The sequence below is a fragment of the Mytilus edulis genome, chromosome 5 (genome assembly GCF_963676685.1).
Source record: "Mytilus edulis chromosome 5, xbMytEdul2.2, whole genome shotgun sequence".
In the NCBI taxonomy this organism is placed as follows: Eukaryota; Metazoa; Mollusca; class Bivalvia; order Mytilida; family Mytilidae; genus Mytilus; species Mytilus edulis.
Window position 1 is genome coordinate 82763807 of NC_092348.1, and position 126585 is coordinate 82890391.

The window sequence follows — 126585 nt, forward strand, 5'->3', positions numbered from 1 at the left end:
ATTGATTTGTATTTTAAAAATGCGTATTTACGAATTTTTTAACATCGGTAGACTTCTGTTGCCTTTTACTTATATGTATCGAATATAAAAAAGAGAAACTGAATGAAGCACTTTCCCTTTGGTGTCCTCCTCTTCTTTTTAATAATGTTTAGAACATGTTTGTTGTGTTATTGTCCTCTGTTTTGTCAATTTTATCATTTTACCAGGACAAATTCTACAGCATTTAAAAGTAGAAATAACCTACGAGTTAAAGCATGAATAAAATAAAATATTCACATATTAACATAACTGCTTTTTAATGATTAATATAAACATTTGACCATTCCGTCTTTCGTATTTAAACATTTATAAATCAAAAGATCTGTACAAACAAAAACAAGTTTGAACATATTTAAACTTTGCTATCTGAAAAGGGATTTTCTGTTTTTAATTTTTCTTGGAGTTCGGTATTTTTGTTATTTAACAGTTTCAAAAAAACCCCGTAAATATGCAGATATTACACTGTAACTATCGTCAATTTTCCAACGTCGGTTTTATTTTCAAAGGAATTTATACCGAGTTTTAAGAGAGTAAATTATGAAAACTTAATGATTTTGAGTTTAAACAACCCGATTTTATTTATTTACAACAAATGAGTTCAATTCATAATTCATTTCAAATATGCAATTACAATTAACGTTAAATATAAATAATTTAATTTTGGATGAAACGCGTCTTCTGATTGGCTGACGTTGTTTAGTTTATCAGCCCATAGACATAATTTAATCATGTGACCGTGACGTCATCAACGTTTTTTCATGTTTTTCTCAGGTTTGAAATGGAATTTCAAATTAAATTATAAGAAATAACTGTAACATTTTATCTGTCTTTTCGAAATAACATAAACAATGTGGTGTACATGCACTTTAAAATAACCAACTACGCGGGTTATTTTATTGTACACCACATTTTTTTTATGTTATTTCTTCATAGACAGAAAAAATATCATTCCTTAAATAAATGAAATAGTATACGAACAAATGGTACAATATAGTAACAATTACAAGTCATAAACAATAAATTCAATTTACAATTCAATAAATGCAAATTACGTATCAATAAATGCAAATTATTTTAATTCAAAAACAACAAATAATAATCACATGTATATAGCTAAAACTGACTAAATATTCTCATTCTTTTTCCTGGGTCTTTGAATGTCTTCCAGGTGCTACACGGCACGTTTCCTTATATCGTGGTTTTATATGCTTCTAAAATATTTCTATCTAAAAATCATCTGAATGAAAACAACTAATAAGTAATACAAAGTACAAATCATTACAAAAAATACAATGTCACATTGAACCGCTAGTCTCCTTTTCTATAGTGAATTCTCTGATCAATGCACAGTAACAACCCAACAGAAGCCAATCTATCCACAATTGATACAAACTCCATCCACTTGTGATTGACAATAGGACAAATATTGACACATTATCTCTGATTGTTTACTGTCCACTGTTGTCCGTATTGGCCGAACAACTGACCATTCAAACTACTAGGTATATTGACAGTACAGATTATAACAACACGTTGTTTAAACCCTAGTATAATATTTATCAACACTTCTTGTTAATATTTAGCGTAAAATCGTTCTCTATTATTCTCCAATAAATACATTTTCTTGTTGACTGAACCAATTTTCTCGTTAATGGCGACTCCCAACAGTGTCAGCTTTGTTAAGGTTTTAAATGGCCATTGTTAATGTAAAAGTGTCATTCCGCTCTCGGAACATCGTGGACGATAATTGGTTAGTATTTGAATAACGGATTATCATTGTCCCTAGAGCAAATTCAACACAGTCAGCGAATGTTCCTTTAATGTCCAGGATTTATTCATACTGAAGTCCAATATGCTTACATAAGAAGATTACAACAGAAACATCACCACGATTTTAAACCAAATACATTTTGTAATTAGAAACAAAACTTGAAGAGCTTAATACATAAATGCAACCACAAGTGAGGGCAATTAACGAAGCCATGTATGCATTTTGTGGTTATACAGTAAATACTATTAGCTTTAACAGTTGTTTTATTCCAGCAGTTAGAAACTTTATATACTTTGTAATTGAACTTTATTAAAAATTAAAATCTTAATTGCAAAGATCAAGTGTTTGTTAAATATATATATTTATATTCAATATTTTATCATAGCCTCACTACTTGCAATACATAAATATACAGTAAATGCAGAGTATATACACAATACATTACAGACAAGTTACAAATATAAAATGCAAGTACCATTTTATTAAGAATAATGCCAGACTGTAAAATAAATTTCATATAAAACTGTTTTAATACATACTACTGTTAACATAATTTCATTTTATCTACATTATACTTCATAGCTACACTATATAAACAAAAACGCAAATCTGCACACACAACCATGTTCAAACCACCATTTTCCACATAAAAAAGTGCCTGTACCAAGTCAGGAATATTACAGTTGTTATCGCTTCGTTTGATGTGTTTGGGCGCTTGATTTTCCCATTTGATAAGTTACTTTTCGTTTTGAATTTTACTCGGAGTTCAGTATTTTTGTGATTTTACTTTTTTCAAAAGTGAAACCCAACAATAAAAAATATAAAGAAAACAACATAACAAAATGAAAAAAAAATATATGACTACCTGCCCCACAACAGCAACATCAACATTAGAACAATTGGCAAAACAACACCGTGAACAATGTTCAAATAAAGAATACACAGTAATATACCACTGTTCGAAAGTCATAAATCGATTGAGCAAAAAAAAAAAAAACAACAAAAAACATAAACAAATCCGGGTTACAAACTAAAACCGAGGGAAACATTTCAACTAAAAGAGGAAAACAACGAAACAACAGAAACACTGTAGTGAAAAAACTGTAGTGACTTGTTCTGATGTGATCACATTTCCTCGGGTAATATAGGTGTCTAATATGGTTTCGTTGCAAGTAAATGGAATACGTTACAAGCGGTGATACCACAAATGAAGAAAGGTGAAGGGACAACAACAAGTAGAACATCTCCGTAGTCATCTGTGATACATATTAACACCAATTAATAAAATTATAATGAAATTCATAAAACTCGTTATTTGACACAACCATCGGAACAGCTCCGTTAAAGAATGGTAAATACAGAATAGGAAAAGAAAATGCATTCATTTTAGTCTAACGGTTTACCGTAAGATTAATTATCAGCTTTGTCTACAGCATAAAGCGACCGCAATTTAAACTAGACTATGTTAAAGTAAGTTAAGTGGACACATTGTATGGTGGGTATACTTAAAAAAATCTTAACGTAGTGAAAAGGAAAGAAAAGCCCTCATCATACAAATCTGACAAGATGCCCTCTAATGAGTAGGTTCTGGTCAAATGTCAACAGTTCGATCTGGAAGTTAAGTGACAACTTATAAACAAAAATCCTAGATGATAACAAGTGACAGTTGATGAATACTAGCTCGAGAGGACAGAACACCACAAATACTATATAAAACCTACTTCAGACGGTTGATACTTTGTTAAGTGTCTACAGCTGTCGTGATATGAATGCTTATAGGACTCGACAAAACATTAAAAATGAAAACAGTTAGAACTTTTAGCATGAAGATATCAATACTGAAATTTAGGACCGACACTACTTCTTTTTGTAACAAATATGAAGGATCAATTTATCCAATAGTTGTTTCACTCACATGGTCAAGATTTTGAAGCTGTAATACTGCAAATTTGTCATGTTATTTTAAAATTTCGCATATAACAGCATCTCTTAGACAAAAGGGAATAAATTTGTATTCGGAGGACAAAATATAGCTCTAATTTGTTCCACACAGCTTGGGTTTTGACTTTCGTTTAATTATTGTTTTTATACATGCTTAACATATGCCGAAATCTGTAAAAAGAATCAGTCTTGCATTGTCTTTCAGCATTTGCAATGCGGTTACAAAATAAATCGTAAAACCTTATAAAGAACACATTTGAATCACTAGTCTAAAAAATCACCCGGGACTTGTTGGGTATGGGTAAACATTTTACCTTAAAATGGCTCAGAAACGGTTTTCCAGAGAAAAATTGAAGGTGGTTTTTTTTAACCCAAGAGCTTGTATAGGCACTAAGCTTACTGAAAAGACAGACTACGTTTTGATTTGACTTAACCATACAAACAAACTATTGAAACGTGTTGTCTCATTGGAAATCATACGACATCTTCTTATTTTCATATTGCTTATCCGGCAACTTCTTTGTATATATTTCGGAACAATGTTACGGGACCTAATTCTTTAAAGTATCATATAAAATAATTCGTAGTACTACTTATATTCGTAATAGGAATTTATAATATATCCCATTCTGTAGAATTAAGTAGTAAAATCTTTCTTGAATTATTGATGAACAAAGATTTGAACAATTGACTTGTTACAAAGAAGTATTTAATAGAACCATTAAGCCCTTAACTACAGATTAATTTACATAAATGTGTGAAGATGAACAATAATGGGGTTTAGAATTAAAATTCATAACCATTAAAGGTATTAAGTTAACAATCCGTTTATAATATAAGCCTATCATGAAACAATGTGTATTTTATTTATCATAAAAATACCAACAATAAACATAGTTTCCCAATTTACCAATTAAGTTTAATTTCACGATTGCAATGCTTTTTTATAGTTATATGCTTTCGTATTGTTTTCTAAAATACGCAAAACTGATTAAAATTATTCAAGAAACAAGGTTTGCACACGAAAATCGGCATCATTTCCCTCCCTGATGCCCAGACATAATATTAAGTATTTACTTTGTATCAGTGCGAAATCTAGTAACTAGTGATAACCTCCACTGTAAACACTGAAAAATATATCTTTCCAATGTTTGTAACATTTTATCAATTATAAATATCCGGGAAAACGTTCTGGTAAATAATAAAATAGAAATAAAAAAGTAAACAAAATAAACCCACGAAAAGTCAATTTCTTATTGACAACATATTTGTTGGATTTGTTGGTAGACCTTTTCAACAAACTGATGCAATTCCTGAAAATCAAATGTACACCTCTCCTTGTCCACCATATCTTATTTTCATAGCAGTCGGAGTACTTGGAGACACTTGTCAAAAAACAAAAATAAAGAAGCCGGATCATTTAATTTCACATCGAGATATATTCAGGATGTTCTTTCCATTAAAAATTATTATTTTTTGATTCGGTTCATTAATATATCATTCAGAACAAGAAATTAAAGACACACAGATACGACTTCTTCTGCCCAATATTTAGACTTATACCTCAAATTTTACATAAGCGGGCACCTCGATACCAGAATCAATGACAAATTAGACGATTTTAATTTTGAAATTATCAATTTCTCCCACAATAGTGACCCGCCAATAGTTCACCTGCAAATGTGATATTCCTTACTCATTCGGTATTCAAGAAATTGCAGGTGCCGGTCTGACTTTGTAAAACGTCATCAGTGCTTTAGTAAAAAGTTGATGAAACAGTGTTTTGTAAAGAACGTCTCGTCCTTTTAAAAAAAAAAGTTCATCGGAAGATGCCAATACATTTTTGAAAAATATTCCGAGTTAACTTCACAGATTATACACGAAGGTCTTGAAGTATAGATTCTAGGTAGTCAGTACATAGAATCTATACTTCAAGACCTTCGTGTATTATAACTCTTACTGTTTAGTCTATCTTTGATAATATTTACGAGAAGTGAACTTTCAAATTATAGGGTCACTATTAAACATGTTTCTACCAATGTATCGATACTGCTTCATGTGAACTGTCCGGGTTCCTTCGACTTCGTAGCGAGTACATCAATACTTTCATGACTTAAATATAACATATAAAGTTAATTTGCACTAAAAAAAAACTAAATCTTACTCAATCTACCTTTCCATGTCCTCTTTCTATGCTGATATTGGACGGATTGGCTGCATTGTTTTTGGTGTTTCAATGTTTTATTCATTTGGCACCTCAAAACATAAGTCATTCACCGTACTTGATACAGTATACTTAAAAGCTTTCATCGAACGCATTCCAATATCACCAAACGATCAGTTTAAAGGTCAATGCAATTATACTAGTGAGTTGTGTGCTTTTCTTAGCGACTACTAACAATATTTTTCAGTTATTCACTACAAAGTTAAATGCAGATTCTTGTTTTTTAGTGGTAAAATTGAGATAAATTTATCGAAAGTTGTTAGGACGCCATACTGATTAAGTTGACTGTTTTGCAATAAATGTGTAAGAGGTGATAGAGGAAACGTTTCACCTATAGTATCCAACATTCCATCTTCTTTTCCTGAAATATGATATTACAAGACGTTATATCACCGGTTTGAGCTGTTGATTTTGCCATTGGATTAGAGACTTTCCGTTTTGAATTTTCCTCCGAGTTCAGTATTGTTGTGATTTTACTTTTTAACTTGTCTTTAGTTATAAAACGGATATCATTAAGTATGCTTTGTGTATTGTTGTTACACTTTTCGACGCTATTTCTTAGTTATTTGCTTGTTTGTTTTTTCTCATAAATGTCTCCCCTTCAACACTGGTATTTAATTTCCATTTTATGTCATATTAGTTGAAATAACTTGTTCAACGGGTTTGGAATGTTCCCGCTTTGTTAAGACCCATTTAGGACCTCGGTACTTGTTTTCTACCATTTTGGTCGGGTTGTTGTCTCTTTGACACACTCCCTTATTTTGATTCTCAATTTTACACGAGGTCATTGTTTATTCGAACATGATTAGATTCATAAATACGTTTGCCGTCAAGAAGTCAAGATTGCTTTAATGTTTTTTTGTCATTCTGAAATACATGTATTGTTGATATTTTCCTGGTATTTATCTTTCACCTTCGACGAATCTGGTCTTCCTAACTGCAGAGTTAATGAGTTTTAAACATCAGGTTTAAACTATTGCATCTTAATTTATACGTTTCAGTGGATTACAATTAAGAAACCAATAACTAAAACGCCTGATTCACCTACGTTTTAGGAATTCCGTTTTTCCATATCCTTATTCATCTACGAAATCTATGAATAATATAGATACCAGGATTAACGTTTCGTACGCCAGACGCGCGATTTGTCTTAAGATAGACTCATCAGTGACGCTAAAATCAAGAAGTTTCAACTGCAAACTGAAATGACTTTTGGATATGAAACACTATATATTTTAACTGTATTTTCAAAATACAAATCCTATTGTATTTCAAATGATATAAAAAGGTCAACAAAATTTCATCATATAAAAACACAAAAACCAAATAAAAAATAAAATGACAGATTAACGAACTCAGAGAAATTCAAAACATACAATTATACAGATGCATCGTGAAAAGTAGTAAAAAAAACCAACAAGAATACCAAACTCCGAGGAAATTCTACACGGAAAGTCCGTGTATATTACTGGCAATATCAAAAGCAAAAACATATCAAACGAATGGATACATGTAACAACTGTCTTGGTACAAGTATTTTCGTATGTAATAAATGTTGGATTGAACCTGGTTTTATAGCTAGCTAAACCTTTCACTTGTATGACAGCCGCATACATTTTCATTATATTGACAATGATTTGAGAACAAAACAAACAGACAAAATAGGTAAAAATGTCAAAAATAGGTATGCAACATACATAAAGACTTGTAAACATGAATATAAAAACGAAAGACAAGAATACAAACATTTACCATAGCACAACATGCTTGCATAATTCAAGGTTAAATCTCAAATAATGACAAGATACGTTATGTTTAATTACAATTTAAATACGCAGAAATACTATAGCGAGTTTAAGTTATAAATCTGCAATAAAAGCAGTAATTTTAAATACTCACGAGTAATCAAATAATATCTAAAACGCAGTAGTACTTTTATGGCATAAAAGTAAAGAATTTGAAAACCTAAACGACCTTGAAAACAAGTACAAAGATTCAAGATATTATAAAATATACACACACAACAGATGTATCAAAATGTAAGCTTGGTATCTTTGATGAAGTTTTATATTACCCGAAATGCCTTATTTCAGAAAAGACGGGACATTTTAAGTCATGTCGTTGATAATAAATCAAAACGAAAATTAAGGCAAATGTAGCCTTGATAACTGTAAAATGGACGCATAGCTATTATATTTATACTCTAAATTCTTTAATACAATAATTAATTGAAAATCCAATTTCAAATGAATTTGCAGGTGTTTTCCTTAAGGCAGAATATGCAGTATGGAATTGTAAGAAGCAAAGTTCGGACAGTATTAATCTGCAAGATTTAATGAATTTCATAAATCTTCGTTTTGGCAAATTAAACACTTAACGCATTAAAAGATCGAATGAGAACAATAATTTAAACCCTTGATGAAATAAGCTACCATTCAAAATGACAATTAAACCCAATAAGTCGTATTAAAGGTGTGAAATTTATAGAAACTGGACTGCACAATCAAAACGTTATGCCCTTTGAACATACTGTAGATTTGGCAATCACTGATCTTTTGACTTATTGTTATACGTCAAGTATCAAATAAGTATCTTTGATGAGGTTTTAAAATAAATGTACCTTATTTAAGAAAGGATGGGACATTTTAAGTCATGTCTTTAATAAACAATTAAAAAGAAAAGGCAAATGTAGCTGTGATAAAACTAAAAAAGACAATATTTATTATATTTTTATTCCGATTTTTTTAAAACAATTAGTAATTGAAAATCCGGTATAAATAAATTTGCAGGTGTTTTCCCTGAGGCAGAATATGCAGTATATAATTGAGAGAAGCAAAGGTTGGACAGTATTAATCTGCAATATTTAATGAATTTCATAAATCTTCGTTTTGGCAAATTAAACACTTAAGGCTTTAAAAGATCGAATGAGAACAACAAGTTAAACCCTTGATGAAATAAGCTACCATTCAGAATGACAGTTAAACCCACTAAGTCGTATTAAAGGTGTGAAATTTATTGAAACTGGAATGCACAATCAATTGTTATGCCCTTTGAACATACTGTAGATTTGGCAATCACTGATCTTTTGACTTATTGTTATATGTCAAGTATCAAAGACATTACGTTGTTTTCCCAACAGTAAAGGGTTCATATTATGCTTCAATACTTCAGGGAACCCATTCGCTGTCAAAATTATATTACCAGTAAAATTATGATCTGCATAAGCATTGTTAGGAATTACAAGTAGACAATACCAAAACAGTTCTACATTTGTTAAATTAAAATTAAACACACTGAGTTCAGATTACACTTTTTAATAAACTTAGACAAAGTATTAGGCAGCATGGAAAACAAAAACAAACTATATTTAAAACTAAAAGTTATACGACCTGTAATTGTGGGAACACATTTTTTTCTCGCTTTCCAAATCGTGTATATCCTTGTTAATGTGTTTTCTTTAATTTCCTTGATTAATTACTTTTATGATAACCCTCACTTTACTAAAACTAGAAGATCTGTTAAATAAATGTGATGATTTCAACTTTCCAATTGTCAGCATCCAATTTTTCCGCAGTTAGATATTCTCTATTTTATCGTGAAGCATATTCATATATCAATTTTAACGTTACTCTCGCGAAGTATACCATGTACGAACTGGATTATGGATGAGCTCCTGGCACAACACAATAAAACTCAAACAGAGTTATATGATAAGACTAAAATCGATAATTCATAAGTTTTACGGTCACCTTCACGATTTTTTAACCGATACGACATGTCTTTGCTTTAAAGTACTTGTGACATGTTTTCGCGGTCTTGTGCCGTTAGATACCAGAACCTGTAGATTTACAGATTGTGTCATATTCGTGAAAGTGATGAATAAACTCATCATAGATATTAGGAATGTGGGTTCTCATTTTGATTGATGCATATGAAGCACGAGGCACTAACAATTTTTTCGATCCCTGATTCGCTCCTCTTGGAGTTCAAGCGATTCCCTCAGCCTTGATTTATATTTCGATTGTATGCTTATACTGAATCTGAGATTTGTACGGTAAACAACTGTTTGTGTACCTAGCTATTTGGACAATGCATTATTCATTGTATTTTGAACGTCTCTTTATTCAGAAGAGTCGTTCGTTTATGATTGATACGGTCTGTTGGACAGGTTCTCATTTTTTTAATTATAATTCCTTAACATTTTTATATATTATCACAAAAAGGAGGGATTTTGCCATCAATTTAAATGTATTAACAAAAATGCTGATCACTAAGGTAAATTTAAAAGGGGAAAGTCCATAAAACCAGACAAACCAATGTTATACTATATCAGTCAACGAAAGGAATGGAAAACAAAAATATGATATTGCTAACTTGATACAGGCTTTTTCTTAAGCAAACGGTTTGATTTAACTTGTTTTTGTGTCTACACAGGTAAAATATGCTCACGTGAATTTCACATGAATCTCAAACGAGCTTATACATGAAACTCACGTGAAAATTTTCATGTGAATTTCATGTGAATTGAGTTTCACACGATTCTCATGTGTAAAATTTGACATGAATTTCACGTGAACTTTTCCTAAAAAAATATTGGTATTTTTCATAATTTTAATTTAATTTGAAAATTTAGATGTTGTTTGAATTACTTTATTTCAAAAATTTATGTGAAGTTCACGTGAATAAAATTCATGTTAACTTCACGTGAAATTCACATGAGTTTCACATGAAATTTATGTGAAACACACACAAACTGATTTCACGTGAGTTTCACGTATAAGCTCGTTTGAGGTGAAATTCATGTGAATTTCACGTGAGATTCACATGAATTTAAATTCACGTGAATTTGATGTGAATTAAATTTGCCTGTATAGCTCAACCCACGTTTACAACTCAAAGTTTCAAAAGTTCAAAGCTGTTATAGTTTCGTTATATCGACAAAATTTGGTAGAGCAGCTCAACTGAGATATTATAAGAAAACGTGACAATAATTGGGATCCAGAAGACAAAACGTTGTAATCGTAAAACCCAGACATACAAATAAAACTGGTTTAATAATTAAAAAAAAAGTTTTTATAGTTGAAGCATACTGCACTTTCCAAATATCCGAAATGCGTAAGTGTACATCACAAAAACTGATAAATCATTAAAACAACTTCATTATTAACACACGCAAAAAGATAATTGGTTTATTTCGATTTTTTTTCATTGATACGTAAAAAGCCAAACACGCCTACCATTGAAATATACGATATTATTTTGTAGCTAACATTATGAATTTATAATAAGATATATAAGAATGCATCTGCACCTAAAGCAGATCCGAGTACAAAGTTAATATCAACATGAATTCAAAGGGAGGTAAATCAAAAAGAGTCTACAATAAAATTGAGAAAGGAAATGGTGAATATGTCAAAGCGACAACCACCCGACCATAGAGCAAACAACAGCCGAAGGCAACCAATGGGTCTTCAATGCAGCGAGAATTCCCGCACCCGCAGGTGTCCTTCAGCTGGCCCCTAAAATATGCATAATAGTACAGTGATAATGGACGTCATACTAAACTACAAGTCTATAAATAATAAAACAATCAAGTAAAAAGAAAATACTATAACAATTCTAAAAGATACAAGAGAAAATAATTAATCCCTTAAACAGTAAATTCATTTAATAATGTTATTTAGAATTATACGAATTAGATGTTCATTGGTATTGGTATTGGTATATAATTCTAATATGACGTGCTTCTTTCGCTTTGTAAACAACACCGTGATAAAATTCTCGACATATCTATACTTAGCGCAGACTCCAAGATGTACACAAATGGCTGTTTAAATATGCCTCCCACGTAAATCCACATGTATCGTAACCTATGTGTAAACGGTTGTGGATTTCGCTGTGTTAACAATTACAATTGAATAAAACCCTACAGAACATTTATTCTGATTCTGATGCATAACAAAAAGAATTTACACATCAGAGAACGGAAAAATGGACAAAAACAAAACAAATTAAAATTCCGCGAAATTCCAGTAATGATTTTTGCGCATTAACGTCATTTCAAAACATGACGTCATACGAATGAAAACGTCAAAGCTGAAGGTTTTTCTATTGCGTTTACCTTCTAAACTCGGATACAATTGCATTAAAATAAAGTATTGAGGTAGGTGTTACTTGTTTTCTGTTCTATTGCAATATTCGCACATTTACTGATTTCATCAAGTCAACATGGCGGCTCCTTGGTTACAACATGTCAACAGTGAATTTGACGGTAGCTTACGATAAAAAATGCAAATCTAAAATTGCAAATGTTGGGTTTACTGAGAAGTAAAAAAAGTAATTACATTTTTTTCTAGCGGTTAAATCATTCATGCAGGTTTATTAGATTTGTTTTACATTTATCGAACAGTGGGTAAAATAGAACAGCCACACACACGGTATACCCATCATCGCTTCAGTTTTTTAATGATCGTATATGTCCTATTAGAATCGAAATAATTCATGGAAGCCACAGATTTGTTGTAAATTTACACATGGCCTGGGCCGTGATATTCGTTAATTTTATCCCTCGCTAACGCTCAGGATAAAATTCGAATATCACGGCCCAGTCCATGTGTAAATTTCCAACAAATCTATGGCTTCCATGAATTATTTCTTAAATAGACTACCAAGGTATCAAAGATAGTTGGAATTGATTGATTGTGGTAGGCTCATATGGAGCAGGATATGCTTACCACAATTTTGATAACAAAATGAAGAATTTTTTGTACAAAAAAAATGCATTTTACAATTTTTACTGTAGTCGAACTTTACAATGTCAGACATTTCAAAATGAATCTTCAGATGATTGTTCACATCATTGTTGATCGTTATACGCTAAAGAATTAGTACTTTGTGCGCAGTTTCCATTCAAACGGATATCTGCCTCTTAACGTCTTCTGATTTCTGCCGTAAGTCGACTAATCTGTTGCTAAGGTAGCAGCAATCATTCCTGATGAAGGGCATTGTTTATTTCATGACGTGTTTCAACTCGGGTGTCTTTTCGCGCAATTTACGACCAACAGTGTCTCATATATGCTCAATATGGCTCAAACCTGGGCTACGATCGAGCCAAAGAAGATAAACAAAGTTCCATTAGAACAATAAATCTTCCTACACTGTGCTAATTTCCAACTTTGGCGAGCTCTGCACTACATTGGATACGGGCAATTGTGTGTCTGTTCGTTAGCAAAGGTCCCCGAAATGGTCTTAGGATTGTATTGTTTGCAATGGGGTTCCTTCTGACCAACCTTCATTATGCTTGATTTACCCGAGCAGATGTTATAGGGGGTCTTCTTGATCTCCGAAGGTTTTTAATATCGTTTGTTGCCTGATTTTTATTCTCAAAACGACGTATAGTGGAATGGTGATGATCAACAATACGTACAATTGTCACAGCGACATACATGCTTCTCTCATACTGATAATCTGCCACCTTGTTGAAGTTTAGAGTTTGGGATGACCCATTACAAGATGTCAATCAAATAACTTTATAAACTTGGTTATTTAAAGTGTTGAAAACAATGAGGATAAAAAAAATATGTTTTATTGTTTACGGGTACAGTTGCTGCATGTGCAGATACGAACTTATCAAGTCGATATTTATTGTTTAAACTCAGGTGAGATTTAAATAATGTTTAACTAGCTCTATTTAAACAAATTATATCACAAAAAAATAAAGAGTGTTTTTTTTTTAATTTGAATTTCAATTTGGTGTTGCAATACTTTTTTCCATGTGTATATATATACCATCGTTTACCTCGTCAGTATTTGAATTAGTTTCGTCAGGTGAATCGACACAAGTTGCAAGGTCTTTTATATCACCAGCATTCAATGCAGATGTAATCTCATTTTTACAGCAAGATGGCGGGAAAAAACTCCAGTAGCCTTGTTCTAATCGCAGCATTTCAGTTTTAATAATTATACAAAAACAGTATTTTAGTTATATATTCAACTTTTGGTTAGTCTTAATTTTTGCGAATATAAAGAATAACGATTGTTTTTACTACGGCATCATGCTAAAATAAATCGAATAAAAATATGCACATGGAAATTATTAGAATATTTTGAATGTGTTGTCAGTTCGTTTTCTTGTTATTGTACGTTTGCAATCCTTCCTTGTATATATAAACAGACAACACAAACTTTGATAGCAATATTGCTAATAAAAATGTATTAAAATGACAAAAATCATTTGCACATATGAATTTCGGAATCATTGGTTCAATGTTTTGGTCCTCCTTTAAAATATAAAAGCTACAGAAAAATTGAACAATGTGAAACATTGAAAATTCAAAACGGAAAGCCTCTAATCAAATGGAAAAATCAAAATCTTGAACAGGCATTTTCTTATGTAGAAAATGGTGGATTGAACCTGGTTTTATAGCTAGCTAAACCTGTCACATGCATGACAGTCGTATCGAATTCCATTATATTGACAACGATGCGTGAACAAAACAAACGGACATAATAGGTAAAAATGTCAAAATTAGAGGTACAGCAGTCAACATTGTGTTATAATCTTAATCACTATAAAACAAACTGATATGTAACAAAGAAGCACAAGAAGGAATATATGGAATTTAACAACCTCAATAATTTTTTAAACGATTTATCTATTTTAAATCCACCCATAGAGTATTGAAAGATTTTGTAGTTCCTTACCGAAATGTACAATCCGTCTACCAATCGGCTGATATAGTGGTCTGGACAATATTGGAGAAATCGTCTGGTGTTTTGTGTTAAGTTTCTTGACCATATCGAATGGTGTTGTTCAGCTTTAAATAGTGACACAAAATAATAACAACAACTTTAACAATTGATTAGTTCACGTTCACACACACATGTTTTCCCTCTCCAGATCAGATTTATTTTGAATTTCTTACTTTTTCCCATTTGTTTTGGTGCCTGTGTTTATATTTCGTATTTGTTTTAATTGATGATAATAGTTATCAAAGGTACCAGGAATATAATTTAGTACGCCAGACGCGCGTTTCGTCTACATAAGACTCATCAGTGACGCTCATATCAAAATATTTATAAAGCCAAACAAGAATGATAACTCATGTTGTTGGTTTTTTTTTATTCTCGTAATAATTGTTTAAAACTAATTTCACTGTAAACATTGACATTAGAAGCGTTTATAAATTGGCATGAGCATTATTTTTAAAAGTGCCTTAAAATATTAGCAATTAGAAAAATCAACTCATTGATTTTTGATTTTTTTTTGGTACATTTTTCATATTAAAAGTATACATTTACAATTCACAATATATCACCAATCGCTAACGAGATACAACAAAATTTATTACGCTCGTCATGATAATGATATAAACAAAAATTCTTTCTTGTGATTACGAGAGCTCATGAATGTTATAATCAGCCATTTACAAAACATAATGGTAAGATGTGATGTAATTTACATCAAGGCAATCAAGTAAGTTTTTGAAGATATTTTTTGATGATTGCTATTTATTACCTTTCCAGTAAACAATAATGCTACACATACACATTCTGCCAAAGTTATAATTGAAACCATTAGAGCGTAGTGAAAACAAATAACATATAATATTGATGTGTAAAACCACCAAAGCTTACTGAAAACAAATAATATTTTTTAATTTCTGCGTGGAAAAATATTTCCTGAACATTACATTGCACGCTGGTGTTTTTATTTATATATCGGATATTTCATGTAGCGTATAGTTGTTGATGTCAATGTTTGCAAATAATAATAAAAATAAATAATAATAAAAATAATACATTACTTGTGATGATTCACTATCCGTTCATATCGGTCTTCATGTTGACCATTATTTATTTCTACGGAATTAACATCGAATGCTTAAGCATTGTATTTTGCTTGTCAATCAAGACGTTTTTGCACAGTGCATATAATAAAACAAAACTAGTCTTTTTAATTTCAAAATATGCACATTCATTGTCGGTTTTGTCATCTGTAACACTATGTTTTGCCTTGACTTGTTCTGGCAATTGCTAGTATACCATTTTCGTATGAACCACTTTTGCTGCATGCTTCGGTTCTCCTTTGAACGTGTAAATATCAAACTTGTGTTTTAGTTTGTAACCTGGATTCTTTTCTCTCAATAGATTTATGACATTTGAACAGCGATATACTACTACAGCCTTTATTGTGCATTTGTTTTTAAAAAAATAAATAAACAAAACAATGTGTTATTTCTAGCGAGTCATACAATGAATTCTAATGAGTTCGATAAGAAATCATGTCTGATGATGTAACTATCTGGTAATGAAACAAACAGGGCTTCATAATATGTTTGATCCTTTGAAGGAACTGATTTTATATTTCAGGAAAGTATAAAAAAAAAAATCGTTCCGATATTATTTTTGTCTTGCAGGATATTTTCATATAAGATGGACAGATGTTTGAAACATTTAATGTTCATTGCATTAGTAATAAAATAATTTGTATCACAACAAGGTGTATTTTCTTTTGATGATAGGTGTTCATTATTTCAGGATAAACGTCGGTGGGGCGGAGCTTATATGATGCTATTATAGTGCAACTGTGATCTATCTATACGTGCTCTAACTGGAGTACTGTTAATGCACGGTTTATTTTTAGCAGTATTAAGGTCACATGAATGAAAATGTGTCAATCTTTTAGCACATCTACCTTTCAGTTGGATAATTGATGGTAAATCTATGCACCCGAGCACACAAATTCACTGATGCTTGCTTTTCCTTTTGTCTATTATATATTAATGACCACACATTGACCTATATATTTATAAATTGTGACTTGGGTGGAGAGTTGTCTCATTGGCACTCATACCACATCTTCCAATATTTATAGTAAAAAAATATTAGTGATGAATTATTACCAAGAATCTAAGAAATCTTCTAAATTATAATTCGTTGGGAAATTTGATATTACCTCCCCCTTTTCCTTAAGTTGTAACAAAAAAGGTTGATGATTTCAAGCTACAATTTTATTACATATATACTACAAATAGAAGTCCCCCAAACAAACAAGTGCAAAAATTGTCTTTTTACAATTGGAATTCCTTTCCACGTACATGTTCAAACGAATAGTATCAATCAAGTCAGAATTGCAAATCGGTAAAGACTCAGTCTGATGAAAAGATTCAAAAATTAAAAGTGCAATTGTTGAACATTGACGGTTTCTGGTCGGGCAAGTTAGATATATCTTGCATTGGCTTTGGAAAAGGACTCCTGGTGAGTAGTTCTGTTGATTTATTTGGGGAATCAACTTCCATGTCATTTTCCAGTAGAGCATTTCCCGGTTTTTCCTTTTTCATAGGCGGATTCAACACATCTGAAACTTCATGGAGAATTTCATTAGAAGACCTTTTGTATTTTCGAACAGCCGTCTCGGTCCTATGTCCCGTTCGGGACATAATCTCCTGTTCCGGGATACCAGCGGTGTATAACTGAGTTGCGCAACTTCTTTTGCCCGAGTGGTTTGTGAAATTCCCCTGTAGGCCAGCTTTTGAAGTTATTTCTCTCATGAATCCTTTCAGCTTATTAATGCCGACAGCTTGTTCCCCATAACGAATTGAAGATCCGGCTAGGGGCCTTCGATAAAACGGGCCACGGTTGCCAAGAGCAGCTAAATATTTTTCATAATACTCAGCGATGCAACATCTATCTGCAAAGCAAGAAATTAAAGTTAATAAAGTATAACATGCACAATCAAATGGGTTAATAAAACCTTCTTGCACATTAAATATGCATTTAAAAAAAAAAGTATTTACTATAGTCGTCCAGGAATCAAAAGTGGATTTAGAGGGGCCCAAAAGGGGGAGCGGTAACTGAACTCCCTTATCTGAAATTATCAATCCGCCTATTACGTGGTGTTTTTCATATTGCCCTAGTCATATGCCCAACACGCATATCTTGCCGATATGAAAAGCATCACGTATAATGATACCAGTAACCTATAGGCTATGCAATTTACCAGTCCAATATTAGTATAACCGGGCCAATATCGCTTTTAACCAGGCTGTGAAATTGTGTGCTGAATAACTTGAAGAACAAAACTGTAATGGGGGAAAAGAACACATAGAATGAAATTCAAAACAGTGTGGCTATGGCCATTGATTGACACATTAAATTCATCCATTGACTGGGATAATTTACGCGAACGTTTGTCTGTAACGACCACTGTTCACGACGTACATACGATAGACATTTAAACTGTGGGGTCACCAAAAGTTTCTTAACGCCTTTAATTATAAAATAATTCGAAAAATTAATCAGGAATAACCTTTATGTTTTGATTTATATAATTGATATAAATCAAAACATCGTGTTATTTCTGATTAATTTTTCGAATTACTTTATTAAGGGGTTGAGAACCTTTGGTGACCCCATAGTTTAAGTGTCTTTAAAAAGTACATAGTGAGCAGTGGTCGTTACATACAAACGTTCACCTAAATTGTCCCAGTCAATGGATGAATTTAATGTGTCAATCAATGGCTACAGCCACACTGTTTTGAATTTCATTCTAAATTGCTTTGAAAAGGAAAACAACGTATAGAAAAGCACTAGCACAAATATTTGATACAGCTTTATAGGCTACAGGATGATACACAACATTTTAAACTCACAATACTAAAACACATATATGGGTCAATACATTCTATATCTTTCTTTCGAGTCATAACAATTGAGTAGATACGTGTGTTTGAATAACCGGTTTTTGGAAATTCATATCTTTGTGGTGTTTTATTTTACAAACTCTTGAATTCGAACATTTGCAGTTAGCCTTTCCATAAGATTGTTAATTAGATTATTTTTAATGCATTGAACTTTCAAAAAAAAAATCAAGAGTACAGACTTGCCTGTCTAGTTGAAAAAAAGTTGTAATGCCTGGCATCCACTAGACAAGTTAAAAGTTAAATGCATTTTGTGTTTCAGAAAGATAATTTATTTTTTTGAATTTTGATTGGCATTTTTTTTTTTCTGATCCTGTAGAATGTGTAAACATTTCACAAAGTTGGACGGGTTAAATCTTTGATATAGTTCTTCTCAGATTACATGTAAACATTTCACAGTTGGCTGGGTTACATCTTTGAGATGGTCCTCTCAGGTAACAACCTTAGTGTATTGTTTTGATTTTTTGATAGACATTGCTAATACAGGACAATAGATATTTACACAACAAGATGAGTTTAAAGGTGTAACTGAGTGGACAGTATCAAATTTAATTATTGTGTTTATTTATTTTAACACCAACAGCGAAAACGAAAATTAAAATCCTCATCAAATATCCAAAAAGATTAGTATAGAAGTTTTTGAATTTTGAATTGTTTTTCAATTTTTTACAATAAACCATTTTTAAAATGAACTTATACTCGCAATTTATTCAGTGGTTTGTTTTCGTTCATTTTTTGTATATAAATTAGACCGTCAGTTTTCTCGCTTGATTTGTTTGACATTTGTCATCAAGGGGCCTTTTATAGCTGACTATTCGGTATGGGCTTTGTTCATAGTTGAAGGTGGTACGATGACATATAGTTGTTTACTTCTGTGTCATTTGGTAAATTGTGGAGAGTTGTCTCATTGGCAATCATACCATATCTTCAGAAATCTGACAGAAGTAGGTTGATGTAATAATAAATGAGACATGCTGTTACCATAATAAGAGTTTTTTTCCCGAGTTTTAAGATAAAGGGATCCAACTGCAAACAGGGAAAAATATAGTGCGATAATTTTTTTCAGAAAATGTCATTATAATTAATATTAAGTTTAAGAATTTACAGATACATTGACATATATCTGCTTTTTGTTCAGCGGCAAATATTACATGCTAAATCGAGTCGCTGATATACTAAAGCCACATACAAATGGTGTTCCTTAATGTTCATGTGGACCCGTTGGCTAAAATTACTGTGTAATCACCTCAATTTTCACTCTGAGTACAGACAAACATGCCACATGTGCATCTCAAACCTCTTTTCCAACACGGTTTATTTTGGCACCTTCTGGCGGAATGAAAAAAGTGCACGGCAAAATCCTGTTAAGTTTTACGTTACTAATTAAGAATTGAATGCTTCTTTTTGCAACTTCATTGGGGTGTAAAAGCGTTGAAACGCTTCATTCAAAAAAAATGTGCGCACGATCAACGCTTTTACAACTCTATGAAGTTAAAAAAAAAAGAAGCATTCAATACTTTATATAATTACATTTTTAGCTAGAATCATGAAAACACGATTTTTATCATGCTTTTATTTAATTTATCTGTTAATTGTGGGACCTCGTGTCATCATGGATGGTAAATCATATTGTGTAATGAATTGATTAAGGAATAACGCGAGATTGCCAAAAAGAATAACGTATTATAATGAATCATACATCTAATGTAATTATAAATTGCAAAACAAAACATTGATCAACTTTCTTCCTGTGTTTGCTTGGTTGTTTGCAAACAATAGGTAGGCGGAGTTTCAGTCAGTTTTTACATATACTGGGATTTGATTGGACAATAAGAATTGACATGAAATGAATTTAATGTTTATTGTCCAATCAAGTTCCAGTAAATAGTAAACAAACATCCAAACAAATATAGCAAACAACAAGTTAATCAATGACTTGTTTTCCATTCTGTTATAGAAGTTCTGTAAACAAAACAAAAATATAATATTTAAAATTTATTTATCTAGGGCATGTTATGCTTAAAATATTTTCCAAATGCATAGATTTGTATGTACTCGGTAAATTTTGAGGTGAAAAATCAGTCATTTTAGACAAAGGGTCCACATGAACCAAAACACCTAAGACGCATACAGTGCTTATGCGTATTATACAAATATTATACATTTTGTTTTTTTCAAGTAAAGAAATAGATTTTCAGTTTAAACATAGCCTTATCCAATCAGACCTATTAGTATTAAATGGTGTTCACCGCTTCTAAACGTTACTGAACAAACAAAATAAAAACTCACCTTTAGTTTTTGGACAGAAGTGTTTAATATCTTTACTTTTCACATGAAGCTGGTTTAATCCTCCGCTGAAAGTTTTACTAGTCCTACCAGTGAAATGGATGAATCTACTTTCGGAACCGTCACATCCGATAGAAAACTGTTCACACTCCAAATTTCTGTGCTCATCATAACCCCGCATTCCAAACAGTTTACAGTTGTAAAAGAAAACTGTATTTTGTAACGCCACGGAATTGTCACAGCCGAACACTCCAGAATTCCAAATTTTTTCTTCGTCCTCTTTGGTGATGGGGTCGGCCTGTTTCGTAGTACTTCCGAGTCCCCGGGAGGCTAATTCCTTCATTTTAGCGTTTAGTACCTTACGGAAAACGACAAACCTAATGTCATTTTCATTTAGAAAATTCTTGTCATGGATTTCCTCGTCTCTCAAATGTCTCAAAAGTCCACAAATTATATAATACAGTGATTTTGGGGGGTATTCAAGTCCATCTTGTTTCCGTACTTCAACAACAAACCGCTGTAGACATCTGTCCATGGTTTCGGCATCCATATGCTTTAAAAGGGGGATATTCTCATTTTCTTTGTTTCTTTGTTCCCTCCATTTCATGAATGCTTCCACAGCCCATTTGGTATTTTTTTCTGTATTTGGGTTTTTCTGGGAGTTTATTAATTTGTCCAAGTCCTCTTTGCTTGCCGGATTCCCAAATCTCTTTTCACAGGACTCTACCATTTTGGTTTCCTCGCCAAAACCCAGGAAAAAGTTTGGTAAATCATCGTCAGGTTCCAAATATTCCGCTACACATTGAGAAATGGTCATATGTGATAGGGATTCTGTACACGCATACTCTTGTTCCATGTGGTCGGCTACTTGAGACAGAATTATGTCCAGGTCGTCATCAAATGCATTTGTCAGGGATGTGCTTGAACTGGCCCCAAAAACGTTTTGAGTCCCCATTATGAGTGGTTTGGGTTCGGGAATTTGAGACATAACTATGTTTAAGCCATCATTAAACGGGTCTTCATAACTTGTATTCGGCTCCATGGTTTTTAATATACTAAATCATTTGTGCCGGCGTAAAAACACGTGGGTCAAGAAACTCGTGCAATTTTTCAAACAGGAATTGTATACATAAGACTTGTGTCTCTAAAACAAAAGGTCTGAATTTTGATTGGTTGTGATACAAAACATTAAGAGTATATTTAATTGTGTGTATCTTCATTTAAACAGTCTCGGGGGCACGCCCCCTCGACAGTTTAAATCAAGATACACACAATTAAATATACTCTAAATATTACATGTAACTCACAAGAACCAACATGTATAAATCTTGTTGATAACTATTCCGTATCAACTTCACATATAATACACGATGGTCTTTAAGTACAGACTACTCTTTACACAAGTATTCCACATTCCAAACTAAAAGACAAATTGAAAGAGTTGGTATTACTTTGCTTCATAAAAAAGAATGGCCAACGTAGATACAAGTATCTTGTCTTAGGGAGGGATAAATCATACTTTGTAAAGAATCACTCTGATTCAAACAAAAAATTCTCTGAAACCGACATTATCAAGATGCTTGATTTCTTGATTGACAACATATTTGTAACGTTCGGAGGACGTGTTTTTCAACTGACTGTCGGCATCCCAATGGGAACAAACTGTGCCCCTCTACTTGCCGACTTGTTTCTTTGTTATTATGAGGCTGACTTCATGCAGGGACTTCTTAGGAAGAAAGATAAGAAAAATAAAGGCAACAGTAGTATACCGCTGTTCAAACTCATAAATCCATGGACAAAAAACAAAAACGGGGTAACAAACTAAAACTGAGGGAAACGCATAAATATAAGAGGAGAACAACGACACAACACTAAATGTAACTAACACACACAGAAACGGACCAAGCATCAGACAAAATCCCACGAGAATAACAAATATAACATCAAAACCAAATACATGAATTTGGGATAGACAAGTACCGTGACACGTCTTATCGCAATGTCAATTTACACTCAAAAATAAGAGAAAACAAACGACGCAACGTTAAATTGTAACACACACAGAAACGAACTATAATATAACAATGGCCATATTCCTGAATTGGTACAGGACATTTTTAAAGGAAAAAATGGTGGGTTGAACCTGGTTTTGTGGCATGCCAAACCTCGCACTTTAATGGCAATGTTAAATATAACATAGAAATGACAACATAATATTACAGGACTACAATACAAATAAATAGGAAAACGTATTAGATAAAGAAACACATGATTAATGAATAACAAAAAGCATCAGGTTTAAAATTTAATACGTCAAAAACGCACCTCGTCCACACAGGACTCACCAGTGACGCCGAGATATAAAAGATCGAAAGCGAAAAAAAGTACAAAGTTGTACAGCACTGAAGATCAAAAGTTGAAAAAGGTTGTGTCAAATACGGCTAAGTTTTTATGCTTGGGATAAGAACATCCTTATTATTTAGAACAATTAATGCTATTACAAACAGTAAATTTTATCAAATGAATATAACAGATATACATAATGAAACTGAAGTATTAACTCATTACATAAAACAAACACGAATACATAATGAATGACCAACACAGAATAGACACACCCGACTCAGTCCAGGCCTCAACGCAGAAAATTATGAAAATGACGTCACATACGAAGTTAGCAATATCCTTTAACTCTACTTTCCGCTATATAGATGACGTTCTTTCACTAAACAATTCAAAATTTGGTGACTATGTGGAGCGCATCTATCCCATCGAATTGGAGATAAAGGATACTACAGATACAGTTAAGTCGGCTTCATATCTTGACTTACATCTAGCAATTGACAATGAGGGTCGGTTGAAAACAAAACTTTACGACAAAAGAGATGATTTCAGCTTTCCAATTGTGAACTTTCCATTTCTAAGTAGCAACATCCCAGCAGCACCTGCATACGGGGTATGTATCTCCCAATCGATACGATATTCCCGTGCTTGCATTTCCTATCATGATTTTCTTGATAGAGGGTTACTGCTCACAAGGAAGCTATTAAACCAAGAGTTCCAAATGGTGAAGTTGAAATCATCCCTTCTTAAATTTTACGGACGCCATCACGAGTTGGTTGACCGTTATGGAATAACCGTTTCACAAATGATATCGGATATGTTCTTTACGTCGTAACTACAATCCCCTTCCCTTTCATGAATGTGACCTACCGAATTAGACTATTTACCGGATTTTTAATCACATAAGCAACACGACGGGTGTCACATGTGGAGCAGGATCTGCTTACCCTTCCGGAGCACCTGAGATCACCCCTAGTTTTTGGTGGGGTTCGTGTTGTTTATTCTTTAGTTTTCTATGTTGTGTCATGTGTACTATTGTTTTTCTGTTTGTCTTTTTCATTTTTAGCCATGGCGTTGTCAGTTTGTTTTAGATTTATGAGTTTGACTGTCCCTTTGGTATCTTTCGTCCCTCTTTTATGGGTACTTATGTTGTTTAGGTATAATATCACCAAATCATGGTACGTCACATCCGGTTGTATACGAAAATAGGTCGAAAATAATATTCCCTTGAATTTGACAGTTGTAAGTAATTAATCGTACATTCTATTGCAGTAAAACATTTCTGTGTCATAAACATATGTCTTGGGTATTTCAAAGCACCCTTATTTTTTTATTTGGGATTTCTATAGAATATTTTGGAAACTTGAGGTTACATGGTTACTAAACCTTGTATACAGATTAAATAGAGGTGAAAGTGTAATTGGTTGATTTCCAGTGATGGTTATTTTCTTATATGCAATGAAATGTTATGTGAATTTTTTTTATATAGTACTGGACAGGATTAAACTTTACTCATGCCAAATGTTTCTTTATTTGAAACAAAGATAAATTCTGCTCATTTTTATGAAAAGTGCAAATTTAAAACAGACTAATACGGGAAAATCAATGATGGTATTACACCTTTATCACGTGTTATTTATCTTTATGACTATTAATTTTACTGTTTAGTCTGTTTTTTGGTGGTAATCATTTGATGTGGCCCTGTACATCCCGTAATTGTTCTATGATACGTTTTGTATTCTTGTGTTAATGCTCTATGATAATTTGTGTATTCTTGTCTTAAATGTTTGCTAACATGCTTTGTCTGTATGTCATTTTGAGTTTCTTTAATGCATATGACGTGGCTCCGTGCTTATACATCCCGTCATTGTGTTATTATTCTATAATATATTTATTATTCCTGTCTTTTATTTTTGCTAATATGCTTTGTCTTTATACCTTTATGTGTTTCTTTGTTAATTATGACTAGGCTCTGTAGTTATACATCCCGTTATTATGTTATTGTACCATGGTAGATGTTTGTTTGTATATTTGTTTGTTTTTATTGTGTTTGACATAATTACACAATGTTGACTGCTATATCCCTATTTTTACATTTTACTTATTATGTCTGTTTCTTTTGTTCACACATCGTTGACAAAAGAATGGAATTTGATGCGACTGTCATACAAGCGAGAGGTTTAGCTAGCTATAAAACCAGGATTAAACCACCATTTTCTACATAAGAAGATGCCTGCTGTTCTCCTGTTTTTACATATATACCTATCATATATGGTTGTTTTGTTTACACATTGATGTCCATATAATGGAATGTTATACGACTGTCACACTAGTATAAAGAAGTTTAGCTAGTAATGAAAACAGGTTTAAACCATCATATTTATCATAAGGAAATGCCTGTACCTGATCAGGAATTTGACAGTTGTTTTCCCTTCGATTGAGTTTTGATTTTGCAATTTGATAAGGCACTTTCCTGTTTGAATCTTCGTTTGAGTTTCCTTTTTTTTTTTATCTTACTGTTTTGAAATGGCAATCGGAAAAGCAGACGAACAATTGTTTGAAACCTTTTGGGAATATATTCTGTCGATAACCGGTAATATATGGTTCTGGTACAATGACATCTTTTTCGTCGTCTGGTTAAGGATTATGTACCCTTCTGTTGATTCAATGCTAAACATATGGAAATTTTATAGAAAATCCACAGCCTTTTCCTTGTACTATCATATTTGGCAGTTTGATCACTGATAGATATAGGATTATTGCATGCAGTGCTAGCATTGGTTTCATTAAAACAAGTTTATTAATGTAGTTATTGGTTAAAACAAATGAAAATATGGACCAAATCAAGTACACCATTTAGGGTGCGCTCGACTTTAGTGACTCTGCACGAGGTATTTTGGAATTTACAGGTTGGTTAGAACTTTTTGTAAAAAATAAACACTAACACGTCATAGAAAAGCAAGTGAGTAATCTATGTTTCCAATTTTATAACAAAAATCTCTGTATTGAAAGCTGTGGATTTTCTATAAAAATCTTGGTTTATTTGCCACAAAGTACTCTTTTTCTATTAAATGTAATGAATCAGTAAATAATAATGCTTTGCATCAAGTTTTCCCCTAGTATATGTACAAAATGGCCTGTCTCAATTATTCCTTATATCTGTAGTTTTGATACAATTGATGTTTGAAAAATTCTTACATATGGCTATAGAAGGGGTCATAAACCTTAAGGATTATGTACCCTTGTGTTGATTCAATGCGAAGCATATGGAAATTTTATAGAAAATCCACAGCTTTTATCCTTGTACTCTCATATTTGGCAATTTGATGGCTGATAGATATAGAATTATTGCATGCAGTGCAAGTATTGATTTCCCTAAAACAAATTTATTAATGTAGTTATTGGTTAAAACAAAAACAATTTATGGACCAAATCATGTACACCTTTTAGGGTGCGCTTGACTTTAGTGACTCAGCACGAGGTATTTTGGAATTTACAGGTTGGTTAGAACTTTTTGTAAAAAAATAACACTAGCACATCATAGAAAAGCAAGTGAATAATCTATGTTTCAAATCTTAGAACAAAAATTTCTGTATTAAAGACTGTGGATTTTCTATAAAAATCTTGGTTTATTTGCCACAAAGTACTCTTTTTCTATTAAATGTAATGAAGCAGTAAATAATAATGCTTTGCATCAAGTTTCCCCTTGGTATATGTTCAAAATGGCCTATCTCTTTTATTCATTATATCTGTAGTTTTGATACAAAAAGTTTGAAAAGTTCGTACAAAAATGACTACAGAAGGGGTCATAAACCTTAAAGTCATATGAAACCTCAAATTAAAAAAAAAATATGCATCTGTTTTTTATAACTAAATGGATAGTTTTCATTATGAAACTTTTGTACATATACTTTTTTCTGAGGAAAATTCTTTAATTTGTCCACATTTAGAAGAAGTTTACTTATTTTTAATTGCTTGCTTCCAGGAAGCAATTCGCCGACATATTTTCCGTATGCATAGTCACCTGAGCGTAACCCTCCTCGTAAAAATCGGTGATCGCAATACGCATGAATCTGTCATTAAAATAAACAATTATCTGATTGTACATGTTAAGCACGTGCTCAATACCCATGCTTTTTGTTATTTATTTACTATTGTATCACAACAAGGTGTATTTTCTTTTGATGATAGGTGTTCATTATTTCAGGATAAACGTCGGTGGGGCGGAGCTTATATGATGCTATTATAGTGCAACTGTGATCTATCTATACGTGCTCTAACTGGAGTACTGTTAATGCACGGTTTATTTTTAGCAGTATTAAGGTCACATGAATGAAAATGTGTCAATCTTTTAGCACATCTACCTTTCAGTTGGATAATTGATGGTAAATCTATGCACCCGAGCACACAAATTCACTGATGCTTGCTTTTCCTTTTGTCTATTATATATTAATGACCACACATTGACCTATATATTTATAAATTGTGACTTGGGTGGAGAGTTGTCTCATTGGCACTCATACCACATCTTCCAATATTTATAGTAAAAAAATATTAGTGATGAATTATTACCAAGAATCTAAGAAATCTTCTAAATTATAATTCGTTGGGAAATTTGATATTACCTCCCCCTTTTCCTTAAGTTGTAACAAAAAAGGTTGATGATTTCAAGCTACAATTTTATTACATATATACTACAAATAGAAGTCCCCCAAACAAACAAGTGCAAAAATTGTCTTTTTACAATTGGAATTCCTTTCCACGTACATGTTCAAACGAATAGTATCAATCAAGTCAGAATTGCAAATCGGTAAAGACTCAGTCTGATGAAAAGATTCAAAAATTAAAAGTGCAATTGTTGAACATTGACGGTTTCTGGTCGGGCAAGTTAGATATATCTTGCATTGGCTTTGGAAAAGGACTCCTGGTGAGTAGTTCTGTTGATTTATTTGGGGAATCAACTTCCATGTCATTTTCCAGTAGAGCATTTCCCGGTTTTTCCTTTTTCATAGGCGGATTCAACACATCTGAAACTTCATGGAGAATTTCATTAGAAGACCTTTTGTATTTTCGAACAGCCGTCTCGGTCCTATGTCCCGTTCGGGACATAATCTCCTGTTCCGGGATACCAGCGGTGTATAACTGAGTTGCGCAACTTCTTTTGCCCGAGTGGTTTGTGAAATTCCCCTGTAGGCCAGCTTTTGAAGTTATTTCTCTCATGAATCCTTTCAGCTTATTAATGCCGACAGCTTGTTCCCCATAACGAATTGAAGATCCGGCTAGGGGCCTTCGATAAAACGGGCCACGGTTGCCAAGAGCAGCTAAATATTTTTCATAATACTCAGCGATGCAACATCTATCTGCAAAGCAAGAAATTAAAGTTAATAAAGTATAACATGCACAATCAAATGGGTTAATAAAACCTTCTTGCACATTAAATATGCATTTAAAAAAAAAAGTATTTACTATAGTCGTCCAGGAATCAAAAGTGGATTTAGAGGGGCCCAAAAGGGGGAGCGGTAACTGAACTCCCTTATCTGAAATTATCAATCCGCCTATTACGTGGTGTTTTTCATATTGCCCTAGTCATATGCCCAACACGCATATCTTGCCGATATGAAAAGCATCACGTATAATGATACCAGTAACCTATAGGCTATGCAATTTACCAGTCCAATATTAGTATAACCGGGCCAATATCGCTTTTAACCAGGCTGTGAAATTGTGTGCTGAATAACTTGAAGAACAAAACTGTAATGGGGGAAAAGAACACATAGAATGAAATTCAAAACAGTGTGGCTATGGCCATTGATTGACACATTAAATTCATCCATTGACTGGGATAATTTACGCGAACGTTTGTCTGTAACGACCACTGTTCACGACGTACATACGATAGACATTTAAACTGTGGGGTCACCAAAAGTTTCTTAACGCCTTTAATTATAAAATAATTCGAAAAATTAATCAGGAATAACCTTTATGTTTTGATTTATATAATTGATATAAATCAAAACATCGTGTTATTTCTGATTAATTTTTCGAATTACTTTATTAAGGGGTTGAGAACCTTTGGTGACCCCATAGTTTAAGTGTCTTTAAAAAGTACATAGTGAGCAGTGGTCGTTACATACAAACGTTCACCTAAATTGTCCCAGTCAATGGATGAATTTAATGTGTCAATCAATGGCTACAGCCACACTGTTTTGAATTTCATTCTAAATTGCTTTGAAAAGGAAAACAACGTATAGAAAAGCACTAGCACAAATATTTGATACAGCTTTATAGGCTACAGGATGATACACAACATTTTAAACTCACAATACTAAAACACATATATGGGTCAATACATTCTATATCTTTCTTTCGAGTCATAACAATTGAGTAGATACGTGTGTTTGAATAACCGGTTTTTGGAAATTCATATCTTTGTGGTGTTTTATTTTACAAACTCTTGAATTCGAACATTTGCAGTTAGCCTTTCCATAAGATTGTTAATTAGATTATTTTTAATGCATTGAACTTTCAAAAAAAAAATCAAGAGTACAGACTTGCCTGTCTAGTTGAAAAAAAGTTGTAATGCCTGGCATCCACTAGACAAGTTAAAAGTTAAATGCATTTTGTGTTTCAGAAAGATAATTTATTTTTTTGAATTTTGATTGGCATTTTTTTTTTTCTGATCCTGTAGAATGTGTAAACATTTCACAAAGTTGGACGGGTTAAATCTTTGATATAGTTCTTCTCAGATTACATGTAAACATTTCACAGTTGGCTGGGTTACATCTTTGAGATGGTCCTCTCAGGTAACAACCTTAGTGTATTGTTTTGATTTTTTGATAGACATTGCTAATACAGGACAATAGATATTTACACAACAAGATGAGTTTAAAGGTGTAACTGAGTGGACAGTATCAAATTTAATTATTGTGTTTATTTATTTTAACACCAACAGCGAAAACGAAAATTAAAATCCTCATCAAATATCCAAAAAGATTAGTATAGAAGTTTTTGAATTTTGAATTGTTTTTCAATTTTTTACAATAAACCATTTTTAAAATGAACTTATACTCGCAATTTATTCAGTGGTTTGTTTTCGTTCATTTTTTGTATATAAATTAGACCGTCAGTTTTCTCGCTTGATTTGTTTGACATTTGTCATCAAGGGGCCTTTTATAGCTGACTATTCGGTATGGGCTTTGTTCATAGTTGAAGGTGGTACGATGACATATAGTTGTTTACTTCTGTGTCATTTGGTAAATTGTGGAGAGTTGTCTCATTGGCAATCATACCATATCTTCAGAAATCTGACAGAAGTAGGTTGATGTAATAATAAATGAGACATGCTGTTACCATAATAAGAGTTTTTTTCCCGAGTTTTAAGATAAAGGGATCCAACTGCAAACAGGGAAAAATATAGTGCGATAATTTTTTTCAGAAAATGTCATTATAATTAATATTAAGTTTAAGAATTTACAGATACATTGACATATATCTGCTTTTTGTTCAGCGGCAAATATTACATGCTAAATCGAGTCGCTGATATACTAAAGCCACATACAAATGGTGTTCCTTAATGTTCATGTGGACCCGTTGGCTAAAATTACTGTGTAATCACCTCAATTTTCACTCTGAGTACAGACAAACATGCCACATGTGCATCTCAAACCTCTTTTCCAACACGGTTTATTTTGGCACCTTCTGGCGGAATGAAAAAAGTGCACGGCAAAATCCTGTTAAGTTTTACGTTACTAATTAAGAATTGAATGCTTCTTTTTGCAACTTCATTGGGGTGTAAAAGCGTTGAAACGCTTCATTCAAAAAAAATGTGCGCACGATCAACGCTTTTACAACTCTATGAAGTTAAAAAAAAAAGAAGCATTCAATACTTTATATAATTACATTTTTAGCTAGAATCATGAAAACACGATTTTTATCATGCTTTTATTTAATTTATCTGTTAATTGTGGGACCTCGTGTCATCATGGATGGTAAATCATATTGTGTAATGAATTGATTAAGGAATAACGCGAGATTGCCAAAAAGAATAACGTATTATAATGAATCATACATCTAATGTAATTATAAATTGCAAAACAAAACATTGATCAACTTTCTTCCTGTGTTTGCTTGGTTGTTTGCAAACAATAGGTAGGCGGAGTTTCAGTCAGTTTTTACATATACTGGGATTTGATTGGACAATAAGAATTGACATGAAATGAATTTAATGTTTATTGTCCAATCAAGTTCCAGTAAATAGTAAACAAACATCCAAACAAATATAGCAAACAACAAGTTAATCAATGACTTGTTTTCCATTCTGTTATAGAAGTTCTGTAAACAAAACAAAAATATAATATTTAAAATTTATTTATCTAGGGCATGTTATGCTTAAAATATTTTCCAAATGCATAGATTTGTATGTACTCGGTAAATTTTGAGGTGAAAAATCAGTCATTTTAGACAAAGGGTCCACATGAACCAAAACACCTAAGACGCATACAGTGCTTATGCGTATTATACAAATATTATACATTTTGTTTTTTTCAAGTAAAGAAATAGATTTTCAGTTTAAACATAGCCTTATCCAATCAGACCTATTAGTATTAAATGGTGTTCACCGCTTCTAAACGTTACTGAACAAACAAAATAAAAACTCACCTTTAGTTTTTGGACAGAAGTGTTTAATATCTTTACTTTTCACATGAAGCTGGTTTAATCCTCCGCTGAAAGTTTTACTAGTCCTACCAGTGAAATGGATGAATCTACTTTCGGAACCGTCACATCCGATAGAAAACTGTTCACACTCCAAATTTCTGTGCTCATCATAACCCCGCATTCCAAACAGTTTACAGTTGTAAAAGAAAACTGTATTTTGTAACGCCACGGAATTGTCACAGCCGAACACTCCAGAATTCCAAATTTTTTCTTCGTCCTCTTTGGTGATGGGGTCGGCCTGTTTCGTAGTACTTCCGAGTCCCCGGGAGGCTAATTCCTTCATTTTAGCGTTTAGTACCTTACGGAAAACGACAAACCTAATGTCATTTTCATTTAGAAAATTCTTGTCATGGATTTCCTCGTCTCTCAAATGTCTCAAAAGTCCACAAATTATATAATACAGTGATTTTGGGGGGTATTCAAGTCCATCTTGTTTCCGTACTTCAACAACAAACCGCTGTAGACATCTGTCCATGGTTTCGGCATCCATATGCTTTAAAAGGGGGATATTCTCATTTTCTTTGTTTCTTTGTTCCCTCCATTTCATGAATGCTTCCACAGCCCATTTGGTATTTTTTTCTGTATTTGGGTTTTTCTGGGAGTTTATTAATTTGTCCAAGTCCTCTTTGCTTGCCGGATTCCCAAATCTCTTTTCACAGGACTCTACCATTTTGGTTTCCTCGCCAAAACCCAGGAAAAAGTTTGGTAAATCATCGTCAGGTTCCAAATATTCCGCTACACATTGAGAAATGGTCATATGTGATAGGGATTCTGTACACGCATACTCTTGTTCCATGTGGTCGGCTACTTGAGACAGAATTATGTCCAGGTCGTCATCAAATGCATTTGTCAGGGATGTGCTTGAACTGGCCCCAAAAACGTTTTGAGTCCCCATTATGAGTGGTTTGGGTTCGGGAATTTGAGACATAACTATGTTTAAGCCATCATTAAACGGGTCTTCATAACTTGTATTCGGCTCCATGGTTTTTAATATACTAAATCATTTGTGCCGGCGTAAAAACACGTGGGTCAAGAAACTCGTGCAATTTTTCAAACAGGAATTGTATACATAAGACTTGTGTCTCTAAAACAAAAGGTCTGAATTTTGATTGGTTGTGATACAAAACATTAAGAGTATATTTAATTGTGTGTATCTTCATTTAAACAGTCTCGGGGGCACGCCCCCTCGACAGTTTAAATCAAGATACACACAATTAAATATACTCTAAATATTACTAAGGTGACAATCGGTAAACTTCGGCTTCAAAACACGGCATTTAATGAGCAGCCATATTTGTTAAATCATAACAGACAGAGAGAAAAAAAATTGACGATTATACGATATATTTGCGTAAATAATGATAAAATCGTGCACAGAGGACTTAGTTTGTGATATATACATGCATTGGTTCAAGAATTGGAAAAACATTATTTTTCACCACTCACTCGTTTCATATGACTTTAACCTATAATACAATAAGAAATCAAACTAGATATCATTGAGATGGGAGCCATCTCTGTGGGCCCCGCTGTGAATAATGTGCATTAAAAAATTGTATCTTTACCATAGGACATGGGTTTGTCAACTGAAATCAAATTTTTGACCTTGACCTTTGACCTAGGAAGTTGTAAATAAATTATGACACATCCTTTGGTGTTGGTTTATAAACATGTCAAGTATAAACTTTGAAATGATAACGGTTCTCAATATATAGAGCGGACACGATCTTTACCATAAGACATGGGGTTGTCAACTGAAACCAAACTTTTTGACCTTGACCTTTGACCTAGGAAGTTGCACATAAATTATGACACACCCTTTGGTGTTGGTTTATATACATGTCAAGTATAAACTTTGAAATGATAACGGTTCTCAAGATATAGCGCGGACACGATATTTACCATAGGACATGGGGTTGTCAACTGAAACCAAAGTTTTTGACCTTGAACTTTGCCCTAGGCAGTTGTTCATAAATTATGACACACCCCCTGGTGTTGGTTCATATACATGTCAAGTATAAACTTTGAAATCATAACGTCCCAAGATATAGAGCGGACACAATCTTCACCACAGGACACAGGGTTGTTAACTGAAACCAAAGTTTTTTTACCCTGACCTTTGACCTAGGAAGTTGTACATACATCATGACACGCCCTCTGGTGGTGGTTAATAAACATGTAAAGTATAAAGTATGAAATCATAATGGTTCTCTAGATATGGAGCGGACACAAAGTTAAAAGTGTTACGGACGGACGTTCGGACAGACTGATCACTATAGGGCGACCCGCCTAAAGGCGGGGCCCTAATTATTAAAGCTACGCTGTCGATTCGTTCTTTCTGTATACTGAGTTCGGTTGTACACAATTTATTCCGTTTTAAGCGAAGAATCAATTAAATGTCACAAACGTGCTGCATACACACCACGTGATAACAATTGTACCATACACTATTGTTAACATGGCTTCAGGTGAGATCAGTATTTTTTTTAACTTATACCTACCTACTCTGCGGTCAACAGTGCGTATGAAAACTTTATACTGCGTACAATATGCACACAAAGTCATATGAGATATTGCGCAATTGTTAATAAGTTTAATGCTTCACTCTACATCAACATGTATAATAACATAAACAGTGTATCGTACAGGTAAAATTTACACAGCTACAAATCTAATGTTGTTATATTTAGCTAAAATACACACAAATCAACTTGGTCAAGTCACATTCAAATATTTGATATTCGTACATGTTCGATTAACATGCGTTGACAATCATATAGAGCCTTCAGCGTCTTTGAATGTTCCCCAAAGACACCCAGTATTCCGTCTGCAACGTCCAAAGGACTCTAAATATAATACCTTGTGTATACGGAGATAGAAGGCTTTTTGGACATTAAAAAACTAACAACCTTCTGTTAACTGCGAGGCAGTATAATTTCTGTTTATTTTCAACACATCTGTTTCTCATGCGACCATCCAAATTTTGCGTCCATATTGCCCATTAAACCATTACATGGATTTGTTATTAATCTGTTCTGGTTCTAAACAATCAGATATTATATTGATCCGTACCGTGTGTTGAAAAACAGATCTTGAATCTTCCATTTAATGCTGACAACTAATCAAAATTCTGTTGTTTATATTTTTAATTAGTCATTTCCGTAATCATAAGAAAGCAACAAAGTTTAACTTCTAAATTGCAGCTTAATTAACAGCACGTACTACCCTTCAAAGGAGGGTTATTCTTACTATATACAATATTCTAGTAATTTAAAATCTGGCTTTTCAAATATAAAGTACAAAGTGTAGCTGAACTAGGATATAGTTGAGGACTAAGGGAATTAATTACGTAACTCGAGAGAAATATAACCAAACGTATAATAATATAATTTATTATTGTATTTCAAAAGTGTTAACCAAATAACAGTGGGATTTCCAGTGACACTAGAACAATAGAAAAGTCACTCTTCTTATGAAAGAGATAGAAAAGGTCTAAAAACAGGAGAGACAATTTACGCATAAAACCCGATATGCATAGGGATGAATATCTCTTAAAACACAAAACCATTATATAACTTTTATACAACCACTATAAATAAAGTATATGTTAAAGCTAAATGTGTTAATATATGATTTTTTAATTGCCAAACATGCTGTTAATTGAACAACCTATTGTTCAACATAGGGGTGTGTAAAAAACTGCCACATTTGACTGCATATTTTTCTTTTTTTTTGAAAAAAATATATATCAAACCTTAATAATGTAGCTTTCTGGGTATCCAATTTTTAACGTGTTCCGAAATGTAGTTTCGTCACAAGAATTTTTCAAAGTTGTGTCATTTTGTGTATATGAATGTCGGTAAATTCGTATGATCGAGCACACCGACAAGTATATCGTTGGGACAACTCGATATAATGTAATCAATATACGTGAAAGATTACCTAATGTGAAGTTTATCAAAATCATCATAACATAATTGATCAACACATTATGTTTGAACAACATGAGTCCTACAATATAAGATTTAAAGGTGCATATCATTTACATTCAACGTTTTTATTGGATTTTTTTTTACTACAATGTAACCTCGAGGTTCAACGTTGATAGTTAAAAAAAAAAATCCCAGAATTTTTTTGAATGATATTGTAAATGATATGAACTTTCGAATTCTTATAACATCGGAATAGAAAATATGTGATCCGAATTAACCATGCACGTGTGTTACAGAAGATTATGAACTTTTATGATTTAAGGGTTTTTCTTAAACAATATTATGATCCCAAATTTGATGAATTTTGTTGGCAATACTTTAATATACACACTACATATAACAAAGTATATATTAAATCTCAATGTATTATTATTAGGAAAAATGTTTGACTCTGTAAAAAAAAATCTCCCCCCTCCCCCGTATTACATGTAATGGTTTAAACCTAAAGGATTTGCACTAACTGCCCAAAAGGGGTCCGTTCCAGTCTTGAATCAGTGATTTTGTTTATCATAAACAAAATATTGTCTCACACTGAAAGGGGCAGTCGGGCAACATGCACAGCCCGGATTGTCAAAACTACGGAAGCCGATAAGGGCCATTCAAAAAAAAAAATTATGTCGTAATTACGACATCGCTATGTCGTAATTTCGACATAACATGTCGTTATTACGACATCGCTATGTCGTTATTTCGACATAACATGTCGTTATTACGACATCACTATGTCGTTTTAACGACATAGCTATGTCGTAATAACGACATCACTATATATATTAAAGAATATGTATTATCATTGCCAAGAGACTAAATGACACAGAAATTAACAACTATATGTTATCATAATGCCCCCAATAATTAGAAAAGCCCCCGCATAGTCAGCTATAAAAGAGGGACGAAAGATACCAGAGGGAGAGGCCCCGAAATGCTGTGTGGCAGACAGTGTAAACATTAATTAATTATTAGCTCCCTTGGTAAAACTCCAAATTTCATATTTAAAGTATTTCATTGTTGATTAATTTACATGATGCTTAATAAGTATATATTTGTTATTTGCATATCTTTTGCTATTTGAATTCATTGATTAAAGATATTTATTACATTGGTTGCAATGAATTACATTGATTTCCCAGTTAGATAAAAACCGATAATTTCACATGTGAAATAAACGTGGTTATTTCACTCTCTGACGTCATACAACAATAGGCGTTGTCAAGACGTCGATAACGTCGGATCAAAACAAATTGTCAATGCGTAGGAAAAAGATATAGTTCCTTACATTTTCTACATTAATTTTATAAAAAAAAGCCAAATTTTGCCAATGTAATAAAAAGAATAACTAATCGCCGTATTTGAATATCAAAAATAAGACAACTTGTGACCGAACGCCGCTATGGATTAAACTCGTGCTGCGCACTCGTTTAATCCATGCGTCGTTCGGTCACGCGTTGTCTTATTTTTGATATTCAAATACGGCGATTAGTTATACTATAATTATTCATATTGTAAAGTTTAATATTTGTATCGTTGCAAAATCTTTGGTCACCTTCTTTGGTTACCTTCTGTGAGAAACTTATATAATTTATAGATCCTAATTAAGAAGATACAGACTTAGTGTGATAAACTTTCTACTTGTTTGAACTAATATGTGAGGAATTATATGAGGACTGACATATATCCGACCTATAAACCAGCGCCCAACTACATGCCTTCGTGTAATAAGGGTGAATTGAAATATATTGAATGCTCTCTTTCTACTTACAAACGTTGGACACGATGTTTCTACAACCTCTAGTATTTAAAACAGAATCTTCGAAATTTCATCCGCAAAACAAAATAAAAATGTTAGAAAACACGAACCAATATTAAAGCAAATTCAATATATGTTTCAAATTATGTTTTTACAGCTCTTGATCATATACTAAGTAATATCTAGTATATTTGATGATTATATTAGCAAAGCTATGTGAAAAAAACCGGATGTCCAACGTTACATTTATGAAAAACTGTTTTAAATCTTATGTATAGTGATCCTATTTCTTATTCTCTGATCTTCTTGATACTTGGCAGGAACAACGACAGATGTCGGTTCTTTGTGGCGTTAAAGACGTTATTTTTGCCAAATTTTATTTGACTCGGTGGCTTTATATTAAGCGGGAATAAGAAAAATGTCCAACGACGTTTTTCGTTATCTCAACGACTGAAAGTGAATTTTGTAAGTAGCAGAAAATGAATAAAAATAGTAAGACAATAATAATATCTAACAAAAGTACAAATATTTGCCTCATTGTTCGTGAGTTCAAATATTCCTGATTCAATAAAATCTTCTCTACACAGTCGTTTTTCAAACGGTAACCATTTTGTCCAAGTTGATATTTCATTTTTCAAAGCAGTTAACGCGTATTTTTTATAATTAATCAAAACAAAAGTTAGATACACGAAGAGTAAAAAATGACAAGATTCTTTTCTTATTAACTACATGTTTGGGTCTTAAAGGAATAAAATGCTTCCACACATTACAAAACAGTAGCCAATTTGTCCAAACGTCGAAAGTTCGAAAGACGCTAATTTCCGTCGTTACATGTGCTTAAGTTTCAATTAAATGTTCATGATAATTAAAACAAATCGTGTTGTGAAATTTGGAAAAACAGGTTGATGATTGCTGCCGAAAAAAAAAAATACCGCATGTTGCTATAGACTCCACCCGGGGACATAGGTTCGACACAGGTTAAATTTTGCAATTTTTATTAATCGTTTATAGCTTTTAACGATTTATTTAAAAGAATGGTGAAATGGGGAAAACATCTCATTACATGAACTTCGTCCAACTTTTGCAAAGACAATTTTTAGACACCAAGACAATCCTCTAAATGTAAAATTCGAATTGAAATTTATATTGTGGAAGTACTCCATAGATCATTTAAAGTCGTCATTTCAGTAAGGTGCAATCACCAATATTAAAAGACTTATACCAGTTCACGGAGTGTTTTACTTCGCGATTTGTCCTGCTATTCATGTTATAACTGTCGTGATGAAATTAATTCCTGTACTAGCGAAGCCGGAACTTTTCGTCAATATAAACTTGTGCATGAAATGGAGGTACTAGTACTTGAAAAACAAATCCCAAACAGCGACGAAAACCGTTTCATCGAATTTTAAAAACCCGGGATTATTTAAGCCGTTTTCGCGGACGATCCAGGAGTAGATTACTATATTTTAAAATGTATATCAGAAATTAAACACTATAGATGACTTGCGGAAATAATTCTCAAGCCAAGGTTCAAGTAATTGAAGGGGTGTATTTCGACAACTTATGTACACGGGAAAATACAATTCTATTCAAATTTAACCAAGGGTAAAAATGTTCGATTTACTTGCAGAGTGTCAGATATATTGTATTGGGGTTGAGTTAAGATTTAGAAATTTTACAATGACAGATGATATGCACCTTGAAAGTTAAACATCATATGATAAAAGTTTCGTACATCTAAAAAAAAATATCTTTTTTACGGAAAACTGTACCACATCTGCCTATATCTACGTCTGTCCCATCTTTCTTTCCCACATTACTTGCGACAGTAATGCATTTTTAGTTGAAATAACTTAAAGGGTAAACATTATTAAATAGATTTCCACAACTTGAGGTAATTTATGATAAAATGACATCACAAAACGAACAGAACCAGAATCAGAAATTTTAAAAATTTTGTAATATAATTAATAAATCAACCAACATATAAAAAAACGAATAAAACTCGCAAAAATTAGTCAAAAACCCTCTTCGATGCCGCTTTTTATGTGTAACGTCGTGTTTCAGGAACATCGTGCCCTTCGTTTGACAGTAAATACACAGCAATCGATACGTTCATTCACCCTCATTACCACAAACCACGGAGTTGTGCGCTTCTTTAAAAGAAAGGTGTTAGGCTTTGCTTGCCTTGATAGGACTTTATGTCAGTCGGCTTAGTCCCCGGTCGGTTTCTTATTACTTTCGATTAAGATCTATAAAATATATAAGTTTCTCACAGAAGGTAACTAAAGAAGGTGACCAAAGATTTTGCGACGATACAAATATTAAACTTTACAATATAAATAAATATCTTTAATCAATGAATTCAAATAGCAAAAGCTATGCAATTAACAGATATATACTTATTTAGCTTCATGTAAATTATTTACCAATGAAATACATTAAATATGAAATTTGGAGTTCTACCAAGGGAGCTAATAATTAATTAATAACACTGTCTGCCACACAGCATTTCGGGGGCTCTCCCTCTGGTATCTTTCGTCCCTCTTTTATAGCTGATTATGCGGGGGCTTTTCTAGTTATTGGGGGCATTATGATATGACCTATAGTTGTTAATTTCTGTGTCATTTAGTGTCTTGGCAATCATAATACATATTCTTTAATATATATGGTGATGTCGTTATTACGACATAGCTATGTCGTTATTACGACAAGTTATGTCGAAATTACGACAAAGCGATGTCGTTATAACGACATATTATGTCGAAATTACGACATAGCGATGTCGTTATAACGACATGTTATGTCGAAATTACGACATAGCTATGTCGTTATAACGACATATTATGTCGAAATTACGACATAGCGATGTCGTTATAACGACATGTTATGTCGAAATTACGACATGCTATGTCGTAATTACGACATAATTTATTTTTTTTGAATGGCCCTTATCGGCTTCCGTACAAAACAACTAAGATTTACAAAAATGATTACAAACAAAAACCATCAGTTGGACAATCTTACTGGAATCTGATTATCTCTACTGATAAATAATGCAACACTAATGACACATTTAAGTTTTGGAATGATTTTATTCACAAAGAATGTTTCTCATTGGTATACATTTCTATGCTCTTGTCTTTTCAGAGTTTATATTGGAAATTAAAAATTGCTGCATGAAAGACACTAGCTCCACATTCCTATGCATATGATTTTATATGTATGAGAATCATTCCATAAAATATCCGTTTGATATCCTTTCAATGCATGACACTGTCTAGTGGTTTTTCTGCCACAATTACAAGGAAAACCTGGCTAAACTTGTGCTAAATCAAACACTTAAATCTTACATCGCTATTGATGTTAAAGCAATTATTTAAAGGGCCATCCGGAACTGTTGGGTTTTATGACAGTCTTCCTTCCATACACACCATCGCTGCAAAATAATTTGAACATTCAATTAGATGATTATAATATTATTTGGCAATCCAAAGAGAACCTGACACATCAGACCACAATAAACAGAGACCCCAAAAAAAGCCAATTTTACTTTACAATGAAATTGAAAAAGTAGTTAGTTACATGTCAAATCATCTTTTGGCTGTCGACAAAAAATAAATAAAATCTAAATTTCGTAGCATTTTACCCCCCCCCCCCCCTTTTTTTAACTGAATTTGTTCAAGGTATGGTGGTTTTACCCCTTTTCAGATTTCAGTATGTCATGTTGTATATCTTTTATAAATTAGATGAATTTCTAGCAAGTTTCTACGATATTCTTTATCATTTGACAAAATACTATGCATCTGAATTAAATTGTTTACTATTTGAAAAAGCGCGCCTTCTTTTACTTTAATTTACTTCCCTTTATTTCACATAGCAACAAATATTAAAAACTGCCACATTTGACTGCATATCAATTTTTTTTCCCAAAAAAAATATATGTCAAGCAGCATAATTAACTTTACAAATTGGGAGAAAATCAAGATGTTCCGACTATAGGTTAGTATTAAAAAAAAATAATGAAAGGTTGGCATGATTCCAGGTTTGAACCCTGACGACACTTAAAATCGAAAATTCACTTATTTACCTATCATATGGAGATACGATGATGTGATAAACTTAACAATTAATAATTTACCTGGTGCATTACCATATTCACATTACGTTGACACGTCTCAGTTCGTCTGTGTTAGCTCATTTCAAGCTAGTAAACAATGTACACCATTTTCCGCTATTCTTTACCGATTACCTCTAGTCAGAAGAGCCCACTGTTTACAGGGGCGATAATATTTTGTCACCAGTTCACGCACTGATAAAACCTTAAATAATTGAATATTGATTATTATAATAGAAAATTTAAGTATAAAATGTTTAATTGATGACATGTGCACTGTTGATTTTAAATACGTCTGATTGAAGGCAGCAGTAGTTTATCTGTATTAAAATGATTTAATAAATTATTTAGAAAGCACAGAAACTTGTCGCTGAAAAAACTATCCTTAGTTACACCTTTCTTTTGAAAAAACCGCAAATCAAGATCAATAAAGGTAAAACAATGTCTGATGGAATCGCATGAACTAAAAAAGGAACGAATCAGAATGCGTTGACATGGTAAACATTTCCTGCTGTGCAGACATACATCACCTGCCATGCGAAACAAGATTCAGTCGAAATGTCACAATGTGGAAAAAGAAGACACTTTCTTAATATGCAGATTAGACGAGTATTCTAGTATCCAAATAAGATCTAATTACGCTTAAACTTGTCGCTTATGACATGTGAAAAACCCTAATAAATAATCTATTTTATTTTCTTACCCTCGAAAGGTAGCAGTTTAGCAGGTAAGGTGGCCATAGTAACAGGTGCATCAAGTGGAATAGGAAAGGCCACAGGGATAGCTCTAGCGAAAGCAGGAGTTAAAGTGGCTTTAGCAGCCAGACGAAAAGACAAACTAGAAGAAGTAGCGAAACAAATATCTGAAAATGGAGGAGTATCTATTTGTGTAGAAACGGATGTTACCAAAAGGGATCAGGTATAAAAAAGGTCAAACAATTAGACAATCGTTTGACGCCCAGTAATGAGTATGAGTCTGCTTAAAGAAAAACTTTCATAGCAATTAGCAACCCAAAAATATATTTGTTAACTTTTCATGTGTCATAATATATTTACAGAGTTTCATCAACGGAAAGAGTCCCTTTTTAGAAGATTGTTCTAAAAATGTGAAATTGGTAATATCGATCTCTTAGGTGCAACATTTTGCCATATCTATACTACTTTGGAATAAAATAGACAATGGAGAAGCCGGAATGTGAATTTGGCAGCTATTTTGTTTCTAGTTCTGTATAGTCTTACCTTCTGCTGTTGTCTGTTCTATGGTCAGGTTGTTGTCTCTTTGACACGTTCCCAATTTCCATTCTCAATTTTATTACAGACATCCATCTCGTTGGTGATGCAATTAGATGAATTTGATGACAAATAATGAATGATTTATATTAGGTTCATGGATCCTATATATCATTTAGAAGTACAGAACTTCCAACTTGGTGCAAACTATTTTATTACTGTGCTTTTCGTGTTCTTTTGTATTATGGTAACATAGACTCGGTAAGATTTGTATTTAGATTATAAAGCCAATATAGTTCACACGTTTTATTACAGATTAAGGCGTTAGTTCATGAAACCATTACAAAGTTAGGTCCAGTAGATATTTTGGTAAATAATGCTGGGTTGTGGTATTATAGTCTAATGCAGAACCAAATAGAAGATCTCTGGGAAGAACAGATTGATGTAAACATCAAAGTAAGAAAATAAGAAAGGCTTAATTGCATATGTTCATACAAAACAAAACACATTGATTGAATTAACAAATAATTAAAATGTTCAGGTATTTGTCGTTTTAAGTGTAAACCTAGCCTCTTGTACTATTTTTTCAACGATAATTTATTACAGTTGTAATGCTGGTCGGTGATATAATTTAACAATTACGTTTTTAATTTTGGATAATTAAGTCGATTTCAGCTTAAAATTGAATTTAAAAATATATAAAAAAAATGGCCCGGAAAATGATAAGATACCTGTCCAGCAATCGGAAGATCGAAGAGAGGCACCAGAGACCACAGGCACTAGACGTTCTGTCAATAGCATGAAAATATTGGCAATGGGAAGAAAATAGTGTCCATATATATAATATAGAGAAGGCTTCCAATGTCAAAATCGGCAAAATGTAAACAAAGCGGTTTATTTTTTCGTGAAAGGCTTGCGCTTTACTGTTGCGGTATTTTGGGACAAGGGAGTACCTAATTATTACTCCGCTCAACTTTTTACTGGATATTAATCAACTAGACATCGCCACTGACCACTTTTGTCATGCTGAGGGAAATATTCGACTTCCATTGTGGAACTGCCATTACATCGCTACCCCGCACAGAATATTAGCATAATTACAGGGGAGGTAATTTACTTATCGAAATATGGCGGGTAATACACAGTTAACAGAAAAGCAGCAGTTCGCTCTAAATACAGCCTTACAGGGTCATAATATAATTATGACCGGTCAGTGTGGAACAGGCAAAACATTTCTTTTGAGGTATAAATCTGAAATGAGTAAATTGGGCTTTTTAATGATATAATAACAGTTGGGACACAGATCATAATTTCCCCCCCAAATTTTTTTTCGCTCTCTGACTATTCCCCGCTCTTGAAATAATTCCTAGGGAGCGACCTTTTAACTTCAAAGAAGATTGGTGGGGGGGGGGGGGGTTCATGAAATGAATATATTCTGGTCAAGCATAAATATGAAAAAAAATATTATGGTTGAGATGGTCAAGTAGAGTACAAAAAAAAAATATTCTGAATCCAGAGTGTCTCCATTTAATTAAAAAAATATATAATTATATTAATCCAGTCGAAATCTTAATGAAAATGTTTGCGCCATACACAGTTCTTCTTGTTCCTTCAGTTAAATAGTTGCACCCCCCCCCCCCCCCCCCCCCCAAAAGAAATAAAATAAAATTGCCAAATAAAACATCAACAGATGAGCTCTGTTTATCATTGTGGTGTGGTAAAAAGACAAGTGTGAACTTCTTTAAATCCACCTCCCCCATCATCTCCAACATAATTATTTTAAAAAATACAACATACCTCAACTGTACATGTGCTTTCTGTTCTTTATTTTATTACAACCTCATGCTCAAGATTTCCACAAATTTATGTTCAGAATTTATATGCCATTTACACAAGCAGGTGAAAACTGTTTCCTTTCCTCATGTTACCGATATAAAAAGATGTGGTGTTAGCGCCAATGAGACGACTGACAATCCATGTCAAAATTTGTAGAAGTCATCCATTATTGGCCTAGGTATGGTCTTTTTATCTTGTATCCACACAGCACAATACACATTTTGTAGTTATTTTAAGAAATTGTCTCTGAATGAATAAAATACTGGGTACTGGACATTGTTTTTATCCAAATATGTATAAAATATTCCTGTCATCACAACTTCTATAAAGTTTATTGTATCTTTATGATACCTGATATAACGTTAGATGCTTGATATTGTTATGATAAATGCTGTTAGTATTTTTTCATCAGCTCTCCTACATAATTACTTTCGCACAATTAGTTCCTAAAAAAATTCTTGACATATTTTATTCTATGGTCCCTCTCCAAATCAGCACACATGATATTTTTAGCTCAATCGCGTGTTAAAAATCAAATTCCATAAGCCTTTGCCTGACCCCTTTTCACGCAGTAAGATTTTTGAAAATCAGTTCTGTGTTACATTTAATAACTCCATATTTTGTACACCTTTATTCAATGCTGGTCCTCTTCTCTCTATATCACTACACAATTATGTTATGGTAAATTATGATTGATTGATTGTTCATTAATGTTCAGTGGCAAATAGTTCATGCTCTTTCCGGATGACTTTTTATTGTGAATCAGTCAAGAGGTGACTATTAGATGATAATAACTACAAATGAAAATTCTACAGCCCATAGAACCAACACGTCGTGGATAATCCCACCGTTGGAAGGTTCTGTTGGGTGACAGATTTATTTGCAGTTCTGTGTTACATTTAATAGCTCCATATTTTTTACACATTTATTCAATGCTACTCCTTTGCTCTCTATATCAACACAAATGGTTAAGCTCAGTCACTTGTTAAAAATCAAATTCCATAAGCCTTTGCCTGACCCCTTTTCACGCAGTAAGATTTTTGAAAAATCAGTTCTGTGTAACTTTTAATAGCTCCATATTTTTTACACATTTATTCAATGCTGGTCCTCTGCTCGCTTTATCAACACAAATGGTTAAGCTCAGTCACTTGTTAAAAATCAAATTCCATAAGCCTTTGCCTGACCCCTTTTCACGCAGTAAGATTTTTGAAAAATCAGTTTTGTGTTACATTTAATAGCTCCATATTTTTTACACATTTATTCAATGCTGGTCCTCTGCTCTCTATATCGACACAAATGGTTAAGCTCAGTCACTTGTTAAAAATCAAATTCCATAAGCCTTTGCCTGACCCCTTTTTACGCAGTAAGATTTTTGAAAAATCAGTTCTGTGTTACATTTAATAGCTCCATATTTTTTACACATTTATTCAATGCTGGTCCTCTGCTCTCTATATCAACACAAATGGTTAAGCTCAGTCACTTGTTAAAAATCAAATTCCATAAGCCTTTGCCTGACCCCTTTTCACGCAGTAAGATTTTTGAAAAATCAGTTCTGTGTTACATTTAATAGCTCCATATTTTTTACACATTTATTCAATGCTGGTCCTCTGCTCTCTATATCGACACAAATGGTTAAGCTCAGTCACTTGTTAAAAATCAAATTCCATAAGCCTTTGCCTGACCCCTTTTTACGCAGTAAGATTTTTGAAAAATCAGTTCTGTGTTACATTTAATAGCTCCATATTTTTTACACATTTATTCAATGCTGGTCCTCTGCTCTCTATATCAACACAAATGGTTAAGCTCAGTCACTTGTTAAAAATCAAATTCACTAAGCCTTTGCCTGACCCCTTTTCACGCAGTAAGATTTTTGAAAAATCAGTTCTGTGTTACATTTAATAGCTCCATATTTTTTACACATTTATTCAATGCTGGTCCTCTGCTCTATATATCTACACAAATGGTTAAGCTCAGTCACTTGTTAAAAATCAAATTCCATAAGCCTTTGCCTGACCCCTTTTTACGCAGTAAGATTTTTGAAAAATCAGTTCTGTGTTACATTTAATAGCTCCATATTTTTTACACATTTATTCAATGCTGGTCCTCTGCTCTCTGTATCAACACAAATGGTTAAGCTCAGTCACTTGTTAAAAATCAAATTCACTAAGCCTTTGCCTGACCCCTTTTCACGCAGTAAGATTTTTGAAAAATCAGTTCTGTGTTACATTTAATAGCTCCATATTTTTTACACATTTATTCAATGCTGGTCCTCTGCTCTATATATCTACACAAATGGTTAAGCTCAGTCACTTGTTAAAAATCAAATTCCATAAGCCTTTGCCTGACCCCTTTTTACGCAGTAAGATTTTTGAAAAATCAGTTCTGTGTTACATTTAATAGCTCCATATTTTTTACACATTTATTCAATGCTGGTCCTCTGCTCTCTATATCGACACAAATGGTTAAGCGCAGTCATTTGTTAAAAATAAAAACATGTTGAATGTCACTACACAATTATGTTATGGTAAATTATGATTGATTGATAGTTGGTTCATTAATGTTCAGTGGCAAATAGTTCAGGATGACTTTTAATTGTGAATGAGTCAAGAGGTGACTATTAGATGAGCATAACTACAAATGAAAATCCTACAGCCCATAGAACCAACACGTCGTGGATAATCCCACCGTTGGAAGGTTCTGTTGGGTGACAGATTTATTTGCAGATATATATTTCTATAGATATGATTCGAGAATGCAATTATCTGTTCTGTAATTTTGTAAATAAAAGGTTCCTTATAGCCGAAGATTCTTTTGCTTAGCAGCCTTTGTTTGCTGTTTATTTAACGGACATGGTGTGGTAGCTTTAAAGTATGTAGCTTTTGTTGTGGAATTCCTTTTTGTAGATACGGTACATTGTCCAAGGATGATTGCATTATTTGATGGTCCATACTGTTTAATTGTTGGATTAGTATTCTGTCCATTACATATGCCTCTCTGTTGACAAAAGTGGTTTTCAATTAGGTCAGAATTAAGAAAAGCAGGTGAAATACTGTTTCCTTTTCCTAAACACATTTTACAAAGGGAAATAAATCCACTCAATGAACTATTTAAGTCATCACGTGTTTCTTGTGTAATGAGATGTTTCTTACTAGTGAGCAATTTGCTGTTCTGGACATGTTCTTCCCATTTGTTAAAGAAAAGTAGAACCGATTTAAGCTTATCAAAAATGTTGTCGTTCAGATCAAAAATAGGTCTGTTGTCATGGAAAATTTCAACCAGCTGTGAAGTATTTTCAAGCAGTTCAACTGTAGAACTTAACCTAGAAGGGTTTTCCAATGTTGCTTGATAGGATTTCATCAAATAAAGCATATCCCTGTTGAGAACATCCTCTGCATATTTATTTCTCATTTTACTTGCCCCTGTAATGTTTATATGGTCTTTTGTCAGGTGTCTATGAATACGAAATCCACCACTTTGATTAAATTTAAATGCTTCTTCAAAGTGGTCCCAAACAATTGGCTGATCATTAAGAAGGAGGTATCTACCTGCAGCACTTCGATTTATAGTTTTACTAGATAAAACACTGTTTCTAATTTTTTTTAAAACATGTTTTATATCTTGAATAATTGCTAATTGATGACTGTTATTATAAATGTCAGTGGCAAGAAAATTTGAGGCCCTTATATCATCACCAAGAAGCAGTTTTGTAAGACAACGGTTTGTTGTAGCTCCATCAAACATAAGATAGTCAATTTCAAAACCATATTCATTTAAAACATCCACACATTCCCAAATATTTATATACAATTGATGGGTAGTTGCTGGGTTTGATGCGTAATAGGCCATAGGCCATCTAAATCCTTGATAGCCATGAAATGTAAATTGTAAACAATGTGTTGCCAGTTTCACTTCCTTTTTACCATTTGTAATAGTGCTTATGGCATTATTAGTGTGACCCATGTCAATTCCTCCAACAAATTCCCAGGCATCACCTTTGCGTGTAATTTCAATATCATCTTGTATCGACATTTCATCAAGTAATAGCCCCCCTCTATGTCCAAAAATGCTGACCTGTTGACGCTCTGCTTCCTTTTTCATCCATGTTAAATTATCATGGTTGATTCCAGGTTTTTGTTTAACACAATTTTTGTAATAAATCAACGTTGATTTAGCCGGTAAGCAGAGCATTCCAGACTGCCTTAAGTTGTCATAGGCATTTGGTGACTTACAGTACAGAGTCAGGCAAAGGCTTATAATTTTACTATCCCACCTTCTTTGATGTATATCTAGGTTAGAATTACAATTTTGTAATTGAGATTCTAGTAAAATTCTAAAATTTTCTGGTGCTCCTGTTGATAAAAGTTTGTCTATTAGATCATTAACATCAACATTATCCAGTGTTTTGCTTTTTATGTTTTTGTCATCTTCAGTTTCATTGTTACCAGAATTTTGGCAAAGTATTTTTGGTGTACTTATCTGCTCTTCGGTCAGTGGGAGCTCTTGTTCCATTTTTCGTTTAACAGTACTTCTCACCAGTCTAGCACAGATTCCACAGAAATCATTTTTGGAGTTCCAAGAAATTATTTTCTCACATGCTTTGGAACAAATTCTCTCATCTACCTGTTGTTCATTATATATGAATGACCACTTTTGATTAACGGCAGATTTTATTGCAACATTTACATTCTCTAGCTGCATTCCCTTGCAAAATTTCAAATTTTCTAACAAAAATATGATCCCATTAACAGTTTCCTGGTTAGGTTCTAAAATAATGTTTAGACTTACTTTATGTCCTAAAATTTCTATGCTGGTAGAATTGGGTGCAAATGTGGCTGTGCATTGTAGTCTCACTCCATTAAGGTAGTATTCCCTTGCACAATTTATGGTGAGAGCCATGTTTTCTGTTTTCACTTGGCAATGCGGTGGAATTTTCAGTTCTTTGGTGTTACTTGAATGATTCTTTTCTACCAATGTATCGAAATATATAAATGGTTTGTTGTTAATGTATTTGGTCCTTGAATTTGTCTTCAAAACTGTAGCTACTAGTTTTCCCAGCATTACTTTAGTTGGTAGTAGATTCTGCTGTTCAGTAAAAAAATTGGTGCATTTCCTAAACATATCATCAAGAAGAACTCCCTGCTTACTGATAGAAGTGTCTGTACTGTAAGTGGTTACCAACCTGTTAAAAAAAGTATATAGACAAATGAAGATGTGGTATGAGTGCCAATGAGACAATTAATTCTGCATTCTCCATTCAAGTTTTCAGTATTTTTAATTATTAAGTCAAAAATACACTATATATATATATGTACACTGAAACTACTGATTTATTACACATTCCATTATTTTTGAAGTTTTCCTTCATTTTATAGGTATTATAGGTATAATCTTGTAGGGAGGTTAAAAAGGGGGAATGGTTATTCAAAAGCATTGATTGTTAAAAAAGGGTTGTTTCAACAGAAAAATTAAAATCATAAATGTCCGTGACTTTTTATTTGGTGGATTACAGGTGTAGTTATTCAAACTAGGATTTTTTTTTTATTATTGGATATAACACTTCTTTTATATTAAAAAAAACAGGTCCATCATAAACAAGTTGTTTAAACAAGGAAGGAGGGTGTCGGTCACAGCAACCACTGGAATTGCAAGTACCCATTTGGGACCATCAGCTACAACCATACATTCTTGGTGTGGTATCCTTGATGGCAGGTTTTCTCAAAGACAACTGAAAGAACTTGTTTGCAGTGATGAACGTTTCAGTGATGCCAGAGAAAGAATTAAAAGTACAGATGTCTTGATAATTGATGAGATAGGAATGGCATCACAGAAAATTTTTGAAATGGTGGAGATGGTGTGTCGCATTGCTAAACACAGTGACTTTTTATTTGGTGGATTACAGGTATATTTATCTTTTAAGAAATCAATATTCCTAATTCAGTGCAATCCTATTGTTTAAACAGTTTATACAAATTGTATACCTAATTGGTATTTTGCTGCTAATTCAATATGTTCCAGATCATTTAAGCTTTTGCTCAATGAAAAGAAAATTTATTACAGTCTTTTTTTATGAAATGCATTCTTCTGTATCAGTGTATGGTTTAAAGACATAAAATGCAATCTTTTGATATCTTTGATGGACAAATTTCTATAAATTCTAATTATGACCCTTCGATTCATTTGCAGAATGGCTCTTCCCAATGATTTTAAAGATATGATCCAAACGGACTTTAATAAGGCTGTCAGATTTCTTGTTTCAATTGTTTTACATTGTAATTAAGGGGCCTTTTATAGCTGACTATACTGTATGGGCTTTGCTCATTGTTGAAGGTCATACCGTGAATAATTTTTTTAAATTAATTTGTGTCATTGTGGTCTCTTGTAGAGAGTTGTCTCATAAGAAATCAAACCACATTTCCTTTTGTAATAAAATGGAGCTATATATATATATAAATGTATGCATTTGAAAATTTTATGTCTTTACACTTCTGTCCATCTGTTTAAATTATAAATGGTCTGTTTCAGGTTATAGCTTCAGGAGACTTCAAACAACTCCCACCAGTTCCGAACATTAGATATGGCGACATGGGCAACCATTGTTTCATGAGTGATGTATTCAGGGAGTTTTTTCCCCATCACATCAATTTAGATGTTGTAAGTTTGTTTACTTTCAAAAAATTTTGATGCCATGAAATATTGATCATGATGAATCTGCTGATTAACTGTTTTCTCAAATACTGTTCTTCCTAACACTGTATCAATATGCCCCAAATTTTATTTAACATGTAATTTAAACCCTAATCTTACTTTAATATGCATAAATATCGAGAAGTGTTTTTATGTCCCACCTACGACAGAAGAGGTGGATTATGTTTTCTGGTCTGCGCGTTTGATTGTTCATTTGTCCTTCCGTCCCTTCGTTCGTCAGTCTGTCCCGCTTACGGTTAAAGTTTTTGGTCAAGGTAGTTTTTTGATGAAGTTGAAGTCCAATCGACTTCAAACTTTGTACAAATGTTCCTTATGATATGATCTTTCTATTTTTAATGCCAAATTAGAGATCAATTTCACAGTCAATTGAACACAGAAAATGATAGTGCGAGTGGGGCATTCATGTACTGGGGACACATTCTTGTTTGAACATGTATGAAAGAAGTTTGCAAGTTTTACATCATCCTATCACCAATTTCAATATAAAATGTAACTATCTGCCAATGAGGTAAAAAAGAATTGTTTCAGAAAAAAGACTATCTCATGCAAAATGTGTGTCTACCCTGCATTACTATCAGTACTTAGTGCCAGAACAATGATGAGGGGAAACTCCCAAGGTTAAGGTCCAGTGAATTTGACTAAATGAACAATTTTGATTTTGAAGTTTTCTGCTTAAGTTAGATTGATAGGAACTTCTTGTGATCGATCAATGATATTTTAGTTTTAGACTGATTATATGTCATATTTTGTTGTGTACTGTATTAAATTTGTACGATCCATCGCCCAGTACGATTATTGTTGGCTGTCATGAAGTTATTTTTTTTCATGAAATACTGAAAAACCTTAATATCTTCCTTAAAGGACATCAAAACTACTTTATTTTTAGGTTGTACGTCAGAATGAACTACCTCTAATATTGGCCGTAAATGAACTGTGCGAGGGAAAGCCATCACAAGAAACAGAGCAATTTTTAAAAAGTTTAAACAGGCCATTACCAGAGTCAAATGATGACATCACCAGACTTTTTGGTACCAACTTCGACACATCTTATATCAACCAGGAAATGTTGGAAGACTTAGATGGTGAACTGTTTTTGTTCAAAGCAAAAGATACAGGTATACATTGGTCCTTTTATACCGCAACTGTCTAAAAAGGGCAATGTTAGTTTTTATCATCACTTGTCGTCCTTCTTTGTTTTCTGTTACCTTTTTAAAAAATCTTCTGTTAAACAACTAAGCTAAATCTCAGTTAATGAAACCAAACATGGCCAAAAACAGTTATGGGTACTACTTGTACTAGTAATTTGTATTTACCTGAAGACATACATTTCTTTATATTGATAGACTTTGAATTTGTAAAATTCTTATACAAGTGAATTTTTGAGAAAATTAAGGGGAGATTATTCGAACTATAATAAACTGTATCAGTATTTATTTTTTACTTCTTCAAGTAAATACAGATTACTTACAAAAGTAATACCCTTCACTGTAAATAATCCTATAAAAGGACAGTATTTTAAAAAAAAGTATAAAAATGAATCTATAGGCGGATGCAGGGGGGACCTTTCATGGTGAAATTTTTGTTGATTTTATAGGGAATCATTGAAGCATGACTGGAGCGGGGCCCCCTAAGGTCAGTCAGCGTCCCCCCTTAGGAAAAGTTCTGGAACCGCCACTACAATCTGCCCATTAACCAAGATGGCAGCCATGGCTAAAAATAAAACATACAGTATAAAAAAGAAGATGTGGTATGACTGCCAATGAGACAACTATCCACAAAAGACTACATAACAGGTAAACCATACAGGTTTACTTTTATAGATGTTTATGAGAAAAAAAATTCTAGGGTGAAGCAAAATATATTAAATTATATTGTACTATTTTCAGCAATTCACTTTTGAATAAAATTTGAAATAAGGTCATATACTGCATTTAAAGGTATATTATTTAAAATATGATTTAGTTTGGGTAATTGTTATAAACATAATACATTTGCTATTCATGTCAACTCTTGTTATTTCTGCTTAACAGAAAATAACATTTGTAAATGAAATATAGGATTTCTAAGATGTATATACTATTACACAAATTTATATACTATTTAATGTCATATGATATGATGTTATTACTTCAAAAACTATAACATTAAGTTTGTCATCCTTTGATATTTGATATATACTTATGTAGTCTTAAAATGCCTTTTTATTTCTCAGTGGAATATATGCAATGAATTTGACTTGTGCTTTACAATTTTTATTCCAGGTCCAAGACATTTACTTCTGCAGTGTCCTGGTGGTGCAACTTTAGCTTTAAAAGTTGGGGCGCCTGTAGTATTAGTAAGAAATTTATCTGGTGGACTCATGAATGGAATGATAGGCAAAGTCATTGAATTGAAGCATGGACACCCACCAATTGTTAATTTTGGTGGAAGGATTGTACCTTTGGAAATGGTGCGTTTTGATATATATGATCCAAGGCAGAAAAAGTCCCTTGCTTCAAGACACCAATTTCCTATCAAGCTGGCATATGCATTAACAGTTCACCGTGCCCAAGGCATGACTTTGCCTAAAGTGGAGGTTGACTGTTACTCGTTCTTTGCACCCGGGCAGTTAGGCGTTGCGGTTGGTCGATCTGTTTCCACCAGTGGTCTCAGAATTGTTAATTACAATTCTAGAGCAGCCAATTTATTGCACTCAGAAGGTGTATATGATTTTTACTTTCATGAAAGTACAAAACCTGAGGCAGATTTATCATGCTGCAAAAAACGATATCAACTTGATGAAGTCCAGGAGGAAAACTTAGACGAGGTAAATGAACTATCACCTAAAAATATGCAAAGTACCAGTCAGGCACCACTACTGAATACACAAGAAAAATGTCCCTGGTCTTTGCAGGAGTTTCAAGACAAATTTAAGGATAGTTCATTTATGGAAGGTGTAAATAATATTGACATCTTGCAAAAAGTTTTTAACCTCCATTTTGTTACTGTGAAAGATTTTTTAAAGAAAAATCCCAAAAGCAACGAGGATTTTGTACAATTATATAGTAAAGTTAATAGCTATTTAATAGGTGAAGTCCATCAAGAAATATGGAGACATATCAAAGAGGCAACTAAAGCACAAAAATTGTCCACCAAGCTGTTCTTTTTTATTCTTGATAAAGAAATACAGACACTTGCTGATGCTGTTGTTGAGAAGCAGGTAGTGCAGTCTGAATTGAATGCAACAATAACACCACCAAATGCTGCAACAAATAGTAAAATCAGATATATAGCCGGTGCATGTGTACACAAAATTTGCATGCGGTTGAAAGTCAGTGTTATGAGAAAACTAGGAAAGACAAGTAAAAAAGGAAAACTGGAGAGAAAATGGTCTTACCAAAAACAGAAAATTCTCAAAACACTGACTTTATCTGAAGAAGAAATAACAAGAACAACAAGTGACAGAGGCAGTTTACAGGAAATTGAATATAAACAAAACCCTGGTGCTACAAGAGGGCTACTTCATGTTAGTGATGATGTGTTTCATTTTTTTACTGATCTACATATTCAGGTACAAACACAATTAACAGATAGTAATTTGCATTTAAATTTAGATAATATACATCTGAAATGTAGAAATTTTATATTGCAAAACAATGTACTTATTCAAAAATGGATTGAACTATTTGAATATCAAGAAGATGATGATGAAAATGAGGTCTTTCTTATCATGCTTTTTGAACTGTTTGAAGTAATTACAGAACACTTTCTACGTATATCATTGGCTGATGCAATTACTAAATTTAAAGAGGCAATACCAAGAACCAAAAAACAAGCTTTGCGGAGTAAAATACAAGCTTTATCCGAAAGAACTGAAGTGGCTGGAAAAAAACCAAGGATGAGTACTTTGGAAAATGAAATTGCTTCCTCAGATATTTTTATTTGTGGAAAATGTAAAAAAGTATGTTCAGAAGAACCAGAATGCATTAAAGATCAGAGCATTGGATGTGATTCCTGTAACAACTGGTTTCATTATTCCTGCATGGCAATAAAGGGTACTGAAAAATTTCTTCAATCTGAAGTTTCTACTTGGAAATGTGTCAGCTGTAGAAAAGGAAAAGGGAAAGGAAAAAGCAGTACCAAATCAAAATAAGTGTTGATGCTTACAAATTTTGGCTATAAATTTACACTAAGGATAATATAATAACATATTTGCAATTAAACCTGTCACCTATGAGAACCTTCCAACGGTGGGATTATCCACGACGTGTTGGCTCTCTGGGCTGATGGCTTTTAATATGTAGTAATAGATGTAATAGTCATGTCTTGAATTATTCATAATCAAAATTTTTCCTTACCAAGTATGAACTACTTGCCACTGAACATTTATCAATCATTAAATCACATAACAATATTATGCAGTGACATTGGACATGTTTCAATTTTTAACAAGTGACTGAGCTTAACCATTTGTGCTTTTCTAGAGAGCAGCTGACCACAAAATGAATGTGTGAAAGACATGGAGCTATTAAATGTGTTCAAAGAACTAAGTTTCCTCCTTTTGGACTTCATTAAGTTGATATTGTAAGTCGCCTCACAGTGATGAACTGAAAAGGATTGTGTTTACAAGAATTGTCTCTGTAGTGACAATATCGAACATGTTTCTGTTGTGAACGCATGCATGTACCGGCTATATCTATCCGATTTCGACTGAACTTAACCATTTGTGCCTGTCTGGAGAGCAGCTGACCATAAAATGAATGTGTGAAAGACATGGAGCTATTAAATGTGTTCAAAGAACTAAGTTTCCTCCTTTTGGACTTCATTAAGTTGATATTGTAAGTCACCTCACAGTGATGAACTGAAAAGGATTGTGTTTACAAATATTGTCTCTGTAGTGACAATATCGAACATGTTTCTGTTGTGAACGCATGCATGTACCGGCTATATCTATCTGATTGTAACTGAACTTAACCATTTGTGCCTGTCTGGAGAGCAGCTGACCATAAAATGAATGTGTGAAAGACATGGAGCTATTAAATGTGTTCAAAGAACTAAGTTTCCTCCTTTTGGACTTCATTAAGTTGATATTGTAAGTCACCTCACAGTGCTGAACTGAAAAGGATCGTGTTTACAAAAATTGTCTCCGTAGTGACAATATCGAACATGTTTCTGTTGTGAACGCATGCATGTACCGGCTATATCTATCTTATTGTAACTGAACTTAACCATTTGTGCCTGTCTGGAGAGCAGCTGACCATAAAATGAATGTGTGAAAGACATGGAGCTATTAAATGTGTGCAAAGAACTAAATTTCCTCCTTTTGGACTTCATTAAGTTGATATTGTAATTCACCTCACAGTGATGAACTAAAAAGGATTGTGTTTACAAAAATTGTCTCTGCAGTGACAATATCGAATATGTTTCTGTTGTGAACAGGTGCATGTACCTGCTATATCTATCTTATTGTAACTGAACTTAACCATTTGTGCTGATTTGGAGAGCAGAGAACCATGGAATAAAGGTGTACAAGTATGGAGTTATTAATTGTATCCACAGAATTAAATTATCAAAGAACATTATTAGTGAAAAAAGGCTTATAGTTTATTGAAATTGGTACGGAAAGACAATTCATTCTAGCTATATATATATATAGGTTGTACTGCATATTGACTGTCACGAAGACCTTTGATGAAATTAAATGGTGCAGGAATACCATACAGTATTAAAATGACTTCATAAAGGTGTGCCAGAATATGACTGACATAACTCAAAAGAGGTCTATAAAAAGAATATTATTGTTATATATTATGTGAAGTTATGGCTAAGAAAATAGGAGTTTATGAAAGCAGATCATTTGAAAGTTAACTGAAAAACTGTATTTTTATAACTAAAATACTGTATTATTTACACATATTGTGTACGAGTTACAATAAGATATTGCCACAAACGAAGTAGAATTTCTATCATATGAAAAAGTGTTGATGACCTTTCCTGATGACTTTAGATGAAGCACGATACTAACAAAAAGCCACACTACGGTATTTAACAATTCAAATTTTCTTATATATATAGGGGTAAATTCAGTAAAAAATCTCCCATTGACTTTAATGCTAATCTATGTGTGGAAATAAATTTATACCTGATTTACCTTTAGAAATTAAAATCTTTCATATATCATTCATGAAAGTACAAATGTAGCCTTATCTTTTGCAACAATAAAAACATAGGGTCATGCGGCATTTTTGGACATTCACATGACCTTGTTTACAAACAATGTAGATTCGCACTGAATTCCCATACTGACCCCCATTACTTTTCAACCCTGAAGGGAAAAAAATAAGTACAGTCAGATATATGTACTATTTTTTTTTTCAACTCTAGTTTTGATCCATCTACCAAAAAATATTTATTACAAGCATTATCTGCCAATCAGAAGACCATATAACTTCAGTGTTATACAGAAAGCTCTCCCCTAAATGGGCAGTCCCTGATGACGTATATTTATTTACTGAATTTACCCCTATATTTAATTTAAAAATCATTTAATTTTACTAACATTATTTTTGTCATTCTGGGCTTATATGTCATTGTTGAATTGCTGTCATTGATTTTTCCCATTTATATTTTTGTATTGTTGCATTGCTGTCATTTTGACTTTTCCCCTGGGTTTATTGTTTTATTGCATTGCTGTCATATGAACAGGATTTTTCCCTGTGTTTATTGCATTGTTCCTTAATGAATTTTACCAGGTGTACTTTTATCTCTAAATGAACATTCATTAAGGAAACTAAACAGCAACCATTTTATTTTCGGGGGGGGGGGGGGGGGGGCTATGTCGTTTTTTTTCGCCTGTGGAGAAAAACAATATTTTTTTCGCGACAAGTCGAAACAATTTTTTTCTTTCAATTTAAGCATTACATATAGTGGCAGCTGAGGGTGAAACAAACAATTTTTTTTCTCAGAATCAAAAACAAATTATTTTTTTCTTCAAAAACTGGAAACAAACTTTTTAGCCCCCCCCCCCCCCCCAGAAAATCAAATGGTTGCTGCCTAAGGAGATGTGGTATGAATGCCAAATGACAATAAACTATCCACCAGTATATTAAGGCCACTTGTAAAATATCATAACTTTTAAAAATATGATATTTCTGTCCTTGCCTTTGCTTACTGAGACTAGGTTTACAGAAATATTGCTGTGAGTTTGTAAGTAAATTAGTTTTATAAATTGTTTAGACTGATAGAATAATATCAGAAAGCGAAATTTGATACTTTTAACCACATATAATATATAGAGAGAAGTTAAGACCTTTGAAAGGGGAGGATATTTTAAATTTGGGTGGATTCTTAATGAATAATGGCTTCTCTGTTGGTTCATGTTTTCAAATCAGGGCAAACCTAAGGAAAAGATTGGCATCTCAAATCACAGTTAGACCTTTAACAATGAAAAAAAACTCTAACCTTACTGCATGTTAATGATCAGCAGTTTAAGCATATTTTTTTGTTTGGCAAAATGATTATCCTAGTTTGTGCTCATATCTTCCTTTTAAGGTAGATTTTACTTAAAGTTTACTTGAGAATTTATTAAATGGATTAAGGTATATATTTTTTAATTGGTTGTTGCTGAGGAAACTTTGAATGCATAAAATGAGTAGACATTTGAGCCCCCACCCCCCTTTTTTTGTATCCCTGTATTTACCTAAAATATTTAGTTTACTAGTTTGCTAGATGTCAAAAATTACTCTTACCAAGCACAGGCATCAATAAATTTAGCCATTGTTTGATTCTTTCAAACTTTTCTCAAACTTCACACAATAAAATTATTTGAATCTGAATTATTTTTGAATTTTCCGCCTTGTAATCTTTGTAATTACGTCCCTTTACAACGTTCTACTTGTAATTACCTCCCTTTACGCCGTTCTACTTAAAAAATAATATTCATTTAAAAGACGCTTTTTCTAATATAAAATTATACATACCCATGGAATAAAATAAGAGCAAATCATACAAATGTGAAATCTTTTTCTTTGAACATTTTATTAGAATTTATTATGCTAATATTCTGTGCGGGGTAGCGATGTAATGGCAGTTCCACAATGGAAGTCGAATATTTCCCTCAGCATGACAAAAGTGGTCAGTGGCGATGTCTAGTTGATTAATATCCAGTAAAAAGTTGAGCGGAGTAATAATTAGGTACTCCCTTGTCCCAAAATACCGCAACAGTAAAGCGCAAGCCTTTCACGAAAAAATAAACCGCTTTGTTTACATTTTGCCGATTTTGACATTGGAAGCCTTCTCTATATTATATATATGGACACTATTTTCTTCCCATTGCCAATATTTTCATGCTATTGACAGAACGTCTAGTGCCTGTGCAGAGACAATACCATGGTCAAACAAACAAAAAAGTAGGAAAAAATACAATAACTGCATACGAACCAAAGATTTAACAACACGGATGTCCCGTAAAACCAGAGAATAACTCAGGAGATCCCGAAGGGTGTGCAGTTCCTGTTTCGCCAAAAATCGAATAACTTTTGAGTAAATAGAAAATTGACGACTTGCAGAAGTATTTGAATTCCATGAACCGGAATTATCTGTTATTTTTGCATGATTAGACAGATTTATAACCCTCGTCCCTTCAAATTAACAGATACTGATATTTTATTCTTTAATATCAGGGTTTAACCAATTGTGCTGCGGCTGTCCTTGATGGAATGATAAAACAACGTTCCGGTCATATAGTCAATATGTCATCTGATTCTGGTAAAAAGTTAAGTATACACATACTTTCCTTATGTCATATATCACATGTTGGTCTCTATTTTCTTTCTTCTAACCAGAAACCTAGAAAATGTAAACTTGAAAGAAAGAGGAAATAATGAGACTGTTATGGTTGTGTTCTTTTATTATTGTAAAGATTGTTGCCAATCTTTAATTTAAAAACAATATCTTTGGTTTCTGGATATTAAATAATGACTAAACAACTTTTAAAAGTATCAGAGATTATTATTGTCAATAGTAATACATACAAGTAAATGAAATACAATATGTTGAAACGTTTGAATGTGTTTTTCGTTCGTGAATGCGTTATTACCTCTTGTATCCTTTCAAGCTTGGTTCAAATTCGTTTCGTTATCAGAAAAATCCGGTTTTTATAAGACTTAGCACGCCTTATCCTTGCGTGTAAGAATATAGTCCGTAGCCGGTCAAGGTTAAATGTTATTATTAAAGTTATCGAGAATGTAAACATAGAATTATATTGAAGGAATGGACAATTCCATCCGACTTTACACCGATTTAGGAATATAAAGCAGGTAAAATGCAGTTACTAAAGAAATGTAGGATTCATAACAAGCTAGAAAACAAAGATGTTATTCGAACGCCACATGTTGGCGGAATTTCGTAACGTTAAATCGGCAACTGTCAAATTTGCCGGGAACGACGTTACGTTTACAAAAAGGTACTGCCGCGATATTTAACGTTCACAACACTGCCCTCCGTCAAAAATAGAATTTCGTCTCGAAATTTAAATAACTACGAAAGATTAAATCATTATATACAATCGAACAAAATTTAAACAAGCACCTACTGTCTCAATAGTTAAAATTAAGAAAATTTGTTTTTGTCTAAATCACGAATAACGTACCACGATCTATGACACGTAAACATAATGATAAAATTGTACGAACGGCATACAAAACAATATGCATATAAATAATATCAACAAATGTCTAGTTTTGTGTCTTTTCAATATAAATGAATGTTTTTTAAAATTTTCAACGTCTTCTTTTCCAACAACTTCACTGTATTATTGGTTCGTCTCTTTTTGTCCTCTTCTGTTCTTTGCTCCTTCTGTGTTCTCCTCTGCTATCTCGCTTCTGTGTCAACTTTTCGTCTTTTCTTCCGTTTCCTCCAATCTTTTTGTGTATCTCGAGTTACATGTTCCTCATTCTCAAATTCATTCGTAGTTTGGTCTAAATCTGTTTTATGTAAACCTTCTTTCAGTTGACTTATCTTTTCCTCCTGACAGAACATGTTTCCATCCTCTTCTGTAACTATAACATTTACAATTTCTTCAGTAACTGGAACATTTTCATCTGTAACACTTAAATTATCTTCTGTAGCATGTTGCAAAAGTTCAGGCAACATTTGGACATCGACCTTGTCCGTCTGATTACCCTTATAACTTGCACTTGTAATATTTCCTATATATTCACACATGTCTGCATGCGTACTTGCTACCATAATTTTTCTACTATGTTCAACAACTGGTTCAAGTATAGAATACCGGCTGGACAATCCTTCTGTGTCATAATCCTCTCCAGCAATAATTATCTCAGAATTGGCTGGTATGGTAATTGCTTCTTTTATCCTAACTCTAGCTATACCATCTATTTGTCTTGTGGTTTGGCATTCTATCCACTCACCATTTAATTGGAGTCCCCTCTTGCAGTTGATAGTTATGTCCTTTTCATCAATCAGGTCACATCCTAACAATACGCTGTCTCCAATGGGGGCTACATACATGGGCCATGTGAAAATCTCATTTCCTAGTTTCATCTCTATCTGTGCTATTCCCCTTGTTGTCATATGCTTCCCAGCCTCTGCAACCACTAAATTCCTTGTTGCCTTCTTCAGTTCTGGTCGCATGTCTTTTGGAATTTTAGAATACAGTTCCTCACTCAAAACTGTCACCTCCGCTCCAGTGTCAATAACTGCCTTGGTTTCAACCTTGTTAATGACCAAAGGAACAGTAATGGTAGCTGCCCTCACCCGATCAATGACGATATTTTTCTCTATTGCCTGACTCGGTTCAGCACTGCCAATTACATCACTAGGTGTACTCTTCTGTAATTCATCAAATCCCTCAAACAACAAATTCAAGCTCAGATCATGAGTCAATGCATCAAATTCATCTCCACATGGTCCATTCCTGGTAGTTATATCCTTAACTTCAATAATTTTATCAATGGCTGATACTTGGTCGACAGTCTCAGCCCTTATTAGTTTAAAGAATCATCTTGTGTCTCATTGCTGTTGAAAAAATCTCTGTTTTCTGTACTGCTTTTATTTTTCTTTGGTTTTTTACAGTCTTTGATGTAATGCCCTTCTTCGTTGCAATTAAAACATCTTGTGGTTCTTGTTTTTGTTCTATTGTCTTTGTTATACGGCTGGTTTTGCCTATAACCTTGGTTAACATTTGGTTTGTTAAATTTTGTCATTTCCTTCTGAATTATCTCTCCTAATGACTGAGTGATCCCTCTTTCAAATTGTGTAAGCCTCTCCTCAGTTACATATCTTTTCCCGCCAACTTTCCTTATTTCGATATCATCTTCACCTTCATCAAAATCAACAGTTTCCTGCATACTCAGCTGACGGATGTTTCTATCTTTATTTCCTCTTTTATATGTTTCATACAGAGTCACCTGGTGGATAGCTTCAGTCATACTTGTAATTTTCTTTGTCAGTAATTCTATAGCAATGCTCTGGTCGGGTAATCCCCTTAGCATGTACTCTACACTCAATGTACTGTGAGTGGCTACGTCAATAGTTGGAAATGACCGTCTGCCTAGCATTTCTACTCTGGAAGCATATTCATGGATGTTTTCTTTGCCCTGTTTCCTTAATGTATGCAATTCTTGTCTATACGTCTCTGGATAACCATGGTCACCAAATCTATTAGACATAGCTGCACATAGCCCAAAGAAAGATCTTTTAGTCTCTGGTGAGAGGTAGGAAGCATAAACCATTGCCTCATCTTTAAGTGCTGTTACTAATTCAATGGCTTTAGTATCAGTATCCCATCTGTTTATCTCTGCAATGAGCTCGAATTGCATAAAGTAGGCACTCCATGGATCTCTGCCGTTGTAAAATGGCACTCTGTTTCTTCTCCCATTGTCTATCTTGGAGTTTTCAATATTATGGTACTGTTGCTGTGGTCTGCCATATTGTTGCTGTGGTCTGCCATACTGTTGCTTAGGTAACCAGTTTGATACTGAGGAATTGTTTGGATACTGCTCGTAATCTGTACCTTGCTGGATTTCAGGCATGATTGTACTTGTACCAGAATAGTTTGGACGATGCTGTATCTCAGGTATTGTCATATTATCATAGGCATATGATTGTTGTTGCTGGGTGTCTGGCAATGTTGTGGTATTATATGAGTAGGTTGGACGTTGCTGGGTCTCTGGCAATGTTATATTGTTGCAGGAGTTTGTTGAACGTTGCTGGGTCTCTGGCAATGTTGTATTGTTGCAGGAGTTTGCTGAACGTTGCTGGGTCTCTGCATAACTATTTGGACTTCTGATAACAGGGTCAGATTTACTCTCAGTGAAATGTTGAGCATTATTCTTCATCTGAAGGTTCTTAAAATTTCTTAATGCCTCTAACTCTTGTCTCATCTTTACCATTTCTTCACTCTCATATGATTTCTGAAGGTTTTCATTTCTTAATGCCTCTAATTCTTGTCTCATCTTTATTATTTCATCACTCTCTTGTTATAGTCGCTATAGCACTATCACTCTTACTTTGAGTTGGGAAAAGAAATGGGTTTGTGCTTACTTCCCTTTGAATATTACTCGCAGTACTACTAAATGGCCTGGAGCTTGTATTTATTTCCCCCTGGTTTAAACTAATAGCCTGGTTTGAGGCTAAATAATTATGAGACGTGACATCCCCAAATGAGCAGGTATCAATATTTGTAGATGCAACAGACCAAGTGGGAATAATTGGACTAGCTAATGTGGTAATTCCCCTACTAAGTGAATTGGACCCCTGTGGTATACCAGATCTGTCTCTTAAATTATACATTTTACTTTAATTGCTAAATGAAATCAAGAGTTTCAATTTACTAATCAACTTGGATTAAACTTTATCCTTGTTAATCTTGTAGTTTTTCAGAATTATTCAACTTAGATTACTTAGATTACTTTTTATCCTTGTTGAAATAGAAAAACAATTTCCTATGTCTTACTTTTAAAACACCTTTTAAATTATGAATATATCCTTATTTTGTGACTATAAATTTTTCAACTTTGACCTTTTCCAAATATTATTATATTTACAACTTAGATTTATATTTATCCTTGTTGTAAAAGAAAACTTTTGAAATAGACTATTAAATATTAACTTTGAAATAGACTATAAATATAATTACTGGACGGTCTGGACCTATTTGAATTATTATGGTCTTAATATTTAACTTGGATTCAGATTTATCCTTGTTAAAATAGACTTCTAAATTTAAACTCAACTTGGATTAGAATTTATCCTGGTTGAATATGGTATTTACTTTTACTATATTTAAACTTTCAACTTAGATTAAAATTTATCTTTGTTGAATTGTACCCATGAACTATTTAATTTCAACTTGGATTTATATTTATCCTTGTTGATATATATTAAATTTTAAATTATGACATTTTCAACTTGGATTAGAATTTATCCTTGTTGATATAGATTCTGACTATCTATTATATTATATCCTTTTCAACTTGGATTAGTATTTATCCTTGTTGATATAGATTCTGAGAACTATTATATTTTATCTTTTTCAACTTGGATTTATATTTATCCTTGTTGATATAGATTCTGAGAACTATTATATTTTATCTTTTTCAACTTGGATTAGAATTTATCCTTGTTGATCTAGATTTTAACTAACTATATTATTTTATTTCAACTTGGATTAGAATTTATCCTTGTTGAATTTAAAATTACTTAAATATATACTATAATTTAATTATATTCACCAACTGTACTATCTATTTCTCAGCCTTCGTTGAAGTGTCTTTTTTTTATGTTTAGGTTTTTTTTTTATGTGTAACCAAATATCATAAAATATGGACAAAAACAATGTATGTACTTAACAAATGCGTGCCTAATAAAATATTCACGTAGATTCTTAAAATTTTCAGGCTTAAGAAAGAAAACTAAATTCGCTGCCACCAGTGTAAAGATTGTTGCCAATCTTTAATTTAAAAACAATATCTTTGGTTTCTGGATATTAAATAATGACTAAACAACTTTTAAAAGTATCAGAGATTATTATTGTCAATAATAATAAATACAAGTAAATGAAATACAATATGTTAAAACGTTTGAATGTGTTTTTCGTGAATGCGTTATTACCTCTTGTATCCTTTCAAGCTTGGTTCAAATTCGTTTCGTTATCCGGTTTTTATAAGACTTAGCACGCCTTATCCTTGCGTGTAAGAATATAGTCCGTAGCCGGTCAAGGTTAAATGTTATTATTAAAGTTATCGAGAATGTAAACATAGAATTATATTGAAGGAATGGACAATTCCATCCGACTTTACACCGATTTAGGAATATAAAGCAGGTAAAATGCAGTTACTAAAGAAATGTAGGATTCATAACAAGCTAGAAAACAAAGATGTTATTCGAACGCCACATGTTGGCGGAATTTCGTAACGTTAAATCGGCAACTGTCAAATTTGCCGGGAACGACGTTACGTTTACAAAAAGGTACTGCCGCGATATTTAACGTTCACAACAATTATTATAAACTTCGGCCTTAAAATTACACGTTTAAATACATCCTCGATGTTATATTCTAAGCAATTAAAAACAAATGGTACGGTCAAAATTTTTGAAATAGTGTGTCTATCAAATAAACGCATGACATACTTAAAATGAAATTTTGCACTTTTGTTTACCACTTGTGTTCTAGTCAAGAATCTTGTTTATACAGGGATACCCGGGTCTAGCAGTTTACACAGGAACTAAGTTTTATGTGGAAGGATTTTCCCAGACGTTACGACAGGAAGTGTGTAAATTCGGAATAAGAGTAACGTGTATCCAGCCGGGAGATGTGTCTGTCGAAGACAGAGACAAGACGCATCCCGATCCACAGGTATGTTAATTGAAGAGTGTAACTTTTAGTTAAATAGTCACGGTTTTTTTTTTTATATCTTAAGCAATGACAAAGCAAGGTACTTGTTAATAGACAAGATACGTTTCTCCATTTGTCCAAATGAAACGATCTACTAGCCTTCGCAACGGAGGCCTAACCCTACTCATGGTGATAAAATGGTAGAAAAAAATCCGGGAAAATACCACGGGGAGACCAAAACCATCAAACAGACATCAATTTGAAAGAAAACGACATAAAGACAAGCATAAGTCCATTTACATTTCTATTTTAGTCCTTTCTTGAACTACTATCTTGAATAAATTTTAATTTCTAGTTTGCTGTTATGTAAGTTATTGACCAAGCAAGTTGGTATACATCATTAAATCTGCACGGCTTTAGTGACCCTGTTTAACCCGAAAGACGTAAAGAGTTCTGGTTAAAAGGTCATCCCGACCGTGCAGAGTAAATGATACGTATACGGATTAGATTGGCAAATAACATTTTTAGCATATGACGCCATCAATTAATTGTGCTGCGTTGTCTACATGATTACTTGTTAAAGTAGCTACGTCTCTACTATTGAATCAGAAACAAACATTGAATACTGTTCAGTTCGAATGTTATATGAAGTTTAATTATAAATTTGTGTGTTTTGCCATAATATTTTGTTCTAGCTTAATAAAAGAGTTAATTGTATTTTACAGTCGAAAGACTTAGACACCGCATACCAAGCCGGAAAACTTCTGGATCCAACAGACATATCCAATGCTGTATTGTATGCTGTTTCACAGCCGGAAAATGTTGCAATAAATGAAGTTCTTGTACAAAACAGAGAATTCCCTTTATAGACTTTATATCTTAATGAATTGCTTATATATTTGGCTTTGTTATTGCTTATCGCCATTCCGGAATCTAAAGCATTATGTTTGATATTTGTTAAAGCTAACACCATAGCGTTGTGCGTGTTTAAATAAATGACTTAAAGGTGGAAATTAAACCAATGACATGACGCTATTTTCATTTTGGAATATCAATAATAAATAAGATAATAGATGAAATAAAAAAACTTTATTAAACTTTATTTCGGTTCGGAATGAATAAAACAATACAATACATATAAGAAAAACAAAGGATATAGGGTATACATCCACGACACAAAATCAGTAGTACATGCTCAGCAAAAGTACATAAAAAAATCGTTCGAATTACAGTTACATTGATAATGTCGGCCCTTTTGTATCTTACTATGTATCAGTTTTGCTCATTGTCGAAGGCCGTGCGGTGGCTTTTATTTGTCAACCTTTACATCATTTGGTCTCTTGTTGAGAGTTGTTTCATTTCATGTTATAATGGTTATAACGTTGGTAAATAATCATTTTTTTAACATAACATTCATCTATGAATAAGATAAAAAAAAATATTTTCAATAACATTTCTAATGAAAAACGCTTTTAATAAGACCAATAAAATTGTTAACAAAACTACTATTATGCTACAATATGATGAAGAAAAAAACATAACATGGGTGTTAGCTTGGTGATTTCAATCACTGAATCAGAAATACCAATCTTGCATATAAAAAGAGAATAAATCAACACCAAATAATTTTGTATTATACATTCTAAAATTGGACGGAATTCTGAATAACAGATATTTTTGTAAATGAAATAAATAAAAAAATCTTAGATAGGACGGATTGATAAAAAATATTCAAAACCGAGTAAGAAAACTACTTCTGGAAGATAATCGCAACGGCAAGATGCAACAGTCACAAAAAGTTTAAATTCAAATCAAGAAACGAATATACGAATTCTTTCTCAAATCACTAAAACAATTGTCCAACCAAAGGCAAATTCAATCTTTCTACTGCCTCTACTTTGTCTTTCATTCGATTATTTAAATCGAAGAAACTCTATTTTTCTTGTTGATCTGGCTACAAATCCACAAAGAAAAAGCTATACACAAAAGCTGAAAATATATAAAAAAAATAGTATCATATATTTAAAGGTTTGTATTAGGTTTATATATGAGAATATTTGTTGCTCAATAAAGTTTGAAACATTTTATTAGACTGTATGTGTGCAATACCGACTAAAACACTGACATTAAACGGGCTCCCCAAAGAAATTGTTTTGTTAAAGAAGAATGGTTCCTAAATGAATAAATATATGTTTGGCTGAATGGATGTATAAATACCTAGCCACGGCCGGTCGGAATCGGGAAGTTTAATATGATGCAAGTTGTATGTAAGGTGCTATGCTACATTCACGTGATAGGCAAGCTACAAAGAAACTACGTAACTCGGGTTTTTTTTTTTGTATATTTTTTATAATATAAATAGCCAATTCTAAATTAGAGATTCTTAATTAAAATATATAATGAATGATACAATTTCTTATATGCTGCAGGCTTTTTATTTCAATTTTCACTTTTAACTTTTTTCTACGAATTGTTTTAAAAGAAAGTGCGCGATAACTTATATTCCATTTTGGCGTATCATCACTAGACAAGTACAATTAACATTATTTCTCAGATTGAACATAACGTGGCGTGATCATAAATATAATGTAGTGCCACCATGAAGCTTATTTGCGTCATCCAGAGTCTGAGAAGTGTCATATGTGAACTACTTTGTATTGAATTTGTTATGGGGGATTGAACAAGATTTGACATTTGAGTTATCTATCGTTTACTAGGGGAAATATTTGTAATGTAAATAACATAAATGCATAATAATATGTATTTATGTTAGTAAGGTTTTCAAAAAATGCAATGACTGCATGTATTACAAATTGTAATACCGATTTGGTAACGATTGACCAAAACGCTAACCTTTGTAGTCATAACTATACTTATAACTTATTTGCGGAAAGATTATAAAGTACTTCTCATTAAACTCATTATGATATCCCATCTTACACTTCGCTGCTGTGGACATAATAACTTGAATAGTATATCAACTTCCACTTCCTAAGCATGCACTGGCACGTTTGTACTAGTAATCTCTTGGAAATAGAAAATTCGCAATAAGAAAAATCCTCACATTGTCAACAAGTTTCATTATAAGTAGGATATATTTTTGAAATTACGTCGGAAGAATTTTAATATACATTTACTAAATAGTGATACAAATTCAATGTAGATGACCTTACCTCAATCACCAGAAGAGCTACACCAATACCAATAACATAAGCTTGATTGTCCCTCATCATGTCAATTAATGCTACACCACATCTCTGGAAAAAAATTAGTGCGAGTAATATTTTGTCATAAGTAGACAATGCAAATAAGTAAGAAAATCAAATGAATTATCGAGTTATCACTCCTTCACATAAGTTCAACAGTAAACGTTACCACTAAGTTCTTGTTGGGTAATCGTGCAAATGTCTCCTCTGCTTCACTTATCAATTGAATTATATACAATACACCAAATATACATCTAGTTTGTCTATTATAATTGTTTAAGGTATATGAGAAACAAAAATATCTCCGAAAATTGAACATTGACCGATGACCCATAAAGAATTACGAGCTTTTTACGAAAAAAAATGGTTGTAAGTGTAGAACAAGTGGAAGCAAGCTGGTATGAAAATAATTCTGTTCGAAATATTGTGATTATGATAACCAAGTTGTATCAGTCGTTCAAATATGAGACTTGTGTGCATTTGCCGTTTATTGTGATTTCCGTGAACACAATTCATTAATTGTTTTGTTACTTTAGAACCATACATGTATATAACTACATAAATACAGTTTTATCATGTCTTTATATTCTCTTTAATCGATATGATACAATGATAACATCTTATTTGAGATAAAGGTATTAATCTTCTGAAGTGAAAATAGTTTTCATGAAGATTGTAAATCTACAAAAAAAACGTCATTTGCCACCAAAGAGGAATTTTTATACACTAAACGTAACGTTTTCGGATCAATTAAGCATAATCAAAATATTAAAATAAAATTGAGAATGGAAATAGGGAATGTGTCAAAGAGACAACAACCCGACCATATAACAGACAACAGCAGAAGGTCACCAATAGGTCTTCAATGCAGCGAGAAATTCCCGCACCCAGAGGCGTCCTTCAGCTGGCCCCTAAATAAATATATATGCTAGTTCAGTGATAATGAACGCCATACTTAACTCCAAATTATACACAAGAAACTAAAGTTTAAAATAATACAAGACTAACAAAGGCCAGAGGCTCCTGACTTGGGACAGGCACAAAAATGCGGCGGGGTTAAACATGTTTATGAGATGTCAACCCTCCCCTATACCTCTAGTCAATGTAGTAAAGTAAACGCATAACAACATGCACATTAAAATTCAGTTCAAGAGAAGTCCGAGTCTGATGTCAGAAGATGTAACAAAGGAAACTAAACAAAATGATTAAAAGTTTAGTTTCAGAACTACAAGGGAGCTGCTTAGTGCCTATGATTGTAAACATTTTTGCACACATCCATGAAATATTACATTTTTATCTGTAAGGTGGTATGGGTGTCTTTCGCCATCTTGGATTTAAAAAAAGACAGAGAACCTAAGGTGCAGGGCTGGTGTTTTCGAAGCTATCTTAGGATTAGAACGTGTCCTTAGACCATCGTATGACAAGTCTTTGTCCTAAGTCGTGTTCTCGAAGCTCTCTCAACTTAGGATATATCACATTTTCGTCCTAACTTTAGGACACCTAATTAGTTGTCTTAAGATCATCATATCTTCATCCTAACTTTGTGCATGCTTTTTTCTCATTTGTTTACGTGAAGATGAACGTGAAAAGCGACGCAACATCGGTTATTAACTCGTATAAAGAAATTGTGCATGCTTTTAAACTTTTAACTTCGTGTTTTTACAAGACGATGACACTACGAATTCAATATTCTCATTTCAAAACAACTTGTTTTACAGTTTATATCAAAATCCTATTGATATTATTTTATAACTACATTTGAAATCATGCATTTCATTAAGGTTTATATACCCTTCTGTAGCCATTTTTGTACGAATTTTTCAAACCTCAATTGTATCAAAACTAAAGATATAATAAATAATAGAGATAGGCCATTTAGTGCATGTTCCAAGGGGAAACTTGATGCAAAGCATTATTTTTTACTGTTTCATTGCATTTGATAGAAAAAGAGGACTTTGTGGCAAATAAATCAATATTTTTATAGAAAATCCACAGCCTTTAATACAGAGATTTTTGTTATAAAATTTGAAACATAAATTACTCACTTGATTTGCTATGATGTGCTAGTGTTTATTTTTTACAAAAAGTTCTAAGTGACCTGTAAATTCCAAAACACCTCGTGCTGAGTCACTAAAGTCGAGCGCACCCTAAAAGGTGTACTTGATTTTGGCCATATTTATACTTGTCTTAACCAATAACTACATTTATAAACTTGTTTTAAGGAAATCAATGCTAGCACTGCATGTAATAATCCTATATCTATCAGTCATCAAATTGCCAAATATGAGAGTACAAGGATAAAGGATGTGGATTTTCTATAAAAATCTTGATTTATTTGCCACAAAGTCCTCTTTTTCTATTAAATGCAATGGAACAGTAAAAAATAATGCTTTGCATCAAGTTTCCCCTTGGAATATGTACAAAATGGCCTATCTCTATTATTCATTATATCTGTAGTTTTGATACAATTGAAGTTTGAAAAGTTCGTACAAAAATGGCTACAGAAGGGTACATATTAAACCTTAAACACTTGTTATTAGAGGTCGGTCATTTAAAGACGCATCAACCGTATCTGCAGATATACCAAAAAACAGTATGTGATCCCGAAAATTTAATTTATGTACTCTCAATAATGAAAATGGACGACTGATTAATTTCTAATGCAGAAATTTACAAAACAATTTTATTCATTGGTTTCGTCTCTAATAAATGTTTTATCAAACAGTTACTTTAACTATTTAGGATTTCGCACATAGGATATGTTTAGGACGCCCTAACATAAGATGTGTCTGAGATAGCTTCAAGACGCAACTTAAGAGTGTCCTAAGTCCATCCTGAAATCGGTTTTATCTATGACTTACGACGAATCGAGAACACCACCCCATATTTTCAATAAGTAAGCAAAATTTGATAATGCGTATTTGCATTTAAAAGATCAAATTTATAAGATTATAACTTATACATATTAATATTTTACAAGTGTAGATTGTCATTGCTTAAATCTTAATGATTTTAAATTTGCATTTTAAGACGAGCTTACTCTGAAATAGTGTATTTTCTGAAGGAATCTACATGGAATTTGCTATTTTGTATATTAGCCTGAAATTTTTGACGGTGACCCTATTTCCTTTTGATATTCTCAAAGCCGTTTCTAAAAGCTATCTTCTCGTATCTTATTTTACAATTCTATCATTTAGTTTAGCGTCTAATCACATAATGATGTTTTCCCCTGTATAATTCATACACAATTTGTCATTTTGTTACAACCTGCAGCTTGAGAAAATGCGCTGTGACTTGTTATTATTATTATTTCTTAAACATATATCAATATATATACTACGTTTTGGCAAAGTATGAACAAACTCTGTCATTTTAAATGTATACTCCCATACCACCTTAAACGCTATCTTCGAATAATGCCACATTAAAACTGACATTAAAAGTAAACAAACGATTATTAATTTCTAGCAAATTTGTCTTGAAATAGGGATGAACAGTTTTAATAACATAAGATGTTACCTTTTTTATATAAGAGTTTGCATCAGACGGACCGCTATAACATGTTTGAATAGCAGTCAGATCACCAGATTCTAGTACTTTTCTTGATAACCCTTTGCAGCAAGATGGTGGTATTTTGGTTGATTTAGCTCCTACTATATTCTCATAGTCACAACACTTCAACTGAATAATATGTAGATTAACTTTATTATATACAATATATAGATTACATTCCACACATCTGCATATACTAGTATACTCGTTTTGTAATATTAGAAAATAAATGGAAAATGTCACAGATTTTTACAAGATTTACATGCAAATCAGACAAACTGAAACTGGAAAAAATATTAATTGAACTGTTTTATTTCCTTATATTTGATTGAATAGAACATATTAAAATTTTTGCATTTGTGTATAGATAACACTTGCATAGGTGGGAAATCACTCTCAAAATTGCAATTTCACCTTCATGAAAAACAATTTCCTTTTTTTTTCTATTTTTTTTTTAATTCAAAAAGAATGGCAGGGTCGCATATATCGTATTCGAGGTTTACATCATTCAATGTAAATAGCTCGTAGTAAAAATAGTCCCAATAATAATAATAATATTGAACCACTTCCTAATTTAAAAAAAACCCAAAACACTCCAATAGATATAAAGGAACATATACTACCGGTATGTTATGTTTATTACGGAGTTTTTCAGGGGAGCTTCTGCTAGGCGAAAAAAAACATCATGCTAGAGGTATGTTTATTTGTTTGTTTGTTTGTTTGTGTCAACTGCATCTTTTATTTGAATAAATTACATAAAACTCTAGTTTACTTACACTGATAAAAACAGCATCAATCAACCTGCTAACAATGTCACCGGCGTCGATCTTTGTGATATCTGCAGGCATTTTATACTTCTTTGTCAAGTTTGAGAATCCTTTAGTAACAGTTTTATCCAACTGAAAGTATACATATATCGTTTATTGTTTGATCTGTTTATACAACTATGCATATTTGTCTGTCAGTAACTATGCATATATAGTTGTCAGTAACTGCGAGTACTCTTAGATCTGTACTTATTGTCTTTTTGATGTTGGGATGTACTTTTACTCGGCCACGTCCACTTGTATTTGTAGTATTTGTATTTTTATCCATCTGATGAATTAAGCCTTTTTTTAACTGATTTTTGTAGTTCGCTCATATTTTGTTCTGTTTCACCACTGTCCCAGGTTAGGAGAGGGGTTGGATCCCGCCACATTTTGTATGTATGTGCCTTTCCCAAGCCAAGAGCCTGTATTTCAGTGGTTGTCGCTTGTTTATGTGTTACGAATTTGTGTTTAATTTTTTGTTTATAAATTTAGCCCTTATGTTTGCATTGTTTAACTTTATAAAAATGGAAAAAAAAACCATCTATGGTAGGAAAACCATATACGATCGAATCCCATGCGTCTTTGCAGGAAGAGAGGGTCTGTCTCCTGATATAGTTACAATGATATGGTGCTAAATTCATATTTGTATGGATTTTCTTTGAGGCATCAATGACATACATGTACACATGTGTTTTTATTTCAATTTCCTTTGTGTCAAAGCCACGATATTTTATGTTAAACGACAGTTTAATAATTATATAGTTTATGAACTTCAATTCTTTATGCATGTATAACTTTTGTTACATTCAGTTATTGGTAGTTTTAAAAGAAAAACGAAGCACGACGGGTGCCAGGATTATATGACAAAAAATGTAGAAAAAATGAACAAGAGCAAAACGAAAATTATGAATATGAAAACTTGCTCTATTCAAATACAATACTAGTTATATATACAACTTAAACTGTGCTTTTAAGTGTAAAAATCGTTAGGGTGGTAATTTTGAGAACTCTGATGTCATGGATATTAGATTATTTTATTTCTATATATACTTTGCTGTCTCATTGTCAATTATACCACATCTATTTATTTTCATATTTGTCCATTTTATTCAGTTAAATTCAAGTTTTTGTCTAAAGAAATATAATGTATTTCAACTATAATTCTTTTTGGTTAAAAACGTGTGCTATGTAAAAACTAATTTAATAAAGCAGAGCAACTTACTTCCCCACAATTCTAAATTCGCAGACTTTAACAAGACTTTTTGATTTTATGCTTTTACTTACCGTTCCAGAAAATAGAAGGGCAATGATAACAACCTCAGCTAGGGTTATAATCATTACTAACACGGCATACTGAAAATAGAAAATAAAGTTTATAAGTTGAGTGCCACCGTAGGGCTTTTCTGGATTGACTTCAACAGGAGTGCCCAGACTTTGAAGATTGCCAGGGTTAACAACTGAAGAGCTGGTATATATGACAAAAGGGGCGAAGAAAGAATAGCGTAACTCATCTGAGGTCATCATGGAATTTAAAATCTGAAACCTCAGTTTCTGAATTAAAAATGTTATTAAAGAACAATTTTAGAACTTTACATCAAGTCAGTTCCCAAACATTGAGTTGGTGATATTCTCGAGAACTTCTGTTCTACAAGCAGTGGTATCAGTAGCAAATGTTTTATGCATGTTCAGGTCAGCAAAGGGAAATAAATAAACAGTTAAAAACAGAACTAGGATTTCCAAGAAATACTAACAATAAATGAACAGAAATGTTGGGTACAAGTCAATGAGACAGCAATAAAGAAATTCAGTAACCAACATAATCGGTAGGTAAATATACGGTCTCAAACAAGGTGTCTATAAAACGTGTCAATCTCTGAATCGTTTTAATGTGTTTTATGAATTTATTTCAACCGTTCAGCATAAATTTGTACGTCAGTTGAAACTTTAAGATTTTCCCTCAACACCGTGTTGTTTTTATCAACGGAAGTAACACCACTACTAACCGTGTATTCAGTGAAATAAGCCCCGCCTTATAAGCCAATATGCAACCCTACTACCTAATATGGAATATACACAGTCTGCACGCGGTTGCTTTTAACCAATCATATTTCTAGAAATGTATAGGAGGTAAGATATAAATGTTTATTAAATACTTATATACATAACACGATGATGTAATATACCGTATAAGGAATTTGCTGTTTTTGTAACAGTAAATTTGGTCCGGTAGTAAAATGTGTCCGCCAGACATTTTTTCCTAGTTAATCAAGTCCATGTCCATGATTTTACTAGGAAAAGAAGTCCTAGGACAAATGTTCCTAAGAAAATAAGTCCATAGCTAGTAAAATGTGTCTGGTACTCATTATCCTAGGAAAATTTGTCCCTAAACTTGTTTTTCTATAAGTTTTCCTGTTTATTAAAATCATTCAAAATGGGGAAAAAATCTCTATGAAGATTGGAAAGTGTCATTATGTTTCCTATTAAAATAAAGGACATGTACGTTACTGCCTAGACATGTTAATGACATGGACATGATATCATTCAAAAATTTATCTGGGAAATATTGATACACAACTGTAAAACAATATTAAACATAACAGTTTAATTTACCTTTTAAAATAAATAGCATGGACATTTTTATGGAATATCAATGACATGGACATTATTTCCTAGGAAAAATAGTCTAGGGACAAAAATTCTTTCAAATGTTAATGCACAACTCTTTACCATTGATATTAAAACATGAATATTGAGTTTCCACTCTTTTAAAATAAAGAACATGGACAATTTAACCTAGGAAATTTAATGACATGGACATGATTTCCTAGGAAAGTTTGTCTGGGGATATACATTTAATTAAAAAACAAATTGATACACAACTCTTAAACAATATTTCAACATAATATTTTTATTCCCCTTTTAAAATTAAGCGCTTGGACGTTTTTACCTAGGAATATTAATAACATGGACATGATTTCCTATGAAAAATAGTCTGGGGACAAAAATTCTATTATATGTGAATGCACAACTCTTTACCAATATTAAAACATGAATAGTGACTTTCCATTATTTATAAAAAAAAATTCCCTTTTAAAATAAAGGACATGGACATTTTTACCTAGGAATTTTGATAACATGGACATGATTTCCTAGGAAAATTTGTCTAGGGACATACATTTAAAAAAACCCAAACATAATATTTCCATTCTTCTTTCAAAAATTAAGAGCATGGATGTTTTTACCTAGGAATATTTATGACATGGATTTGATTTCCTATGAAAATTAGTCTGGAGACATTAATTTTATCAAGGATATAAATATGCAACTCTTTAAACAACATTTAAACATAACAGTTTAATTTCCATTGTTTAAATGTAATTTAATTTATTATAGGATTTTATAGGACATGATGTCCTAGGAAAATTGGTCTGGGGACGTAGATTACTAACATAGGACTAAATATACTAGTAAAATCTGTAACCATGGACTTTTTTTGCTAGTAATATTTGTCCGCCCAGACATATTTTACCAGGACAAATTTATCACTTACATTTACACATGCATATTACAAATTTACAAATGTTTAATACCTATTGTAAAACAAGAAATATCAGAAACATACCAATATCAGCATACATCTCACACTGCAGCATGATCCACAGGTACCAAATATACCAATCAGGAAAATCACAACTCCAAAAGCAATGATTGCAATGGCAATATTCCCTAATCCCGGAATTTCTTTGACAAAGCTTCCCAGAACATCTAGGAATTCCGCTCCAGCTTTTAGCAGTCCACCAACGACAATCAGAGCTAAGCCAACAATCTACAAAATAAGAGTAAAATGCAGCTAACTTCTATAAGGCTTTAAATACAATTCCTTGTTTGGTTTGGGTTTTTTGTGTGAAAATATTTGGATTGCTAGTTCCTATAAATAACTTTCACAGTAAATAAACAAATAACCGAATGCCGTTTTCCGACTTCAGAGCGATATAGATTGAATAATATGATTGCTTCTTTATAGTTCAATGACAAATATGTTATTTTTATTCAGAACGAGTCAGAGCAATAGTAACATTACATTACACAATTATGTAATTCTTGTCATTTAAATAAAATAAACAACATCGAAATTGAATTTTCTTTTTAAAGTGTATCATTGCAACACATATAGTTTTAACCCTGTTATAATGAATATAAATGTACATATAAAATTCTATGTCTGTTAACGGAGGGACTACAAGTATCGGTGCATTACGTTTGCGCGCATTACCACTACATTTGCGCGCAGCTTTTGATTACAATTGCGCGCATTTTTTTGACAGGTAAACTCAGGTAAAATACAGGTAATAATACTTATTTATTTATAATTTGTTCAATTATTTACCCCGCTCACCAACGATTTTATTTTGCACAAGCACTAAATCCTAGAAATATGTACAGATAAAATTGTTAAAATGCTAAAACATTACGTGCCGAAACTCCATGTTTTTGCCTTGGTGTAACTTTAAAAAATAACTTAAATTATTTACTAATTTTAAAAACGATCACTATTCATTGAAACACTTTTTATTCTGAAACAATCGCAATGCAGTTACAAGTATGTCTTAAGCTATACCACGGAGTTTAAAATGATCACTTTAAAATTTGTTTTACAATTTTATATGAACAAATTATTATTTGAATCAAGAAATATTTTCAAAATTAATAATTGATAGTCACGTTTATTATGAAAATAAAAAAAAATATATAGTCAATTGTAATTTAATTTAAATTTTTACCTGAATTTACCTGTAAAATGAATGCGCGCAAATGTAATCAAAAGCTGCGCGCAAACGTAAAACATTTTAATCCCCAAACACGCGCAAACGTAGTGCGCCCACAAGTATTTACAAGATTCAAGATTCAAGATTCTTTATTTCTTGAACACCATAAAGATACAATGGTACATGATAAAGTTGAGTTGGTGGTAGAGAAGTTGGATTATCAGCTTTTCTATGATTTATCTAGATTTTTACTTGAAACTTCCACCTCCTGTATAAAGACAGATTTAATATTATTTTTCATGCGAGTTCAATTTTAATTTCGAAAGCAGAACTACATATTGAAAATCTAATAAACCAAATAACAAGCTGTATGTTATTATATAATTGCACTACGTTTTAGCGATTTATTTTGTTACAAAATAATTTATAAAGATCAAAATGAAATGTTACCACCAAGATAATCTATTTTTAGTAAACAGCAAAATGTTTATATATTTTTCTGAATTTGTTTTTATGTTCCTTCTTTTAGCAGTATATCACCAAAAAATGATAGGAATTTATCAACGGTCAATCAATAAACGGTTGCAATCTTAGCAGGTAATAGTATGATTTCTGAAAAAAACGTTGCTTATTAAGATATTATGATTGTTTTCGTACACTCATCTATAATATTGAGGATCTTTGTCTTTCCTCTTCAGTAAATTTGATGTTTGCATTACAAACCTCTAATTCTTGGCTCAATTTGCTCACAGCTTATTTCCACGTTAATCTTGTCTACCTCACAGTTTTGTATTTGTTTTTGCAGAATAAATAGTGACAAAATTTTTGATACTTTGATTTGTTGGTTTTCTTTCCATAGAAAAGAAATACATTTTCCTCAAAAAATATTGATTTATGCGGTAAGAAACTAAACGCTCAACTCCAACAAACTAACATTCAGATTTAAGTTGTTAGTTGGCAAAGCAGTCGTTAGCTGGCAAAGTAGTCGTTAGTTGGCAAAGTAGTCAATAGTTGGTAAAGAAATCGTTAGTTGGCAAAGCAGTCGTTAGTTGGCAAAACAGTCGTTAGTTGGCAAAACAGTCGTTAGTTGGCAAAGCAGTCGTTAGCTGGCAAAGTAGTCGTTAGTTGGCAAAGCAGTCAATAGTTGGTAAAGAAATCGTTAGTTGGCAAAGCAGTCGTTAGTTGGCAAAACAGTCGTTAGTTGGCAAAACAGTCGTTAGTTGGCAAAGCAGTCGTTAGTTGGCAAAGCAGTAGGTAGTTGGCAAAGCAGTCGTTAGTTGGCAAAACAGTTGTTAGCTGGCAAAGCAGTCGTTAGTTGGCAAATAATTCGTTAGTTGGCAAAGCAGTCGTTAGTTAGCAAATCTGTCGTTAGTTGTCAAAGGAGTCGTTAGTTGTCAAAGGAGTCGTTAGTTGAGAAAGTAGTCGTTAGTTGCCAAAACATTCCTTAGTTGGCAAAGCAATTGTTAGTTGGCATAGAAAAAGATTACGAAAGAAAGAAAGAAAATTAAAAGAAAAAGTATGATTACGTCAAAGAAAAATTCCAGTTTTAATTTTTAAAGAAAATTTTGTTTACTCTTTCCCTTTTAACTTTTTAACAGTTTAATTCCATGTAAAACTAAATTTGAATTTTTATTATAAACATTATCTTAGTGTTTCGTAAGATATATGAAAATTTCCGTATTTTTATTTAAAAAGCACTGTTTAGTATGAACCTCAAGTACCAAGACAACATTGTTGATCCCCTATCACTAAAATTTACAACTGATAAGAAGAGGTTTTGCGATTAAAAATTAAAATTTACAAATAAAAACTTCTTACCACAAAAATAAGATTGAATATCACTAAAAATAATCGAGCTAAATTCTGTCCACAGCTATATTCAGCCATATCTCCTAACAGAAATTACACTTTATTTTGAGTTCGAATTAAAACTGTAAAATATTTGTTCATTTGTCAGTTCCTGGTTACGAAATGGTCGTATAAATGAAATATCTTGTTTTAGGTACAATCTTTGTTTTAAGATTAGCAACCATGTTATTTAATGCATCGTATCAATAGTAAATTATCTTATGTAAACTAACGGAAGGATGGTATTGTTCTATGGACTGGAAGGATTTTATCAGTGGTAAATAACACATTGACAAGCTTTCACCTTAGCTATTTACAATTCATTTTTCTTAGATTATCACAATTTGACAAGTCTTTTGTGGAAGAAAGTTTGCATGCAGAAAACTAAACCAGATGTGTATATCAAACAAATGAGGAGACGTCATCAAACTAGAAAATTGACAAGTCAGCAAGGGTCCCCCTCTTGTATGTTTGTGAGAGGCTTAGAAGTAAATAAGTTATACTGATGTAAACAAAGAAACGTATGTTTGTGGATTATCTATATTTCTTGGAATTTTTGGTACAAGCAGACAAGTTTTTGTCTCCGAATTAACGACCCATATTTCTCCAACATATAATATGTACAACAAATGTGTTAAATTTCTTTGGCATCATAACCATTTTTGGAGTTTTCGTGTTTATAAAAATTGTTGACGGGCAGACAAACTGACGGACGGAAGAACGAACGGACGTACGGACAGACGGACTAAGTGAAAACTATAAGACTCTCACATCCTAAAAACACCATTTGTTTCACGACTTCTTTCTGCTTCTTTACTCAGGACAAGTACCATTCTTAACGTTAGTTGTAATCTACTAAATTTTGGTACAAGTACTCCATCTATCAATTTCTACAATTTCATTCAGATGTCTCTGCTACAGTCATTTTTCTAACTGCATGACAGATATATATTTAAGATCAAGATCTTGTATTCATTAGCAAAATTGTCTTGATAGTTAATGAACTTACTAATATGAATTCAAGGATATATGATGTAAACGTAGACGATATAGCAACCCAACGACACAGAGAACACACAAATACGTCTAAGGATCAAGACCATTTTTTTTAACAAGAATGTCATATGAATGTCTAAATGTTGTTATTTAAAATACTCATATATACAATAAAGTTTTATAATTCAAGGAACTTGCAAGTGGCATCTTCAAACTTTGCAAACGCGAAAATGGTGGGGGCATTTATAGAGTTACAATTAAGATGAATGCATATACATTTTACAAATATCCCTACAAACGTTAAATTGGCAATGGTTCCTCTTTTTTTATTTCTTTGTTTAGTACATTGTTTACTATAATGTTGATAAATTTTGTTTTAATGCTCAAACTAATCTACTTTATGTAACTATTTATCTTTTGACGACAAAAATGACCCTATTGACTTAGGTAATAGGAAAATAATTATATATTAGTATTCTAAATCTTGTTATATAATACAAAATTAATGTTGAAAAGTAGTTTTTGACTTTTTCCAAACGATTTCGACAAGAATGGTATCAGTGTAATAGTGACAAATGATTAGATACCATATAGATCTACAAGTTAATAGCAGTCATACAAGATCATTCATTTTACTGATACTAGATTTTAACCCTCACAAGCATGAACCTAATGGAGTATCAACAGTTATCAGAGACAATTAATTATTATATATCACTGTAATTATGGCTTATTTATTTTGAGAACATGCCTTATCTGAACTTCTACACTTATTTTTCTGTTTTAAACCTATAAAAAAGAAGGTGTGGTGTGATTGCCAATGAGACAACTCTTCACAAGAGACATAATGACACCGAAACTAACAACTACAGGTCACCTTACGACCTTCAACAATGAGCAAAGCACGTATCGCACAGTTAACTTAGTTTAAAAGGACCCCGAAATGACAAATGATAAACAATTCAAAACGAGAAAACTAACGACCTTATTTATGAACAAATTACACAACCAAAATCAAATATCTAACTCATCAACACACGTTGTTTATTGAAATTGTGATGAAGTATGACAGCATTTCTCACATTTTATGTCGATTTATCGTTTGAATTAAAAAAAAATGTTCTGTCGGTTATAGCTAAGTATGGTTTATGGTATTTGCTCATTGTCATCAAGGTCGTACTGTTACCTCCGCGTTATTTGATTTGGACAGGTGCAGTTTTTAAATATCTGTATAATATATTGTTAGTCAATGAATACTTTGTAGTGTACAAATGTAGCAGTGACGCTCAGGAATATTCTTCAGTTCCGGAATATTCTTCAGTTGTGAAAATTCCACATTCATAAGTGTGTTCAAAATAATTTGCAAATAAACGCAAGAAAGGAGAGATTACGAACCAATGTGAGGACGACCTGTAGCAATGTAAACCATGTCAGTTTTGTGCATCGGTCTGCCCCGAAAATCCACAAAACCACTACTTCTATATTTAGTATAGACTTTTTTCAGTTATACGTAGGTTATATGAAGATACTTCCTCCAGTGTTGTTATTTTTCAAAACAATCTTCACAATACAAAAATGAGGTCCTTTTTTGATATTCGATTGTATACACGAATTAATGTATATGTGATGTATGTTCATGGAATTTTCTTGTTTTGTATTGTTTACTCTGTTATTGATTCATTATTCATAAAATCAAAAGCAATTTAAGGTCAAAGTGCAGATCATACCCTAACATCCACAGCTGATATCATTCATAAACATCTATCGCTAGTGGGCAATGATAAATGAATGACATGTACATAACATATTTTTTTTAATCACTTAACACCTACGGATATAACATTTTGTATTTGTACATTACACTAATTGATAAAATATAATAGAAAGCTATTAAAAAATTATGTTTGATGTAACAGAGCCTGAACTATGATATTGCTTTGAAAAATACAAAATAACCCCTCTGCATATATGTTAGATATATTTTGATCGATATGGAATTCGAACGAATTTATTTATTTAATCCATCCGCATCCGCTCACACATACAATGTATATGTTTTTCTTATTCAACTTAAACCTCTTTTTTCATTATCGCAGAACTTTATGCCCCGTTAACGGCGGTAAACATCTCTCTGTTACTATACCAATAACAGATCCCAAACCATCGAGTAGCAGTGGTTGCATGTTCTTTTATTATTACTTGTACAAAAATAAACGCATACAATATTTATATTCAATATTCGATTGATTCATGAAACCCAAAATGTTTCAAATATTACATTTTCACACTCCTATTTTTTTCTTCGTTTAAAGCATGATTTGTTGGTTGTGAGCTGTCAGAGCCCAAACAATGCAGTAGCAGTGATTGCATATTCTTTTATTATTACCTGTACAAAATAAACGCATACAATATTTATATTCAATATCTTGTTGTTTCATAAAAACACAAAATGTTTCAAATCACACTCCCATTTTTTCTCTCTCTCTCTAAAGTATGATTTGTCCCCCAATCAATAATTGGCTGTCACCTGTCATTACTGTAGAATCGATTACTTGTAATGAAGTCACCCAAAATATTACACTTACATGACTAATTATACATTCCTTACTAATTTCTTAAATACTTAATATTTTAATAAAGATATTCAATATTAACTTGTTCATTCGTAGCTATACTTTCGAGGAATAAACACATAGTTCTGCGATAGTGTTAAGGAGCTTACAATCTTCAAGATGAATTTGTTGGGGAAATTTGGAATGGTGTTTCTTATAACTATTAATATAGTATTTGTGGTAAGATTTTATTTATAGATTATAGAATATGCTAATTTTATTATTATTTTTAAAATATATTTAATTTACAAAGTTTGAGAAATTAATAAAGTTGCTATTTAAAAAAATATATGTAATGCTGATTAAAGGAAAAAAGCATAAAAAATAAATTTCAAATTTGTGTAGAGATTACAGCATATAGGACAACCTTGTTGCATTACCTTTGCAAATTCACTCAAACGTTATTAAAAATAAAACATTAACAAAACGTTGAACTATTCGAAATACTAAGATTTATTTAAACAAACAATAGATAACGCTTTCTGCATTTGACAAAATCTATCGACATTTTGAATTTTGAATACTCTTTAATTTCTTACTATATTTATTTGGCCTTTTAACTCTCTTTTTTTTCGAGCGTCGTGACTGACGAGTCTTTTGCAGAAGAAAAATTTGTTTTGAATACAATTGATAATCCCGGAATCTTTGAAGAGTGGTTGTACTATAGATTTCAAAATTTCATTTTTAGATTTTCGGAATAGCTTTGATGGCGGCAGGTATTGCAGTCCAAGCGAAAGGAGGCGAATATCTACAATCTTATCTCCCTTTGCTAGACAATATAGAAATAGGAAATACCCGTATGGGATTCTTACTTCGAGCAGTAGCTGGAATGGTTATAGCAACGGGGATCTTTTCCATAGTTGTGTCTCTGATGGGTATAGTTGGAGCTTGTAAAAGACTGGTAGTGTTACTCATCATTGTAAGTGTTATCAAATCTTATTAGTAAATGTACAAATTCGTCGTCATTGTGTTACCATAATAGAAATAATGCCAAACGAGGATACACTATTTAAATGAAATGACGAATACAACATTATAATTCGTCTCGACTATATAAAAGATAGTCTATAGCTGAAATTCAGTCAATTAATCAAATTAAACTCATAAAGATTGAAATGATAAGAAAAACCTTAACATGCATATCAAATTATATGTTAATAAGATGAGTCTAAAGAATGAATGCAACACTTTAACTTAAGACTGAAATGATATTATTTTATGAATACATGAAAATTGAAGTGGTTACGCGTTTTCCTCTAATAGTGTATAGTTTTGATATCAAATATACATATTTCTTTTCAGTATGGCGTGATAATAATTGTCCTATTAGTTTTGGAAATTACTGTTCTGGGAGTTTCTTTCCAAATAAAACAAGAAGTAAGTATACAAGACACATATTATTTTCTTCGAACGGAACAATGATTCTTGATGAGTCTTTTTGGAGACGAAACGCGCTTCTTGCGCATATCACAATTTCAATCCTGGTATATATGATGAGTGTATTTACTGATACTTAAAAAGACCGAACGGTTCAGATGTTAGTTTCTGTATTGCAAATGTTTAGATATGTTTCTAGGTTTTGTAAAATAACGATAATAATGCATTGAAGCACATACTAACACATGCACGTACTGATTACTGCAATCTTTAGTTTAAATGCTCAGATTTTGTATAATTCATTTCTATACCCATTTTTTTATTTGCCTTGTTCAAGTACTGTCATCTGAAATCTGAGTATTCTATGTTTTAACTAATGTCATTCTTTCTACCAACAGTTCCAAGGAAACTTGAGACAGAAGATGTTACAGTTGATTCAAAACTATGAAGGAGATTTTGGAAGTATTCTCACAACAGCTTGGAACTTCCTCTTTCTCACAGTAAGTTGTTGTATGGTATACATTGCACTTATGTTAATTATTTGCTGGAAAAAGTTCTATTGGTTTTCGCACCATTTGAATACACCAATGATAGACTATCGAGCGGTAGCCATCGCTAAGAATAGCGTCACTATTTTAATTTGTAACAGATATAACAAGCACATTTACATTGCTTCTGAAATATATAAAGATACTAGTATGTCTTAAATCTATTTTTAAATTGAAAGTCATTACATGCGATTGATCCCTTGCTCCAGTCGTTTGTAAATTATATTTTTTCCTGATTTATATTACGGTTTCTGAAACATTTTCTTGATTTTGTATACATTCAATACTTTTGTTTCATAAAAATGAAAAATGCAATAGTACTACCTTGCAAAGTTTTGAAATAAAATCAGATGCCAGTAATATATTCAAATATATACACAAATTTGTTTTGTAGTTCCAATGTTGTGGTGTAAATCAGCAAATCCAAGTCAACGATTTTATCTCAACTTTATGGTGGCAAACACCAACAAGAGGTCCACGGGTAGTACCAACTTTTTGTTGTAAAGGAGCCACACCAGACAGCGCTACCACAGCTTTCGTTCAACCTTGTACATTGGCCGTAAATCCTGCTACGAGCTATGTCGATAGGGTAAACTTACTCAAATATAATATATTTATTGTTTTCTACGTAATAATGTCTGGCGTTCATACCATATCTTCTTATAACTATGATATCTACAATTTTAAATTTCTAGGATAAGTAGAAGCTTTCGTTCAACCTTGTACATTGGCCGTAAATCCTGCTACGAGCTATGTCGATAGGGTAAAACTACTCAAATACAATATATTTATTGTTTTCTTATGAAATGATGTTTGGCGTTCATACCATATCTTCTGATAACTATGATATCTACAATTTTAAATTTCTAGGATAAGTAGAAGTAAAAAAAATCCTGTTCTTTTTGATTTTACAAGTAAAAACTTAACTAAACGCTGGTAATTGTACTGAATTAGATACGAATTTCGATAATTGTTGTCTTTTTAGTGATTCACGAACCAAGATGTAATTGAAAAATTAAAACCTTTTACAAACATTGAAGAGTCAATCACAATTCTAAATGTTTATATATCAATTCACAATTTTCTTGTACTGGTTTAATTCCCCCTATTTTCCCCATAAAATAATCTCTAGTATTTCACGTGTTTTATTTTATTTTAGGGTTGTTATGACATCTTGAATCAGTTGTTGGACCAATACACAAGTGCCTTTATCGCCATCTGCATATTAATTGTTATTGTACAGGTAAGTACTGAGTTTACTAATTTTCTCTTTTTCGAGTTTGATTTATACTTTGACCTGTAATGGTTCACTTTTACAAATTGTGACTTGAATGGAGAGTTGTCTCATTTGCACGCAAACCACATCTTCTTGTATCTAAGCACATCAAAAGCGATTATGGGGTATTATTCATGAGACCAAAAGATTAAAAACCTACAAACGGTCGACAGCACCTAGGCTATGACTTGAGTTCCCCATCTCGAAGTCTAAGCTCTTCATCAAAGACTTAAAGACTATACCCTACATATAGCCAACTAAACCTGAAGGAAAACGCTAACGGTTTTGATAGTGTTCTGCTTCTCAAAGCCACAGTGAGCTTTTGAACACAAACACAAAGTTCACAGATACAATTCTTGTTGCAAAAATACTGCATAACATTGCATAATTTCATGTTTACATGTTTACATGTTAAAACTCACTGCATTAACATTGACGGATTTGTACTACGAAAACAAATATGGATTAATGATGATTTTATAAAATTATGACAGTGACGAATGGATCATGTCATATAACATCTTCATTCCAATACATTACTACTGCATCATGATTATTCGGATTGCACACATATTTATGGTCATTGAATATCAATGTCATATTTAACTCGTTGAAATAATTTAGACTGAGTACATGCTTTATTTATAATTTGTAATTGGCTTTTGATTAGCTTTTAGTTACTGCGGGTACTATTATTTCAATGCTTTTTGTCTATTGCTTTTGTGTTAGTTATACAACTAGTTTTAAAGTGATCTCTTTAGTTGTGCTGTTACATTACTGCACCAGATCCAAAATAAGTGGCACCCACCACATTCGTTATATTTTTTTTTATTATAAATCAGGCCGTTAATTTTCTCGTTTGAATTATTTCACATTTGTCATGTCGGGGCTTTATTAATGCAATGTAATGTTAATTGATATGTTTTTCTGTACACCTTTGTTCAACTTAGGTGATACCAGTATGGGAAAATGGGGTCTTGCTGCGCAATATGTTATTCTGTATAAGATTCAAAGTTACCTTTATAATGGACTATGATTATTTTAACTTATTTATTTTTTGTAATATTTCAGATTATCGCTGCTGCAACATCGTTTATTCTGGTTTCGCAGATTCGTAAAGAAGACAAGGAGATGTCTGATAAGAATTGAAACAGCGAATTCATATTTATCGTAAACCCCGGTCTTCACACAAGACATTTAGATGGAATTCCACAGACAATGTGATTGTGTTTGTCTCATGTGTTTTTATAAATATGAGTGGTCATTGGTGAAAAAAATAAACTGTTGTTTCATGCCAAATAATAGATGTATTGTTCACTGTCTCAAAGCTGTCGGGATTGTGGTTTGGTTTACTTAAACTTTTAACGTTGTTGATTGTATGTTGGTATGAGGGCCAAGAACAGATCAGAAACTTATAGAGATATTGATATTTTGAAATCATTGCATATATTTTTTTACTTTCAAACTTTAGTATATTTGTAACTTTTCGTATCATTTCAGTAATATATAATACAAATATTTTGAGGATAAAAATAATTGCATTTCTATATACTGACAGTCCTGTATTGTAAAAGGCTTATACAGCATTGCAAAATTCAGCTCCAACGTATACATTCTTATACGTACAACTGCCAAATTTCCATGGCATGAACTTAAGAAACTTCAGCTGTGCAATTTCTGTCAAGCACCTTGAGCTTTTTACAATATGTGTGATAATTGTTTAAATGTTGTAACTGTTTGTTTTTATGTATATAATATGCATATATAATTGTACAAAAATTTGCCCTTTATTCGTGAATACGCCATAATATCATTGTGTACATTTGTCATTAACAGAGATTGCATTAACAAAGATTCTGTTGCAAGTATTTCATAGTCCCATGCATTGAAATAAATCATTTTTTTCTAGTCTGATTTCTATCTCTGTTCATTGAAAATAGACTCATAATACATCTGGAAAACCCTTTTTTAACTGTCATGTCCCACAGGCTAATTTGAGTTATTGCGATATTACTGTGCGTCTTGCTTTGAAGCTGGAACTACTAATTTTTAAATTTAGAAGATGTCTTTTTTTTCTCAACACCTGTTCGTTTTTAACACGGAGAGCTGGCAAACCTTTTAACTTAACCAATCATTTTCAACAATGGGTCCAGGAAGGGTTAAAATGCCAAAGATGAACGAATGAATGTATAAACTTTGTACAGCTTAGGGAGCTACCATTTGATTTTTTTTTTGGGGGGGGAGGGGGCTGGGCTAGAATGAAATTTGAAAAAAATAGGCAGGACTTGAGTTTTGAGTAAAAAAAAAAGGCAGGATGAGACACTTGCAAAAAACAAAAGTGAGGATGACAATTTATGTCAAAAAAGTCAGGATAAACTAAAAAAAAAAAAGCAGGACCGGATAGAGTGAAAAATAAAAAGGCAAGAAAGAGATTACAATTAAAAAAAATGCAGGACAAAATTTTTCATCCTAGCCCCCCCCCCCTAAAATTCAAATGGTAGCTCCCTTACTTCCGAATCCATCCTATGTACAGACATATCAATAAAAAATGAAAATTTCTGAAATATGAATGAAAATTTCTAACTGAGTTATCAAGTTTATCTACTGCAAAAATGCTATATAGATATTGACTTGATATCAAGCAGTAAATAAGATAATGCATAGAAGATGTAATTGTAACATAAAAACGACATATCTTCGTTGTCGTTGTAACATAAACCGGGGCCTGTAATTAAAAGATTGTATTTAAAATTATTGATGTGTGCCATTATATAAATAACACATAGCTGTGAGTGTAATAGAGCAGATTGGTAACCCGAGAAAGCATTGTCAACCGCGGCGAAGCCAAAGTTGACAATGCTTTTTCTAGGGGTAATAATCTGCTCTATCAGACTCTGAGCTATGTGTGTTATGACAGTCAAATAATATAATCTTAGCCAAAACGTAAAACTTATTCGTTGTCTTAAATAACTTGGTGTAAATCCAATTCATTGTCCTTTAAATTATTGATGTTTGATTGGTCTGGACGAGAGGGTAGCATTTAAAAAAAATTGTCACCCGCTCAGCCATGTGATAGAGTAAATTAACACCCTCGTATTAACCAATCGAAACATGGCATTTTAACGTGAAGTATAATAGATTTGATATTTCCTTCATTATTTTGTATATAAAGCAGTCTGTTAGTTTTCTCGTTTGAATTAATTTACATTTGTGAAGTCGGGGCCTTTTATGGCTGATTATGCAGTATGGAATTTGCACATTGTTGAAGGCTGTCTGATAACCTATAGTTGTTGATGTATGTGTGGTCTCTGGTGGAGTTGTCCCATTGGCACTCACTAACTAGGTGATGGTGTTTAACGACCTTGACTGGCGGATGAGCCTTCGCATAGTCGGCTCGATTCCCGAAATCGTTTGGTCAAGCATTTAAATGTTTTTGTTATGAAGTAAGAAAAAAGGCGGCGATTCGGGTTTGATGGATCTATTTGGTGTTTTACAAATGATGGTTGGTTTAAAGTCTGCTTTCTTCACAACGGCTGATTTTATGGTTAGTTTTGTTTGCTGTGTAGATCGCTAACAACGACGATGAAGTTACAGGTCGATGAGTCCCGGACGTAGTAATAACGATGACAGCAAAGCGTTAAATCAGGACCAAAGCCGTGAGACAAAGAAATTGCGGTTCATATCTAACAACTAGGATACATCCCTCGGACGTCAGTCGGCATTGTAGTACTCTCCCATTCAGAATGGGGTTTTGGGGTGTGCTGACGCGAAAATATTGTTTCGTGCTTATATTTATATTACATGCTAAGGGAGTTGACTGTTACTGATCTTTACAAAGACCGTGTGTTATTTTTAGAAGAAAACAATAGAAGGAAACAGAAATTAAAAAAACGCTTAAAATTCTTAAGGTTAATTTCTGTATACGGAAGTTCAAAGCCACTTGCAAAAACAGGAAAACACTTATCATATGAGCTGAACGAACATACGTATAATAACTGGTCCTAGAGATTGTAATGACGCAGCGGAAGGGAACACAAATCAATAAAAACAGGAAAGTTTAAAATACGTAAATGAAACAATTCCGATCCGAAAATATAATTTATCATGCCAATACAAAATTTCAATCCAGTCCAGGAGTCGGTTTCACAAAAAAAATAAAATACGAATTTTCAAATTTTTACTTATTCATTAATAATTCTTTTAAGTGATTTTAAGTTGCTGGAGTCTTAAATTCTAATAGTTGATTTGATGTATGCTTTATACATATTTCGGTATATTTTTAACTTTGTAATTTCGTGTGTGTACGAACTTGTGTATTTTTGTTTTAACATGTAAAGCGCTTAGAGTAATTGTATATCTTTATATAATGCGCTATAAAAATGACTTGTAATAATAATAATCCCACTGCTGGTTGAGTTTTTATTCCACGAGAGTATCACCAGCCCAGTATTCAGCACTTCTATGTTAATATTAATTATCATTGATCTTCATAAAGACAAAAAATCCGTCTTTTTGGGTTCCTTTTTTATAATTTCATTCTTTAAATATATGCGAGTGACATTTTCAGAAAAGACGCTCAGTTAATAACTTTAATGCACCAACCTAACACACAGCTGATTTTTTATATGTTAAAGTATAATATCTGAACTTTCTTTTTTGGTCGTTCGTAAAAAAATCGTACGGTGCAATTTTTGTAAAAATTGAATTAAAATCGAGAAATAATTCCAAATGGAAAAATGACCAACAGTGTTGAAGCGTGAAAAATTAACATGTAGCTTTATTTTCTGTTGTCACAATGAAAAAATTATGTACGTTTAACATGTCAATTTAAAAAAAAAATACTTTTCAAGAATAAAAGAAGTAATTTTTGCGAAAAAAAATTAAAATCTTGTTTACATTATCATTGATATGGTCATAATTATAAAATAACTGGTAACAAAACGTTGAGTATTTGAAAAAAAAATAAGGCTTTTCTACCTCAGGAATATAGATAACCTTTAAGTTAGCTGTATTTGGCAAACAATTATTATTGGTCCCCTGTGCTCTTCAAGTTCGTGCTTAATTTTGCCTTTCAGACTATTTTGATTCGAGCGTCAGTGAATGGTCTACGAAACGCGCGTCTGGCTTAAATACGAAATTTCAGTCCTGGTATCCTTGATGAGTATATTGAAGATATTTCTGCATCTTTCTTTTAAATCATTTCTTATTTAAAAATGGGTCAAGGGAAACAGCTGTGTCCGACAGAAAGGCAAGTTACGTCATGAAATTATTCAAAATTACCATTAAAGTTGATCGGAGTGTGTGAGCCTCTGTGATATGATACAGACATGTACATAGTAATCCCTCGTGGGTTGGCAAGAGTTTATGTTCCACAACTTTCATGAATGCACATTTATTTTAATATATTAAGAATTTTTTGGTAAATGTACTGTTTAAAAGATTTGCCTGTTTCCCATCTTTTAATTTTCTTTGATGGCAATGTCATACATTGTAGTGTACTATATTATATATAGGTTATTACAGTTTTTTTCCAGCGGCGTGTTTGTCTCCGCTTTTTAATTAATTATGACTATACAGTGTTTTTGAAAACCCGAAAGAACAGAACACCTGTCTTTTTTTTTTCTTTTTTTTTTTAAAGAGGTAACCAATTTTTAAAAGAACTCGAATTCACAATGTATACGAAACCTTGACTTCAGAATATCACGAGTTTATTGAAAAAACCTTATGCTAGAGATTTTTGGAACGTTTGAGTTTTATAGAGTTTTTTGGTTTTTATAAATATCATCAAAATTGGCTGCTTGAAAAAAGTGGCTGCTATCTTGATTGGCTGCTAAAAGTGGCTGCCAGCTTGAGTCTAGTGCTATACGACGAGTGACTGCAACTGATAAAATTTTGTCGAATTCCTTTTTAATATACTAGACTTGAAACCCAGCGACCATACTTGTTTGTATTCATAGTAAACAATAATATAAATAGGTTCTCAATTCCCTTATGGAAACAGCTGGGATCATGACTCTCTTAATTAACAGGTAGGCAGTGTATATGTGGTATAATTCATTGTTTAAATATACTGAAATGTTTTGCTGTGTGTCCAGTAGCAAATATTTCAAGCACTTTTAGGATAAGAACAAATGTTAATACAATTCATACATTATTAAATCAATTAAGGAGGTCAACCTGGTGTAAAATTTGAACAGCAACTAGAAAACAGGGCAAGCTAGATATAGATATTTAGACATTTCGTCTTGTAGCAGGCAAGACATATAAGGATCCACCAGAGTTGTTGTAAGGGTTCTTTGACGTACAAAGAGCGTGACATTCACCCGTTACCCGAGGCGTTGGATTTGACGTCAGTCACCATTCAGACTAGCCGTGGCTGCAAATTACTACATTTAAAAGGAATCAAAACGTGTTGCATTTTAGCAAAGGTTTCACTGTTGGACGCGGATGACAGAATTATTATTTCAATATTTGCTACCACATGAACACCCGATTCTATAAAAAATAGTATTTTCTTATGTTGGATTGTAGGATGTCTGACTAATGGGACGTCGGAACAATAATGATGTCGGATCTCTGGATCACCCCTTATTTCAAAGACAGTTAGATGATTATATTGATATATATAAATACAAACTGATAAATAAAGGAGTGGGCACAGTAGGAATCAGTTAAATGAAATGAATCCGGGTTTCATCGACAAATACGAGTCATGTGTATAGTCACTGTGATACATGTTTGTGTTTGCTTCGATTTCCCATGTTTCTCTGTATCGACCATATTCTGTCGACACTAGCCTGCTGAAGGTAATCAAAATATATTCGAGAACAAACACAATTTACATTTTATTTCCATGACAACATAAATTAAAAATATCTACATAACAATTTAGAAACAGTTTCTTCTGTATATTTACACTAAAACGCATGCACTTTTCATAGCAGATGTATGATTTAAACAATGACTGACAAGCAGATGTTAATTTAAAGTCTATCTCGGTTAAACAGTTATATTTTTAGAATTGTACTTGCAACCACTTGCGTAACATTTTGTGTAAGCAAAACGAACATTCTACAATGCAGGAAATAAACGTTTTCTCATTGTTCAAATAATTGTGTTGTTGCAACTGTCGTACTACATCCATTTCCAAAAACGGCGGGAAAACTTAATTGTACTATGAACACAAAAGCTATATTTGTGAATCCATTCGACCTTTATTCAGCTTCATCTTTTCCCATCTCCTTCCTTTTCACAACCCGACACATATAGGGCGGTGGCAGCAGAACTGGTGAAGCGGAAACCATTTTGCGTGGGTCATGTGACTTTAGCTGTGATCCATTCGGAACAACGAAAGAGAATTTTTGCAATATGTATGTGGTATACAGGAACATTCTATTTAGCGCCATTTCATATCCAACACACATTCTCTCTCCGACTCCAAAAGCAATTAAACTAAAATTTAAAAAAAATATATATTGTACAACTTTTAAGTGTGGTTGACATAGAGTATACGTAAATATGATTGATTGATGATAAATTGTTGGTGTCTAATGCTATCCTTTCAGCAATATGTGTTTGTCATGACAGTCAGTCTTTATTGGTGGATGAAGCCAGAGTAAACTTGTTTATAGATATAAAAAGATGTGGTATGAGTGCCAATGAGACAACTCTCCATCCAAGTCACAATTAATATAAGTAAACCATTATAGGTTAAAGTACGGTCTCCAAAACGGAGCAGTGGCTCACACCGAACAGCAATTATTATAAATTAATAAGTGTAAAACAATTCAAATCTTCTTGAAAAAATGGAAATTAACGACAGAGTGAAGTTTTGTAAATAAAATCATTAAAAGACGGGTCTGATTATACGTTCAGGATGATTGATTGATTGGGTGATTTGTGTTTAATGCCGCTCTGTTGTGCTATCCCGTGGTCGTCAATTTTTATTTCGGCAGAGGCCACCGACATTCAGTAGAAAAATTCGAACTCGAACAACCTTATAGCATTACAAGTCTAGCCAATAATACAGTAGTATGACTACCACTAGGATACCGATGTCCCCGTTTCGAGAAAAAGAAGAAAAACATACACATCATTATCCTATAAATAACACTTTAACGTAACATACTTTCTCATATTTGGATGATTTTTGTCAATGAGTTGGCCTTCATTTGTCAGATATCGCTCTGGTTTGAATGTCCATGGATCGTCCCATAATTTCTCGTCGTGATGACAGGCAAACAGATTTCCAAATATCTAATTTTACAATAAATTAAACAAAATTTAATAGTAATTAGTAATATGTTTTCGAGGATAAAGTGTATATTGAAACTGGCCCTGAATGAGACAATATTTATCATTTATAAAAAAGGAAAACAGCACTCTATCATTGCATGCTTCAGAAGAGCTTTTATTTGATTTTCCTCCTTCAGGAACGCTCAAATCCGATTATCTGAAAGCCTAGGATATATAATATTTATTTTTATTATGATAAATAAATAATGATTATAAGTTTGTATTTTTATGAACTTGCTGTTTCTCAAGACTTTACACTGTTATTAACGTATGGCTTTACCTTACTAGGCTAAATTGTTTGAAAACATATCTATTCCATGATAATAAGATCAATGTCATCTATAAACTTACAATGGTTTTAGGTGGAACTGTAAACTTAAATATATCAACTTTCTTTCTGTTAAAGTGAGGCGCCGTAAGGGGCAGATGAGACTGATACCGAAGGCATTCATATATACAGGCTTGAATATATGGCGTGTTCTTTCTATCATCCACTTCCGGTTGACGATCTTGTCCAATCACATCGTCAATCTCGTCTTGAATTTTCTGCTGCATCTCGGGAAAATGGAGCATTAGAAATATGAATCCCGACATCACAGCCTTTGTGGTTAAAATTGCTGTAATAAATTTCAAAATTGTAAACCATACCTTGCAATAACGATTGGCTGGTAAAGATTTCATTGTTATTAAAAACCAATTAATGCAAACAATATAATGATATATGTTGAGTGAACTATGAAGATAGGAACCGGCAATACACTTTGTTTGTACTACTGCAAACGACAACATGATCGAATACATCCAGTTGTGAAATACGTACACTCAGACACCTTAGTACATTATTAAGGTAAAAGGGTCTGTACGTTTTTGATGATACCACAACAGAGAGAGAAAACAATGGTTTATCCCAAAGCTTATAACCACCGATGGTATAATATGAACAATATCCATACGACAAACGAAAAAACTTACAAAATAACTAGTTATTAACTAATTAAAACTACGGATACTTATATAGGGTGCCATTAAGCCCTACACGTCGATGTTGAAGACAATATTACTTTAACAAAGTTTTACAATCGAGACAGAACACAATGTACTCGACACATTTGTAACCTGTAATATATATACTGCTCTTTGGTCGAGTTGTTGTCTACTTGACACATTCCCCATTTCCATGCTAAAAGTAACAATTATTCAATTGTATACATAAAAAAAAATACTCATTTTTTCTAAATTGTTCATTTTCAACTTACATGTGTTTATTAAATCCATGGCGATTCCATGAATATGATCATCAGTAAGCCAAGGCTTCCCTTTTTCTAAGGTCTGAAGATCCTGTGATCTGAATAGCTGATGAACCATACATTTGATGTCTTTAGTGTTATAAGTGTTCTGCAAGATGTTATATTATTTGAGTTTTATGAGTCTCTATTCAGAACAATGCTATGACAACTTTTGAATAAATTCATATATCTGCTAAGGGGACGACCATTTGATTTTCAGAATTTTGAAAAAAAAAAGCCGCAGAACAAATAAGCATGCAAAATAACAGATTAAAATCAATCTTTTTTTAAAGTATTATTTTCGATTTTTATATCATGAAAATCCATCGTAATCTCGTGTACATCTATCCTTATAGCGTGTTCATCCATCGTTATATCGTGTTCATTCTTCGTTATCTCGTGTTTATTCTTCGTAATCTCGTGTTCATTCTTCGTCATCTCGTGTTCATCCATCCTTATTGCGTGTTCATCCATCGTTATATCGTGTCCATTCTTCGTTATCTCGTTTGCATTCATTGTTATCTACATTCACTTATCTCGTATACTAGTACATCTATCGTTATTTCATGAACATTCATCGCTATTTCGTGTTCACCTATCATGCCCATCGTTATCACGTAAACATTCATCGCCGTCTCGTGTTTACCCATCGTTATCTCGTATATGTCTATCTTTTTACGTTTATACATCCATCGTTTTAACATGAACATAAGTGTTATCTCGTGTTAATCTATCTTTAGGCGTTAATATCCATCGTTATCTCATGTTCTTTCATCGTTATTTCGTGTTCATGTATCGTTATTTCGTGTACATATATCTTTATCGCGTTTATATCCATCGTTATATCGTGAACATTCATCGTTTTCTCATTACATCTACCAATATATCTGTTGTTTCATGTATATACACCGGTATCTTGATCAACTTACATGTGTATCGTGTGTGTATCTATCGTTTGCCTTATCTCGTGTTCATACTGCGTTAACTTATATCGTGTTTATTAAACCCCCTTTTACGATAAACTGATAAAATTATCATATATATTCCTTCACGGACGTTTTTTTTTCTCGCTTTTTTATTGGTAGGATGCAAGTTATAACTTTCATTATTAACCCTTACTAGGTTTACGTATATACAACTGTTCAAGAGTACTTTAAAAAGAGTATGTACCTAGAGGAAGATTTTTAATGAAGCCAACATGAACGGATGTTTAGACCTTTAAAACTTTCGAGTTGTCTTCCCTTGAACAACTATCCTAGACTAGTTTATTGATTTTGGCATTCACTCACATCTGACTTTTCAAATAAATAGTCAACCTTCTTGCTTACCCTCAAATCAAATAGCAGTTCTTTTTGTAAATCTTTTTTAATTTTTTGCACAAGCTTATAAAGACGTTTGTAAAACTGGAAGGGAATCCATCGTATCCATGGAAACTTTTTATACACTCCATGAATCTGTGGTTTGATCATTTGATCTCCATGATTGTCAAAGTCAGCAACATGTTGTTGTAGTCTGTGTGAACAGGAACCTGCAAACTATATAAAAAAAGAATAAAAAATAAATTCCCAAAAATACTGAACTCCGAGGAAAGTTCCAAAACGGACAGTCCCTAATCAAATGGCAAAATAAAAATCTCAAACACAGAAACAAATGGACACCGAATGTAATAGACATTACATGTAAATCTTTACTGATTTTCGTCAAATGGTATTTGCTGGTGAATGTTCCAATGAACATTTTGGTTGAATCTTCAATAATGATTTTGAACTAGTTAACTGTTAAACCCGTTGCATGTCCTATGGTAATACCTAGTCAGTGGTTGTATATTGTCATATATTGTTACGGTTTTGGTGTTTGGGGAATTTATTGTTGATTGCAGATCTTTGATCTCCATTAGACTTATGCAAACCTCTTTCTATAAAAGGGCGATTTAGAGCTTTGCATGTAATATATTTTGTTGGTCAAATGTCTGTTGATGAAGTTTGTGTGTTGACATCTTGGTATCATTTGTTTTCATGTTGTTTTTTAATTGATATGCACACCAAATATTTCAAATTCATACTATTTTTTTCATTTTTTTGTATGTTGAATCTACGAAAAAGATAAAAAAAAAAAACTGTTGTTGAAAATTGTTATATTTGTGCCGGTCATCGTTCAATGTCGTTAAGGATGACAACTTTGCATGTCGGAAAATTATAAATTTACATTAATGTTGTTGCATTAAAGCTGTTGTACAAGTGGTAGGTTCAGATAGATATAAACCAGGTTTAACACATTATTTTCTTCGGAAATGCCTGTATTAATTCAGGAATATTACAGTTGTTCCTAAATTTGGTTGAAATAGTCTAGCGTTTCGTTTTGTCAAGTTTTTATGTCCTCGCCCCCTTTGAATTTACCTTAGAGACCGGTATGTTAATACATTTTTTTCTCATACAATATACATGCAATAGTGAGTTTAAATGTGGATCCATAACATGTATTTGAGCAATGCAGACTTCCGTGGCATATCCCGAGGTGGGGGTGAATCCGGGAGTTGGAACCCATTTTTTTTTATCAATGATTTTGAGTGTGGACATATAGTTGGACACCCTCCCCTTTTATCACGATAACCCCTTTAAAATGGCCGAATGCGCCCCTGGAATTGTTATATGGTACCTGAACAAGGTAGTTCATTCAAACTTTTTAATCAGCTTACGTAGTAATGCCACTTCAAAAAGTTTAAATGTAGATTAATGAGTATATCCTTGCAGGTGGTTAATTATCTAAACTTCATTTACAAGTTTTTTTACGACATAGACTAGCAAATAATAATACAACATAAATTGTTTATACCTACCAAGGTTCCTATCATTTTACAGAACGACGGACGAAGAACATTCATGGGGTCAATAGGTCGCCCGTTCAAGTCGGTGAAATCTTTCACAACATCATTCATCATGTCTGCCGCAAGTGATCGGAAATGCGCTGACTGAAACCCATGGGTATCCATAGAGTGAATCATTTCTTTCTTCATAGCTATGAATGTAGCGTCATATTTCCGTAGCAGAACACACTTATATTGGTTACAGATCTTGTAGCCAATGAAATTTGGTGGTCTATGGTTCAGTTGAGTTTTGTACTCCTCAGAATCGAAGGCTTTTCGGATAGTTTCTGGACTATTCAATACTAATATTCTTCTGCCAAATATTTTCACTTCAAATACATCTCCGAAAGCTTTCCACCATTTAGTAAAGTCTAAATGCATGTTTGGAATATCTATCTTTAATCCGAACCAAAATACCCCTTTCGGTCCAGGTGGCAGATTTTTCAGATTTTCTTTCGTGATGTAACCGTATAATAAAAAGATGGTGATTGTCACAACTCCAAGCAGGATTTCAAACAACATTTTTCTATAAAGACAATGATAAAATATAAGAAATATTGTAAGGGAGGGACGAAAGATACCAGAGGGACATTCAAACCCATAGATAAAAAATAAACTGACAACGCCATGGCTAAAAAGAAAAAGAAAGAGACAAATAATAGTACACAAGACACAACAGAGAAAAACAAAGACTAAGCAACATATCTGTAGTTAAATTAAAATAAAAGTTCAAAAAAAATCACTTACTTGTCTTATACCTTCTATGGAGTTGTATCTTTAACAACTTTTAACATACAAGATTGATATCCTAATCTTTAATAATTTCTTCCTTATTTCAAATTGTGTTTTTTGTTTATCACTTGAACCAGTCCGGAAGTTAAAGTCTCAAGGAGGCTGAATGTTTCATACACAGTAAAGTACTCGTGTATATCCTCCTATTTAATTCCTTCCTCATCATTTCACGGAATTGTAATGCATGTTTCAAGAATCCATTCAGTTTAGTTTTTTATTTCTTAGCCGTATGATTTATTCGATCCTCATAAGTCCATGAAATTTAAAATTTTAAGTTTTTACTATACAACACATAGTCAGACTTTGAAATTAAGCAGTCGGTGTCTGTAGTACTATTGAATGAAAACACTTGCGGTGTGGTAGAAGAATTAGATAGTCCTTTTATGGCCATTAATAACTAATTCTAATGATACATCTTTATTGTGGACATTAAATTGAAGCATCCACTTCACCTCTATACACATGCCATACTATATAAATCATATATACAATAAAAACCTGGACTACTTTTAACGGAAGTAAGGTCACATGCACATACTTAACCCGTAAATTGGTTTATACATATACCATGTATACTCAGTGCTTCTAACTACGTATCAGATATATGAAAAGAAACAAAAGTTAAAGTCGCTCAACTTTAAAGATTTTAATTAAAGATACATATTTTACGTATTAACACATCGCAGACATATTTTGAATTAAGGCCACACAATATATATTTTAGATTATTTGGATTTTAAGATTACAAAAGAAGATGACGTGAATAAAAAGACTCTATGTTGGTGTGTGTGTGACAAGTGTCAATAAGTTAGCACCCCAATGACAATCATAACACACAGATACTAGTAATTAGAGGGCAACATATAGTCAACAAAAGACAATTTTTTTTATTGAAATAGTTTAAATTTAAGAGCGGATAGTAAAATCTGACTATAGAAACAACACTATAAAGCAGTATACAAACTATGATATTGAAATTTAATTGTATGAGTGAAACTTTTGAATTTTATTCCGTTACAAAAGTCAAAAAGCAAAAATCAGGTATTCGATCAGACAGCAGTATATGAAAAATACATGTACACAACCTAAATAAAATATAAATTTTAAGTTAGATTTCAATTCTCATTGTTATATTATTTATAAAGTTTATACGACAATAACATATTTAATTTCATTTGATTCGGATTATTCCTATATATGTCTTAGACTTTATATTAACACCATATAAACGTTAGAACGGTAATTTGTCATTTGTGTACCGTTTTCTTGGAAGGACTCGAACTCTCGCTGTTGAGACCTTATCACCAACACATCCTTGACTTTGTCTCATCCGACTAAGCTACACAAAATATATTTTTGACTTTCATTGATTTAGTTCAAGTCATGTAGAACCTTTCAATGTTGGTCGAATCATACCTGTCTTTGTAATATTGTAACACGGCAAGTGATGCACAGTAGCATGGAGATGGTAACTTTGTGCAGTTCATCCTGTTTCAATATATGAGCTGCATCGGATAAAAAACTACCTTATGCAAGTGTATACATGTCAGTACAGTCAACGTGCATGTATTAAACTCTGATTGATTTTGGAACATTCATATATGAAATACAATGAAACCAAAGATGAAGATTGTTCCTTTTTGTAGCATTCGATTAACAATTCAACTTGTGCAAACAGAACCACCAGACTTTACGTTGTATTTTTTTTTAACCAAAATATGTTAACATATGTATAGATGTTGATTTGCATAAGGTAGATTTCTATCCGACGCAGCTCATATATCGTTCAATTACTGAAATTTATTTAAATTTTCTATTTTGTAAAGACAATTTTCTCCACGCAAGCATGAGGAATTTCGTACATGTAGTACTTTTTTTCTCAAATCTTTATAATTATACATTTGTAGATTGAGAACTTTGCGCAACTGTAAATATGAGATTAATTTCCAGGCTATAATTATTAAATAAGAACCGTCTTACCTTTCTTAAATGTAAGTTCCACTGTCTGTTCAATCGCTTAATGCGTTTGATACTGTAGTAATTTTTTTTTATAATTGGTTGTATGAGAAAAGGAAACCGTACCGGAAATCTATATACATCACAGGAAAAGGAAGATGTTTGGTCATTTACCAGACAGTACATTTTGTACGTACTATTATAAATTGTAATCTTAATTGTGAATGAATGAAATGGGGAACTCCAAGATCGCCAGATATCAGGAAGATCTAATACATAATTTTCTAGATGATGCTTTTCCCCGAAAATTTAGAAAACCTAGGAAGATCATATCGAAAGCGCTATATATAGGACTATATAGGTGTGTTTTAAACAAACACTAGATAATCTAATAAAAGTGTCATACAATATGACTTAACAAGCCTAAGAAGGTTCACTAAAAAACAACCATAGAAGGATCGTGTTGACGTACATGCATAAAGAAGGAATTAACAAACCTAACGGGGCATATGATGAAAGTGCCATATATTTGAGTTAACAACACTAGGAGGATCATGTTAAGGTACCATGTATACAGTTGAAGTTTTATACGAAAATATCACAGTAGAAATTAAAAAGCCTAGGGATATATCATATAAAGTTCGAAACAATAGAAATCAAAAAGCCTAAAGGGGTCTCACATAAAAGTACAATACAGTAGTAGGGTTATAATCAGGTGCCATTTAAACATACGCGGGTCTTCTATAAAAGTGCCATACCATATGAAATAACAAGCCTGTATTTTAGACGATTTAGACGGGGATTTAGTTCGAACCTTTAATAATTTTTTCCATATAGATTAAAGGTATAGTACTAAACAAATTATTGATAGATACAAATATGTGGTATGTAAGTTTGGCTGTACCTTTCTAAAACTTATTTCAAACGGAAAAGTACATGCTATAATTTTACAATAATGCTGTAAACAAAGCCCAGAAATTTAGATACGTCCCTGGTAAACTTATAATTTTTTTTTTAAATACACCTGATTTAATAAGGTTGCCAACTCAACAGTTAAATCTTTGAATATTGCTTTTTTGGGGGTATAATTATGGATTTTGTTCTAAATCCAATGAAAGTTGGAAGTGTACTGATATATATTTTAGTCTTTAATACATGATTATTTTTGTTAGTTGTTATTGGCATTGATCTATAGCTGTCTTTAATTGCGAGTTATTATATACTCTCAGTTCTCTACTTAAAGTCTTTTTGTTGAAAGGGATGAGTGATGGGAGAATACCCGTCGACGCCAAGTCTGTGTGTTTTACTTAATATTGCTGCTTTATATCGATCTGACGAGTTAATCCCTTCTTTTCAACAGATTTTTATGTATGTTTTTATGTTGTTACACCACTGACCCAGGTTATGGGGTATTGAGCTCTCACTAACATGTTGTTGTTTTATTCTATGGTCGGGTTGTTGTCTCTTTGGCACATTCCCCATTTCCATTCTCAATTTTATTGATCCCGCATTCTATATGCGCAGGTAGGGTACTATCCGACATTTTAAAAGAAAGTCTGGTTAACTCTCATTATGCTATCAACTATAGGTGGAATTAACTACTTGTATTAGATGTATCAACTAAGTTATTCTAAAGGAGAATACAGAGTTACTTCTTATGATATGATTTAAGCACTGTAGATTACTGAAATCATATGAGGCCTAAGAGGGGCACGCTCCAGTCATGCTTCAGTGATTTCCTATATATTCAATCAAATTTTTCCGACAAAAGGGTGGACCCGGGCCCCTCCTAAATCCGCCTCTGCATACTGTTGTTAGATTACTGTCTCAATGGTATAATTTACCATCCCATTCACGAGTTTAGATTTCCAAATTTTTTATTTTTTTTGATGAAATTGATTATCTGCTTTTTACGCAATGTAATATTACAACACATATACTTAAAAGAAGAAAAGAAAAAAATGACTCGACACGAATTAAAGAGAAAACATCAATAAATAACTTTTATAAAAAAAAAGATGGGTCGATGAGACAACTCTCAATTTAAGTCACAATTTGTACTGAACATCGGATGACCGCAAGTTCTTGTGGATGGTCCGACTAGCAGTTGTCTCAGAAAAAAATCACATCTCTATACATGAAAGTGAACGGTACAAGTACAGGTATAAACTTTTTCTGTGAAAAGTTCGAGCGTGGATGATAAATTAATGACAGGAAATTCAACCTCACCGTAATGACTATTATATTGTAGTGATACAAATCAGTATACTCTGGTTTATTATTACATATTATATTAATACTTGACTATTACAGTTATACATACATATGTTTCATGCATTTGTGTATCATTCTATTCTAAGACTACCATATTAATAATAGTGCAGTGCAAGTGAATGTTGGACATTCTTCTGTAATAATTCGATTTTTCTTCATATTTTCCCCGCAAAAAATGTTTAATTATCCATGCAGAGTTATCGTTCCTTGAGATTGCAAACGTTTCTGAGATATTCTTCCGCATGCATGTGCATACCTATTAATGTTGTTTTTTTTTTACTGAATATAGACAACATTTAAATATTACTTATTTATCTTCTTTAAAAAGAATTTGATGAGTATTCATAACAAAAAATGAATTTATAACAAGCGATAAGGAATGTTAATTTGCACTTGATGATGTTTACGTGTTCAGCATGTTAATAGATTGGTTAAAAACTAAAAACGAATGTAACGTAATGGAAATCAATAGGCGATAGCAATACACCGGAATGCCCTCACGGTCATCCGCTGTCAAACGTAAACCATTTTAGGTAAAAAAAAGTCCTGGTTCACACCGAACGGCAAGCTATAAAGGACCCCCAAAAATAATAAGTGTAAAACCATGTAAACAGGAAAACCTACGGTCTAATCTATACAAAAAAAAACCTGAAAAAACTTATGAACCACATCAACAAACATTTTTGTTAATAAGCACTGAGAACACAGTGACAGTGTAGTCAATTTATGACAATGGTCACTTCGTGCTATAAGTAGAACATTATTCAAGAGGTTATGATGACCGAACTTATATGATAGCGACATTAAAATTTCAGACTTTGATTAAGAGTTTTGAAGATGCGATGTCCGACTTATATGACAGTTTATATTTTTCAGATGTTTCCATTCAAAAAGTATATAATCAGGGAATACATGTAAAAGCCGGAAATAAGTCACCCATCAAAAAAAAAGAGAACGAACTTGCCAGTACAAAGCAACCCATCTATATACAAAAATGTGTTTGTAAGCAGCAATGTAGATTTAAAGGATTGTTTAATGAAATCATATATTCTACAACATTTGAAGTTTCGATTTCTGTATTTAAGAAACCATGCATCATTTAAATTCTTCAAGAATGAGGATTTCATTTGTTATTTTTTATCAAGAATTGATTTCATGTTAGCGTTAGAGCAAAATTCGAAATACTCCAAGCCTTACATTCATATTTATGGTTTTTTTTAAAGATTTTTCTTTCTGTCATCAGAAGTTGTTACATTAAAAATGCCCAAAACCTTGAAGCATTTAGTATAGTACTACATATAAATATATGGTTTAAAGAATGCATACCCTTTTAGTTGCCTGATATTCTCTTCTCTGCGATATCACTATATATTAAACAAATTTTCAAGTCGTTCGAAACAATGCCTTCCAATAAAAGTTGAATTGATCTTTAAACTGCAATATACAATGTTCGTATCATATAACATTCATAATTCACGGTAGCTGAAACACTTATACACAATTGATATTATGTAACACAGGAAGAAGGTCCTCAATGTTGTAAAATATGTCAGATATGTTATTTGTATTGGCGACTGTTTTAAATTATTTGAAGTTAACGTCTATTCTAATTCAAATGTGTCAACAACAAGACAGAGTAGATGATGGTGATTGGAGCCACCACTGGGTGGCATCTTCAGTAAACTAGTATAAATTGTAATGTTTTATTCTGTTCAAACATATATACTCCCATCGTTTTCTGATTCACCACGAATTTGCCCCCAAATACAAGTGGTTTTAAAGTTTAGAGAGATGAAACAACTTTTTTTAAATATACACAGGGATGGCTGAGTTAAACTAAGTTTCTATCCTTGACCTTCAGTGTAGTGTTTTCTTCCTTGTATACTTGAAAAATCTTTAAGTAATAATCTTGCCAAGTTTCATTATCAAAATCCAAGGAGATTTGAAGTTTGAGATCGGAAATGGTTTGTACATATGCACAATGGTGCACGACTAAGTTGAACTTATAGTTTTTTATCATGACCTTCACTCGAAGGGGTTCTTCCTAGTACCCCAGCCAGGATTCAAGTGGATGTATATAATTATGCTTAGTTGCTTTACATTTCCAAAGAAGTTTAAAAGTTTAAGCTCGAAAGCGATTTGTGGCGGACAGATGAATGAATACACTAGGATTATCTTGTTTGTCCATACATCGAGCCTGTCTTCCTTGTTCGTATACTAGGATACAATGACACGAAAATTAACAATATAGGTCACCGTAGGACCTTCAACAATGAACAAAGCCCATACCGCATAATCAGCTATAAAAGGCCCCGAAACAATTCAACGAAAAACAAATATGAAACACATAAAACTGAATTACAGGCTTCTGACTTTGGACACGCACAAACATATAGTATGTCGCGGGGTTAAACATGTTAGCGGGACCCTAACCCTCCTTTTAACATGGGGGAGTGGTGTAACATTACAACATAAGAATGAACTATAAAAATTAATGAAAGAGGCTCGAGTCATCAAATGGATACAAATATAAATACTACACAGAGTGGACGTGACAGCGTACTTGTATATCCCAACAACAAAAAGACAATAATTGCAGATCTGAGAGTACTCGAACTTATTAACAGCTAGTTCAAAGCCCAATACAACTAATAAAACAAATCATGCAGCTAATAGATATAGGAAGATGTGGTGTGAGTGCCAATGAGACAACTTTCCATCCAAATAACAATTAAAAAAAAAAGTAAACCATTATAGCTAAGACTAAATTTGCTTTCCTTGTCTTTACCCTTAAATCAGCTACTTTACATATAAAAAAATGAGGAAGTCGATTGCCAATGAAACAACTCTCCGCAAGATACCAAATGACACAGAAATTAATAGGTCACTGTACGGCCTTCAACAATGAACAAAGCCAATACCGCATAGTCAGCTATAAAAGGCCCGAAATGACAATGTTAAACTATAACTTGACCTGAAACATGTGTACACAACTCTTGAAAATTTTAAATCATAATAAGCATACTGTACTATGTCAAGTGGACATTTAGACATCAAAATAGTTCCATACAACCAAATATAGAAAAACTATTGCATTTGGTATCTGAGATTTCGCCTAAACCACGAACGCTTAACCTTGTTCAATGATCCATAAAATGAGGTCATGGTAAAGTGAAAACTGTTTTCCTAATTTTGGGCGCATATCATATTTGTTTGGTGCGAACAGTATATCATATTGTGTGCACAATATGTTTAAGTTGTGCGCACAATATATTTAAATTGTGCGCACAAAATATTTAAATTGTGTGCACAATATATTATTTTGTGCGCACAATATATTTAAGTTGTGCGCACAATTTGTTCAAGTTGTGAGCACAATATATTTTTTTTTCTTTGCATGTCCCTAGCGGGGCTCCGTATAAATTTCACAATATCCTATAAAAAATTTCTGAAATCAGAACCACTGCACTAAGAATTGATTGTTAATTCATTCTACATATTTTTTTAGTGACACTTCACACAACAGAACACAGAACATTGCAATTGTACTGCTATGTAAAGCCAAGGATTTCTGTAGTAAGTCTTGTCATTGAAATATCATATTTCTTTTATTCTCATAGTCTGACTAAACAAATCAGTGTATACTTATCTCATTATTTTAAATATTGATCTCATACAGTTTTATAATTAAAACTTAACACGCTTCGTGAAACACCAATTATCTTGTTAGCTATACTTATCTTATTGTATTTGACCATTCTGTAAAAAAATGCATTCATTAAGATTACTTTATACGGGGGATAATAACCAAAATGCACTTTTTATCTTAAAAAATAAAATCCAATACCGCATAGTCAGCTATAAAAGGCCGTACATATCTTTTTTTCTTGTCTGATATTTCTTTCTTTTTAATAGCCCTTAATCGAACTGATTTTGGAAACGATGTCGTTATTACTGTCTTTTTAGCTTGAAAACAAAAAATAAATTTCTACTAGAAGTATACTAGTAATTATAGATGCAATACAAGTAAAGTTTCACGTTATTTTAACTAAACCATCATTATTTGTTTACTTTTATCCCCTTTTGATTTATGTAGTATACCGTAGTATAACGAAATCAGAGATGTATATGAGACACATCTACATCCAAGTCACAATTTGTAAAATTTAAATCATTTAAGGTCAAAGTATGACGTTCAACACGGAGCTTTGGCTCACACCGAAAAGCAAGCTATAAAGGACCCCAAAATGACCAACGGTCTAATCTATATAAAAAACGAGAACCACTATAGCTTATGAAGCACCAACTTCCAAGCAAGGACCGAAGCTCATAAACTCGGCAGGACTTCGGGAATGTCCGGAGAGCCGACAACCTTGCTTCGGAAGTAGATGAAGCACATCATCACACAACAACCACCAAACAACATGTTATCTTGTTCATATCTTACAAAGGATACTCTCATCTTGTTCATATCTTACAAAGGATACTCTCATTTGAGCGCAATCACCCTAAAAAAGAGTGACAATATACTTACTTAAATTTTGCCTTGCTGATCATTTTTGAAATTTAAAGTTTCTATTTTTTATCATATAAAAGCAAAGCGAAAAACATGGTAAAAATTAACATTAAAGGACAACATTTACAATAAGGAGCCGTCGGACAATTTCCTCCTTTAAGTTATTGTAGATCTGATCGTGTCTTTCTGATTATTTTTAGTTTTTCAAGCTTCTTTCTTATCTATTAATTAAGATTTTATTATATAAGACAAAAAAAAGGTGAAAACGTCTTTAAACCTTTGGTACTTTGCAATTGAAAGTTTCTCTGTAACTATCATATTTTTTAAGATATTAGGCAAACATGATGAAAAATGGTAAAATTAAGCCACATCATCTTTTTTTATATTTACTGTAGGATTTGTCACTCGTGCTGTGTGGATGCAGTAGAATGCGTCGCCGTGCCTATAGTGTACGCCCTTATACTTTTACAGTTCGGATGTTTTGCATGGACGTGAAAGAGCAGTCTACACATTCATTATATTATGTTTGTGTCATTTGGTCTTTGCTCAGATTTGTCTCATTGCAATCATACCACAACTTGTTATTTTTATATTCTAAATATTAGACAAAACTTACTTTTTACACCTATGTTCTATTTTAAGCCATGTCGGCATCTTGGTTGGCAGGCAGGGTCACATTTTTAAACTATAAATACTGTACCTTAATGATGATTGTTGTCAAGTTTGGATAAATTTGGACCATTTGTTTCTTCAGAGATGATTTTTTTTAAGAGTTCATGAACGACGACGACGGAAGACAGACGATAGACGCCAGACCTTGAAGTTATAAAACTTTCGAGTCAGTTTCTTGTACTCATACCCCAAAATCAACCAATCAAAATGCTGGATTTCATGTTTCAAGCATGATTTTTGTCTTCCGAGTACTGAGCAAAGTTTTATGACTTCAACCCCAGGTAATGAGAAAAACTTACTTGGCCCTTTGGACCAGACGATCTTTCATACACGAAAAGAAAAGAAAAAGACGACCAATTATAACAGTGTTTGATTCACTGTTAGGGTCAAAATCGAAATGTTACTGTAACCTAAAGTTTATCATATCATATTCTATATAGCACGATGATAAACTTCCACTTGACCTTCATTGCCAAATGGTTAATCAGATTAGAGGTGTACCAAAATGGGCAAAGATTTGAATTCTATGACGTCACATTAAAAGTCTACCTTGTATAAAGTAGTACACAATTTTGAATACATAAGCCCATGGTACACATTCCTAAGGAGATGACACAGATTTTATTCTGGACATATATTCGAAAACAATAATCCTAAAGTTGTTAAGATTTTGAAGCTTTTTTTAAAAGTGCAAAGGTTACAATTTTTGTCAAAGCTTGCACCAAAGGAACTTCTTAAACAAAATGAAATAATTTATATCTAAAAGGCTATGTATGCTTAATTACAGACAGATATATTTGTGGTCTTATATGTTTAATTTGGCAGAATTTTGAGTACAATGAATATTTTTTTCAACCTTGAGGTTCATTCAGGATTTTTTTTTATCAGCAATTGTCTTGAATTGGTTGCATGGTAAACTATAACGGATCATTGTGATACGCGATTTACCTCTTCGTGCAAGAAATAGCTATATATAGATAACAGGCCTAAGCCATAAGAGATCAATATTTTAAATAGATTGGTGCAATTTATATTCGTTATATCTGAATATGAAACTAATATTATAGACTTTGAAATTCGTTTTTATAGATTTAAGTTGTTTTTAAATGTTTTAATGCGATGGAAATTCGTATCACTTATTTTCTCAATTGCGTACAAAATAATAGTATCTTTTCATATAATATATATGTATATCAGTTGAAACTTAATCATTTATCTTAAAAAAGAGACTACCATCCCGAAATCTTTTTATAGATGTTGACTACAGAACAAATAAAAATGACAAGATCAAAATGAATATCAACTTCCTCGAATGACAACAACATACTTACTGTCTTTCCCTTTCCTGTAATTAGTAAAATGCTTGTCCTCATCCGGAGTTGTAATTAAATTTTTTTTTTCATAGTTTGTCCTTATGTTTTGTCCGGTAATATCCCGATCCGAGGTTAAGTGTTTGGTTTTTTTTGGGGGGGGAGGGGGGGGGGGGGGGGGGGGGTAGCGGCAAAATACACATTTAACCTGTTTTGCCCGAAATCATCTTGTATAGCATAGCATGCGGTATGGATTTTGCTAATTGTTGAAAGCTGAACAGTATCCTCTATTTCGGTCTCGTACTTTTGCCGCTGGTGGACAATTGTCTTATTAACATTCATACCACATCTCCTTATTTTGCATCTATAATACTAAAATTACGAGGTCCAATTTGTCAGCCGTCATCGGGTAAAAACGACAAATCAAAGAATTCAACTCTATATAGAACTAATATAGGACAATGGTGTAGATTAAAAATTACACCACTCCAGACCCTTTTGTTTTCCACATGATAATTAATATTGCCAATAATTAACAAGTTCCGGGTCGAATCCGATACCGATACCAATAGTATATTCACCTGTTAGCTATTACCTTATCTGTACGTTCCGCATTTGACAAGCGCACCACCAAACGGTGTATTAAGGATTTTGCTATATACACGGGTCATAATCAAAGGGCTGACACTACTAAATTCTATCATTGTCAAATTGTTCCCTATTGTAGTTTTATTCAGCAACCAGCAAGACTTTCTAAGATAACTAATATAGGACCATGCTGTTGATTAAAAAATACTCCATTCTTGGATAGCCAGGACCTTTTTTTTTCCAAATAATTAATATTACCAATAATTGATAAGTTCCAGGTCGACGGGTTCAAACAGAAAGATTTGAAAGCAAAAAAAAAACTGTATCTTATAATCGACATGACTTAATCAGATGACAATACCAATTACTAAAATAAGGCTTAGGCATATTTATATACTTTAAGTCAGTCACGCGATATCACGGGTGTGTACTTGTATATATAAAAATAGGTCGCCTAGCTTGTTTTATGTTTTTCATTTATCGCCTCTTTATGTATTTATTTCTTTAGCATGATATCTATGCTAATCACCTGTTTCTTATACATGTATTAACAATGGTTGCCTTTCGTTGGCCCTTAATTGGAAAATGATAAAACTAGTATATATGTATACAAAAACATGAAAATGTATAATGATTAGTGAACATGGTGAATAACTTTGCAAAACATAAACAACAAAACAAAACAGAAAAAAACCGCACAACTAAAACTCCCCAAAAAGTTCAAAGACCGACCAGAAAAGTGATTTCAAGGTCAAGTTGAACCCTCCTTGAGTTTTCAAGCTACTACGCAGTTTGGTAAGTCAAATACAGAATTCAATTAGTATAAGAAACATATCGTCAAGGTAAATAAGAAATATATAATTTGGCTAATCTCCTAGTTATAATCTAACAGCCTCACACGATACTTCTATTAATAAATACACATCTCGACAATAATAGAAACTACTACAAATTAACAGACGATAAGATATACATGTTAGATAAGTTGAATAGCTGCAACTCAGAATGATTTGAAACAATTAAACAAACTTAGTGCAAATATTGTTTTTCCATTTTTTTTCCTTTCTTGGTAATCATGATCGTTAAGCTAATTGCATAATACTATACTGGATCAATGTTTGTTTTTGTAAATCATATATATCTGACTGTCGTGGAGAGTTGTCTCATTGGCAATCATACCACATCTTCGTATTTTTATATTTGCTAATTTCGCATCTATTTGACGTACAGACAAAACCTTGGAGCATTCTTGGTATTTAATCATCTTGTCTCTGAGGATCTTGGACACCGTTTACGATTTAAGAAGTTTCCACCAGATCCATAGATATTTCAAAATGATCGGTCTTATAAATAATCGATTTTTCTTCAAATGAAAAAACGATAATCGATTGATCGCGTTTTGGTGAAGTGATATATTCATATATGAGGGTAGTATTAGGTGTACCTTCATGACGAATAACGGTAACAGTTCTTGCCAAATGGCGTTAACGGGAATTCTTGGTATATACTTGACGCTAAAAATGTACACTTTCTTTAGACGATAAAAAATGCGACTGATTTTGACGCATCACTTTTATTTTTTTTCCAAAAATGTCGCTAACCACATTACATTTAAGACCTCTGAAGAATCACGAGTAGGATATATTGAAGGATCACGGTTAAAAAATTAACCAATTTGACGCTAATGGTAGCCGATATGACCGTTTGACGCCTGACGGTAAAGGGCATTACTACCCTCATATATACTAGTCAACAAAAGAAACGATACATGAATCCGTTAAAAGAATTTTTTTTTTTTGCTTTCGTGACGTTTTTTCGCGATTTTTTTTTTTTACAAAATTTACATAAAACGACAATTTTAAAAACAGAAGTTCCAACTAATGATGCCAACCTCTCATTAAAGGTAAAGACAGTGTTTGCCATCAATTTGTTTTTTGAAATCCTACAGTTTCTTCGTTTATTTGTTAGGCAAAGTTCGGTCCCACGAGAAATCGTTAAAATCTATACATTATCAACTGATTTACTATAGACAGTATATGTGTAAAGTGATAATCAAAAAGCGGTAAGAATCTTAAAACTTTAAAAAAAAAAAAAATCAAAAAAAAAAAAATCTTAAAACTAATCCGAAAGGTTCTAAATTTACTGTGTGTTGTTTTCATATCTAAAACATTGATTTGAGACGAAAATAAAAAAAAAAATTGATTTTTTTGAGATTTCAAAAAACACTTTTTTTCCCCAAAATGTGAAAAAAACAATATTTCAACCAATTAGTTACAACATAAACATAACTTGATTAGCATATTGAATATTTTTAAACAAATTTGAAATTTTATTTAGTGCTTAGAAAATTATGTGTCGGTTTTTTATTCAACTTTCCGCAAAACTAATTTGCACCCTTTGATCATTTACACGGAATTTAGATACTTTCCGACAAGTTTTGATTTTCATTATTACATGTGCATACATTGCAAATGAAAGCTTTTGTAAATAGCGTATCTCATTTTGTTTTATATTTAATACTTTTTGATATATTTTATTTCAAAGTCGTGTATCGTTTCTTTTGTTGACTTAGTATATATACAGTTTAAATTAAACATCGAGAAGACCAACTTTGTCCGGATCTGTTGCAATAACAGGATTTTTTTTTTAACGTAGAATTTTATTTGCACAGGAATAAAAGAAAAGACTGGACTTCGATTTCGAAAAAATATACATGTTATGGTTAGGTCAGACCCAGTACTTTTTAATTTGAAATGTAACACACTGGATATTAACAGATAGATCGAAATCTATTTGGGTATAAAGTAAACGCAATCTGGTCTTTTTAAACTCGATAAAAATAAAGATGTTAGGTTCAATGTCATACAAATGTAAACGGGGTCATGTTTAATAGACTTAAATAGGTGTTTTTTGTGATAATCACATCAACACTTTTTTAAATATCAGATTTAATCTGTTTACTTACGTTTTGTATTTTTTGAAAAACGGTGGACTGAAAATATTTGACTCTCACAAAGTTATTTTTGTAATTCGGTCACTGGTTTATTGCCGTGTTTAAAATATTGATGTGACAGCACGGGGACTAAAATCATCTTTCACGACAGACAAAAACAGCTGTTATACAAGGTACAATTGTACATCATGTAATATGTTACAATACCATGTAAAGCCGACTAATGGAAGGCTCATATTTATAGCATATAAAATAAAGATTGCCAATGAGACAACTTTCCACCAGAGACCAACTGGCACAGCACATGATAGAAATTAACAAGTAAACAAATGGTATAGAGAACTGGCCACATTACAGAACGTATTTCAACCTTGCCACAGAAGCAGGGGTTGACATCCCGCTGATGCGATAGTGAATCAGCCATTTTGTAAAAACAAAATACTTCTGAGATTCTGAGAACATATCAGTAGCTTTAGTAATGTTCTAAAATCCCTGAAATTGTTAGGAATTTTATAAAATATTTTTAGGAATTTTGTAATATTCCTGATTAATTGTTTAAAAAAAAATCTGTCATATTTAAACAATATTTTAGTGTTGATAAATATAAACAAGCAGAAGGATTGCATATGTTTTAAATATATCTTTGCCAAGAGTAATATAGATGCATAAACAGTGTACTTCACCTAGGAATTACATTTCAGCGGAGCAATGTCCCTTTGTGAATCATAATGTTTAGTATAGCCATAATAGTTTAAGCAATCAGCGGATTTTTAAGTATATTTTGCATATTTAGGCATACTAAAATGGAAAATATAAAGAAAACAAAACAAGTAGATATAAAACCGGGAATAATGAACTCTTTTAGCAAAAGAAGGATCATCGGGATCAGAGTTCAATGCATTCACATGTTTGGATTTCGCTCCCGCTTCTCTTGCAATTTGTGGGGTACATGTTTTTTCCAACCCAAAATGGTTCTCAACTAAATTTATTTCATTATAAAGAACAGTTACAATAACATGTTTAAGCTGTCTTTTCTAACACATGTTACCAATAAAAAACACCAAATACAGTAATTATGATTAAAAGAGATGTTTAATAGTAACTCAAATTAATCGAATGGTCATTATTTTAACATGACATAGTATGGATGGTTTAACATAAGTACCTGTATTATTTATAGTTGTATTGAAAGAATAGCAATAGTACATACACAAGTTTTTTTTACAAAGGTGGTCTAAAAGAAGGACATTTGTTATAGCTGTTACAGTACCCACATATATTATGGTCATATTTCTAATTTAACTGTTAACAAAACCTCGAATGTTTGAAATACTAAGACTTTTCTACCTCAGTAATAGATTACCTAAGCTGTATTTGGCAAAACTTTTAGGAATTGTTTGGTCCTCAATGCTCTTCAACTTTGTACTTTATTTGCCTTTTAATATTTTTTATTTGAGCGTCACTGATGTGTCTTTTTAAGACGAAACGCGCGTCGTATGGCGCAAATACAAAACTTTCAATCCTGGTATTTATGACCAGTATAACCATAGATGGCCATTACCCAGTAGAACATATTTACACATCTCTAGTTATAGCGATATCAACTGTTAAAACGCACTTTATTTATTTCGCATCAAATACAATAAATTGCGTGTATAATTTTCTAATAATTTTTTTACCCCATCAAAAAAGTAATATTATTCTTATTATTAATATCATGACTGTCCAAATGTTTGTCAACAAACTAGAAGTCTGTCATATATTAACAAATGGAGGAAAACTCTATGAATGTTACGTTACATATTTCACATTTTTCTGGCAAAGGGAAGACAACTGCAATGTCACGGCTGGTAATCTACACACGCAGAACATTTGGTTCAGCAAATTAAAACCGTGAGAGGATTTTCCGGTTGTGCTTGAGTGGAGTAATTGTCACCGCTTCAAAAGGTATGTACATTTCTAAATCTCAATTTTCTTATTCAACTGATCAAAATATTGAAAATCGGAGAATGCTATGCTGTGGTGAATACTTTAACGAAGAGGTACGTGTATCATTTCCTGTTGTACGTAGAGTTGAACTCCTACAAAATCAGTTGTCCCACGAGAAATTGCCTAAAAAAGTGACATTTCAATTTTGAAATGGTTCTATTTACAGACCTACAAGTTCAAATTTAGTTTTTTTTTTCGTGCAATGGGTATGAATGTTGTTTTTGGCGGCGTGTGCGCTGTCCTGTGTTGATAAACGTCTTAATAATTCCAAAAACAACATTTTTCCATGAAGTCATGCGTGAGGGGATCGGTTTTGATTGAGGACATCGTGAATGCGTGAGGGGAAGTACAAACATTTTTTTTTAATCTTTGGCTTTGTGACTTTTGTTGACTCAATGAATAAATGTGATCAAATCAATGCTGATTAAAAAGCACAGATTTATCCTTATACTTTAATAGACGTAATCTGATCACTGATTCAATGAAATCAAACTATTAATTGTTTGTTCAATTTCAGAAAATGCCATTGTTCAAAGGAAAAAGGAAAAGAGGACTGAAACTGACTCTCTACAAAAAGCCACGGAGATACAAGTTATCCCCGCCCTCGAATTGAACTAAACCCTCTGGAAACTGTAAAAATCAGTTGAAAAAAGCTTAATGAAAATTCATGTTATACACATTTATGAAAAGGAGTTATCTCCCCTAAAATAGTTTATTTAAAAAAAAAAGATGATTCTAAAAACATAAAAAATATTTTGATTTATACAATAAATCACCAAATATATATTCTTTATATGAATAAAGTCTAACTATTGAATTGCAAATCTGTCTCCAAATTTGCAGATGTGGGCAAATAATCGGTCTAGTTTTTACTTGTAGCAAGAAAACAAAATCGTCGACAACATTTTTTGTCTTTATTCTTCGTGAAACATATTATTAAACCTAGGTTCCTACAATTATTTCATCATCCAATCTAATAAACTTTTTTAAGCACACTCAAATATGTGTTTTTTCATGAACAATGTAGCCAAATTTTGATAAGTTTCAACGACTCATAGCTTGAATATAAAGATATGATTTGTACCTCCCCTCACGCATTCACGATGTCCTCAATCAGAACCGATCCCCTCACGCATGACTTCATGAAAAAATGTAGTTTTTGGAATTATTAAGACGTCTATCAACACAGGTCAGCGCACACGCCGCCAAAAACAACATTCATACCCATTGCACGAAAAAAAAAACTAAATTTGAACTTGTAGGTCTGTAAATAGAACCATTTCAAAATTGAAATGTCACTTTTTTAGGCAATTTCTCGTGGGACAACTGATTTTGTAGGAGTTCAACTCTACGTACAACAGGAAATGATACATGTATCTCTTCGTTAAAGTAGTCACCACAGCATAGCATTCTCCGATTTTCAATATTTTGATCAGTTGAATAAGAAAATTGAGATTTAGAAATGTACATACCTTTTGAAGCGGTGACAATTACTCCACTCAAGCACAACCGGAAAATCCTCTCACGGTTTTCATTGCAGAACCAAATGTTCTGCGTGTGTAGATTACCAGCCGTGAATGTAAAATAAAATTAAGTTCAAGTCCAATAGAAATTGAGACTATTCATAGAGGATCTGGAAGGGGACTTTATATTCCTTAATTTATTATGTTATTTTTCATTATTGTTTCTTATTTTCTTTTTGCCTGTTATTCTTTATTTTTCTATATCTTACATTCTGTTTTTTTTATTTGCTTATATTTGTCCTATGCCGCTATTTTCCTTTATTCTATATTTCCCCCTCTATTCTATAAACCGTAAAACTAGAGCCTCATATATGGCAAATTATATATCATATTCTGTGCATACCGAAGACATTAATATGAAAAAAAGGTCAAAGGGTTTTAGTATAGTAAACAATTCTAACAAACGTTGAATACCTTTGTGAACCAAATCTTTCGGAATTTAATGTGAGCTTTATATTATGTTGTTTGTTGGAAAAAAATGAAAGATAATATGAGTTTTAAGTTAAACGAGTGTTCAGAGACACCGTATACACAGATTTAGCTATGATCTTATTTGTAATCATTTCGTATAAAAGCTGATTTATAAATAAATATTCTATGGTTTTACAATTTTCTATTGCCAAAATCTTCTTCATCATTGTTAAGGTACATCGTTGTATATACTTTTTACATATACATGTATATATATAGTTTAAATACAGTTTTGATTGTTTTATCAAATTGTTGTATCTTTCATCTAAAATGAAATTGAAATTTGCTAGAAATTTTTCAAAACACGAAACATTTCCAAGTCTTCTTCAATACTTCTGTTAGCATTTTTCAACCAACGAATTATCAATGTATTTTGAAAATATTTTCAAAGGATTTGGCATAATGGACTGTAATTGTCAAATGAAAATTCTATTTTCTTTCATTCTGACATTTAAAAAACACAAATAAACAAACAGAAACTAGTATCGGGTTGGTTATTTAAAAAAGACGCATGCAGTCTAGAGGTGCAGTCCGACTCAGCAGGAGTTCAAACGAGACGAGTTTTTCCCAATCATGCACTTTCTAATATACTTAATGGGGAAATGAAATATGGGTAATCGACTATGGCTTTCAATACAATATTCCATAACAGTTTTAACACAATTATTATATAAATAAAAAAATAAGAGTTGCATCACGAGCGCAGGATACGCTCGTTGACCTTTTTGCTCGTCTTTATACGTTAAATGCATTTATATGATTTTCTAGAAATACTGTGAGCACTTCTCAAAAGACCCCCCTCAAACAAAACACAGTGGTACAATATGTAGTACTACCTAATGACAAAAAACCGACAATTTTTTCATTGAATAAAGTTCCCGCAATGCATAACTCCCAAAGTCATCAAAAGCTAAAACAAAACGAAAGGGAGCTTTTTTCAATAGATAATAACAAGCTAACAAATTTTCATGGAAACTACTCTTAGACATTTTGATTTATTATTAATAGTTTAAGTACTGGAAAATCACATATTTTTACATGAATAAAATCCCATGACTCAGAAACATAAAATCTTAAATAATATAAAATAAAACTGAATGGGAGTTTACGTCGATAGATATGAACAGTTCAATAAAGTTTCAGGAATTTGAAGATTAAAAATAACAACCTATTTATTATTGTTATCGGACATAATTTTTATTTAGTTTTTGAATAATAAATGAAGTCGCATATATCTTTGAAATAATTCTTTTATAGGGATACTACATCTATACAGTGGTCTTAATTGTTCTTTGTAAAGATTGTCACTATGTTCCCCTTTAATTTTATTTTAGGGGGGGGGGGGGGTGTAATTGGGTCGTTGAGTTGTACTATTCCTCACATCTCTCTTTATGCATAATTTAACGGAATTCCGATACATATTATAACGTGGTTACTTTTTAATGCATATATGAGGCAGATAGGAAGCTGTAATTTTCAAGAAATCTAAACCGTTTGATGTTCGTTATCTTTCTCTTATCATTTCATAGCGCTGCCTGTATCGTTAAACTGGATCATACTAGTTCTACTGAAAACAGCTGATTGATTTTATCATAGTGTACATAGTTCATCCCAGATGCTGTTACAGACTTATGCCCGCGTCACACTGTCCCGATTTTTACGCCGATGGCAACACGATAATAGAAATTTTCAAAATCGGGGCTGATCGTATCCAAATCGGGCTATTCGTAGTGCCATCTTTAACCATCTTTAACCATCGGCCACTTTTTCTAGCCTTCGGGGACAACTTCGGGAAGGGTTCTAAATTTTTTAACATGTTAAAAAATCCCAGAAGGTGCGCCCGATGTTGAGGGTTCGTATTGAGTTCGTATCACCATCCTCAATATCGTAATGTCACCGGGAATGCATCTTTGCACATCATATTGCATTCGTGTTTCAATCGTTTCCATCGGGCAGTTTTGACATTACGATGTCTACACGAATGAATCACGAAGGTACCCGAAGGTCTTACGATGGCAACACGACTTCGTGAAGACCTCGTAATCCCGTCGTGTTGCCATCGAATAAAAGTACGAAGGCGACAAGATGGAACTACGACGGCAATAAATCCAGCTAAATGTAAGTTAATTTTCGCGCTAAAATACATTTAAAGTGCCATGCGCGATATACACTGGTCAGTCCAATATGACAGTTAAGAAAGACGTTCACAAAACATTGAGCTCATATCATATGATTCTATGAGAACAAGAAAGGCGACAGCGTTGTTTCTATTAATTCAAATGGAACAAGAAGAGCAGCTATTACAGGCTCAGGATTTACTTTTACAAGTAAAATATTATTTTTTGTCAATTTTTTATATCAAGTAACATAATTAAAGGTGACAAAGAATTTGGAGTTTTTAATTTATATTAGACAATGTCGGAACATATTCAATTTCTTCTATTCACAACAACAACACGAAAAGAAAAACGTTAGTTATGATAAGAGCGATATGTTCAGGCCTTTTCCATCTGGTTTGTTTCATATCATTACATGCTGGGGTTCCTTTAAATAAACGCGCCTCGTACACCAACACTGCAGGTACACGTATATAGGGAAACCAACTTTTTTTTCATTATTCTGATTTTTTATGTATCGTCTGAGTTGTTGTCACACGAATGTTTACTACATAACCATTTTTTTTTCTATATGTCATATTTTGCCGCCTTTGTTGCTTTCCCCACATCCTTCCTTTTGTCTATATTATTGTGATATTCTCCTGGAAAGAGCTCTTTTTGAATAAAAGGGATCAACGAACCCATTACCTTACCTTTAAGATAGATCAGTAAACATGGGCATAATTATGGGTGATTATTCAGACTAGTGCGCACATTTTACAGTTCAAACAAGGCAATGCCGAGCGTGGCATCCCCTCGTATGTGTAACATATTGGGGACAAATATGGACACTATATTTCTATATGACACATGCAGAAAAAGGTAAATTGAATATGCATATTTGATACATAAACTATTTTTATGCCCCACCTACGATAGTAGAGGGGCATTATGTTTTCTGGTCTGTGCCTCCGTTCGTTCGTCCGTTCGTTCGTTCGTTCGTCCGACTTCAGGTTAAAGTTTTTGGTCAAGGTAGTTTTTGATGAAGTTGAAGTCCAATCCACTTGAAACTTAGTACACATGTTCCCCATGATATGATCTTTCTAATTTTAATGCCAAATTATAGTTTGACCCCAATTTCATGGTCAACTGAACATAGAAAATGAAAGTGCGAAGTTCAGGTTAAAGTTTTTGGTCAAGGTAGTTTTTGATGAAGTTAAAGTCACAACTACTTGAAACTTAGTACACATGTTCCCTATGATATGATCTTTCTAATTTTAATTCCAAATTAAAGTTTTGACCCCAATTTCACGGTCCACTGAACATGGAAAATTATAATGCGAGTGGGGCATCCGTGTACTATGGACACATTCTTGTTTTAGAAATCAACCAAAACATTTAGTAACTAGAAATACCTTTAATATTGTCTTTAGAACCAGCAGGTAAAAAATTAGCAACCAATTTCCTGTGTATTATGCTATTTCAAGGAGAAAAAACAAGTCCATCTGCATGACCTTGACCTTTGGCCTTGAACGTAAGAAATGTCAGATCATTACAAAGAGGAACAATATACCAAATGTGGTTAAAATCGTTTGAAGCATATTGGTTTTAGAGTGTCCACAAGGGTGATATTGCCTTGTATTACAACTGCCACTGTGACCTTGACCTTTGAACTTTAAAGTCAATAGCGCTTAAGATATTCTTAACGAGTAACACCATACCAAGTTTTGAGCATTTTGGTTCTAGAGTGTCCATTACAATTTTATCTCCACGCAACTTAAATGTAGTAGGCGATTACCCGCCATGCATGGCAAACTTGTACAGAAACGATATGTTGTCGAAATTCTATTCGTATTTTCTAGACATCGTATGGCCATCGCGCCATCATCGTAATCCATCGTGTAGTCTTCGTAATCCATCGTGTAGCCTTCGTGATCCATCGTGTAGGGTACGGCTGAGATATGAAGCTTAAATACCCGTCTTCGGTTAACCTTCGTATGTCCATCTTTTGCTATCGTATACAATTTCGGCACCATCGTATAGACTTCGTTATTCATCGTACTTGCTTCGGTCACTTTTTGGTATTTCAACGAGATCGGGACCAACTTCGTACGAACTTACAATTTTAGCATTCGGGTGTCCATCGTATATAAAAATCGGGACAGTGTGACGCGGGCATTATGGTTAACAGGATTAGAGGTGTACCGATCGTGTGTGTAAATATATTAGTAAATACTTTCAATACATTCCATATGTTTATTATTAAGTGTTGTGACGTAACACACTGATTTGTATGGTTTACAGGCAATTGATCAAAATTCTTCATTGCTCAATCATTTGTACACACCTACAGGCTAATGTAAAAGTGTAAATATTGCTGTTATAATGACTTAAAATGGACAAAGTATGTTAAGGCATGGTAGTCATGACTTGTAACATATCGAAAATTTAATCATCAATTAAGTAATGAAATAATATTTACGTCGCATCTGACCATATGTTAAATGCATACGATCAGAAAACAGAGAAGAACGGAAAGAAAGAATGAATGAAAAATTCTCAGTGACTAAGTAACCAAAAGTATATATATATATATATAGATGCTGTTTACAATGAACAGTACTAACAGGCCACCTATAATCAATCATTCCATCATTTTTGTAGGACATCAACCTTTATTTATGATTCGATATCTGAATGATTATAGTAAAACATAGTGTAGCTCTTCTTTTCTGAGTATTTTTACACTGCATAGAAACGCGTCATAATTCAAATTTTAGATCATCGGGGTTCCTTATGTCATCTGAAATAGCAAATGCCTGTACCCAGCCAGAATATGATAGTTGTTATACATTCATTTGCTATTATAGAACATGAACTTGGTGGATTAAACCTGGTTTTATAGCTAGCTAAACCTCTGCATTTGTACGACAGTCGCTTAAAATTCCATTATATTGACAACGATGTGTGAACATAACAAATAGACATAACAAGTAAAAATATCAAAAATAAAGGAACAGCGGCCAACATTGTATAATAATCTTAATCACTATGAAAACAAACAAATATGTTACAAAGTAACACAAAAGGCATATAGACAAAGCACCGGGCATAACCAAAAACGGAAGACGGGAATAAAAAAAAGATACCGTAACACAATAATACCATGACATGTACAAGTACATACAGTGCCACGTACTATGTAACAATGAAACACAAAAGGGCATATAGACAAAGCACATTAACAAAAAAAGAGACAAGAATACAAAGCCCCATTAGTGGACATCGGCTGTTGTCTGCTCTTTGGTCGGATTGTTGTCTCTTTGACAAATTCCCCATTTCTATTCTCAATTTTATATAAATTATATCAGAACACAAGGAGGGATGCATAAGTACAGAGCCACATCGAATGGATATCACCAAAAAAGCAGACTATAAACAGTAAAGGCAAACAAAAGAATACTATTGCACGTTGTAATAGTTGTAATACCCCATCCTTTACATGTATCTTATGAAAATGCAAATACAATGTGATGGGGATACACAGTTTATATATATGACAAATATCTCATGCATTTACGATAATGGTATTTAACTGCACCCGTGAAATAAAATAAAAAAATGTAAATAGTTCCAGATTCTAATGATTTAAACAGCAACATTGTCTTATAGTTCATCTTTGAATATCTCAACTTGATCATATACCATGAAGTTAAAAAGAGTGACCTATTCCCAAGGCTCAATCATTGTATAGTAAGTGTCCCCTCCTCCTAACGAGTTTGTTATTTTGATCAAGAGTGAAATTCGAGAGTTGGTTTGTTCTTTTAATCGGTTTACATCAATAACCTTTGTTCTCTCGATTACAGTGTATATTATGTATACAATATGTGATTCTTTTCCAATAAAGGCCGATTTAGACTGAAATCCAAGAATTATTTTACTGATTGAACAAGTTTTTTTTTTTCATGTTGTTCTCTGAACCATTTGAATACACAGTGGCCCGGATGTGAAAGGAAGGCATTATCGTTCTATTATAATGACATTGTTATTTCAATATGAGAATATCAAAACAGTACAAAGTACACTGTAACATGAAATATTTAGAGTTATTTACCCATTCGTCTCAACTCGGCCGATTCCGTACCCGTGAGTAGCGGATTCTACCGAGGATTGCCGAATGTTATTTACCGTCTATTGCGATAGTTTAGCTTAGAAAAAAAGAATTTTGATAGTGACTTTCAAAGATACGTATTTGACATTTGAATAGTAAATGAAATTTCCACTGATTTGACAAATTCGTCATTCTTTCGGATTGCAACCTTCCCCTTTCTATGATAGCTTTTAAAAATGAGCATCTGAGTTTTTCTATATAGATCCTCTCACACGACTACAAACTTAATTGAATAGGTTTCCAAACGAAAGTCCTGTTTGTATCACGAATAAAGTGCACATTTTGGTCTTTTATAAGCATAAAACCAATAAATAACACCACACCAAAGAATGCTCACAATAACCAAAAGTATTATTATTTATTAAATTAATTGATATACTGAATCGAGATAAAGAACCAATCCGTCATACACTCTAATATCGGTGGCTGACGGTTTTCTTAGTTTAGATCGCGAGCAATTCCCGTTTATTTATACAGTATTTTAACCCATAAAAATTAAAAAAATATATATATATCGTTTCATTAAAATACCACACACAGGCTATGAGAAAAAATATCCGGAGATATAGAAAACCATATCCAGATTTGTTAGATGCAGTTTCTAAATTGGTATTATGTAGATAAATTAATTAAATTTGTAAAAGGTAAACTTTGTAATAGTTTCAAAACATTTTGGTTGGTCAAAAGATCTGAAACCTTATCACAAGGTAATAGTAAATTAGAAAATTATTTCAACCTCAAGACTGACTTTGTAAAGGAGGCTTATTTATCAATTAAAGATTTTAGTATAAGAAGAGCTATATGTAAAATGAGAATAAGTGCTCATGATCTTAGAATTGAGAAAGATAGATATAGTAAAAAATACATAGAGAGAACTCAACGTCTATGTCATCACTGCTTATCACATGGATCAAATTCTATTGAAGATGAGACCCATTTTACAGTAAATTGTCCATTATATGATGAACAGAGGAAACTATTATTTGATAAAGTTATCACTTTTTGTACTAATTTTAAAGAACTACCTAATGATAAGAAATATTTCTGGCTGTTCACAAATGAGCATTTACCAACTCTCATGTACCTAGGAAATTACATTATTAAAGGTTTAGAAATAAGATCCAGATGTAAACAAAATATATTAAATAATATAATATTTTATTGTTATAAGATTTAATATAATAGTTATATAAAACACATGTTGTGTTAGGCTCTGATCCTGTCCATAATGTTATAGTATGGTATTAGTTTTCTGTTTTGCTTTTTCCAATCATATTGTGTTGTAAAATGATGCCCTTTATGGGTTCTTGATTATATTGATAAAAGTCTTATCTTATCTTATTAAAGTAAAAAATAAA

At 32.6% G+C, this 126585-nt stretch overlaps 6 protein-coding genes and 2 long non-coding RNA genes across 11 annotated transcripts; 4 read left to right on the forward strand and 4 right to left on the reverse strand.

Moving 5' to 3' along the window:
- Positions 1–16984: 16984 nt before the first annotated feature.
- On the reverse strand, positions 16985–22077 carry LOC139524620 (uncharacterized protein KIAA1958-like). The gene is made up of 2 exons (XM_071319569.1): positions 20966–22077; positions 16985–17667 (listed from the first exon to the last, which is right to left on the reverse strand). Exons 1-2 carry the CDS (start codon positions 22002–22004, stop codon positions 17144–17146), a joined length of 1563 nt encoding a protein of 520 aa, XP_071175670.1. The 5' UTR covers positions 22005–22077; the 3' UTR covers positions 16985–17143.
- Positions 22078–27982: 5905 nt separating this feature from the next.
- On the reverse strand, positions 27983–33237 carry LOC139524623 (uncharacterized protein KIAA1958-like). Its single transcript, XM_071319570.1, has 2 exons — positions 31964–33237; positions 27983–28665 (listed from the first exon to the last, which is right to left on the reverse strand). Exons 1-2 carry the CDS (start codon positions 33000–33002, stop codon positions 28142–28144), a joined length of 1563 nt encoding a protein of 520 aa, XP_071175671.1. The 5' UTR covers positions 33003–33237; the 3' UTR covers positions 27983–28141.
- A 1131-nt stretch (positions 33238–34368) lies between these two features.
- LOC139524624 (uncharacterized oxidoreductase SSP0419-like) lies at positions 34369–67382 on the forward strand. The gene is made up of 6 exons (XM_071319571.1): positions 34369–34488; positions 42589–42794; positions 43421–43561; positions 60307–60397; positions 66340–66503; positions 67208–67382. Exons 1-6 carry the CDS (start codon positions 34479–34481, stop codon positions 67349–67351), a joined length of 756 nt encoding a protein of 251 aa, XP_071175672.1. The 5' UTR covers positions 34369–34478; the 3' UTR covers positions 67352–67382.
- A 2181-nt stretch (positions 67383–69563) lies between these two features.
- LOC139524625 (tetraspanin-1-like) lies at positions 69564–80807 on the reverse strand. Its single transcript, XM_071319572.1, has 6 exons — positions 80634–80807; positions 77672–77875; positions 75334–75402; positions 74017–74139; positions 73208–73369; positions 69564–69739 (listed from the first exon to the last, which is right to left on the reverse strand). The coding sequence occupies exons 1-6, from the start codon at positions 80700–80702 to the stop codon at positions 69605–69607; spliced, it is 762 nt and encodes a 253-aa protein (XP_071175673.1). The 5' UTR covers positions 80703–80807; the 3' UTR covers positions 69564–69604.
- A 3344-nt stretch (positions 80808–84151) lies between these two features.
- Positions 84152–89372, forward strand: LOC139524626 (tetraspanin-9-like). Its single transcript, XM_071319574.1, has 7 exons — positions 84152–84451; positions 84960–85190; positions 85574–85648; positions 86047–86148; positions 86591–86785; positions 87356–87439; positions 88544–89372. The coding sequence occupies exons 1-7, from the start codon at positions 84392–84394 to the stop codon at positions 88619–88621; spliced, it is 825 nt and encodes a 274-aa protein (XP_071175675.1). The 5' UTR covers positions 84152–84391; the 3' UTR covers positions 88622–89372.
- A 4932-nt stretch (positions 89373–94304) lies between these two features.
- Positions 94305–106473, reverse strand: LOC139524643 (cytochrome P450 2D20-like). Of its 4 annotated transcripts, none has more exons than XR_011664826.1 (7): positions 102689–102886; positions 99890–100442; positions 98382–98588; positions 97024–97162; positions 96119–96384; positions 95517–95728; positions 94305–95485 (listed from the first exon to the last, which is right to left on the reverse strand). XR_011664826.1 is itself a non-coding variant. In XM_071319596.1 (7 exons), the coding sequence occupies exons 2-7, from the start codon at positions 100436–100438 to the stop codon at positions 94687–94689; spliced, it is 1527 nt and encodes a 508-aa protein (XP_071175697.1). In that variant the 5' UTR covers positions 100439–100442; positions 106265–106473; the 3' UTR covers positions 94305–94686. The 4 variants fall into 4 exon arrangements, 3 of the variants coding, with proteins under 3 accessions (XP_071175697.1, XP_071175695.1, XP_071175696.1); XM_071319596.1 differs by lacking the exon at positions 102689–102886 and adding an exon at positions 106265–106473 and having other exon boundaries at positions 94305–94924; positions 95601–95728; XM_071319594.1 differs by having other exon boundaries at positions 94305–94924; positions 95601–95728; positions 102689–103045.
- Positions 103012–106634, forward strand: LOC139524644 (uncharacterized). Its single transcript, XR_011664827.1, has 2 exons — positions 103012–103226; positions 105815–106634. It is a non-coding gene; the product is annotated as an uncharacterized lncRNA (long non-coding RNA).
- A 10226-nt stretch (positions 106635–116860) lies between these two features.
- Positions 116861–117967, forward strand: LOC139522545 (uncharacterized). The gene is made up of 2 exons (XR_011664471.1): positions 116861–116924; positions 117484–117967. It is a non-coding gene; the product is annotated as an uncharacterized lncRNA (long non-coding RNA).
- The last annotated feature ends 8618 nt before the right edge of the window (positions 117968–126585 follow it).

Excerpts from the sequence above, each read along its gene's own strand:
- LOC139524620 (XM_071319569.1), bottom strand. The coding sequence starts at position 22,004 with ATGGAGCCGAATACAAGTTATGAAGACCCGTTTAATGATGGCTTAAAC. Across the intron at positions 17,668-20,965 it reads CTTCTGTCCAAAAACTAAAG|ATAGATGTTGCATCGCTGAG; the intron begins GTGAGTTTTTAT and ends CTTGCTTTGCAG.
- LOC139524623 (XM_071319570.1), bottom strand. The coding sequence starts at position 33,002 with ATGGAGCCGAATACAAGTTATGAAGACCCGTTTAATGATGGCTTAAAC. Across the intron at positions 28,666-31,963 it reads CTTCTGTCCAAAAACTAAAG|ATAGATGTTGCATCGCTGAG; the intron begins GTGAGTTTTTAT and ends CTTGCTTTGCAG.
- LOC139524624 (XM_071319571.1), top strand. Across the intron at positions 42,795-43,420 it reads ATGTTACCAAAAGGGATCAG|ATTAAGGCGTTAGTTCATGA; the intron begins GTATAAAAAAGG and ends GTTTTATTACAG. Across the intron at positions 66,504-67,207 it reads AGACGCATCCCGATCCACAG|TCGAAAGACTTAGACACCGC; the intron begins GTATGTTAATTG and ends TGTATTTTACAG.
- LOC139524625 (XM_071319572.1), bottom strand. The coding sequence starts at position 80,702 with ATGGCTGAATATAGCTGTGGACAGAATTTAGCTCGATTATTTTTAGTG. Across the intron at positions 77,876-80,633 it reads TATTCAATCTTATTTTTGTG|ATTGTTGGCTTAGCTCTGAT; the intron begins GTAAGAAGTTTT and ends CTTATTTTGTAG. Across the intron at positions 74,140-75,333 it reads CCCTTCTATTTTCTGGAACG|TTGGATAAAACTGTTACTAA; the intron begins GTAAGTAAAAGC and ends GTATACTTTCAG.
- LOC139524626 (XM_071319574.1), top strand. The coding sequence starts at position 84,392 with ATGAATTTGTTGGGGAAATTTGGAATGGTGTTTCTTATAACTATTAAT. Across the intron at positions 85,649-86,046 it reads CTTTCCAAATAAAACAAGAA|TTCCAAGGAAACTTGAGACA; the intron begins GTAAGTATACAA and ends TTCTACCAACAG. Across the intron at positions 86,149-86,590 it reads GGAACTTCCTCTTTCTCACA|TTCCAATGTTGTGGTGTAAA; the intron begins GTAAGTTGTTGT and ends TTTGTTTTGTAG.
- LOC139524643 (XM_071319596.1), bottom strand. The coding sequence starts at position 100,438 with ATGTTGTTTGAAATCCTGCTTGGAGTTGTGACAATCACCATCTTTTTA. Across the intron at positions 96,385-97,023 it reads CATGGATTTAATAAACACAT|CAATTTTAACCACAAAGGCT; the intron begins GTAAGTTGAAAA and ends AATTTATTACAG. Across the intron at positions 95,729-96,118 it reads CAGTTCCACCTAAAACCATT|ATATTTGGAAATCTGTTTGC; the intron begins GTAAGTTTATAG and ends TTGTAAAATTAG.